Source organism: Eleutherodactylus coqui, chromosome 6 (assembly GCF_035609145.1).
Source record: "Eleutherodactylus coqui strain aEleCoq1 chromosome 6, aEleCoq1.hap1, whole genome shotgun sequence".
Lineage (NCBI taxonomy): Eukaryota > Metazoa > Chordata > Amphibia > Anura > Eleutherodactylidae > Eleutherodactylus > Eleutherodactylus coqui.
In genome coordinates this window covers 236,809,005-236,953,183 of record NC_089842.1, presented here as the reverse complement: position 1 = coordinate 236,953,183, position 144,179 = coordinate 236,809,005, and the positions used below count along the sequence as shown (strand labels likewise).

The window sequence follows — 144,179 nt, the reverse complement described above, 5'->3', positions numbered from 1 at the left end:
CGCACGCTGTGTTCCGCCCAGAGAGAGATGATTACAGCTGATAACATTGTATCGGCTGTTCTCAGCTGTCAGCGCCTCTGGCGAAACAGCTGACAAGCAGGACTGCATGCTGTGTCTTCTGTCCATGGTGCTGAACTCTCCACTGGGAGCTGGGGATTACATTGTTTTCTCTTAGCAGCCCCTGGCTGAACAATGGAGCTAATTACAGAGCTCAGACCTCTTGCTGAGTTCTGCAACATGCATGCAAATATAGCTGATAAAGTACTAATATCAATTAGTGCCTTTTAGTACTTTATGCAAAAGGATTGCTGATCTTTCAATCTTTTGAAAGATTATATGTGTGTGTAAAGGGGTCTTAACATATATTGTCATTTGGTAATATAATTGTTTTGCTTACCTTGACACTAAAAGGATCAGTAAACATGTTAGCCGTACCTTCTGATATGTTAACATGTTAAGCATGTTAACATATAAGAAGGTACGGCTAAAGCCAAAAATGTTTGAAAGAGAAAGGAAGTGTATGCCCATCATAGTAATCTTAATGGGCATTACATAGTAACATAGTAACATACTATGTAAGGCCGAATGAAGACAATGTCCATCTAGTCCAGCCTGTCTATCCTACTGTGTTGATCCAGAGGAAGGCAAAAAACCCCAAGGCCAGAAGCCAATTAGCCCATTTGGGGGAAAAATTCCTTCCCGACTCCCTAATGGCAATCAGACTGTTCCCTGGATCAACCCCTAATAGTTCCTACCTGCCTATATACCAGGATTGACACTTAACCTAATATTTATATCCTGTAATATCCTTCTTCTCCAGAAAGACATCAAGTCCCCTTTTAAACTCCTCTATGGATTTTGCCATCACCACTTCCTCCGGTAGAGAGTTCCACAGTCTAACTGCTCTTACAGTAAAGAATCCCCTTCTATGTTGGTGATGAAACCTACTTTCCTCTAATCGTAGCGGATGTCCTCTTGTTACCGTCGTGGTCCTGGGTGTAAACATATCCTGAGAGAGATCCTTGTATTGTCCCCTCATGTATTTATACATGTTATTTGGTCGCCTCTTAACCTTCTTTTTTCTAGAGTAAATAGTCCCAATTTGGATAGCCTCTCTGGGTATTCCAGTCCCGTCATTCCATGTATTAGTTTAGTTGCCCTTCTTTGAACCCCTTCAAGCACTGTAACATCTTTCCTGAGCACCGGTGACCAGAACTGTACACAGTATTCCATGTGAGGCCTGACAAGTGCCTTATATAATGGAAGGATAATGTTCTCGTCCCTCACCCCTATACCTCTTTTAATGCACCCCAAGACTTTATTTGCCTTTGCAGCAGATGACTGGCATTGGTTACTCCAGTTTAGTCTATTATCCACTAATACCCCCAGATCCTTTTCCATATCACTTTTCCCTAGCAGTACCCCATTTAGTGTATATTGGTGACATCCGTTTCTCCTGGCCATGTGCATAGTCTTACATTTTTCAACATTGAACTTCATTTGCCATTTTTCTGCCCAAGCCCCCAGCTTATCTAGGTCCGTTTGTAGCCGCACATTGTCCTCCGTTGCATTAACTATATTGTATAATTTTGTGTCATCTGCAAATATTGATATTTTGCTGTGCAGCCCCTCTATCAGGTCATTGATAAATATGTTGAACAGAGTGGGGCCTAATACTGAACCCTGTGGCACCCCGCTAGTGACTATGGTCCAATCAGAGTACGCACCATTTATTACCACCCTCTGCTTTTTATCATTGAGCCAATTTTTTACCCACTTACACACGTTTTCGCCCAGTCCGAGCTGCCTCATTTTGTATATTAGCCTATTATGTGGCACGGTGTCAAAGGCTTTAGAGAAGTCCAGATATACAAGATCAATAGATTCTCCCTGGTCCAGCTTAGAGCTTACTTCATCGTAGAAACTGATCAGATTTGTCTGACATGAGTGACCCTTCATGAATCCATGCTGGTGAGGAGTTATTCCCTTAATCTCCTTGAGGTACTCATCGATGGCGTCTCTCAGAATCCCCTCGAAAAAATTTTCCGTTACTGAACTGAGACTTACTGGCCTGTAGTTACCAGGCTCACTTTTGCTCCCTTTTTTGTAAATTGGAACCACGTTGGCAATGCGCCAATCCAATGGTACTACTCCGGTCTTGATAGTGTCTAGAAATATTAGGTATAGCGGCCTAGCTATCTCGTCACTTAGTTCCTTTAGTATCCTTGGGTGTAATCCATCTGGGCCCGGCGATTTATCAATTTTAGCTTTCTTTAGACGCTTCCGCACCTCCTCCTGCGTTAGGTATGAGATATTTTGTGAGGGGTTCGTTTTATTCCCCTGCATCTCGTGTGGCATTTCCTTTTCTTTGGTGAATACACTTGAGAAGAAACTGTTTAGTAGATTTGCTTTCCCTTCCTCATCATCAATGATTTCTCCTGCATTGTTTTTTAAAGGGCCAGCACTCTCCCTGCAAATCCTTTTGCTGTTAATATAGTTGAAAAATAGCTTCGGGTTGTTTTTGCTCTCTTTTGCGATCCGTCTTTCTGCTTCCTCCTTGGCAGTTTTGATCGTATCTTTGCATATTTTGTTTTTTTCCCTGTATGATTTTAGCGCTTCTTCGCTGCCTTGTTGCTTTAGTAGTTTGAACGCTTTCTTCCTTTCGTTTATTGCCCCTCGTACCATCTTGTCGAGCCACATTGGTTTCCTTTTAGCTGAGTTTCTTTTATTTTTAAAGGGAATGAACTGCTCACATGAGGCGATTAGGATCTTTTTGAACTTTTCCCATTTGTCCTCCGTACTGATATTTTTGAGGATGTTGTCCCAATTAATGTTACCGATAGTAGTTCTAAGCTCATCAAATTTTGCTTTACTAAAGTTTAGTTTCTTTGTCGCTCCCTGATAAGGCTTCCTATTGATTGACAACTGGAAGTTGATTATATTGTGGTCACTGTTCCCCAAGTGCCCCTCAACCTGCACCCCCTTTATACGTTCCGGTTTGTTAGTTAGTACTAGGTCCAGAATGGCTCTCCCTCTTGTTGGTTCCCGCACAAGTTGGTTCAGGTAATTGTCTTTAATTACTCTCAAGAATTTGTCACCCCTGTGAGATTTGCAGGTTTCGTTCTCCCATGTTATATCTGGGTAATTAAAGTCCCCCATGATAATTACTTCGTTTCGCTTTGACACCTCTTCTATCTGCCTTAGTAGTAAGTTTTCAGTTTCTTCTGTTGCTTTTGGTGGTCGATAGAAAACCCCTATCAGGATTTTGTTATTTTTTCCTCCCTGTATTTCTACCCACAGAGATTCCACCTGTTCGTCTCCTACCCCTATATCCTCCCGTAGCCTCGGCTTCAAGTTCGATTTGACGTACAGACATACCCCTCCCCCTTTCTGGTTCCTTCGGTCCCTTTTGAAGAGATTGTACCCCTGCAAATTCGCCGCCCAATCACACTTATCATCAAGCCATGTTTCTGTAATTCCGACTATATCATAGTTTTCATCAGTCATTCTCGCTTCAAGCTCACCCACTTTACAGATCAGACTTCTTGCATTCATGGTCATACAATTTATATCATTTTTTTTGTTTTTTAAATTTGTTTTGTTGCTATTCGTTCTTATGGCTGATCTATCAGTTCTAACTTTACTAACCCCACCCCCTGCTCGACCCCCATTCCCTTTGCTTGGACCCGGATCACTAGTTACACTGGCTACCCCACTATTTCTCATTTTACCCTCCCCCCAGTCCCTAGTTTAAACACTCCTCCAGCCTTCTAGCCATCTTTTCCCCCAGCACAGCTGCACCCTCCCCATTAAGATGCAGCCCGTCCCTACGGTAGAGCCTGTAGCCGACAGCAAAGTCAGCCCAGTTCTCCAGGAACCCAAATCCCTCCTTCTTACACCAACTCCGGAGCCACTTGTTTACCTCCCTAAGATCCTGCTGCCTTTCTAGTGTGGCTTTAGGTACAGGTAGTATTTCCGAGAAAACTACCCTGGAGGTCCGCGCCCTAAGCTTGGACCCTAGGTCCCTGAAATCATTTTTGAGGGCCCTCCATTGACCTCTAACTTGTTCATTGGTGCCAACGTGCACCATGACTGCTGGATCCTCACCAGCCCCTCCCAGTAATCTGTCAATCCGATCCGCGATGTGTCGAACTCGAGCGCCAGGAAGACAACACACCGTTCGACGATCCCGGTCTTTATGGCAGATTGCCCTCTCTGTCCCCCTAATAATTGAGTCCCCCACCACTAGAACCTGTCTAGCCTGCCCTGCGCTCCCCGTCCCACTGGAGCAGTCATCCCCCTGGCATTCAGAGGGCATGTCGTGCTGCAGCGGTGCTGGCTCTGTAATGGCATTGCCCTCATCTGCCAACGTTGCAGACATGTTGGGTTGTGCCAGTTCAGGACCAGCCTCCCTGAATCTATTCCCTCTACGCCTCCTTCTATCTGACACCCAGCTGACTGCCTGCTCCCCCTGCTCTTCTGTACTACCATCCGCCCCCGCCTCTACCCCAGCAAATGTCTGCTCAGTGAGCACCAAACTCCTTTCCATGATGTCAATGGCTCTCAGTGTTGCCAGTTGCCCATTTAGGTGCTTCCCCACATGAAATCCGCACAAAAATATATCCTAAAAAATATTAGTGAATAATAAGAAAGAAAAAAAGAATTAAAAAAGGAAAAAAAACATTAAGAAATACCTAGTAATTAAATGAGTGAGATTATCATTGTTAGGTCCAATGCTGCATTAGTATAAGAATTGGGAGTAGTGTAGGGAGGTACTGACAATTAGTAAGCATACCCTTAGTGCGACATGTATAACACTTTTTTTATGTAGGTTCTCCAGCCAAGTTGCTTATCCAGGGTGGTATAGCTGATAATTACTTTGCTGTAACACTATTGAGCCTTCCATAAATCAGTTATAATTAACATGTTGAATTTCTTTGGTAATGGTGGGAATATTGCTAGACCTCCAGTTTTTTGCTATCAGCCACTTCACCACTACAAGCGTGTTAAAAACAACCTCCTTGTCTAAGGGTGGTAGATCATCTAGCCCTAAATTAGTCAGACAAAGAGTCATAGACCACGGTGTGCGTTATCCAAAAAGAAGGTTTAACTACACCAGAAATATAGTAATTTTTGTAATATAGTGCCCAAGTCTAAGTGGCAATGAGAACAGAGACTGGATATTGTGGGGGAAATTAATGAAATTCTGTAAGGTGTGAAATACAATTTACAAAAATGTTTTCTTCTTGTCTCTAAGAAAGATGAGCAATGGGAATATTTATTAGCTGCCCGGAAAGCTTGCGGAGGAGGAGGCCTCCTTCCCACGAACGGATTTCCGCCGCGTAATTCGCGGCGAAAATCCGCTGCGTTGCCCGCAGCTATTAGGTTCTATTGAACCTAATAGCACAATGCTCACGATGCGTAATTCCACCGCGGAATTACGCACCGCGATTTCTCCCGTCCTCACCCGCAGCATGCTCTATTTTCTGCGGGTGAGGACGGGCTGTACGCACTGACGGCTTCCATTGCAGTCAATGGAAGCCGTCCGTTCACGCTATCTCCCGCTGTAACCAGCGGGAGATAGCGTGAAAAAACACTTTCCCGCCCACCGCCGCGCGTCATATGATGCCATATGACGCGGCCGGCCGCGTCACGTGACACGCCCGGTGACGCGGCGGCGGTGGGCGGTGACGGGCGGTGACGCGGCGGCGGTGGGCGGGGAAGCGATTTCACGCTATCTCCCGCAGGTAAGTATAGGGGCTCTGGGGGGCGCCGTGACGGGCTTCACAGCGTAATATTACGCGGCGGAGCCCGTCACGCTCGTGGGAAGGAGGCCTAAGTGGAGTTATCCACTGTAATATTTAAATCTCTTTTCCACCTAGCTGCACACTGGTGAATATGAGGAGATTTTCAGAAATAGCTTAATTAAGCAATAAAATTCAAAGTTCAATTACAAATAATGGTAGACCATGAGGTCTAAAGTACAGCAATGTCTTGCCCAGAGTTATGGAAATCCAGGAGTACAATCCTGCTTGAATAGTTAGATAAGGAGGGACACATTATAACCCAGTGCTGAGGACCACAACTGCACCATCACTGAAGTATGCTCTGCTAAATTAGACCCAGTGCAGATATTATAACCATACAGCCAATATTGAACCTGGTCAAGTATAGCTGAATTTAAATAATTATAAATATTAGGTAAGCCTAAACCACCTTTGCCAACTAAGACATATGGAGTATTAGCCCCCAGAGGGATCCCAAAATAAGTAATACTGTCTTTCATCCATTGGAAGTTCTACTGTAGGGTGAGAGTAGACCTCTAGCCTGATGTTAAAGCCATATTCAACATTTGTGATTTGGCAATATTAACTTTGTAATAAAACACCTCACTAAATGACCGTAGAATTTGAATAACTGTTGAAAAGGATTCCCCTGGATTAGTAATAACGAGAAGACCAGATTAGTAGCGCTCCAAGGGCAGAGTGGGATGATATAATAAAAGAGTGAAAAACGGTGCAGACTCACCCCAGACGTAGCAGGACCCTCTAGGGATCCGGGTACATCAATAAATCCAGGTAGGCAAATAAATGCATCAAATCATGGTAAGGATCCAGTTCACACTGGTCTTGATAACATCCCTGAGGAAGAGCGTCATGGGGTGGCTCTAGGTATAATATACCAGAGAACAAAAGAACAATACTAGGCAGAAAGGAAAAAAAAAACCCTGATGCTCCAGTGGTATGGATAATAAAGAGAAAATTACTTTGTGGGGGTGCCTGGTCCACAGCACCCCTCAATCCCAGATCGCATGTAATGTAAAACAGATGATGGAGGTGTTTTTCAAAGTTCCAAAGTAGCAATTTATTTCAGAGTATGCAACGCGTTTCAGCTTTAAAAACAGCCTTTATCAAGCATATAACAGTTTACACATAAAAGACACACACACACACATATATATATATATATATATATATATATATATATATATATATATATATATATAGCTAACAGACAAGTTGTAATTACCTTCTCATGCAAGCGCGGCATGTCTGCTCCAGGCCGGCATCAAAGAGTGACGAATCTTCCGATGGAAGTCACGTGACTTCTGATGGCTTCCGTGGACGCACGCCCTCCCACTTCTATCCATGAGTCCCTTGGCTGGAATGCATCGGTGCGTTCCACAGAAGCCGTCAGAAGTCACGTGACTTCCCACCAGACATGCCGTGCTTGCAGGAGAAGGTAATTACAACTTGTCTTTTAGATATATATATATGTGTGTTTTATGTGTAAACTGTTATATGCTTGATAAAGTCTGTTTTTAAAGCTGAAACGCGTTGCATACTCTGAAATAAATCGCTACTTTGGAACTTTGAAAAACACTTCCATCATCTGTTTTACATTACATGCGATCTGGGATTGAGGGGTGCTGTGGACCAGCAACCCCACGAAGTAAGTTTCTCTTCATTATCCATACCACTGGAGCATCAGCGTTTTTTTTCCTTTCTGCCTAGTATTGTTCTGGATTAGTAATAGCTATGATGACATCATCAGCAAATAGCCCAATCTTGTGTTCAGTGGCCCAATGAAGAAACCTTGCACCCAGATAGAGGAACATATGGCCTCAGCTATGGATTCCATCACCAATGTAAAAATGAAGGGCGATAATCCCTATATGTGCCACTGGTGATTAAGAATGATTCAGAAATATAACCCAATGCCATGGATTTTAATGAAGCAATAGTTTTATTTACTTCTGCTAATGAAAAATCCTCTGACGGGGCAGAAAGTTTATCAGAAGATGTAGAGGGAAGTTGTACTGAGTTCAGAAATTTGCTAATTCTAGCCTCTGATGGTTGCACCACGGAGGAATTATGCTATAAATTATATAAGGAAGAGTAATAATTGAGAGAGTATTAGAAATATCTTGTGGATTGATAATAATATCCCCCTTAGAATTATAAAGAAAGAAATCTTAGATTTATAAGAAACATTTTTCAAGCGGCGAGCTAACGAGGACCCAGCTTTACTGCTACGACTGTAGTATAAGGGTGCATTCACATGAACGTATATCGTCTCGGTTGTTACGCCGAGCCGATATACGTCGTCCTCATGTGTAGGGGGGGGGGATGGAAGAGCCAGGAGCAAGAACTTAGCTCCCGCCCCCTCTCTGCCTCCTTTCCACCCCTCTCCACTATTTGCAATGAAAGGAGGCAGGGCTAAGTTGTGAGAATTAGCCCCGCCCCATCCCGCCTCTCCCCATTGCAAAAATAGTGCAGAGGGGCGGAGAGGAGGCAGAGAGGGGGCGGGAGCTCAGTTCCTGCTCCTGGCTCTTCCATCCCCCCCCCCCTCCTGTGCATGGAACGACGTATATCGACTCGGCGTGAAAACCGAGCCGATATACGTACATCTGAATGCAGCCTAAAGCTTTTAGTCTCCTTATATAAATATGTTTTAGCAATAAGTAAGTGTGTGCAGTTGATGATGTAACCTGTGAGCTCTTGAGCTCTGAGTTGGCAATAAGATTGTTTATTTACCTGGTTAACACTTAGCATGGAGTTAATAATTTGAAGGATGGAGGCTTCTCTCTTTTTTCTGTCTTTAGCTGCAAAGCGAATCTAGTGTCCTGTAATAAAAGCTTTATGAGAGCACCATACCGTTGTGTCGCCTACTTCATTATTACAGGTGAATTAAGAAAATCATCCAAAACTGCCTGAGACTTGCAGGCATTTATTAGATTAAAATATATATTGTTTCATTCTCATGGGGATGGCGGGAAATGGGTTAAATTTCTCATCAACTGTTATATGGATGGGAGCATGATCAGATCATTTAATTAGACCAATCCCAGACCACACAACTCTCTGATATAACGGTTTATCTACAAGGGAGGTCAATTCTCGAGTAACATTGGTGGGGATTTGAGAGGAAAGCAGTCTCTTTCTAACAAATTCTGCATCCTCCACACATCTAACAAGCCTTCTGTGACGTCGGTGCGGCACACAACCACCACGTTCAGCACGGAAGCAGGGTGACATTCACAACCACTGCAGTTGACAATACCATGCACTGTGGAACAGTGCACATCATGCTATGCTGAACAGCAGCACCACTCCAGGGAGAAGGGAGCCTGGCCCTAACCTAGCAGGGGGTGAAGGGTTCCTGCCTAGAGGTGGAGTTATCGCCTCGATAGAGGCAACCCCACAGTCTTCATCCTGGGGCCTGGTTGTCCCTATAGAGCCCCCTGGAGAGACAAACCGAACAGCAAAGCAAAACAGAAATGCAAATAGAAATGTGACTAAAAAGAAAACCGCAGCAACTTATCTGAACATAGCAGTACACCCAGCACAGAGGAACTCCAGTCTCCACTGCTCCTCTATGGAGCTCAATAAGCAGCATTGAGCCAAGGAAGGGGTGAGAATATAAAACCACTCTACACCTAAGGACTAGCACAACAATTAGAATATCATACCTCCAACCTTCTCTCAGGCATGACTAATCAAGCATGTATCTGGCAGCAAATAAAAACAGCCCCAGCAGTCTCTACACATGGTGCATTACAAGGTGACAGGTCTTGGCCTGTGTTGAGGCCACCATGCCATGACGCTGTCGCAACCAACAAGCCGCAGCACCTTCTTTGTGCATAAATTGAAATAGATCGGAATGGGAATCTGAATTAGCTGGAGCTGAAGAATCTATAGAAGGCCACATGGTTTTGTTAAAGTCACCCAATACTAGTAATGCACCTTTTTTGACCTTGTGAATAGTTTGAAAAAGTTGTTTAACAAAGTGAAGCTGCCCAACATTAGGTGTGTAAAGGGAAACTTAGTTCACACACTAAAATCACATATCTCCCTTGATTGTCCACAACCAGTTCAAGTTGTTTAAAAGCAAATGTACCATGCACAGGAATGGTTACTCCTCTTGTTTTACACTATAAAGGTCTGCACTCACCACATGCATTTCTTGAATGAACAATATATCAGATTTACCTTTTAGTGCCTCCCTCCATAGGTGGGATTGCTTATATAGGCCCTTTACATTTATCGAAGTGACTATGATAGTAAAAAGGGCTGATCATTGGTATAACACATGAATACTCATAGTTACATGTACCTCCGTCTGTACACTAGATATATACTTATAGGATCGATTACCAGGAGTTATAAACTCACAACCTAGCAAATCCAGCTAACAGAACTAAAACATATATGGCGACATGTACATTTTGTATTAGGTTAACGCTTCACACGAGCATTTAGTGGAAGTAAAGGTATAGTAGAAGTAGGCTATATAGGCACGTAATGCAACTTTTACCAAAATTATGCATACCAAAAGGTATCAGAACCTGTAATAGGGTATGATAAGTATAAAAATGTAAATGGACTAAAGAGTGAATAACATATTATTCATCTCCAATGGGTCAGGTAGAAGTGTTTGTAGTGGATATCCGCCATATCTATTTTTTCGGGGAAATGGACATACATTTCGTGTGTAGTGGACAGTGGACCTGTTTTTTTAAATGTAGGCATTCTGTATACCAGTGACAGTATTATTCCATTTTGTTTGCTCTTCTACAAATTTAGATATATCCTTCATGTATCCAATATATCTACTTCCTCATATATCATGAAACATTCCGCTTACTAAACTCCTATAGATGTAAGCAGAGGCTAGCATTTAACAGTTAGCAAGAACGCTCTATTTCCCGATTCTTAGTAACTTTAGCAGGGGTACATAAGACATAAATAACCACAGTCTGAAGCAGTACCGCTTCTAGCTACCGCAATAATTACCCAAGCAGTTTTACTGTGAACTTATGCAAATAACATGGGAAATTTATGCAATTAATAGTTCAAGCTGTAATCTCCAATCATATTGGAGAAACCACACGTGGGCCCAAGACAACCCACTCATCTCGTCCTGCTACCACATGATGGCCAATCACAGATGACCGGATGATGGAAGAATTTCAAGATGCTTATCCAATAATTAAACAATACGTTGTATCTATGTAATCTTTGACCTGCCCAGATGGGCAGATATGTTAAACTCTTTAAAAGAGGCTGCGCGCCCAACAATAAAGGAGAATTGAGAAAGCTTATACATGCTGAACCTGTGTCAGTGTGAAATCTTCTTATGCGCATAATCAATTCATAATTAATCTGGAAGGGTGTAAACATTCCTAATTGAGTAAGTCATTGGACACAAAAAGGAAATCCACGACATGTCACTTACCAGTGACTCCAACCTGTAATTCTGTTGGAAAAATCGAAAAAGGAGAAAAATACATAGCAAACAATATTATCAGACAAGTGCATACTCAGGTCATTATTGTCCATTCCTCAGCCAGATGATTCGGTATGCATTGTTTACGCCAGTGCAAAGAGTTGATGGTGTTGCAAATTTCCAATCAACAAGCAGCTGCAAGCTTTGACAGAGAGGAAGTTGTAATTTTTGTGCCATCTCTAGAGATAAGAAAGCCCCAACGATGAGGGATTTTACTATCTTGCAAAATTTTTGTGACCAGTTCAACCTCCAACCTTTTAGCCAGTGTAGCTGCTGATAAATCCACAAAGAGGGGTATGGTTTTGAATGTGTCCAGTAGCATAGGGTAAGTTCTGCTGCTGCCATGATCTCTCCCTTAACATAGAGAAATGTTATATGAGCCAGCTTGTCTCTGGGTATATCCGCTCCCAAGTTCTAAGGTTTGGTAATACGGTGAGCACTATCTATGAAGGGTTCACTTTGTGGGATATTAGGCAGAAGGACAGTAAATCAACCAAAAATTCCTAAAGATTGAATACCTTAGAGAATTCCAAGGAAATGAATATTGTTCCGACGAGAACGGTCCTCAAAATCAGTCATTTCAGCATGTAGTGCAGCTATTTCTTCTTCTTTATCATTAGTAGTATCAACTAAAATACTGCGAGTCTTAGAAAATTTAGACATTTTTGTCTCAACATGTGCGGTTCCCTATACCCACAATGCCTTTTTGCAGGTCTGCTTTGCATTTTGATCATCAGATTTTAATGAAGCTTCAGAGGACTTAAAAGGCTCTGCAATAAATTTGCTGTAAAAGGCTTGTCAATAGTAAGAACAAAATTAACCCTTTCAGGGAGAGGAGATCAAGTGCCATATGCCATGGTGCTGCTGGTGTACCCATGTCTCCTGAATCATAGCTGAAGAGGATGGAAGTGTGCAGGGAAGAATCTCTTTGAGATGGAGACTGGCTGCCTTGTGGAGAAAGAGTGATCAAGGCTGCCTCAGGTTTGACCTTTCAGGACTAGAGCTGTATCGAGGTCTGGCTGTGCTGCAGGTACAGAATGCATGCTGGATGATGATGAGCGCATGGTGCTAGGGATGGAGTGGAGAGAAGCACCTGCTTCCTGGTCCTGCATACCAGTGCCATTATGAGAGGCGCTCGTGGCCATGAAACACTCATGGATTTAGTCAACCTCAGCATTCTGAATGGGTTTTCTGCTGTATGTGGAGGTAAATTAGCTGCTGGGATGCTGTTGTGAGCCGCTAGAAATAGCCTGAAGCGGAAGAGCAGACAGGCACAGTGACTTACTCCATCTACAACTAGTCATGCCCCAATGGTTTTTGGTTTTACAATAATTTATAAGTATCTACTATATGATTATAAACACACAGACAGCAGATATTGTAATGTATTTCTATGTCTAGTTACAATGTACATGGCACAGACAGATTAAAGAGACTCAATTAAATTAGAAAAACATGGCTTCTTTCCCCAAAAACAGCACCACTCTTATCCTTAGGCTATAGCGGGTATTGCAGCTCAGGGTTATTCGATTGAATGGTGCTGAGCTGCAGTGCCAGATTGTCATGTCTAGCGAGCTATGTCAGATTGGGATCAGGGGGACATCATGGCATCAGCCACGGCCACATGATCTGCACACCAGTGTATCATTTTGGCACTAGGCGCTGACATGAGCACTTGTCTGTGGGTATGTGGATGAATTAGTCATGTGGGAGGCGTGTGTTCAAGATGGCCAATCAGCACCTGTTTGGCATCCTTCATGAAAAGGAACCAGGATAAATGTGCACAGATATACTTCTAGTCTGAAGGTGTCTCTGACCACATTGGAGGCTCCAGTCCTGCTCCATTCTCAGATAAGTCTGTTTGGTGTAAGGCCCCCTGCACACGGGTAAAAATTCTGCGGCGGGATTTCCCGCAGAATTTCCGCCTGTGCCCGCTGCTACAGAATTGGATTACAAAATACAGTCCTATGCAAACAGCAGTGATGTATCCGCGTGAAAACACGCACGGAAAACAAATCGAAGCATGTTCAATTTCTGTGCGGGTTTTGCAGAGGCCTGCACCGAAACGTCAGTAGTGACAGGCCGGCTCCACTCTGTGCATGTGACGGCTGGACGGCAGCCGGCACATAACAGAGCAGAGGGGACGCCAGGAGCCAGTGAGCCACAGGTTTCTGCAAGGGCATGTGTCCGCATTCCTGGGGTCCGACCCGGCCGTCTGCAGGTGACCTAAAGGATATTTTGGGTGTTGTAGCATTCATTCTCTGAATTTACCTATTGTCCTTTGTGTGCTTTTTCGATCAATATCATATCCTTTGATATTCTCTGTAGCAAATATTATCCTGGTTTTCTAGTGAATACGTGCATATTAACTGCTTATTTGTGCATAAATTCAATAGGGCCGTTTTTTGGTTTGTTTTTTTTTCATGTAAATACGCAGCAATTGAGCATGAAAAAAAAATAAATGCAATAAGGATCAAAATGTGCATTGAATAGGCAGAGTTTCTGTTCTTGAGAACGCAGCGTATTCACAGACTGAAACAAAATACGATCATGTGAATGAACCTTTCAGGGCGAGACTTCCAGCTCCTCCTCTTTTTGGTTTTGTAATTCAGCTTTTCTGTTCCCCACAAATTGTTTGTATATCCGTCCTTTAGGGACAAACTATTACGTCTGATCTGGACGCGGTATTTTGTGTCCAGCTCATATGTAACACAAAGTCCACGGGCAGCAGTGACACTGCTCTTGTAAGACAACAGTCCTATTCTTCTAATCTCATGCAACTCTTCAAAATACTGTATCTATAGTAATATCATTTACACTGATGATTTAGTACTAGAGATGAGCGAACGTACACGTTTAGGGCGATTTAGCAATCGAGCACCGCTTTTTTTCGAGTAACGGACTACTCGGGCGAAAAGATTCGGGGGGCGCCAGAGGTGAACGGGGGGTTGCAGAGGGAAGTGGGGGGGGGAGAGCTCCCCCCTGTTCCCCACTGCTCCCCCCTGCTACCCCTGCTCCACCACCATCTCTATTTAGTATTTTAGACTTTGTTTACCGGATTTCATACATTTTGTGGTCACAAAAGGCAAAAGTCTTATAGTAGGGATGCTTTGGGTGAGCGCATTATTATCAGATCTTATCTTTTTTGACGTTGGTAAATTCTTTTCTGCATTTAAAAAGACACAACTATTATAGGAGTGCTACCTGTATCGGCTGACTAGAAACATTATATTTGTATGTTTTTAGAGCAGAGAGGTCACTTCATCAGGCAGATATTTTTGCTGTCATCTTTTTGACACACAGATTTTAATAACTAACATGATTCACAATGATTTTCCTTTATACATTATAGAAATGATTAATTCTTTTGATTTTGTATGCAGGATAAGAAATCAATAGTTTTCTAAATTTTTTCTTTTTGAGTTTACTAATAGTAAATTTCTATTAATTAACATGACTACTGGGACATCATATATATGCAAATTACTTCATTTGAAGATCTCTAAGGCCACTCTCATGCAGGCACTGGTCAATGAACCAGAATTTTGAGTGCGGCCCCTTGCTGCAATTTTACTTTCGCTTTTCGTTTCGGTTGCTTCGTTCCATACCAGCTTTTAGCATACCCCATCATTGAGGAGGTGCACTAAACGCAAAAAATAGAGTAGACAGTTCTCGAAAATCGGGTCACTGGAAAACAATGCTATCAAGTACTTGTCTGCCAGGCTGCAGTGAGAACAATGGGAGCGTTATACCACAGTAAAAAGCATCTGTATGAGAGTAGCCATAGCAGTAGTTTTGGTGTTGGCATTGTAAAATGTATTTTATTTATTTTACATGCCACGCCTTTAGATGACATGAGAAGAGGCCTATGCAAACCAACAAACTCCAAAACATCTACCTTTGGTAGCCGTATGCAATCAATATGAAGTCACTGAAGAAGATAGTCTTGCTTTGAAGCAACAGTGAGAAGATACTTTGACCAATTGGCCCGGTTGTGACGGGCGCAGCCCTGTACAAATCAAGTCACAGCAGTGTTGAACCCTGAGGCAATCCAAACAGAAGACACTGTACCAGACATTACCTCCTTCGATTCATGGGTTTGACATCATGAAGCAGAGCATGCAGGGGAGTCACAGGAGATGGTCCTCTTTTCAGACCCCATCAGTGTTCTGTTCATTCTTCTCATTTGCCAGTCTTCCCTGTATCTTTTTGAGGCCCGTTCCTGCAATTTAAGCAACAGAGAGAGATCCACACCCATTTCAGGTGCAACCAGTTTAGCAGCCATTACTTCAGTCAAGGAGAGTCAGGCTGCTGCACCTACTCTCTGAGCCTCTTCCTTAGTGTGAGTCTGGACCTTGATGAAAACTACCTGTTTGGGAAGAGCTAAAGCCTTTTACAACAAAGACACTGCTTCTGCGTTCTGGATCGGTTTACTTGATGATCCAACAAAATTTCCACTGCGCCACAAGGTTGTGAAATTGAATGTGATTCCAAGAGTGTACCATGATTCGGTGTTGACACTAAGTCTTACTTTCAAGCCAGTCTACACATTGTAGTGAGCACGAGCAACTCCAGTAACCTTGGATATATTCCCAGGAAGAGAGAGTGTTTTTTTCCTACGATTACCAATATTAGTTATTAATGCATAACCTGTTCTGCTTTTCCATTTCATGATATCTGGAACAATCTACAAAAAACTCAAAATTTGCAATAGCAATTGGTTCATCCTAACCCCTTAGTGACGGCCCCATTGCCTTTTTACGTCCTGGCCTGCTGATCTTAATTCCTAGAGGACGTAAATACATGCATCCTCTAGCAATGAAAGCCCTGCAGGCTCAGGACGTGATAGCTCCATGCTGCCGGTTACCGGACGAAGCCGACAGCATGGAGCTGTCATCCAGGGCTGCGGGACCCCACCCCCAGTCACGCAATGGATACCCCACCCCCAGTCCGGTGGATACCGGCGATCGCATTAAAGTCTATGTAAAGTAAATAAAAATGAAGGTTTCAGCTCCCCTTACAGATCGGATCCGTAAGGGGAGCTGAGAGTACTCACGTGCCGTCCGGCATCTGTGCATGCGCACCAGCCGAATTACGTTACGCGCATGCGCAGAGAGCCGGGAGGCCTGGGAAATTTAAAAACTCTCTGCTCCCGGCTAGTATGAGTAGCCAAGAGCAGGGAGCTGTCACCGGGAGCCGCTGTATGCAGTTCCCAGTCACATGATCTGCTATCCAATGGATAACAACGATCATCTAAAAGTAAAAAGAAAGTTGAAAAAGTTAAAAAAAAAGAAAAAAATTTGTTTTATCTCCCCTCATGGATCATATTTTCCCCTATTATGCCCTGAAACAAGAAGTTTAAAGTCATGCCCCGTTTACTACTGTTTTTTTTTCACATTGAAAAGTTATGATTGTTTGCAACGTTTATAATGTTTAAGCTATGTGCTGGAGGAGAAAGTAAAAGTGTATTTAAGTTTAAATTTCACGGGGGGCGGAGCTAGCCAGGCAGGAAGAAGGACGCAGCCTGCTGGGCTCCTCAGAGAGGCAGCAGAAACCGGGGTTTTTTACCTTCCCTGTGCACTCGGGAAGCCGGACTTTCACACCGCTGCACTCATCTCCCTGAGAGGAACAAGAGGACACCACTCCGGACCGGATCGGTGAGAACCGCAAATCGGAGCCTACTTCGGCGGCCGCAACCCCGGCTTAGATTTCTGGCCACCGCCGGTTGGCGTGGCCCGCAAGAACCCCCAGCGGACCGCCGTAGGTAGGCACACAACCGAACCTACTAGCAGGGACAGAGGGAGTGCCACTACCACCATTGCCCCCCTCCCCCCACAGGCGGTGGGAAAGAAGAGGAACGGGCAAGCACAACGTGGGCACTGCAGCCCCTACCCCCACCCCCTTCCTACCTCAGTTGCCATCAATAGCCACAGCCCGGATCCGGGGACGGTGGGGAGTGAGAAGAGAGGACAGAGCCCTCCTGATTGCAGCCACCTCGGAGGGCCTGGACACTCCTGGCCTGGGACGGCCGGAGGGGGCATCAGCTAGTGGGGTCATTGAAGCCAGCAACAAACCAGTGAGCAAAGGGGCCTGTTAGAGACACCTGAGAGCAACCACATAACACAGCCCTAGCTCTGCATACGGATATTAACTTGGCGCTGTCACCCACTGCCCCCCTCATCTGGCCTGACTTATTGCCCCACGAGCGACCTCTCCCTCCCGGCCCCTTCTCCCCCTGAATACTGGGAGACCTTGCCGACATTGCGGAGACCAGAGTGGGGGACAAACAGATACAATCACTTTAAAAGTGCGACCCCGAGATATAGGGACACCGGGTACACCCACAAAAGTTGACTAAGCCTAGCCACTGAGGAGCCGAGGCGCAAAGTGCCCAAAATGGGTGCTTAACTCTTCACCACGTGAAAGGAGACCCCCGAGACCCACGTAGTCATCCACAAACAAACTGGACGAAACACTGCACAGACGAATAATCTTGAGTTAACAGTGTTCAGCGAAGTATTCATATCTAAAGCTACAAAATGGTGAAAATTGGGAAAGACAAAAACAAGGAACACGCAGACACACCCAGGGCCAGTAAAAACCAAGTTGAGATGGACAACTACCCTAAAAAAAACACAGCTTCCCGGCGGCACAGAGACAGAGAACCCCTCAAGAAAATACAGCCGAACAACATATGGAGGACTCAGATATAGAAAGTGCTTTTATTACTTCAGACCACAATGATGACCCAGACAGGGATCTGATCTCACGTTCTTTCCTTAAAAAAAACTCTGATCCAGGCAATCTCCCCGGTAATGAAGGAACAGGAAGAAATAAAATCTGAAGTCAAACAAATCGGCCACAGAGTCGAGGACTTGGAGAATACGCAACCAAAACTGATACAACATAACTTAGCCCTCCAATCCACTCTAACAGAGCAACAAGATCAATTAAACCACATGATGCTCCTAATTGAAGACCAAGAGAACAGAAGCCGTAGAAAAAACATTCGCTTCAGAGGCCTACCAGAGTCCATAACAACTGAGACACTAAGCTCAACCGCCTCACAAATATTCCAAACCCTGCTTGGGAAAGATAGAGCTGATAAAATTGTGATAGAACGAATACATAGAGCCTTGAGACCTAAACCCTTGTCCTCGGAACCCCCGAGAGACGTCATATGTGGCCTCTTGAGTTATTTAGACACCTCAGCGATTTTACAAAAGGCCAGAGAAGCAAACGAGATTCTCTTTGAAGAAAACAAAATTCTCCTATTTCAGGACATTGTTCCCAGTACATTGGCCAAAAGGTGCATACTGAAACCCCTGACAGAGGCATTGCGTACCAAAAAACCCCCAGTGAGATGGCTCTTCCCGTTTCGCCTCGCTACTTTTAAGGACGGCCAACAGATTACCATCAGATCGCCGAACGACCTCAAGAGATGGCATGGGAGAAACTTGGGATATTCCCAATTGACATTTTATCATGGCTGCCGTACTAGCCCAAAACCCACTTGCCCCAACTGAAGAAACCCGAGAACTGGTCGATCAACAGGGCCTCATGTACCCCGAGGCATAAAAAGAAACTGCAAGTTGAGACCTGAGAATAGGTCCCTCCCTCCCTCTCTCATCTGTAGATGACTTGGGGAATTCTCTTTCCCTTTCTCTCCCCTGTCCAATCGCCCCCCCCCCCTCCAGATTTACAAGATCAACTGACGGCTTCACGGAGGGAACTGGAGGGGACTGAGAGACGGAGGACCCCACTATTTACTTCACCATCCTGGTATGACGATCTGTTCAGGTAACGGGCGCAGGAGGTGGGGATTTAAGTTAGGAAGCATTCAAATAGTGGTTGGGGAGATCGGGACTTACCCCTACCCCCCTCCGGTACTCCGTGCGCCAGTTGCGCTGCCCATATCTACTTAGGTCATCTATTGTACTACTACTGTATACTTGAATCCTCCTCCTATAGTGCGGTGATTTACGTCTAGTCTGTATCGTTCATATATTTTCTTTACAGATATGTCAGTTTTGAATATGTTAATGTTTAGGCAATAATTAAGATAAGTTTATTACATGTGGTTATCGGGGGTCGCACCTAACCTAAAAGGTGTGCGTCCACCCACCCCCTAAGTTCGCGAGGGCTGGGAGAAGCCATGGGGACTTTTCCCCAACCCTGATCCTGAGTGAGGAACAGGTTCAGGGCCCCTTCAGGAATGGCCCTCGCTCCACCTATCGTCTAACACGTTTCCTCTTTTCTCCACTTTATGTGGAGTTTGTTGTTAATACTAGTTGGAACAGCAAGATGGCTCACAATTTATTTGGCAAGGAAAGGTCAGATCCACAATTGAGAATAGACCCCCTGAAACTGGTCCATGGCGGAGACTAAAATCATCTCATTCCATGTCAGAGACTGGAATAACCTCCAGAAAAAGTCTCAGACCTTTGCTCTCATGAAAAAACATAGCCCGGAGGTGATGTTTCTTCAAGAAACCCACTTCCGCCACAACCGCATCCCCTACCTCCCAACCTACAACTACAACCAATGGTTACACAGCACACATTCCTCGGCCTCAAGGGGGGTCTCTATCGCAATAAGTAAAAATGTCCCTTTCGTACCAACACAGTCGGAATCGGACCCGGGTGGCAGATATCTATTCTTGAAAGGCACGGTGGCACACAGACTGGTCTCATTCACCAACCTGTATGCCCCAAATAAAAACCAAACCCAGTGGTTAACTCGGATCTTGACTAAATTCAGAGAATTTGCCGAGGGTTTGAAGGTAGTCGGAGGAGACTTTAACCTAGCATTAGACCAGTCAATAGACCCCACCTCGGGTTCTGTCCCGACTGCTCGATAGCAGATCCGCAGACTGAAAAGTCTTCTATCAGACTTGAATCTGCGAGACGCTTGGAGACTGAAGAACCCCGGGCTCAGGGAATACACCTTTTTTTCCCACATACACGCAACCTACCATAGAATCGACTATTTGCTAATATCAGGCAAATATCTGCACTCAGTCACCTCGGCCGACATTGGCCCAATCACTATTTCAGATCACGCCCCCATCTCCCTCTCCCTGATTGTAGACAGCCTGCCGAGGAGGGAATGGAACTGGTGCCTCAACTGTATGCTGATAAACGGGAGGGACAACCACCTACGCGTTTCAGAGAAACTGGAAGAATTCTTCCTAATTAATTATTCCCAAGAAGTACCTGTCCCCATTATTTGGGAGGCACACAAGGCCTACATTAGGGGAGAACTGATATCTTTAGGCATGAGAGCTAAACGTCAGAGAGAGGAGGCAATTAACGCCTTACTCGCCCAGATCTCAAATAAAGAAACGCTACATAAAGATAACCCCAATAACGACACATTAAAAGAACTTAAAGGCCTGAGAGATAAACTTAAAAATGTCCTAAATATTAAATCAGCAAAGACTCTGTTCACCTCTAAATATAAAATCTATATTCATGGAGATAGAGGATCAAAAACAATGACAAGACTCATTCAAAAACAAAAAGAGAAATCCTTTATCTCCCAGATTAGGACCCCAACGGGAGCAACGGTAACATCCACGGAAGAGGTGGCAGTAGAATTTGAAAAATATTACACTCCCCTATACAACCTGGGAAGAGACACCGGGGTACAACAAGATGGCACATTTAATTTCTTAAAAACCTTAAGACTCCCAGGACTAACCGAAGAGGACGCTTCTTCGCTCCTGTGCCCGGTCACAGAGAGCGAGGTGGCCGAAGTCTAACGGGAAAAGCCCAGGCCCCAATGGACTTCCCATTCTCTACTACAAAAAATTTGCTAACATACTCATCCTGCACCTAACTAAACTCTGCAACTCCCTCCTCTCAGGCTCAGCACTACCCAAACAATACCAAGGAGCCCATATATCCCTTATTCCTAAGGAGGGTAAAGACCCAGACCATCATGGTTACTACCGCCCCATTTCATTGCTAAACTCGAACATTAAATCATGGGTGAAACTTCTCGCCCAAAGAATAGCCCCCTTCCTAACTAAATTGATAAGCCCAGACCAAGTGGGCTTCGTGCTGGGCAGAGAGGGGAAATTTAATACGATCCGAGCAATCCATGCTATACATTACGCAAAACGTAATAAACTCCTGTTGGTCCTGATCTCCACTGACGCCGAAAAGGCCTTCAATAGGGTCAACTGGAATTACATGGAAAACACTTTGATAAAGTTCAGATTCCCACCACCCTTTATAAAAGCCATCTTCTCCCTTTACTCAGACCCGACAGCTAGAATCCAAGTAAACGGCACGCTATCTAGATCCTTCCCCATTAGAAATGGCACCAGGCAAGGCTGTCCGCTATCACCTACCCTCTTCATTCTAGTAATGGAGACGTTACTCCAAGAAATCAGACAAAACCCAGATATTGAGGGCCTTCATATAGGGGACACCATACACACCACCGCAGCCTTTCCTGACGACCTCCTGATGCTAGCCACTAACCCAAAAAAGGCCTTACCGGTGCTCATAGGGATGTTCGACCTCTTCGGCAGGCTGTCTAACTTTAAAATTAGTTATGACAAATTGGAAATACTAAACATATCCGCCCCACATTGCATCATCAACAGTCTAAAAAAGCATTATGCCTTTAAATGGCCTCCCTAAAACAGTACGTTAATGCATAACCTGTTCTGCTTTTCCATTTCATGATATCTGGAACAATCTACAAAAAACTCAAAATTTGCATTAGCAATTGGTTCATCCTAACCCCTTAGTGACGGCCCCATTGCCTTTTTACGTCCTGGCCTGCTGATCTTAATTCCTAGAGGACGTAAATACATGCATCCTCTAGGAATGAAAGCCCTGCAGGCTCAGGACGTGATAGCTCCATGCTGCCGGTTACCGGAGGTAGCCGACAGCATGGAGCTGTCATCCAGGGCTGCGGGACCCCACCCCCAGTCACGCAATGGATACCCCACCCCCAGTCCGGTGGATACCGGAGATCACATTAAAGTCTATGTAAAGTAAATAAAAATGAAGGTTTCAGCTCCCCTTACAGATCGGATCCGTAAGGGGAGCTGAGAGTACTCACGTGCCGTCCGGCATCTTCTGGGTTCTCCCCGGCCCTGCCGCCGGCATCTGTGCATGAGCACCAGAAGAATTACGTCACGCGCATGCGCAGAGAGCCGGGAGGCCTGGGAAATTTAAAAACTCCCTGCTCCCGGCTAGTATGAGTAGCCAAGAGCAGGGAGCTGTCACTGGAAGCCGCTGTATGCAGTTCCCGGTCACATGATCTGCTATCCAATGGATAACAACGATCATGTAAAAGTAAAAAGAAAGTTGAAAAAGTTTAAAAAAAAGAAAAAAATTTGTTTTATCTCCCCTCATGGATCATATTTTCCCCATTATGCCCTGAAACAAGAAGTTTAAAGTCATGCCCCGTTTACTACTGTTTTTTTTTCACATTGAAAAGTTATGATTGTTTGCAACGTTTATAATGTTTAAGCTATGTGCTGGAGGAGAAAGTAAAAGTGTATTTAAGTTTAAATTTCACAGGGGGCGGAGCTAGCCAGGCAGGAAGAAGGACGCAGCCTGCTGGGCTCCTCAGAGAGGCAGCAGAAATCAGGGTTTTTTACCTTCCCTGTGCACTCGGGAAGCCGGACTTTCACACCGCTGCACTCATCTCCCTGAGAGGAACAAGAGGACACCTCTCCGGACCGGATCGGTGAGAACCGCTAATCGGAGCCTACTTCGGCGGCCGCAACCCCGGCTTAGATTTCTGGCCACCGCCGGTTGGCGTGGCCCACAAGAACCCCCAGCGGACCGCCGGAGGTAGGTACACAACCGAACCTACTAGCAGGGACAGAGGGAGTGCCACTACCACCATTGCCCCCCTCCCCCCACAGGCGGTGGGAAAGCGGAGGAACGGGCAAGCACAAAGTGGGCACTGCAGCCCTTACCCCCACCCCCTTCCTATCTCAGTTGCCATCAATAGCCACAGCCCGGATCCGGGGACGGTGGGGAGTGAGAAGAGAGGACGGAGCCCTCCTGATTGCAGCCACCTCGGAGGGCCTGGACACTCCTGGCCTGGGACGGCCGGAGGGGGCATCAGCTAGTGGGGTCATTGAAGCCAGCAACAAACTGGTGAGCAAAGGGGCCTGTTAGAGACACCTGAGAGCAACCACATAACACAGCCCTAGCTCTGCATACGGATATTAACTGGGCGCTGTCACCCACTGCCCCCCTCATCTGGCCTGACTTATTGCCCCACGGGCGACCTCTCCCTCCCGACCCCTTCTCCCCCTGAATACTGGGAGACCTTGCCAACATTGCGGAGACCAGAGTGGGGGACAAACAGATACAATCACTTTAAAAGTGCGACCCCGAGATATAGGGACACCGGGTACACCCACAAAAGTTGACTAAGCCTAGCCACTGAGGAGCCGAGGCGCAAAGTGCCCAAAATGGGTGCTTAACTCTTCACCACGTGAAAGGAGACCCCTGAGACCCACGTAGTCATCCACAAACAAACCGGACGAAACACCGCACAGACGAATAATCTTGAGTTAACAGTGTTCAGCGAAGTATTCATATCTAAAGCTACAAAATGGTGAAAATTGGGAAAGACAAAAACAAGGAACACGCAGACACACACAGGGCCAGTAAAAACCAAGTTGAGATGGACAACTACCTTAAAAAAAACACAGCTCCCCGGCGGCACAGAGACAGAGAACCTCTCAAGAAAATATAGCCGAACAACACATGGAGGACTCAGATATAGAAAGTGCTTTTATTATTTCAGACCACAATGATGACCCAGACAGGGATCTGATCTCACGTTCTTTCCTTAAAAAAATTCTGATCCAGGCAATCTCCCCGGTAATGAAGGAACTGGAAGACATAAAATCTGAAGTCAAACAAATCGGCCACAGAGTCGAGGACTTGGAGAATACGCAACCAAAACTGATACAACATAACTTAGCCCTCCAATCCACTCTAACAGAGCAACAAGATCAATTAAACCACATGATGCTCCTAATTGAAGACCAAGAGAACAGAAGCCGTAGAAAAAACATTCGCTTCAGAGGCCTACTAGAGTCCATAACAACTGAGACACTAAGCTCAACCGCCTCACAAATATTCCAAACCCTGCTTGGGAAAGATAGAGCTGATAAAATTGTGATAGAACGAATACATAGAGCCTTGAGACCTAAACCCTTGTCATCGGAACCCCCGAGAGACGTCATATGTGGCCTCTTGAGTTATTTAGACACCTCAGCGATTTTACAAAAGGCCAGAGAAGCAAACGAGATTCTCTTTGAAGGAAACAAAATTCTCCTATTTCAGGACATTGTTCCCAGTACATTGGCCAAAAGGCGCATACTGAAACCCCTGACAGAGGCATTGCGTACCAAAAAAACCCTGGTGAGATGGCTCTTCCCGTTTCGCCTTGCTACTTTTAAGGACGGTCAACAGATTACCATCAGATCGCCGAACGACCTCTAGATGGCATGGGAGAAAATTGGGATATCCCCAATTGACATTTTATCGTGGCTGCCGTACTAGCCCAAAACCCACTTGCCCCAACTGAAGAAACCCGAGAACTGGTCGATCAACAGGGCCTCATGTACCCCGAGGCATAAAAAGAAACTGCAAGTTGAGACCTGAGAATAGGTCCCTCCCTCCCTCTCTCATCTGTAGATGACTTGGGGAATTCTCTTTCCCTTTCTCTCCCCTGTCCAATCGCGCCCCCCCCCCCTCCAGATTTACAAGATCAACTGACGGCTTCACGGAGGGAACTGGAGAGGACTGAGAGACGGAGGACCCCACTATTTAGTTCGCCATCCTGGTATGACGATCTGTTCAGGTAACGGGCGCAGGAGGTGGGGATTTAAGTTAGGAAGCATTCAAATAGGGGTTGGGGAGATCGGGACTTACCCCTACCCCCCTCCGGTACTCCGTGCGCCAGTTGCGCTGCCCATATCTACTTAGGTCATCTATTGTACTACTACTGTATACTTTAATCCTCCTCCTATAGTGCGGTGATTTACGTCTAGTCTGTATCGTTCATATATTTTCTTTACAGATATGTCAGTTTTGAATATGTTAATGTTTAGGCAATAATTAAGATAAGTTTATTACATGTGGTTATCGGGGGTCGCACCTAACCTAAAAGGTGTGCGTCCACCCACCCACCAAGTTCGCGAGGGCTGGGAGAAGCCATGGGGACTTTTCCCCAACCCTGATCCTGAGTGAGGAACAGGTTCAGGGCCCCTTCAGGAATGGCCCTCCCTCCACCTCTCGTCTAACACGTTTCCTCTTTTCTCCACTTTATGTGGAGTTTGTTGTTAATACTAGTTGGAACAGCAAGATGGCTCACAATTTATTTGGCAAGGAAAGGTCAGATCCACAATTGAGAATAGACCCCTGAAACTGGTCCATGGCGGAGACTAAAATCATCTCATTCAATGTCAGAGACTGGAATAACCTCCAGAAAAGGTCTCAGACCTTTGCTCTCATGAAAAAACATAGCCCGGAGGTGATGTTTCTTCAAGAAACCCACTTCCGCCACAACCGCATCCCCAACCTCCCAACCTACAACTACAACCAATGGTTACACAGCACACATTCCTCGGCCTCAAGGGGGGTCTCTATCGCAATAAGTAAAAATGTCCCCTTCGTACCAACACAGTCGGAATCGGACCCGGGTGGCAGATATCTATTCTTGAAAGGCACGGTGGCACACAGACTGGTCTCATTCGCCAACCTGTATGCCCCAAATAAAAACCAAACCCAGTGGTTAACTCGGATCTTGACTAAATTCAGAGAATTTGCCGAGGGTTTGAAGGTAGTCGGAGGAGACTTTAACCTAGCATTAGACCAGTCAATAGACCCCACCTCGGGTTCTGTCCCGACTGCTCGATAGCAGATCCGCAGACTGAAAAGTCTTCTATCAGACTTGAATCTGCGAGACGCTTGGAGACTGAAGAACCCCGGGCTCAGGGAATACACCTTTTTTTCCCACATACACGCAACCTACCATAGAATCGACTATTTGCTAATATCAGGCAAATATCTGCACTCAGTCACCTCGGCCGACATTGGCCCAATCACTATTTCAGATCACGCCCCCATCTCCCTCTCCCTGATTGTAGACAGCCTGCCGAGGAGGGAATGGAACTGGTGCCTCAACTGTATGCTGATAAACGGGAGGGACAACCACCTACGCGTTTCAGAGAAACTGGAAGAATTCTTCCTAATTAATTATTCCCAAGAAGTACCTGTCCCCATTATTTGGGAGGCACACAAGGCCTACATTAGGGGAGAACTGATATCTTTAGGCATCAGAGCTAAACGTCAGAGAGAGGAGGCAATTAACGCCTTACTCGCCCAGATCTCAAATAAAGAAACGCTACATAAAGATAACCCCAATAACGACACATTAAAAGAACTTAAAGGCCTGAGAGATAAACTTAAAAATGTCCTAAATATTAAATCAGCAAAGACTCTGTTCACCTCTAAATATAAAATCTATATTCATGGAGATAGAGGATCAAAAACAATGACAAGACTCATTCAAAAACAAAAAGAGAAATCCTTTATCTCCCAGATTAGGACCCCAACGGGAGCAACGGTAACATCCACGGAAGAGGTGGCAGTAGAATTTGAAAAATATTACACTGCCCTATACAACCTGGGAAGAGACACCGGGGTACAACAAGATGGCACATTTAATTTCTTAAAAACCTTAAGACTCCCAGGACTAACCGAAGAGGACGCTTCTTCGCTCCTGTGCCCGGTCACAGAGAGCGAGGTGGCCGAAGTCTAACGGGAAAAGCCCAGGCCCCAATGGACTTCCCATTCTCTACTACAAAAAATTTGCTAACATACTTATCCTGCACCTAACTAAACTCTGCAACTCCCTCCTCTCAGGCTCAGCACTACCCAAACAATACCAAGGAGCCCATATATCCCTTATTCCTAAGGAGGGTAAAGACCCAGACCATCATGGTTACTACCGCCCCATTTCATTGCTAAACTCGAACATTAAATCATGGGTGAAACTTCTCGCCCAAAGAATAGCCCCCTTCCTAACTAAATTGATAAGCCCAGACCAAGTGGGCTTCGTGCTGGGCAGAGAGGGGAAATTTAATACGATCCGAGCAATCCATGCTATACATTACGCAAAACGTAATAAACTCCTGTTGGTCCAGATCTCCACTGACGCCGAAAAGGCCTTCAATAGGGTCAACTGGAATTACATGGAAAACACTTTGATAAAGTTCAGATTCCCACCACCCTTTATAAAAGCCATCTTCTCCCTTTACTCAGACCCGACAGCTAGAATCCAAGTAAACGGCACGCTATCTAGATCCTTCCCCATTAGAAATGGCACCAGGCAAGGCTGTCCGCTATCACCTACCCTCTTCATTCTAGTAATGGAGACGTTACTCCAAGAAATCAGACAAAACCCAGATATTGAGGGCCTTCATATAGGGGACACCATACACACCACCGCAGCCTTTCCTGACGACCTCCTGATGCTAGCCACTAACCCAAAAAAGGCCTTACCGGTGCTCATAGGGATGTTCGACCTCTTCGGCAGGCTGTCTAACTTTAAAATTAGTTATGACAAATTGGAAATACTAAACATATCCGCCCCACATTGCATCATCAACAGTCTGAAAAAGCATTATGCCTTTAAATGGCCTCCCTAAAACAGTACGTTAATGCATAACCTGTTCTGCTTTTCCATTTCATGATATCTGGAACAATCTACAAAAAACTCAAAATTTGCATTAGCAATTGGTTCATCCTAACCCCTTAGTGACGGCCCCATTGCCTTTTTACGTCCTGGCCTGCTGATCTTAATTCCTAGAGGACGTAAATACATGCATCCTCTAGGAATGAAAGCCCTGCAGGCTCAGGACGTGATAGCTCCATGCTGCCGGTTACCGGAGGTAGCCGACAGCATGGAGCTGTCATCCAGGGCTGCGGGACCCCACCCCCAGTCACGCAATGGATACCCCACCCCCAGTCCGGTGGATACCGGCGATCACATTAAAGTCTATGTAAAGTAAATAAAAATGAAGGTTTCAGCTCCCCTTACAGATCGGATCCGTAAGGGGAGCTGAGAGTACTCACGTGCCGTCCGGCATCTTCTGGGTTCTCCCCGGCCCTGCCGCCGGCATCTGTGCATGAGCACCAGAAGAATTACGTCACGCGCATGCGCAGAGAGCCGGGAGGCCTGGGAAATTTAAAAACTCCCTGCTCCCGGCTAGTATGAGTAGCCAAGAGCAGGGAGCTGTCACTGGAAGCCGCTGTATGCAGTTCCCGGTCACATGATCTGCTATCCAATGGATAACAACGATCATGTAAAAGTAAAAAGAAAGTTGAAAAAGTTTAAAAAAAAGAAAAAAATTTGTTTTATCTCCCCTCATGGATCATATTTTCCCCATTATGCCCTGAAACAAGAAGTTTAAAGTCATGCCCCGTTTACTACTGTTTTTTTTTCACATTGAAAAGTTATGATTGTTTGCAACGTTTATAATGTTTAAGCTATGTGCTGGAGGAGAAAGTAAAAGTGTATTTAAGTTTAAATTTCACAGGGGGCGGAGCTAGCCAGGCAGGAAGAAGGACGCAGCCTGCTGGGCTCCTCAGAGAGGCAGCAGAAATCGGGGTTTTTTACCTTCCCTGTGCACTCGGGAAGCCGGACTTTCACACCGCTGCACTCATCTCCCTGAGAGGAACAAGAGGACACCTCTCCGGACCGGATCGGTGAGAACCGCTAATCGGAGCCTACTTCGGCGGCCGCAACCCCGGCTTAGATTTCTGGCCACCGCCGGTTGGCGTGGCCCACAAGAACCCCCAGCGGACCGCCGGAGGTAGGCACACAACCGAACCTACTAGCAGGGACAGAGGGAGTGCCACTACCACCATTGCCCCCCTCCCCCCACAGGCGGTGGGAAAGCGGAGGAACGGGCAAGCACAAAGTGGGCACTGCAGCCCCTACCCCCACCCCCTTCCTATCTCAGTTGCCATCAATAGCCACAGCCCGGATCCGGGGACGGTGGGGAGTGAGAAGAGAGGACGGAGCCCTCCTGATTGCAGCCACCTCGGAGGGCCTGGACACTCCTGGCCTGGGACGGCCGGAGGGGGCATCAGCTAGTGGGGTCATTGAAGCCAGCAACAAACTGGTGAGCAAAGGGGCCTGTTAGAGACACCTGAGAGCAACCACATAACACAGCCCTAGCTCTGCATACGGATATTAACTGGGCGCTGTCACCCACTGCCCCCCTCATCTGGCCTGACTTATTGCCCCACGGGCGACCTCTCCCTCCCGACCCCTTCTCCCCCTGAATACTGGGAGACCTTGCCAACATTGCGGAGACCAGAGTGGGGGACAAACAGATACAATCACTTTAAAAGTGCGACCCCGAGATATAGGGACACCGGGTACACCCACAAAAGTTGACTAAGCCTAGCCACTGAGGAGCCGAGGCGCAAAGTGCCCAAAATGGGTGCTTAACTCTTCACCACGTGAAAGGAGACCCACGTAGTCATCCACAAACAAACCGGACGAAACACCGCACAGACGAATAATCTTGAGTTAACAGTGTTCAGCGAAGTATTCATATCTAAAGCTACAAAATGGTGAAAATTGGGAAAGACAAAAACAAGGAACACGCAGACACACACAGGGCCAGTAAAAACCAAGTTGAGATGGACAACTACCTTAAAAAAAACACAGCTCCCCGGCGGCACAGAGACAGAGAACCTCTCAAGAAAATATAGCCGAACAACACATGGAGGACTCAGATATAGAAAGTGCTTTTATTATTTCAGACCACAATGATGACCCAGACAGGGATCTGATCTCACGTTCTTTCCTTAAAAAAATTCTGATCCAGGCAATCTCCCCGGTAATGAAGGAACTGGAAGACATAAAATCTGAAGTCAAACAAATCGGCCACAGAGTCGAGGACTTGGAGAATACGCAACCAAAACTGATACAACATAACTTAGCCCTCCAATCCACTCTAACAGAGCAACAAGATCAATTAAACCACATGATGCTCCTAATTGAAGACCAAGAGAACAGAAGCCGTAGAAAAAACATTCGCTTCAGAGGCCTACTAGAGTCCATAACAACTGAGACACTAAGCTCAACCGCCTCACAAATATTCCAAACCCTGCTTGGGAAAGATAGAGCTGATAAAATTGTGATAGAACGAATACATAGAGCCTTGAGACCTAAACCCTTGTCATCGGAACCCCCGAGAGACGTCATATGTGGCCTCTTGAGTTATTTAGACACCTCAGCGATTTTACAAAAGGCCAGAGAAGCAAACGAGATTCTCTTTGAAGGAAACAAAATTCTCCTATTTCAGGACATTGTTCCCAGTACATTGGCCAAAAGGCGCATACTGAAACCCCTGACAGAGGCATTGCGTACCAAAAAAACCCTGGTGAGATGGCTCTTCCCGTTTCGCCTTGCTACTTTTAAGGACGGTCAACAGATTACCATCAGATCGCCGAACGACCTCGAGATGGCATGGGAGAAAATTGGGATATCCCCAATTGACATTTTATCGTGGCTGCCGTACTAGCCCAAAACCCACTTGCCCCAACTGAAGAAACCCGAGAACTGGTCGATCAACAGGGCCTCATGTACCCCGAGGCATAAAAAGAAACTGCAAGTTGAGACCTGAGAATAGGTCCCTCCCTCCCTCTCTCATCTGTAGATGACTTGGGGAATTCTCTTTCCCTTTCTCTCCCCTGTCCAATCGCCCCCCCCCCCCTCCAGATTTACAAGATCAACTGACGGCTTCACGGAGGGAACTGGAGAGGACTGAGAGACGGAGGACCCCACTATTTAGTTCGCCATCCTGGTATGACGATCTGTTCAGGTAACGGGCGCAGGAGGTGGGGATTTAAGTTAGGAAGCATTCAAATAGGGGTTGGGGAGATCGGGACTTACCCCTACCCCCCTCTGGTACTCCGTGCGCCAGTTGCGCTGCCCATATCTACTTAGGTCATCTATTGTACTACTACTGTATACTTTAATCCTCCTCCTATAGTGCGGTGATTTACGTCTAGTCTGTATCGTTCATATATTTTCTTTACAGATATGTCAGTTTTGAATATGTTAATGTTTAGGCAATAATTAAGATAAGTTTATTACATGTGGTTATCGGGGGTCGCACCTAACCTAAAAGGTGTGCGTCCACCCACCCACCAAGTTCGCGAGGGCTGGGAGAAGCCATGGGGACTTTTCCCCAACCCTGATCCTGAGTGAGGAACAGGTTCAGGGCCCCTTCAGGAATGGCCCTCCCTCCACCTCGCGTCTAACATGTTTCCTCTTTTCTCCACTTTATGTGGAGTTTGTTGTTAATACTAGTTGGAACAGCAAGATGGCTCACAATTTATTTGGCAAGGAAAGGTCAGATCCACAATTGAGAATAGACCCCTGAAACTGGTCCATGGCGGAGACTAAAATCATCTCATTCAATGCCAGAGACTGGAATAACCTCCAGAAAAGGTCTCAGACCTTTGCTCTCATGAAAAAACATAGCCCGGAGGTGATGTTTCTTCAAGAAACCCACTTCCGCCACAACCGCATCCCCAACCTCCCAACCTACAACTACAACCAATGGTTACACAGCACACATTCCTCGGCCTCAAGGGGGGTCTCTATCGCAATAAGTAAAAATGTCCCCTTCGTACCAACACAGTCGGAATCGGACCCGGGTGGCAGATATCTATTCTTGAAAGGCACGGTGGCACACAGACTGGTCTCATTCGCCAACCTGTATGCCCCAAATAAAAACCAAACCCAGTGGTTAACTCGGATCTTGACTAAATTCAGAGAATTTGCCGAGGGTTTGAAGGTAGTCGGAGGAGACTTTAACCTAGCATTAGACCAGTCAATAGACCCCACCTCGGGTTCTGTCCCGACTGCTCGATAGCAGATCCGCAGACTGAAAAGTCTTCTATCAGACTTGAATCTGCGAGACGCTTGGAGACTGAAGAACCCCGGGCTCAGGGAATACACCTTTTTTTCCCACATACACGCAACCTACCATAGAATCGACTATTTGCTAATATCAGGCAAATATCTGCACTCAGTCACCTCGGCCGACATTGGCCCAATCACTATTTCAGATCACGCCCCCATCTTCCTCTCCCTGATTGTAGACAGCCTGCCGAGGAGGGAATGGAACTGGTGCCTCAACTGTATGCTGATAAACGGGAGGGACAACCACCTACTCGTTTCAGAGAAACTGGAAGAATTCTTCCTAATTAATTATTCCCAAGAAGTACCTGTCCCCATTATTTGGGAGGCACACAAGGCCTACATTAGGGGAGAACTGATATCTTTAGGCATCAGAGCTAAACGTCAGAGAGAGGAGGCAATTAACGCCTTACTCGCCCAGATCTCAAATAAAGAAACGCTACATAAAGATAACCCCAATAACGACACATTAAAAGAACTTAAAAGCCTGAGAGATAAACTTAAAAATGTCCTAAATATTAAATCTCTGTTCACCTCTAAATATAAAATCTATATTCACGGAGATAGAGGATCAAAAACAATGACGAGACTCATTCAAAAACAAAAAGAGAAATCCTTTATCTCCCAGATCAGGACCCCAACGGGAGCAACGGTAACATCCACGGAAGAGGTGGCAGTAGAATTTGAAAAATATTACACTGCCCTATACAACCTGGGAAGAGACACCAGGGTACAACAAGATGGCACATTTAATTTCTTAAATACCTTAAGACTCCCAGGACTAACCGAAGAGGACGCTTCTTCGCTCCTGTGCCTGGTCACAGAGAGCGAGGTGGCCGAAGTCTAACGGGAAAAGCCCAGGCCCCAATGGACTTCCCATTCTCTACTACAAAAAATTTGCTAACATACTTATCCTGCACCTAACTAAACTCTGCAACTCCCTCCTCTCAGGCTCAGCACTACCCAAACAATACCAAGGAGCCCATATATCCCTTATTCCTAAGGAGGGTAAAGACCCAGACCATCATGGTTACTACCGCCCCATTTCATTGCTAAACTCGAACATTAAATCATGGGTGAAACTTCTCGCCCAAAGAATAGCCCCCTTCCTAACTAAATTGATAAGCCCAGACCAAGTGGGCTTCGTGCTGGGCAGAGAGGGGAAATTTAATACGATCCGAGCAATCCATGCTATACATTACGCAAAACGTAATAAACTCCTGTTGGTCCTGATCTCCACTGACGCCGAAAAGGCGTCAACTGGAATTACATGGAAAACACTTTGATAAAGTTCAGATTCCCACCACCCTTTATAAAAGCCATCTTCTCCCTTTACTCAGACCCGACAGCTAGAATCCAAGTAAACGGCACGCTATCTAGATCCTTCCCCATTAGAAATGGCACCAGGCAAGGCTGTCCGCTATCACCTACCCTCTTCATTCTAGTAATGGAGACGTTACTCCAAGAAATCAGACAAAACCCAGATATTGAGGGCCTTCAGATAGGGGACACCATACACACCACTGCAGCCTTTGCTGACAACCTCCTGGTCCTAGCCACTAACCCAAAAAAGGCCTTACCGGTGCTCATAGGGATGTTCGGCCTCTTCGGCAGGCTGTCTAACTTTAAAATTAATTATGACAAGTCGGAAATACTAAACATATCCGCCCCACATTGCATCATCAACAGTCTGAAAAAGCATTATGCCTTTAACCCATTCCCGCTGCAGGGCGTAAGTTTACGTCCTGGCAGCGTGGTACTTCCCGCAACAGGGCGTAAACTTACGTCCTGGAGATAGCGCGGGATCACATATGATCCCGCGCTATCCCACAGCGGGAGCCGGCTGTCAGTCACAGCCGGCGTCTCGCTGCAACAGCGGGGGGGGGCATCAGAGATGCGCCCGCCACTGTTAACCCCTTCCCTGCCGCGATCTAAGTAGATCGCGGCAGGGAAAGAGTTCACAGCGGGAGCGCGGCTCCCTCTGTGTCTCCGGCCGGAACTCGCGATGTCATCGCGAGAGCCCGGCCTGTCACCATGGCAACAGGACGCCAGACACTGGCGTCCTGTATTGCCTATGCCTGAGATCGCTGTATGAGCGATAAGGCATGGGAGAGCAGTAGCTCTGCCATGCCTTATGACAGCGATCATCAGGGCAGTGGTTAAAGTCCCTCAGAGGGACACAAACAGTGTAAAAAAGATTTAAAAAATGAATTTAAAAAAATGTAAAAAAAAAGAGTAAAAAAACCATTTTTTATGCTTTTTCTCAGATTAGCATAAAAAGGTCAAAAAAAAATAAAACCCCACATATTTGGTATTGTCGCGTCCGTAACGATGCGTACAATAAGTTGCACATGCTTTTGACTGTGCACGGAAAAAAACGCTAAAAAAAAAGCTAAAAAACTGAGGCAAAATGCTAATTTTTAGCATTTTGCCTCTCTAAAAACGCAATAAAAGTGATCAAAAAAGCCGTATGTACGCCAAAATGGTACCAATAAAATCTACAGCTCGTCTCGCAAAAAATAAGCCCTCATAGAGCTCTGTACATCAAAAAATTAAAAAGTTACGTGACTTTGAATGCAGCAATTTAGAATAGAAAAAAGATTTCCAAAAAAAAGGGTTTTTATTGCAGAAAAGTGGGAAAACCTAAAAAAAAATGTTAGAATTTTGGTATTGTTGTAACCGTACCGGTCTGCAGAAAAAATGGAAAGTCTCATTTATGCTGCATGATTAACGATGTAAAAAAAAAAAAAAAAAATCTATGGCAGAATTGATGCGTTTTCTCTCTCTGCTATTATTAAAAAAAAAAAAAAAATTTACAATATAGTCTATGTACACAAAATTGGCATCGATAAAAACTACAGTTCGCCACGCAAAAAACAAGCCCTCATACGGCCGCGTCGACGGAAAAATAAAAAAGTTATGGCTTTTGATAAACGGAGAAGAAAATCCGCCAAAAATTGTTGCGTCCTTAAGCCCAAAATAGGCCATGTCATGAAGGGGTTAAATGGCCTCCCTCAAACATCAAATATCTAGGCATTACATTAACCGCAAATCCCACCCAACTATACGACGCTAACTTCACCCCACTGCTTAAAAAAGTGAAGAATCAGCTCACGCAACTCAACCTACCACTTATTTCATGGCTGGGTAGAAAAAATCTCATCTCCACATATATACTCCCACCCATCATTTACATCCTACACTCGGTCCCAATTGAGGTCCCCATCATCTTTTTCTCAGAAATGCACAAACTGTTCTGAGATTACATTTTGGATGGACACAAAACGCGATTAGCATTCTCCTTTCTAAGTCAAAAACGCCCTCAAGGAGGCACTGGCCTTCCGAATCTTCAGCTCTATCACAAGGCGATCCACATCGCCAGATGGATCTCCTTAATAGACAATAAAATATCCTCTCCCACACTCTGCATGGAAAGATCAATGTTAAGCAAAGACAACCAGGCCCTGCTCTGGGTTAATGGACTCCCTTTGGGCAAACAAACGTATTTTAGCCCTAATACGAAATGCACAATTAAAATACTTAGATTAACTCGTCTAGGGGCAGCAAGAGAAGGGTCCCTCCCCCCTATGGTCTCGGCCTCATTAATACCATCCGTTTCAGCCAACAAACCACTCAGAATTGAGGGAATCTGGGACAAACTCCAGGCTGTTACAATATACAACATTCTCAAGGGTCCCAAACTGAAAAACCCGGCGCAGCTGGATAGCTGCTTCCCACACCTCTCCCTTAACTTCTTGAACAGAGCTAGCCTATACCACTCTTTGAAGCAGTTTTAGTCAACCAACCTTAACAACCTGAGGGATCCTCTCTGGTTTGAGGCATACATCTCCCTACCCTCTCGCCCGAAGAAACTGGTCAGCCAAATCTACAAAGGCCTCCTTCTGCAGATCGCTTCGGAAAGGCCCTGGTTTCTGAGAGAGTGGGAAAGAGAATTAGGACTTACCCTCAGTGGAGAGAAAACCCTCAAAGTCCTGAAAAACTCACACGGTTTTTCAAGATGCGTACGCATTCAAGAAAACTCCTATAAGATTTTGACCAGATGGTATAGGACCCCTGTTACAACCTCTAAAACGACCCCAACATTATCAGATGTCTGCTGGAGATGTGAGGGGAAAAAAGGCACTGCCCTACACATGTTGGCAGTGCTCAAAAATTAAACCTTTTTGGCTGTCAGTCACAAATCTCATTAACAAAATCTGCCACACCTCATACTCCTTTAGACCGTAGGAGATACTGATTTGGCTACCCACAAGCCACTTCAAACCCTCCAACAAAAGCTTACCGACAACCCTTCTGACGGCAGCCAAACTGTTGATCCCACTATTTTGGAGAGAGAAAGAGACCCCGCAAATCCCCCAATGGTTAGAAAGGGTTTAACAAATCTTTCACTTTGAAGAAATCTTGGCCTGGGAGTCTGGTACAAGAGATGACTTCACGGCCCTCTGGACCCCTTGGATACAGTTTCAGGGTAACAAAAATAACCTAGACACTGCTACAAACCAGTCTCAATGATCTGCCCAACACTTTCTTCTTGTTAACAAGAAAATATCTTGCTGTATGTTTTTCCACCCTGTTTCTACCTCCCCCCCCCTATTTCCCTCCCCCTACTCCTTACCCCCCCCCCCCCCCACACACACACACACACACACTTCTGTTCCTTCCCTGTCCTTCCCTCAAATTTAGCCAGAACTACGATACCTTTCATACGTGTGTTATATTCATAATACTGTTTTGTTTCTTGATACACATTTTTATGCTGGTCCTGCGAGGCCTGAAGCTTATATTCTCTCTGGCACTATTTACTTAAATAAAAAGAAATTGTTAAAAAAAAAAGTTTACATTTCACTTCCTCATGCTCTCTAAAGTCATTTCTTGCTTAAAGTCATTTATTTATTCCAATGCATAAATAATGTCTAGCTTAAATATAATTAATGCTAATTTATGCTAATTTAGTAATGCTAGCATAGTAATGTCACCGTATGCTTGAGACTGTGTGCATAGTATGATAGTTATATGTGTATGACTAGAGGTTTTTCTTGCATACCCCTAAGTTCAGTCTTAAGGCCCATTTAGACACAACGATTATCGCTCAAAAGATGGCGCTCAAGCGACTTTTGAGCAATAATTGTTGTGTCATTTACAGCGCAAGATGATCACTCAAGATGAGAAATCACCTTGTGCTGCCAGCGGAGGATGCAGAAGATAAGTGGGGTGTCCCCGCTTGTCTTCTGCATCCAGCTGTTCCCTGCTCTGAGTGCCCAGCGCACGCTGAGCGCTTCGAGCGGAGTATGCAGAAGACAAGCAGGGTGTCTGTGCCTGGTATGGAAAACACAGCTGGACTGCTCTGTTCTTCATACCCAGCCTGTTATCAGCAAGCAGGATATAGCTGAAATAATAGTATCAGCTGTATCCTGCCGTGAATCCCTAATACGTCTCATCGTCGTCTTTCAGCACATTGAAAGACGACGATGAGCGATGGGATAACTAAAACTGCACAATGTCAGTGCAGTTACACACAATGATTATCGCTCAAAAGACGGCTTTTGAGCGAATTTTGAGCGATAATTGTTGTGTCTAAATATGGCCTTAAGTGTTTTGCAGCCCATTCTAGCCTGTCTCAGGGGGCGGGGCCTTTCATTCACCTCTTCAGGTGTCATAGACAGTGGTATTGACTTAAGCTACTGACTGCTCCACTGATTATTTTTGCCCATTTTCCTGCCAGTCCCCCTTTTTCATCTTTGTGTTTAGTAACAGTGTGTATCCTTCTCCATAAGAAACAGTGATGGTCATTCCACTGATCTTACATCTCTAGCCTTTGGAGCAAAGTGTTATGTAGGAAGCTCCATAGCAATACTAGCGCTTTTGGATTCTGTCCAGCCTAGTAGATTTTTCTCAAAAGTACTTGCAAGTCATAGTCCTTCACACACTGTTATAAATAAAAAGCCACCCATAGAAATGACACTTCATTTAGTCACAGTACACTGGGAGTGGGTTCATCTTAATAAATAAGTGACCAGGGGTAGGAGCTGTGTTTACCGGTTTCGCCTTGTACACTCTGTGACTGTGCAGTGTTAGTCTTAATGGATTTTACCCACTGACGTTTTTTTAACGCTGCGATATCGCTGCGTTTTTTTTTACTGCAAATGTCAATGAAACTTTCTAATGTTAAAATTGCATAGCACAAAAATCGCAGAAGCGCAAACTTGTGATTTTTGTGCGATGCTATTTTAACATTAGAAAGTCCCATTGACATTTGCAGTAAAAAAAAACGCAGTGATATTGCAGCGTTAAAAAAACATTAGTGGGTAAAAGTCCTCAAGGGGATGAAAGTAATACACTCAAGATAGGCTCTGGATGTATACACTCTGTTTTGGGGGCAGCTTATTCTTAAGTAGGGGGGAACTGTAGTGGCCCAGTACATCATCCTGGTCCGCTCCATAAATGTCATACATGATTGTCCTATGTGGATGCACTGTGCAAAGCCTGTCTTGTCATTTCCATCTCAAGCTGCGGCGCTTGAGAGGTTAACTTCAATAAAATTATTGCCAGCATGTAAATGTATCAGTCTGTCATGCCATGTGCTATGAGTGAAGATTGAAATAGGAGTGAATGAGAGTGGGAAAGGAGTTCCATCTTCAGAGAGAGAGAGTTCTAACACAGAGTCACATGGAAGCACCTTCAGCTTCCTTGTGGTGAAGATGGAGGAGAAGGAGAGATTCCCGTAGTGACTGCATTTTGGATGTGAGTGGAGTGAGCCCTAAGCCTAAGAGAGAGCCTTTGTAAGTAATCACTTTTTCTGGCAAGACCCAGTGCAGAGCTACTAATTCAAAGTCACAAGCTTTTCCTATGCGGTCGTCCAAAGTTAGGATCACCACATAGAAGTACTCTCCTGAGTCACACCCACGCGTCTCCAATGCAGCGTACAACTCCTAACAGTAAATAACTACTAGCAAAGTGTCTGTGGGGTGACCCCTACCCCCTTCCTCCTTCGGAATCCTCAAAGTCCAGGAGCAGTACCTGACAGATAACGTGGACTGTAGGACCAGTTGCATCCTGTGTATCCTGCCTGACCTCTGGCCTTCTTTTCTTACCTGCACTGGGAAGAATTGTATCTGAATTGCTATGTAATAATTGTTTTGCTGGTTATTCCAAGTAAAGTTCATACTGGGCCCTAACCGTTCCTGGGGACCTGAAGTACTAGAAACCAAAGTCTGTGTTTATTCTCAACCGTGTAACATACCACTGTGTGGGACCGGTGACGTCACCCGTGGCAACTACTACCTCCATCATCCTGTTTACCGGCATTCCCTATCCTAGGGGTTTCGACGGTGACCTGCAATCCTGCTCTGGCCTTGGCTGCGTGTCATCCCTCAGGGAAGAGAGTCTGGTAAGTGCCACCATGACAAGCCAACACTTAACCCTCCCAGCTCCCCATATTTGTCAAGTGTCTGGGGTGTCCCTATGGGACGTTGCACAAGTATTCCTAGTCCAACACTGGACTCCTTCTGGCCCCCTTGGGATTGCAGAGGATGCAGTTACACTCGGCTCTAAAGCCTGGGGAGCCAACAACTCCTCAGACATGTCGGAATCAGCAGTATTAGAAATGATATGTGGAGGGGGGTAGGCTTGGTACAGCATCTATATTGGAGTCCAGGGGATTCTAGTTACACCTCTGACTAGGTATATATGTGAATATATATGTGACATACAGCCTCTGCTTACTAATTTTTTTTGTATGTTCTATTCAAAGGTTTTTCTGCTCCCCACACGTGTGGACAAGTCGAAGAATGAAAAAAACAGAGGAGTGGGTGGGAGGCTTCAAAAAATTATACTGTTTGCAGCTGCATAAATAACAACTTTAGGATTAACCCTTAGGAAATAATTTTTTCATCTCTACATTCCAAAAGTAGAGATGAGCGAGTGTACTCGGCCACGCCCCTTTTTCGCCCGAGTACCACAATTTTCGAGTACTTCCGTACTCGGGCGAAAAGATTCGGGGGGCGCCGTGGGTGAGTGGGGGGGGTTGCAGCGGGAAGTGGGGGGGAGAGGGAGAGAGAGAGGGCTCCCCCCTGTTCCCCGCTGCTTCCCCCCGCTCCGCCACGCCTCCCCCCCTCCCCCCCGGTGCCCCCCGAATCTTTTCACCCGAGTACGGAAGTACTCGAAAATCGCGGTGCTCGATCGAGTAATTACTCGAAACGAGTACGTTCGCTCATCTCTATCCAAAAGCCATAGTTTTTATGTTTTTCCATCCATCGAGCTGTGTGAGGACTGCTTTCATTGGTAACATTATGGGAACATACGACTTTTTGATTACTTTTTATACCAGTTTAAACTAATTTTTTGGAGGTGGATAAACAAAAAAAAAAACTAGCAATTATAATAACAGGAGACACCCAATGCTTTTATGGTTTGTTTTACAATGCATGATAAATAACACTTTCATTTTATAGCGCAGGACATTACAGATGCAGCGATGCCAGTTTTGTTGTTCTTTTTCCATTTTTCCATAATAAATGTGGTAGAAAAAGGTTTTCTTTATTTTATATTTCACAAAGGATTTCTGTATTGTTCTACCCATTTTTTTTACCATTTTTCATCTTACATTTCCCATTCATTTCCTCGCATTACATAAACGTATATCTGGTTCCGGCTCAATAGCAGAGTTGATGCCAAGCAGATGCTGGTTTCCATGATGGGGGCTTCAAGGTTTTCTGCTGTTAAAAAGTAGGAAAAAAAATAACAATTTGGAATCTGTATTGATGCTACATCACAAAACTGCATCTGTTTTAGGATATCTCCCTACTCTGTATATATTGCCCTCAGCCTACTTTCCTCCCTCCATGGCCAGCCTTAGCTATGTGCGACCCGTGCGGTCGCATGAGACACTGGCTACTAGTTTGTAAACGAAGACACCAGGTGGCTGTACTGTGAGCTGGATCTACCTAGGCAGATGATCTTCTTCCTCCATATGACAGCGTCTTGTGGAGCTACATGAATCATCCTCCTCCTGGGTTTGTCTCCTCCCCTATGATGTTCCGAGGTTCTGCTATCAGCCCATCTGTGTCCCGACAACATAATTGCTTAGTTCTGCTAAAGTATTTATGTTATGAACTAGGTTCTGCTATTGTATGTATGTACTGTTTGTTTTAGTACTGTTTTTATGTTATAAGCTTGGTTCTGTGGCTGTATCTATGTACTTAGGTTGGTTCTGCTGCTGCTGTAAGAGGGGTGAGCAGTGTCCTGCTCCCCTCTTATGAATTACAGTGGCTATGCCGGCATGTACTGAGCTCTGGAGCAAGGTCGCAACCGCTGCCTATATCAGACTTTTTGTAGCATCTAGGACTGAGTAACAATAATACAATCTGCAATATCAGCTTTGGCCACAAGAGGAAGCTCCAGCACAACCAAATACTATTACTTATAAGAGTGACTAGAGCAATTTGACTATATGGAGAATTTTCCAGAAGGAGCTCTGATTGACTGTGTAGCTCTTTGTGACTCAGTTTGGAGAGACTGGCAGCCATCTTGGAAATGTGATTCAGCTTAGAATTCAGGGTGTATGAGAAGAAAAGGGAACACAGAGCGGTCTGCAGTATAGTGGTAGAGAGCATGCCTAGAGACAGTGCAGCAGAGAGTGCCCCAATGATGTGGAGCTGACAGGAGTAAGACTGCCAGAGACTGACATGGCACTGATGGCGCAGAAATCGAGACTCCTGAATGGAGGACTAGCTGGATCATCAGGGCTAAAGACCACACAGCATTTGGAAGGAGAGGGAGTCTCCCTTCCATAGATGCCGGACCCTGAGGCTGTGGTGTGGAAGTTCAGAAGTGACCAAACTGTGGGATGCCAATACTCGGTAAAGAGATGCCAGCACTTGGAAGTTTACAAGTTCCCCTGGGAAAGTTATGAGTAAGACCCCTGGCCCGGGTGTGGGGGTCACGGACACAAGGAAACTCCATGCAGGACTTTTTCCCCCAGTAAAATGCTGTTCAGCTGAATGGAAACTGAACAGACTCCATTATAGTCAATGGGATCCGTTTGGCGCTGTACAGTTCCGTCATGAGAGAGAGCTCTTCGGCAAGGAGTTCCCTCTTTCCTGCTCCCATGAACCAGGAAAACAAAACCCCAGACGCAGATGTGAAAGCAGCCTCACCTGATTGATAATATCTGATTAACATGCTGTTTCTTCATGTGATTCAGTCTTCTCTGGGGATACCTGGGATCCTGATAAAAGAAAATGGAGAAGTAATAAACACACCGACTGTGCTCCCTGCTTTACCCATTACCTCCCTTGTGCCATATGTACAATTGGTGCCTGCTTATATGACAGAAGGACCCTTGGGCACCGTGACTCAGGTATCACTATACCTGCTGCAGCTGTGCCACCAGTCCTATCACCAAAGAAGGCCACAACACGAGGGGTGCTGACAGAAAGCACTGTGGAAAAGGCGGTTGTGGAAGAAATGTTACAAAGTAAGGAAGCTTCCAGAAATAGAAGTGATAATAGTTTATTAGTAAATTACCAAAATGCAAAGTGACTGAACTAAAGAGAAATGCAAGTCCCATCAATATTTGGTGTGACTCCTTTGCCTTCAAAGCAGCATCAGTTCTTCTAGGTGCACTTGAACACAGTTTTTGAAGGAGCTCAGGAGGGAGGTTGTTTGAGACATCTTGGAGGACTAGGCAGGGATCTTCTGTGGATGTCGGCCCACTCCAATCCTTCTGTTTCTTCATGTAACCCCAGACAGACTGGATGATGAGATCAGGGCTCTGTGCGGGCGATATCATCACTCCCAGGACTCCTTGTTCTTCCTTACACTTGTGCTCCCTCACACATCCACTGGTCCCAACACTACCTAACAGTCTGGTCAGATGCTCCTTTCTAATGGTAGTCGGTAGGGGCCGGCCCGGTGGGGGACAATTCGTCGATACGACCATCCAGCTTCTCACATTCCAATAATTCTTCCCCTTCTCAATCTCTGGTAATGGGGTGAAATCTATTGGATTGCATCATAGAGGCATCTAGTGGTCAATAAGTTTTATACTAATGGAAAAGGAAGTTCTCTACGCACAAGTAGCATCTGAGAGCCTTTTATAGGCCAAGGGTAAAACGACTTTTAGGTCCTCTGGTAACAAGACCGTTCATCTAATCACACCACAATTCTCATCATTTACATATCTGCCTGAGATAGAACTGCAGGACGGGTTTGCAGCAAAACACCAACTTCTTCTATTTTTTTCTTACAGAGTGTATATATAGAGAGCCAGTAGTGTGGACATGTGCACCAGCTCCTGCTATGACTCCTACAGTACTGTAATGCTAGTATACGGAGAGCCAGTAATGTGGACATCTCACTACAGCAGTTCCACATTTAAGAGAGGAGATGACACCTTATTGCCTCCTGTGCACCGTTCCTATTGAAACATTACAACAGATGAACTTCTAAAAGCATGGCCATTTCGACCATGTATAGGAGAGCATCAGGAAGTATCTCAAACCCAGAAAACTCAGTGTGTTGCTGGGAAATGTAGTTTCCCCAGTGGTCACATGGCATGATAAGCAGGACTGCCCATTCTGCTATGAGAAAGAGAATACATAATAGGAGGGAAGAGGACTGAACTATATACAAAGCAAGAACATAACTAGTTGATTTTAACATGCGGTTACCTATTTACACTATTTGTGAGGGACTGTGTTTTTGGAAAATGAGGACCTGGAGTTATTTGATACTTGATAAGCGATAAAAAAAATGTTTTATGATAACAAACAAAAACACTCTACCTGGTTGCTGTGTGTTGTCTTTGTAGTGCCCAGTTTATGTCTTTTAATATATTTAATAAAATACGTTTTTAGTGGTAGTCACGTCTGTGAATTGGGCTTATATTTCCTAGTTGACTCTATACTGCCCCCTCTGGGAAGTCGTTAATTACCTACCTATGGCAGGCTTTCTTTCACGGGATATTCGTACAACTGAATGGGTATCTGAGGCTAATTCTGTGTTTTCTGAAGAAGGCTATACCCCCAGCCCAGAAACCGTCTCAATTCGATCCGTTTTCAAAGAATTGACCAAAGTTTACAGGGAGTACGTTCGATGTTGGTGGGAGATACAAGAGTTGTCTAAGTATGAAGAGTATAACATTGTACCTAGAGGGTTGAGGATCTCTGTGTTGCCCCCACCCCGTTGCCGCAACACTGAGTTTCTCAAAAAGTGGGAGACTGAAGCGACTAACTCCTCTCTTAGACTCATCAAGCTTCTACTAGAAGAAGAGAAAAATACCTTTATAAAAGATCAAAAACAGTTAGAAGACTGGATAGAAAAATCAAAAAATTTTCTCGCTGATCCAGAGTATTCCTCTCTGGAAAAAAACCTACAAGATAATATCTCCAAATATACACAACATATTAAGGACAGAAAACACTCCCTGTTTACAAGAGATCTAGCTGATTTTAAGGAAAACAGGGCATATTTTGGCCAGAACAGGCACTCTGGAACAGAACTGAGCTCCTCAGAGATGGATCAATCCGATACTGAGGGATCAAGAATCCCCCATAGACCTAGCTATCCCCGACATAATCAAGGACGTAATAGAGTACGAGGTCGAGGACATTCTAACCAACAACCTCCTCAAGACCTCCCCATTTCACAGTATTTTTTGCGGGGGCGCAGGGATCAGCAGACAAATCACTGACATTACTTAACAATCCTGAAGTACACCAAGGGATTGTCGGTGATTCATCAATCAGTGAAGAAATGAAGATCATAAATTTGTCCACATACATACCTACGAGTCATGAAATTGCAGTTCTGAAGAGGGGGCTGTCCTTTGTCCCGACGACCCGTTTTCAGCCGTTCGTGTGGGCAAAGGACATCTCCCTCTTCGTCAGAAAACTCCGGTGGAAAAAATATTTTTCCATTAAGGATGACAAACTGGCTAAGGAACTTGGTTTAGCCAGCTCAGATATCCCAGCCATTAGAGCTCTTCAGAGTTTAGAAGAGGAGACATCTATGGCTAGTACTGACTGCAGACTCCGCAATAAATCAAATCCACCGGTCATTAACTGTCCTGAGTTGGACCTATTTGAAAAACTTGTTCTGAGAGATCTGAAAAAAATCAAGCCTGGATATGTTAAAACTCTAAACATGACTAGATCGGAAAAATCAGCACTGAAGGATCTTGAAAATAATGAGCAGCTCGTGATTAAACCTTCCGACAAAGGGGGCAACGTGGTGTTGTTGGATACAAACAAATATATTGATATGTGTATGGACCTTCTGAGCGACACAACCACTTATGCCATACTCAGAGATGATCCAACCAATACTTTTCAAACAGCTCTTAATCGAATTCTGTGTACAGCTAAAGAAACTAAATGCATTAGCGATACAGAATTCAAATTCATGACCCCAACTACACCTAGAATAGCAATATTCTATGCCTTACCCAAGATCCACAAAGGCACTAGTCCCCTTAAAGGACGTCCAATCGTATCTGGCATTAATAATATCACACAAAACTCCAGTATTTATCTGGATCGGTTGCTGAGACCATTTGTCTCAGCCCTACCATCTTTTGCACAAGATACGATGGACGTCCTACGTCAGATTGAAGGAATCTCAGTTACCCCCGATACATGGGTGGCGAGCCTTGATGTCGAGGCACTGTATAGCTCTATTCCCCACGATGTGGGGCTAAGAGCTATTGCACATTTTTTGTCCCAAAGAGGGGTACACTATCAGGTACAAAACGAATTTGTTTTACAACTGTTAGAATTCGTATTAACACACAACTACTTTCTGTTTAACAGAAAGTTTTTCCACCAGCTCAGGGGCACCGCGATGGGGACGCCATGTGCCCCTACGTACGAAAATTTGCTCCTGGGCTGGTGGGAAGAAAAATACGTTTTCTCCACCGAAAATCACGACTGGTCCAGTAACATTCTTACCTGGATCAGATACATCGACGATATCTTGATCCTCTGGACAGGTTCTAAACCACAGTTCCAAGATTTTGTCACTTGGTTGAATAGCAACGATTTAAATTTGAAATTTACAGCTGACATTAACAAATCATCCATGACATTCTTGGATGTTATCATTGAAATTCAACAAGATGGCAGGATCACGTCAAACCTGTATCGTAAGAAAACTGCAACTAACAGCTTACTCTCTTGGAACAACTTCCACCCTCAGCCTCTAAGACAAGGCATTCCTAAGGGGCAGTTCCTAAGAATTCGAAGGAACTGCTCCGAGGAACACACCTTTAATAGTGAATGCCATAAATTGAGAGATAGGTTTTTACGAAGAGGGTACCCTATTCACATTCTGGATAAAGCTGAACAACATGCACGTACCTGTAATAGAAATGAGTTACTCATCCCAAAAAAACGCGATGAGTCAACAGACATGCGCATTATCGGCACCTACGATACCGGACAGAAACAAGTGCTCGAGATACTCCAATCGTACTGGGATATCCTTCAAAACGATAAAGACGTGAAAACTTTCATTCCTACGCATCCCAAAGTGACTTATCGACGTGGCCGTAACATCAAAGACCACTTAGTTAAGAGCTTCTTCAAATCACCAAAATCACAAGGTGACTGGCTTTCCCGCTCCATCCCTACGGGCACCTTTACATGTACTAACTGCCTGGCGTGCAAATTTATTAAGAAAGGGAATACTTTTGGATCTACTACAACAGGGAAAGAGTATGTCACAAGGGACTTTATCAACTGTCTCTCCACCAATGTTGTCTATCTCATCACCTGCAGGTGCGGGAAACAATACATAGGGAAAACTAGGCAGCAATTCCACCGCAGGATATTAGCACACATAGGCAACATTGAGAGGAAAGAAGCCACCTCAGTATCAACTCATGTCCTACAGTCACATAAAGGTGACGCGAGCTGTTTGAAATTCCAGGGAATGGAAGTTATAAAATCTGATGGAAGGAGGGGCGACGTGGATTCCTTGCTTCTGCAAAAAGAAGCAGGATGGATCTATCGGTTTGATACGATCCAACCGGCTGGCCTAAACGAACAATTGTTGTTCAACTGTTTCCTTTAGGGGTCTTCCGCGATTACTACAGTTTTGGCCTCTTCCATTACCTATCAACTATCTTCTCTCAAAAGGGAGAGAGAGAGGAGAGAGAGAAAGGAAAGAAAAGAAAAAAAGAAGAGAAAAAAATGTTTGTTTTTTTTTTTCTCTTTTATTCTAAATACCTTCTCCAAACATCTTTTGGTCACTACACTTTTATTTAAAGCCGCTATGTTAATTCTACCATCATTATTTATATCGTTGTGAAACATCAGCGGCTGTAATATAGATACTTACACACACAACAAGCTCAAAAGGGAGACATCAGTCCTTTATGTTGTTTTAATTAGGAGTTTTATACTCTAGAATTGTGCTTGGTTGACTATCAGTCACGCCTCCTGTGTGACCTCATTTATCTGGCACCGCTCCCTCCGTTACGACGGGATTGTCCGTTTGGCCCGGCATCCGTCTAGTCCCTCCTACCCGCCCCGCGGTAAGTCTTCGGTCCTTGACACTCCCCTTTCTTGTTTATGCATGTGCGGGCGTGTCCTTCTGGACGCCGTAGTACAGGCAACGACATCAAGTAGTGGGTGTATCCCCACAGAAGAAGCTGTACGTGTGCGCTACGTGCGCAGTGACCTCAGCTACGTGTTGACGTCTGTTCCGTATTCCGTTACCTAGGTAACGACTTGCGTCCCGGATACCCACCGCTACATTGTCCTTCCGCATAGGCAATCGGTGGATGGATCCAGAAGCTAAAGGCCTGCACCCCAGGATCAGAATCTATCCCTGGGCTGTTCAGGTACAGATTCCTGGATTGGGACTACTACACCGGATTTTCTTTGCTTCTTAGCCGCAGACAACCTCTGTTTATGGACTGACATGCCACGATAGGCTGTATCGATTAAGCCGGCCCCCTTGGAGGCGTGTCTATGGATATATAAGCAGCTCTAAATGGGGCATTTTTCATTCCCTAGCCTACCATCAAGGCGATGGGTCATACCTTTTTCTTTGCTCTCTCTTGAGCCCTATATCTGGGGGGTTTGCTGGGGTTGCTTGCCTGAAATCTAACTACTAGGAAACTAGCTTTATGGCTTGTCTATCTTGAGAGCATGCACAGCGTCTAAAAGTGTTTCTACAACTAGGTCAGGAGAGTTTGACTCATACTAATGTCATACCTCCATACTAATGACCTCTATGCAAGCAATTTGGACATCTAAAAGTGCTTCTACAATTAGGTCAGGAGAGTTTGACTTATATTAATGTCATACCTCCACACCAATGACCTCTAATGCGAGCACTTTGGGTTGGAATCTAGCACTTTAGCTATTCTTGTTTGCTTAAGTGCAATTAATTGGGTCAGGAGATCAGGACATAATTTTATGCCTTATCCCCATATTGATGACCTAAATTCTAACTCGATACGCTAACTACTTTGAGTATCCTACTTGTGCATGACAAGCATTATACCATCTCTCTAGCGCTCAGATATTTGAGAGCAGTGCCCCCCCCCCCATATTTTCGGGGACGCTCTACTCTACCTCTGTGCGTGTATTGACGGGCATACTTTGAAATAAACACCTCTCGTTATGTACCTACATATATCATCTAGCTATTAACCGCTAGCACACAAGATAAGCTTCCTTGTTTAGAGGTACCTTTTGGCAGGCCCCCAACCCTAAGAGTTACCTTAATGCCCTAATTGAGAGTATAGAACTCTCCTATAATAAGGATATTTATCCTGATCACTACACAAGTTTTGCTGTATTCATATTAGATACAGCTTTTTATATATCAGTTTGATGTTCTCTCGGGGATTTCTCATTCCCTCTACCTTTGAACCTATGACTCAAGTACTGTATCTCCTGATGATCCAACAAACTAATGGTGAAACGCGTAGAGTAGAAGTACTGACCAACTCTAGTACTGATCTGAGTATTTGTACTGGCTTACTCAAGTACTGATCATCATAAGTGAATACCTAGATGGTGATCCTGTCTTGTCGACACCCATAACAATTCAGGACGCTCAATTGTTGGAGCCTGAGTCCTGATCACTGATAGTGATAGTGTTCCATCACAAGTGAGAGTCCAAATGGTAACCCTGCCTTGTTTACACATAGAATAAACCAGCTCTTTTGGCTCCTATATTGAATTATCCTTTGCTTTTTTGAATCCATCTTGGGTAGAGTGTTTTTGTTTGTTATCATAAAACATTTTTTTATCGCTTATCAAGTATCAAATAACTCCAGGTCCTCATCCTCCTATAACGAATCTGTGTCTGGAGGTACCTGGTTGCTGTGTGTTGTCTTTGGAGTGCCCAGTTTATGTCTTTTAATATATTTAATAAAATACGTTTTTAGTGGTAGTCACGTCTGTGAATTGGGCTTATATTTCCTAGTTGACTCTATACTGCCCCCTCTGTGAAGTCGTGTTTTTGGAAAAAAACTACCAATTGCGGGATAACCCCTTTAAAGCAGTTGTCTACTTTGGATACTCAGCAGCACCTCATGATTGCCAATTTGAATTCGGGAAGGAATTTCTTTCCCCTGTAAGATGAGAAGAATTGGCTTCTACCTCATTGGGATTTTTTTGCCTTCCTCTGGATCAACCTGGGGGGGGGGGAGGGGTAATAGACTAAACTAGATGGACATACGTCTTTTTTACAGCCTTCCACACCATGTTATTATGTATGTTATGATGTTAGCGAACTGGAAAGACAAATACAAGCAGCCCGTGACACAGTGACACCAGAAGTGCTACATGCTGTCCATTCCACCACGGGAACCATGTACATCTTTGTGGAGCCGCTGACGGCTATAAGATGGAAAAGATCCCATTTTTGTTTTCAGTCCTGCATTAATCTTTATTGTTTACCATCAGGAATTATTTATTAGTTTTGCTAATTCATCTTAAATTGACTAAAGGCATCTCCTCACACATCCCCAATGCTGGAAAGATCTGTGAGACCCTGGATAGGTGTTTCTGTGGACACCCTGTATTCTTATTTTGGGACATACAAGCACATTCCTACCTTTCCTGCCATTAATCATTATAGTGAGATATATAATTAACGGCACCAGGAACAGAACACATTGCGCTGGCTTTATGATCAGAAGAAGAAGTCTACGATGCAGGAGGTCTTCTGCAAGAAAAAAAAAACTGATAAAGGGACATGAAGAAGCCTGATGACCTCTTGGTGACAACAGCAGTTCCCGCAGAATGATGGAGATCTGAAGGTGTCACCCAGTACATATATGAACACCTGCTGGGCAACATGGCAGGTAGATTGTGGTGGATGTCTTATGTTTGAGGTCAGAAGAATCAGCAGCAGCTGCTGACATCAGGATTCCTGTAAGAAGCCAAGAAGGTTCTGAACGGAGCGTCCCTAATAGGGATTACTGGGATGGTGGAAGGGGTAAGGCAGCGGTAGCCAATATTAGAATAGAACAAGGGTTTCTGACCCGTTACACTGGTCAACAGTGAAAAGCTTTCTAACTTAAAAATAGGTATTTCTTAACCCCTTAGTGACGGCCCCGTTGCCTTTTTGCGTCCTCACTAAGTGGGCTTTAATCCTAGAGGACGTAAATACATGCATCCTCTTAGGATTAATGCCCTCTTAGCTGAGGACGTGACAGCTCCATGCTGTCGGTGCCTACAGGTAGCCGACAGCATGGAGCTGTCATCCTGGACTGTGGGCAGTCCCCCCCGGATATCGCAATAAAGTACAAAAAAAGTTTACAAAAAGTTAGATATTCAGCTGCCCTGATGGATGGGATCCATCAGAGCACCTGAAAATACTTACCCGCCTTGTCGGAGGTGTCCCGTGGTGCACTGGTCCTCCGGGACCCGGCGCCGCTCTTCTGCGAATCCGCGCCAGAGTATGACGTCACGCGCATGCGCAGAAGGCCGGGAGCCCCGGCAAATTTAAAATCTCCTGGCTCCCGGCTCCTGAAGGTAGCGAAAAAGTTAAAAATAGGGCCAGTTTCACCTCCCCTCATGGATCGGAAAGTACTCACCTTGGGTACTCCGCGATGTCCTGGTCTCCTGGGACCTGAAGTCCCCTCCTGCGCATGCGCGCCCGATGTCAGGAGTAGAGGGATGTCACGGGAGAGATGATCACTGTTATCCAATGGATAACAGTGATCATTTAAAGTTAAAAAAAAAGGTGTAAAAAAGTTTTAAAAAAAGTTTTAAAAAGTTAAATAAAGTTTAAAAAGCTGACACTTCATCTTCCCTCACAGATCATATCTGTGAGGGGGGATGAAATGACATACCTAAGGTCCCTGGATTTATCCGCGGACCGTACCCCAGCTTCTGCGCACGCGCCCATCGCCAATATGGCAGACGCATGCGCAAAAGCTGTGGATTGCCAGGGTAATTTAAAATCTCCCTGCTCCTGGCTACAAAACTTAGCCGAGAGCCTGGAGATTTCATGGCGGGCCGCGGTGAGCGGTTCCTGGTCACGTGTTCACCGTTATCCAATGGATAATGGCAATAACATAAGAGTAAAAAAAAGGTGAAGGTTCATCTCCCCTCACAGATGCGATCGGTGAAAGCAGATGAAACTTTTTACTGGAAGCCTCCGTATTTGAACCCAAACGTGACTTTCCTCCACGAACTTTCCCAGATTCTGCACATGCGACCATCGGCAAAACACCAGACACATGCGCAGGAGTCAGGGAGCTCAGGAAATTTTAAATCTCTTTGCTCCCGGCGATCAACGGTCGCCGAGAGCCTGGAGCAGTGACCTCGTTCTGCTGTCCCCAGTCACGTGATAAAAAGGTAGTGATCTACCTTAGGCCAGTATCACATGACCAAATAGAAATTACAGATTCCGCATGCGTCTGATCCGCGGATCAATCGCATTGGATTACAGAATTCCGCTCACATTAGTAGGTCGGAATTGCGTAATCCACTCGCAGAAAACAGAATGCAGCAGGTTCTATTTTACTGCGGATATCCATGACATAGAGCCCATTGAGCTCCATGGTCGCGGATATACTCGCAACTACTCCCGTACACAACTACATTGTGCATGGGCTGTGGGCACCTGCGTCATCATGGGAAATACAAACAAAAAAAAAGTTGTACTGCGCATGACCGGCCATGTAAGTAGGCAGTTATGCGCAGTATATTACACGGCCTACGCAGTGCCACGGCCAGGCTCACAGATGGGATCCGCTGCGGGCCTCCGCAAGTGGATTCCACATAAGGCCGTGTGAACCCGGCATTATTCAGACGGCGACCTGTCATACGTATTTTACAAGAAGCCCCGGGAACGCTCGCCTTCCTGCAGTTCCAGGAGCAGCTTGTTGAGCGCCTTCTGTTTGAGACCGCCGCACCTCATCAAGCTTACAAAGCCTCACAGAGAGCCACTTTTTACACCCCATCCCCGCCACTGAGGTCAAAAAATACCCCCCGAAAAGCATGAGAGGAGGGGGGATACCCTGCTTTATTGCCCCATGTGCTCATCCCAACCAGCCTCTGTAATTACCTCTGTCTTCGGAAATACCACACAGTTCACATTATTACATTTATCTAAGATTTAGGGAACGCCAAAAATGTTGGAGGGGGTGAAGTGGATTTCTTTAAGGTGTCAATTTTTATTCCGCACAAGTAAGCAATGGGACCTAGAATTTATTCAGTTATGCCCTGCAATCCAACGGGTGTTCCCTGCATTATAGGCCTTGCCATGTGTCCCGAAAGAAAATTAGGGCCACAATGGATAGGTTTCTGAACACGGGACAAACGGGGGTATCCATTTTGGGGTGAATGTCTTCATTCTTATGTACACTGTACAAGAAAACTGTTTTTAAATTGACAAAATTGCCAAAAAAATTAAAATCGTAACTCGGGATCACTACAGGATAAGTAATGTACACAGTGACTCCACCAGCAGAATAGTGAGTGCAGCTCTGGAGGATAATACAGGATGTAACACAGGAGCAGTACAGGATAAGTAATGTATGTACACAGTGACTCCACCAGCAGAATAGTGAGTGTAGCTCTGGAGTATAATACAGGATGTAACTCAGGAGCAGTACAGGATAAGTAATGTATGTACACAGTAACTCCACCAGCAGAATAGTGAGTGCATCTCTGGAGTATAATACAGGATATAACTCAGGGTAAGTACAGGATAAGTAATGTATGTACACAGTGACTCCACCAGCAGAATAGTGAGTGCAGCTCTGGAGGATAATACAGGATGTAACACAGGAGCAGTACAGGATAAGTAATGTATGTACACAGTGACTCCACCAGCAGAATAGTGAGTGCAGCACTGGAGTATAATACAGGATGTAACTCAGGAGCAGTACAGGATAAGTAATGTATGTACACAGTAACTCCACCAGCAGAATAGTGAGTGCATCTCTGGAGTATAATACAGGATATAACTCAGGGTAAGTACAGGATAAGTAATGTATGTACACAGTGACTCCACCAGCAGAATAGTGAGCGCAGCTCTGGAGTATAATACAGGATATAACTCAGGGTCAGTACAGGATAAGTAATGTATGTACATGGTGACTCCCCCAGCAGAATAGTGAGTGCAGCTCTGGAGTATAATACAGGATGTAACTCAGGATCAGTACAGGATAAGTAATGTATGTACACAGTAACTCCACCAGCAGAATAGTGAGTGCAGCTCTGGAGTATAATACAGGATGTAACTCAGCATCAGTACAGGATAAGTAATGTATGTACACAGTGACTCCACCAGCAGAATAGTGAGTGCAGCTCTGGAGAAGGTTGGGTGTGTGAGAGCTCTGCAGGATCCAGGGTGTGGTCACCAGTAAGAGGAAAGCTTACCCAGCCAAGTCTACAGGTGCTGGGCTTGCTCCAGCCATGGAGTCCCAGACCTCCTCCCTCTGGCCTCGGTCGGGGGGAGGGAGGACTGCACCCCAGGAGGGGAGAACACCTGGTCGGAGTGGCAGCAATGTCACCCTGACTCCCCTGGAGGAGCCCAAGAGGACCCGCAGCCAGAGGAAGAGAGTGGAGGACCATGCGGCAAAACAACGTTTGCAGGCAAGTTGGGCTGATCGCAGGGAGGGCGAGTCTGTAACGGATGTGGCATCACGCATTGCCAAGTATATGAAGGACTTTGGGCATGTCGGGAGGCAGCTGAATAAATATAAGCAGGAGCTGCACGTTGCCCGCTATGATGCGGAGCGGGCCAGATCCCGCACCAGGAAGTTAGCCATATCGCGGCAGATTGAAGCCTGTGAGGAGGCCATTGAGTTTTATGCAGAGGAGAGGGAAAGGATTCTGCAAAGAAGCGGGCCTTTCAAAGAAAAACTGTTAAACGACGAAAGGTTTAGCAAAATGGCGTCGGTGAGCAGCGCTGCTATTAAAGAGCGCTCTGCCAGGTGCTCAAGCAGCAGCACAGGCGAATCAGACAGTGCTGAGGATGGGCGAGCTGGGTGCTCTGGTGAGCAGCAATCGTCGCTGCCAGGTGGGACTACTGGGCCCAGCATCCCAGCTGAACAGGTCAGCCTGCCCCCCACGTCAGGCGAATCTGACCAGGAGGACACCGACGACAGCTGCAGCAGCAGTGGAGAGGGGGCGCTGATAATGCGGCAGATACAGCTGCAGGAGTCCCCAGAGAGGCTACAATCCTGCTACTTTGGAAAGGATTTGCCCCCAGAAACCTCAAGCAAAAAGAGGAGGAAAAAGGAAAAAACGTATATTCAAGAAAAGTTTGTTTATGTCACCAAGCACTCTGGTTTGGCTGAAAAGTCAGACCAGGGTGGTAACCCTGAGCTCCTAGTCCCGGGCTCTATGGTGGGTCCGGTGCAGGGGACTGGGGAAGAGAGGGTTAATGCGGCCCAAAACTCCAAGCCCACTTGTGCTAGTAGTGGGAATGGAGGAGTAAAGGAGGTGGAGAAGAGCGTTCGGAAAGCGAAGAGTCGCGGCCAGTCCAGAGGTGCTGGCGCTGTTGGTCACGTCCCAGTGGGAGGGGGGCGTGATCCGGCGCCAGGTCCCACCGGTGGTAGCTTAGCGGTCCCCCCTGTGTCCCTAAAGCGCCTTTCCGGTGCAGAGGGGGCGCAGGGGGTGGTGGCTGGGTCTGCCGATCCTCCCACACATGGTAAACATCCTTCTGCTGCTGGAAGGAAAGCTGGGGGAACTGCAAATCCAAGAGTGGCTAAGGTGGGCGGAGCTACAGCCACCAATGTCAAAAGAAATGTTGAAGTACATCTTCAGCCACCCACCAAAGGTGCCATGGACTTGCCCTCAGGGCATAAAGAGAAAATTAAGAGTAAAGGTAACATGGGTCCTGGTCCAGCAGCTAAAGGAGAAGTGAGTGCGGTAATGGATGCGGCTGTTGGTACCCCTGCTGCCCCTGTTCCTGCTGCCCCTGTTCCTGCAGGAACAGGTGTCCCCGATTCCCCGGCTGGTATGCCACCTTTTGTACGGGAGGGTGGGGCTTTGGAGGGTAGTCAGGGGGTGGGTCAGGATCCAGTCGCCCCTCCAGCGGCAACAACATCTGGTAGAAGTTATGCCAGTGTCGCCGCTGGAGGGAGGGGGGATGCGTCCTCCTCGTCTTTGGGCTCTGGGGACGGCGTTTTGCAACAGCGCCTCCTGGAGGCCTTGAGGAGGGGGGAGAGCTCGATGAATGTAGGGGGCAGAGTTGTGGATTTGTCTCTCTGGGTGGAGAGACATGGTCTTGGTGCCTTCCAAGAACAAAGGGGGGAGACCGTCTGGTCCCTGCCGACAACCGGGCAGGACATTGGCCGTAGGAATGTGGCTCGTCTTCAGTGGAGAGGCAATGACGCGTGCCCATCCAGGAGTAAGGTGGTGGAGCTTCTGCTGAAGATGGGTTTCAGGGCAAATGACATCTATGCCCTGATCCATCCTTATGGCACGTCTGAGTTCGACATCAGCTTTGCTCGCCCGGAGGGCCTGGAGCTCTTCTGGGGGAATTATGAGCTGATGAAGGACGAGCCCGGCTGGCGCGGTTTCGCTGCACAAGTGGTAACCCGCCAGACTGGAGTCAAGAGAGTGACCGTTTTGACTCGTAACGAGTCCCTCTCTTGTTATGATATCATGACTTGGATAAGTCGGTATTGAGAGGTGGTGGATATGCCCAATAAGAACCGGGACGAACACGGCATCTGGTCTGGAGCCTGGACGTTTATGGTGAAACTTAAGCGTTCAGGGAATTCGGTGGCCCACATACCATCCGCGGCTTTCCTTGGCAGGGATCGTATCTTGGCCTTCTACCAGGGGCAGCCGAAGCTCTGTCACAAGTGCGGCGACCCCACACATTTGAGTGCAGCCTGTAACGTCATCAAGTGCGCTCTGTGTGGCGAGGTAGGTCATCTTGCGGCATCTTGTACAGAGATTAGGTGTCACCTGTGTGGTGACCTCGGTCACCCATTCAGTCGCTGTCCACGCTCTTTTGCCAATGCGGTCAGGGCCCCAGCGGAGGAGAGCCGTGAGGTTGCTTCTGCAGGGGAGGGGACCAGCAGAGGCGATGGAGCCCAGGAGCCAAGGAAGAACAAACATGCTGGGGCAGCCAAGCTAAGGCGCCAAGAGAAGCGCGGAAGGGGCAGGGAGCTGGTGGAAACCCAGGTGGCAGGTGGGTCAATGCTGGCCCCTGCTCCGGACGCAAATCATGTGGCTGAGGCTCCAGGGGACAGGGAGCTGGATGAGGAGGTCAGGAGGATCCAAAGGGAAGAGGATGCCACTTATTCAGATTCTTCCCACTATGAAAGTGTGGGTGAGGGCAAGGATGAGTGGCAAAAGAAAAAGCGCAAGCAGGGCTCCAAGAAAATGAAAAAAAGGGAAGGGAAATCTTCCCCTGCAACGGGCCAGGTGCAGGAAGGCAATCCAAACTCTCCTCTTGTTGGGCTCTCCAACAGGTACCAAGCTCTCTCGTCCTCGGAGGAAGAGATGCCTAGGACAAGCGTGGGGCCTACAGGGGGTGCTGAGCCTTCCTCTTATGGGGGTTTGGTGACCTCCAGGGGGAGGGCTGGCCCAGAGCCCAGTGACAAGGAGGACGAGGTCGAGGAGCCCCTTGCCATGGACCTTTCAGTGTCCAAGAAACGTGGCAAGGGGTCATCCTCAGACCCGGATGAGAAGGGGGGTGGGAAGAAGAAAGCCATCTAACTCAATCACCAATGATGGCGGCACCCGCTCCGTTGACGCTGGCATCCATTAATGTTGCCAGCATTAAATCTGATATGGCTAGATTTGCGGCCTTTGATTTTCTCGGCCGCGTTGAAGCTGACATTTTGTTTTTGCACGAGAGCAGGCTGCCAAATTTGGCAGCTGTGCATAAGGCAAGGAGGGAATGAAGGTCTGGTCCATCTTACTGGTCTCTTGCGGCCGAGCCATATAGCGGAGTGGCGGTACTTTTTACCGCAGCGGTTGAATGCCGACGGGTTATCGAGTTAGAAATAGGGAGGTGCCTGATCCTGGATGTTCTCATGAAGGGACAAGAGCTTCGGCTAATCAACATCTACGGTCCCCAAACCAAGCGGGACCGCAAAGATCTCTTTATGAGGATCAAGCCGTACCTTTTTACCAGTCGGCAGGTGATCTTTGGGGGTGACTTTAACGCAGTCACGAGGACCCGTGACAGGGGAGGCTCCCTAGGCAAGCTGACTTATGATAGCGTCGCGCTTAATAGCATAGCTAGCGAAGCTCGCCTGGTGGATGTCCACATCCGGCACACCCCAGGTCACACGGGTTTCACCTATTATAGAGGCGAGTGCAGGTCTAGAATAGATAGGTTTTATTTGAAGGAGGAAGCCATCTCTTCACCAGTTTCTGTTGTTGAGGTGGAATTCTCCAACCACTGTCTGATTTTGTTTTCCCTGAATGTTGCAGAGACCCCCCGGATGGGTAGAGGCTTATGGAGGCTGAATTCATCACTCCTGGAGGAAGCAGAGATAAGACAGTCCTTTGAGGATTTTCTGCAGAGCCAGGTACCATTACTGGATCTTTGTAGCAGTAAGTCAGAGTGGTGGGAGATATTCAAGATCAGGGCTGCGAGGTTCTTTCGCCAGCTCTCTAGCCTCAGGAGCCTGAGTAAGTATCGTCTTTATCAGGGCCTGAGGAGGCAACTCGAACATCTCATCTCGACTGGAGGTAGCCGCGAGGAGATCTCCAGAGTGAAGTCTTTGCTCAAAAGGTGCCAGTATAATAGGCACGCATCTTTGGTTTTTGAGAGGGACTTCGGGAAGTACCACTCACCTGACCCTTACAGAAACTGCAAGATGTCAGTGAATCGTAAAGTTGTCACTGGACTGATCGACGGTACGGGATCTCTGAACAGGTCCAGATCAGGGATTCTGGAAGTCATCAGATCCTTCTACTCGCACCTTTTGAGGAAGAGGGATCTAGATCGAGATGTGATGTCGGCTTTCCTGGCTGAAGCTGTTCCTGAGCCAGGGGATGACATCTTCCTTAATGTTTTGACAGAGGAGATCAACATAGAGGAAGTTAAACTGGCGATTGATGGGCTTGCGCTCAAAAAATCGCCAGGACCGGATGGCTTAACATCTGAGTACTATAAGACCTTTAAGGACCTCTTGAGTCCCCTCTTGACTGAGGTTTTCAATGAGTGTCTTTCCTCGGACACTCTCCCAAAGTCAATGAGGAGGTCGGCTTTGATCCTTCTGTCAAAGGGTAAAGACTCGAGCCGTATTGAGAACTGGCGTCCCATAGCGCTTCTCAATACGGACAGGAAGGTTCTGGCAAAAGTGCTGTTTAATCGGCTGGTCAAGTTTGCACCCCGGCTCCTCTCGGGCGCCCAGCATTGCTCTGTTCCAGGCCGTAGCACCTTTAGTGCTGTTCTAGGTGTCCGGGAGGCAGTGGAGCAGGGTAGGGCTGGTCACTGGGAGGGGTACCTGCTGTCCTTGGATCAGGCCAAAGCGTTTGATCGGGTTAATCATGAGTACCTCTGGTCTGTTCTTCTGAGATATGGCCTGCCAGTGGGGTTTGTCAATTGGCTCAAGACATTGTACGCGGGGGCTGAGACTTTCCCGCTAGTGAACGGTTGGGTCGGCCACCCATTTGAGGTTGGGTCTGGCGTCCGTCAGGGTTGTCCTCTGAGCCCCTTGCTGTACGTGTTTGCCATTGATCCTTTCCTTAGGATGATTGATGGTGGGCCTATGGTGGGGGTCGGGATGGATCGGGCGGTGCCGGAAGCCGTCCTCAGGGTGGCAGCGTACGCTGATGACGTCACCGTCTTTGTGTCCTCGAGGGGGGAGGCAGAGTACGTGATGGCAGAGGTGGATCGCTACTCGGAAGCATCCGGGTCCGGCATCAACTGGGATAAGTGCGAAAGTCTCTGGTTAGGAAGGGGAGATCCTACATTTAGTCTCCCGGACACCCTTCCAGTGCCCCAGGACTCGGCTAAAGTTCTCGGCATCAAATTCGGCCGGGGAGATTACCCCATGCAAAATTGGGTGGTCAGGCTCGATGGTGCCACTCAGAAGGTGGCCCAGTGGAAGGGTTGGTCTTTGACCCTTCGGGAAAGGGTTAACCTGATCAAAACATACCTGCTCCCTTTATTCATCTACCTGGGCAGCGTATGCATTTTGCCAGAACCTCTCTGGACCCGGGTCTACAACCTGTTCTTCCTAATGTTGTGGGGGAACAGGTTGAACCTAATTAGGAGAGATGTCACATATCGCACGAGGAGACTAGGGGGGTTATCTATGGTCAACCCCGTGGTGTTTCTCGTAAACACCTTTGTTAAGATCAATATAGGCAACCTCTGGCAAGAGAGGGCTCCTCCGTGGGTATTCTCCTGTTGGGGATGGCTTCGGCCTTTCTTCCAGGAATGGGAGACAGGAGGGCGAGTGAAGGATCTTCGCACGCCGCACGGGCATCTTCCGGCTTACGCTACTGTGGTTCTGAAGATGATACGTCGGTGGGGTCTGGGGATGTGGGAGATCAGAACTCTGTCGAGGAAACTCCTCGATAAGAGGGTTCTGTTGACCCATTTCCAGAAGCCCCTGGCGCTCAAGGACTGCCCAAGTCGGGACCTGGAGAGAGGGTTACGTTTATTGAATTCTGACAGGATCCCCTTGAAGTTTTGGGACTTGACTTGGCGCTGTTTCCACGGGAGACTGTATGTAAGGGGCAACTTGAAGAGCAGGCCACTGGTGGATAGGGGTTGCCCCCGCCAGGAGTGCAGCAACGTACTGGAAAGCATGGAGCATTTCCTGCTTCAGTGTCCCTTTAATACAGAGGTGTACAAACGGGTGGGAGCCTCCATTGGTTGGCCCAGGTTGGCACGCCTCTCGTATGCGGAATGGGTCTATGGGGCATTCGGGGACCTTGGTGGCAGGGACCGGTGCACTTTATTCTTAGTCAGCCTAGTGGTTAGGTTTCACATTTGGAACGCACGGTGTTTAGTTTTCGACGGAAGAGAAAATCCTCCCCGTGGATGAGGTGAATAGGAACATCCTGGGTGACCTGGTGAAGGTGCGCTCTCTGGATTATGAGAGGTTGGGCATGACTAAGGCCTCTCTCCTATGGAGAGGGTTTGTATTTCGTTAGGGACAGTCTTCTTATTGTTAGGGTCTTTGTAGGGACAGAATAGGGAGAGGTAGGGACAGTTTCTCTGAGGGTAAGTTTTAGGGAAGGAGTAGGGACATTGTAGGGACAGATTTACTATAGGGATAGTTTTTCTCTTTTTGGTCGGTGCCCGGCTTATCATATCCAGTCCTTGTGGAGGGCTGAGTGTGACACTAGTAGAGTTTTTGTTTTTCGGTCAAAGATGAAGTATGTACGGCTGCAGGTAACTGAACCTTAGGCTTTCGGGTACTAATATGTAGTGTTGGTTTGTAGTTGTGTAGTATAAAAGATGTTATATGTTATGTTATGTTTTGTTTTGTATATAGGGCTAGGGGTTATAGATAGGTTGGGTGGGGGTTTATTGGGGGGGGGGGGGGGGATTTATGCCTCAGCCGTAGCTTGACACGTCACGGACAATGAACACTGGGCACGGACTGTTGGTGCGGGCGTGGCCCTCAGGCTGCGGCGGGCAGGGTGTGTGTATGCGGTGCAGCTCGGCTCGTCCTGGACATAGACATTGAGCACGGACTTGGGATGCAGGCGTGGCTCCCGTGGCTGCACCGTAGGGGGTTGTTTGGGGTGTGTGGTGGTTTGGTCTGGATATAGGGTTAGTTTAGGATTATGTAAGGTTTTATTCTTTAGGTGGCGGGCATTAAAAAAAAAAAAAAAAAATTGAAAAAAATATAAAAAAAAAAAAAAAAAAAAAAAAAGGTATTGGGTTGTTCTTATTATTGTTTATTATTATTACTTTTGTTGTTGTTTGCATTATTATTATATCATTGCTTCAGTTATTAGTCAAGTTTTCTTTCTTCTTTCTTGGGATTTCAGGCTGGATCCTGTGAGTTAGGGATGTTTTCTCACATGTGTGTATATTGTTATATGTAGTCTGTAGTGTATATGTATTGGTGAGGATGAGTGAGTGTAGTTTGGAGTGCAGGTTGGTGTAGTGTGCGGTGTGTATTATTTGGACCAGATGGACCTTTTGCTTTTGTTCCTTTGTGCTGAAGTAAGGCAAAGTACAGATAACACAAGTGATGATTTGTTTTGGTTTTATGTTTGTCTTTTATGCCAAGTGAGCGAGATTTATGTTATGTTTATTGTTATGTTTTTTACTTTTATAATAAAAGATCTACAGGATGTAACTGAGGAGCAGTACAGGATAAGTAATGTATGTACACAGTGACTCCACCAGCAGAATAGTGAGTGCATCTCTGGAGAAGGTTGGGTGTGTGAGAGCTCTGCAGGATCCAGGGTGTGGTCAGCAGTGAGAGGAATCTTACCCAGCCAAGGTTACAGGTGCTGGGCTTGCTCCAGCCATGGAGTCCCGGACCTCCTCCCTCTGGCTTCGGTCAGGGGGAGGGAGGACTGCACCCCAGGAGGGGAGAAGATCAGGTCAGAGTGGCAGCAATGTCACCCTGACTCCCCTGGAGGAGCCCAAGATGACTCGGAGCCAGAGGAAGAGAGTGGAGGACCATGCTGAAAAACAACGTACGCAGGCAAGTTGGGCTGATCGCAGGGAGGGCGAGTCAGTAACGGATGTGGCAACCCGTATCGCCAAATATATGAAGGACTATGGACATGTCGGGAGGCAGCTGAATAAATATACGCAGGAGCTGCACGCTGCCCGACATGATGCGAAGCGGGCAAAATCCCGTACCAGGAAACTGGCCATATCACGGCAGATTGAAGCTTGTGAGGAGGCCATTGAGTTTTATGCGGAGGAGAGGGAAAAGATTCTGCAAAGAAGTGGACCTTTCAAAGAAAAACTGTTAAATGACGAGAGGTTTATCAAAATGGCGTCTGTGAGCAGCGGTGCTATTAAAGAGCGCTCTGCCAGGCACTCCAGCAGCAGCAGCTCGGTGGAATCCGATGCTGCTCAGGATGGTCGAGCTGGGTGCTCTGGAGAGCAGCAATCAGCACTGCCAGGTGGGACTACAGGGCCCAGCATCCCAGCTGAACAGGTCAGCCTGCCCTCCACATCAGGCGAGTCGGATTCAGAGGACACTGATGATAGCTGCAGCAGCAGTGGAGAGGGGGCGCTGATAATGCGGCAGATACAGCTGCAAGAGTCCCCAGAGAGGCTGCAGTCTTGCTATTTCGGGAATGATTTACCCCCGGAGACCTCAAGCAAAAAGAGGAGGAAAAAGGAAAAAACGTATATTGAAGAAAAGTTTGTTTATGTCACCAAGCACTCTGGTTTGGCTGCAAAGTCAAACCAGGGTGGTAACCCTGAGCTCCTAGTCCCGGGCTCTGTGGTGGGTCCGGTGCAGGGGACTGGGGAAGAGAGGGTTAATGCGGCCCAAAACTCCAAGCCCGCTTGTGCTAGTAGTGGGAATGGAGGAGTAAAGGAGGTGGAGAAGAGCATTGGGAAAGCGAAGAGTCGCGGCCAGTCCAGAGGTGCTAGCGCTGTTGGTCACGTCCCAGTGGGAGGGGGGCGTGATCCGGCACCAGGTCCCACCGGTGGTGGCTTAGCTGTCCCCCCTGTGTCCCTAAAGCGCCTTTCCGGTGCGGAGGGGGCGCAGGGGGTGGTGGCTGGGTCTGCCGACCCTCCCACACATGGTAAAGATCCTGCAAGGAAAGTTGGAGGAACTACAACTCCTAGAGTGGCTAAGGTGGGCGGAGCTACAGCCACCAATGTCCAGAGAAATGTTGAAGTGCATCTTCAGCCACCCACCGGAAGTGCCATGGACTTGCCCTCAGGGCATAAAGGGAAAGTTAATGGTAAAGATTACATGGGTCCTGGTCCAGCAGCGAATGGAGAAGTGAGTGAGGTAATGGATGCGGCTGTTGGTACCCCTGCTGCCCCTGTTCCTGCTGCCCCTGTTCCTGCAGGAACAGCTGTCCCCGGTTCCCCGGCAAGTATGCCACCTTGTTTACGGGTGGGTGGGGCTTCGGAGGGTAGTCAGGGCGTGGGTCAGGATCCAGTCGCCCCTCCAGCGGCGACAACATCTGGTAGAAGTTATGCTAGTGTCGCCGCTGGAGGGAGGGGGGATGCGTCCTCCTTGTCTTTGGGCTCTGGGGACGGCGTTTTGCAACAGCGCCTCCTGGAGGCCTTGAGGAGGGGGGAGAGCTCGATGAATGTAGGGGGCAGAGTTGTGGATTTGTCTCTCTGGGTGGAGAGACATGGTCTTGGTGCCTTCCGAGAACAAAGGGGGGAGACTGTCTGGTCCCTGCCGACAACCGGGCAGGACATTGGCCGTAGGAATGTGGCTCGTCTTCAGTGGAGAGGCAATGACGCGTGCCCATCCAGGAGTAAGGTGGTGGAGCTTCTGCTGAAGATGGGTTTCAGGGCGAATGACATCTATGCCCTGATCCATCCTTATGGCACGTCTGAGTTCGACATCAGCTTTGCTCGCCCGGAGGGCCTGGAGCTCTTCTGGGGGAATTATGAGCTGATGAAGGACGAGCCCGGCTGGCGCGGTTTCGCTGCACAAGTGGTAACCCGCCAGACTGGAGTCAAGAGAGTGACCGTTTTGACTCGTAACGAGTCCCTCTCTTGTTATGATTTCATGACTTGGATAAGTCGGTACGGAGAGGTGGTGGACATGCCCAATAAGAACCGGGACGAACACGGCATCTGGTCCGGAGCCTGGACGTTTATGGTAAAACTTAAGCGTTCAGGGAATTCGGTGGCCCACATACCATCCGCGGCCTTCCTTGGCAGGGATCGTATCTTGGCCTTCTACCAGGGGCAGCCGAAGCTCTGTCACAAGTGCGGCGACCCCACACATTTGAGTGCAGCCTGTAACGTCATCAAGTGCGCTCTGTGTGGCGAGGTAGGTCATCTTGCGGCATCTTGTGCAGAGATTAGGTGTCACCTGTGTGGTGACCTCGGTCACCCATTCAGTCGCTGTCCGCGCTCTTTCGCCAATGCGGTCATGGCCCCAGCGGAGGAGAGCCGTGAGGTTGCTTCTGCAGGGGAGGGGACCAGCAGAGGCGATGGAGCCCAGGAGCCAAGGAAGAACAAACATGCTGGGGCAGCCAAGCTAAGGCGCCAAGAGAAGCGCGGAAGGGGCAGGGAGCTGGTAGAAACCCAGGTGGCAGGTGGGTCAATGCTGGCCCCTGCTCCGGACGCAAATCATGTGGCTGAGGCTCCAGGGGACAGGGAGCTGGATGAGGAGGTCAGGAGGATCCAAAGGGAAGAGGATGCCACTTATTCAGATTCTTCCCACTATGAAAGTGTGGGTGAGGGCAAGGATGAGTGGCAAAAGAAAAAGCGCAAGCAGGGCTCCAAGAAAATGAAAAAAAGGGAAGGGAAATCTTCCCCTGCAACGGGCCAGGTGCAGGAAGGCAATCCAAACTCTCCTCTTGTTGGGCTCTCCAACAGGTACCAAGCTCTCTCGTCCTCGGAGGGAAAGGTGCCTAGGACAAGCGTGAGGCCTACAGGGGGTGCTGAGCCTTCCTCTTGTGGGGGTTTGGTGACATCCAGGGGGAGGGCTGGCCCAGAGCCCAGTGGCAAGGAGGACGAGGTTGAGGAGCCCCTTGCCATGGACCTTTCAGTGTCCAAGAAACGTGGCAAGGGGTCATCCTCAGACCCTGATGAGAAGGGGGGTGGGAAGAAGAAAGCCATCTAACTCAATCACCAATGATGGCGGCACCCGCTCCGTTGACGCTGGCATCCATTAATGTTGCCAGCATTAAGTCTGATATGGCTAGATTTGCGGCCTTTGATTTTCTCGGCCGCGTTGAAGCCGACATTTTGTTTTGCAAGAGACCAGGCTGCCAAATTTGGCAGCTGTGCACAAGGCAAGGAGGGAATGGAGGTTTGGTCCATCTTATTGGTCTCTTGCGGCCGAGCCATATAGCGGAGTGGCGGTACTTTTTACCGCAGCAGTTGAATGCCGACGGGTTATTGAGTTAGAAATAGGGAGGTGCCTGATCCTGGATGTTCTCATGAAGGGACAAGAGCTTCGGCTAATCAACATCTATGGTCCCCAAACCAAGCGGGACCGCAAGGATCTCTTTATGAGGATCAAGCCGTACCTTTTTACTAGTCGGCAGGTGATCTTTGGGGGTGACTTTAACGCAGTCACGAGGACCCGTGACAGGGGAGGCTCCCTAGGCAAGCTGACTTATGATAGCGTCGCGCTTAATAGCATAGCTAGCGAAGCTCGCCTGGTGGATGTCCACATCCGGCACACCCCAGGCCACGCGGGTTTCACCTATTATAGAGGCGAGTGCAGGTCTAGAATAGATAGGTTTTATTTGAAGGAGGAAGCCATCTCTTCACCAGTTTCTGTTGTTGAGGTGGAATTCTCCGACCACTGTCTGATTTTGTTTTCCCTGAATGTTGCAGAGACCCCCCGGATGGGTAGAGGCTTATGGAGGCTGAATTCATCACTCCTGGAGGAAGCAGAGATAAGACAGTCCTTTGAGGATTTTCTGCAGAGCCAGGTACCATTACTGGATCTTTGTAGCAGTAAGTCAGAGTGGTGGGAGATGTTCAAGATCAGGGCTGCGAGGTTCTTCCGCCAGCTCTCTAGCCTCAGGAGCCTGAGTAAGTATCGTCTTTATCAGGGCCTGAGGAGGAAACTCGAACATCTCGTCTCGACTGGAGGTAGCCGCGAGGAGATCTCCAGAGTGAAGTCTTTGCTCAAAGGGTGCCAGTATAATAGGCACGCATCTTTGGTTTTTGAGAGGGACTTCGGGAAGTACCACTCACCTGACCCTTACAGAAACTGCAAGATGTCAGTGAATCTTAAAGTTGTCACTGGACTGATCGACGGTACGGGATCTCTGAACAGGTCCAGATCAGGGATTCTGGAAGTCATCAGATCCTTCTACTCGCACCTTTTGAGGAAGAGGGATCTAGATCGAGATGTGATGTCGGCTTTCCTGGCTGAAGCTGTTCCTGAGCCAGGGGATGACCTCTCCCTTAATGTTTTGACAGAGGAGATCAACATAGAGGAAGTTAAACTGGCGATTGATGGGCTTGCGCTCAAAAAATCGCCAGGACCGGATGGCTTAACATCTGAGTACTATAAGACCTTTAAGGACCTCTTGAGTCCCCTCTTGACTGAGGTTTTCAATGAGTGTCTTTCCTCGGACACTCTCCCAAAGTCAATGAGGAGGTCGGCTTTGATCCTTCTGTCAAAGGGTAAAGACTCGAGCCGTATTGAGAACTGGCGTCCCATAGCGCTTCTCAATACGGACAGGAAGGTTCTGGCAAAAGTGCTGTTTAATCGGCTGGTCAAGTTTGCACCCCGGCTCCTCTCGGGCGCCCAGCATTGCTCTGTTCCAGGCCGTAGCACCTTTAGTGCTGTTCTAGGTGTCCGGGAGGCAGTGGAGCAGGGTAGGGCTGGTCACTGGGAGGGGTACCTGCTGTCCTTGGATCAGGCCAAAGCGTTTGATCGGGTTAATCACGAGTACCTCTGGTCTGTTCTTCTGAGATATGGCCTGCCAGTGGGGTTTGTCAATTGGCTCAGGACATTGTACGTGGGGGCTGAGACTTTCCCGCTAGTGAACGGTTGGGTCGGCCACCCATTTGAGGTTGGGTCTAGCGTCCGTCAGGGTTGTCCTCTGAGCCCCTTGCTGTACGTGTTTGCCATTGATCCTTTCCTTAGGATGATTGATGGTGGGCCTATGGCGGGGGTCGGGATGGATCGGGCGGTGCCGGAAGCCGCCCTCAGGGTGGCAGCGTACGCTGATGACGTCACCGTCTTTGTGTCCTCGAGGGGGGAGGCAGAGTACGTGATGGCAGAGGTGGATCGCTACTCGGAAGCATCCGGGTCCGGCATCAACTGGGATAAGTGCGAAAGTCTCTGGTTAGGAAGGGGAGATCCTACATTTGGTCTCCCGGACACCCTTCCAGTGCCCCAGGACTCGGCTAAAGTTCTCGGCATCAAATTTGGCCGGGGAGATTACCCCATGCAAAATTGGGTGGTCAGGCTCGATGGTGCCACTCAGAAGGTGGCCCAGTGGAAGGGTTGGTCTTTGACCCTTCGGGAAAGGGTTAACCTGATCAAAACATACCTGCTCCCTTTATTCATCTACCTGGGCAGCGTATGCATTTTGCCAGAACCTCTCTGGACCCGGGTCTACAACCTGTTCTTCCTAATGTTGTGGGGGAACAGGTTGAACCTAATTAGGAGAGATGTCACATATCGCACGAGGAGACTAGGGGGGTTATCTATGGTCAACCCCGTGGTGTTTCTCGTAAACACCTTTGTTAAGATCAATATAGGCAACCTCTGGCAAGAGAGGGCTCCTCCGTGGGTATTCTCCTGTTGGGGATGGCTTCGGCCTTTCTTCCAGGAATGGGAGACAGGAGGGCGAGTGAAGGATCTTCGCACGCCGCACGGGCATCTTCCGGCTTACGCTACCGTGGTTCTGAAGATGATACGTCGGTGGGGTCTGGGGATGTGGGAGATCAGAACTCTGTCGAGGAAACTCCTCGATAAGAGGGTTCTGTTGACCCATTTCCAGAAGCCCCTGGCGCTCAAGGACTGCCCAAGTCGGGACCTGGAGGGAGGGTTACGTTTATTGAATTCTGACAGGATCCCCTTGAAGTTTTGGGACTTGACTTGGCGCTGTTTCCACGGGAGACTGTATGTAAGGGGCAACTTGAAGAGCAGGCCACTGGTGGATAGCGGTTGCCCCCGCCAGGAGTGTAGCAACGTACTGGAAAGCATGGAGCATTTCCTGCTTCAGTGTCCCTTTAATACAGAGGTGTACAAACGGGTGGGAGCCTCCATTGGTTGGCCCAGGTTGGCACGCCTCTCGTATGCGGAATGGGTCTATGGGGCATTCGGGGACCTTGGTGGCAGGGACCGGTGCACTTTATTCTTAGTCAGCCTAGTGGTTAGGTTTCACATTTGGAACGCACGGTGTCTAGTTTCGACGGAAGAGAAAATCCTCCCCGTGGATGAGGTGAATAGAAACATCCTGGGTGACCTGGTGAAGGTGCGCTCTCTGGATTATGAGAGGTTGGGCACGACTAAGGCCTCTCTCCTATGGAGAGGGTTTGTATTTCGTTAGGGACAGTCTTCTTATTGATAGGGTCTTTGTAGGGACAGAATAGGGAGAGGTAGGGACAGTTTCTCTGGAGTAAGTTTTAGGGAAGGAGTAGGGACATTGTAGGGACAGATTAACTATAGGGATAGTTTTTCTCTATTTGGTCGGGGCCCGGCTTATCATATCCAGTCCTGGTGGAGGGCTGAGTGTGACACTAGTAGAGTTTTTGTTTTCGGTCAAAGATAAAGTATGTACGGCTGCAGGTAACTGAACCTTAGGCTTTCGGGTATTAATATGTAGTGTTGGTTTGTAGTTGTGTAGTATAAGAGATGTTATATGTTATGTTATGTTTTGTTTTGTATATAGGGTTAGGGGTTATAGATAGGTTGGGTGGGGGTTTATTGGGGGGAGGGGGGGGGATTTATGCCTCAGCCGTAGCTTGACACGCCCCGGACAATGAACACTGGGCACGGACTGTTGGTGCGGGCGTGGCCCTCAGGCTGCGGCGGGCAGGGTGTGTGTATGCGGTGCAGCTCGGCTCGTCCTGGACATAGACATTGAGCACGGACTTGGGATGCAGGCGTGGCTCCCAGGCTGCACCGTAGGGGGTTGTTTGGGGTGTGTGGTGGTTTGGTCTGGATATAGGGTTAGTTTAGGATTATGTAAGGTTTTATTTTTTTTAGGTGGTGGGCATTAAAAAAAAAAAAAATAAATAATTAATAAAAAAAAAAAAAAACTTGCAAAAAATATAAAAAAAATAAAAAAATAAAAAAAAAAAAAGGTATTGGGTTGTTCTTATTGTTACTACTTTTGTTATTTGCATTATTGTTATTATATAATTGCTTTGGTTATTAGTCGTCTTCTTTCTTCTTTTTTTGGGGATTTCAGGCTGGATCCTGTGAGTTAGGGATGTTTTCTTACATGTGGGTATATTGTTATATGTAGTCTGTAGTGTATATGTATTGGTGAGGATGAGTGAGTGTAGTTTTGGAGTGCAGGTTGGTGTAGTGTGCGGTGTGTATTATTTGGACCAGATGGACCTTTTGCTTTTGTTCCTTTGTCCTGAAGTAAGGCAAAGTACAGTTAATATAAGTGATGATTCGTTTTTGTTTTATGTTTGTCTTATGCCAAGTGAGCGATATTTATGTTCTGTTTATTGTTATGTTTTTCACTTTTATAATAAAAAGATCTACAGGATGTAACTCAGGGTCAGTACAGGATAAGGTATGTATGTACACAGTGACTCCACCAGCAGAATAGTAAGTGCAGCTCTGGGGTGCAATACAGGATGTAACTCAGGATCAGTACAGGATAAGTAATGTATGTACACAGTGACTCCACCAGCAGAATAGTGAGTACAGCTCTGCAGTATAATACAGTATGTAACTCAGGATCAGTACAGGATAAGTCATGTATGTACACAGTGACTCCACCAGCAGAATAGTGAGTGCAGCTCTGAGTATAATACAGGATGTAACTCAGGGTCAGTACAGGATAAGTAATGTATGTACACAGTGACTCCAGCAGCAGAATAGTGAGTGCAGCTCTGGAGTATAATACAGCATGTAACTCAGGATCAGTACAGGATAAGGTATGTATGTACACAGTGACTCCACCAGCAGAATAGTGAGTGCAGCTCTGGGGTGTAATACAGGATGTAACTCAGGATCAGTACAGGATAAGTAATGTATGTACACAGTGACTCCACCAGCAGAATAGTGAGGGCAGCTCTGGAGTATAATACTGGATGTAACTCAGGAGAAGTACAAAATAAGTAATGTATGTACACAGTGACTCCAGCAGCAGAATAGTGAGTGCAGCTCTGGAGTATAATACAGCATGTAACTCAGGATCAGTACAAGATAAGGTATGTATGTACACAGTGACTCCACCAGCAGAATAGTGAGTGCAGCTCTGGAGTATAATACAGCATGTAACTCAGAATCAGTACAGGATAAGGTATGTATGTACACAGTGACTCCCCCAGCAGAATAGTGAGTGCAGCTCTGGGGTGTAATACAGGATGTAACTCAGGATCAGTACAGGATAAGTAATGTATGTACACAGTGGCTCCACCAGCAGAATAGTGAGTGCAGCTCTGGAGTATAATACAGGATGTAACTCAGGATCAGTGCAGGATAAGTAATGTATGAACACAGTGACTCCACCAGCAGAACAGTGAGTGCAGCTCTGGAGTATAATACAGGATGTAACTCAGGATCAGTGCAGGATAAGTAATGTATGTACACAGTGACTCCACCAGCAGAATAGTGCATGCAGCTCTGGTGAATAATACAGGATGTAACTCAGGATCAGTACAGGATCAGTAATGTATGTACACAGTGACTCCACCAGCAGAATAGTGAGTGCAGCTCTGGTGAATAATACAGGATGTAACTCAGGATCAGTACAGGTTAAGTAACAGGCATGTAGTTAGAGGCTCATGGGCCCAGGTGCAAAAGTTTAGCTTGAGCCCCCCACTACGCTCCATATTACCACCATTGTTTGTTTATCACGGTTATATAATAACTAAATAATACCACTGTCTTGGGACTATATAACATCACCAAACCGTAACTGAATAACATCATCATATTAAAACTGGATAATAGTATAGTTTTAAATGGGGTTAAGTTAGGGCTCACTTACTGAAGCATATGTGCCCTGCGTATTATGCCCAGATTTTTCAAACGCGCAATATACGGCACTTAAAAGCCAATTGATTTCTATTGGGCCGCTCACACCTGTGTTTTGTTTCCCGTGCATATTGTACACATAAAAAAAATGCAGCATGTGCTATTTTGCTGCGCTATACGCACCAATATAGGTAATGGGGATTTATCATACGCAGCAAATACGCATGTAAATGCGTATTTGCAGTGTGCAGCGTTTTTTATGTGTGTATTACAGGGGCACATACGCTCGTTTTGATATAAAACCATCTCGCATTTGTGGGGAAATTGCATGCGTGCGAGCGTGATATAGGGCGTGATTCACGGCCAAATATAGCGCTCATCTGTGTGAAGTTAGCCTTATCCCAGCATGGTCCATATCAGTGTATACAGGAAATGTATATCTTCCTGTATATAGTGATGTGGACCATGCTGGTGTAACCTGTGTATCTCCTGTATACAATTATATATGTATAGCTGATATAACTTATACCAGATATACATATTTGAATACATACACCAGTTACCGCCGCATGTACTCCTCCTGTGCTCTCTCCTGCTCCACTTCCCAACAGTGTCAGTGTACCGCCAGCCGGACCAATCATGCGGCTGGCAGTGTACTGACAGACTGCAGTGGTGACCAATCACAACTGCAGTCTCTCAGTGGAAGGGAGAAGATCGCTCCTGGGGGTCTGCAGCCTGTAATTGGCTGCTGGCTGCCTGGTAACAGCCCTCTCCTCCTTCGGTTCCACCCATAGCCGGCCCACGGGCCATGGCAGTGAGACTGCATATGGCAGGGGGCTGCATCCCAATAGCGACCTCTATCGGTATGCCTATGGGTTACATGTAGCTAATGCCTGCCATGGGTTTATACATCACATCTTTCTTACCTACCTTTGTTTGAAGTAACAAGTTTGGGACAGATGTTGTGTAAATTAATGGAGACGTTCTTCTGGTCGGCCGGGTTCTGGACTATACACAGGAATTCCATGTCCTGGTGGTCTGGAGGTAGTGATATTTGGATGATACTCCCAGTATTACACAGCTGATACTCAGTGTTGTTTTGTCTACATTTCCAAGTATAGGAGACATCTGATGTATTCGATGGGACAGAACAATGAAGAGTAACATTACATCCATCTATAGTAGGTTTCCTGCATTCAGTCTGTATAGCCGGAGAGGGAACGGGCTCTGTAGTCGGAAAATAGGAAATCTGTTAAGTTCATCCGAGTCTCAGTACAAGGGGTTAATTACATTTTCTTTGCTGCAATATTTAATAGGACAATCAGTAAGGTGCCATTATAACTTCATTGCAGCGATCCTTTATTTCCACCCTATATAATGCCACAGCTAGCATTGAAAAGGGATCACCTATAATTAGTGGATACCTTCTACATTGCATAACACATAGACACTGCTACCATCTAGTGGCTGGATACAATATAACAACCATGTAAATATTACTCATCTGATACTTGGTGAACTATTCTTAATTAATGCTTAACCAACGAGACATTTTCAACTTTGGTGGCTTGAAATGGATCACAACACGACACATATGGGATATCCTGGTGAAGTTGTGCCTGCGACAAGCGCCTTGAAGAGTACATATATTGGAAGAGGCCCTTTCTTCTATCCAACCCTCCTCCACTCATTAGACAAGCTATGTAAAATATACCAACAATTAGTCCCTTTCAAATTAAATCCAGAAAATATAACTAGAATTCCTGCTCTTCAACAAAGCGCACATCCTAACCTATACCCACATTAATATCCCTGGATGATTATTGCCTTTCATCTAACGAAGATCCATCACTCTCTTTAAATTCAACCCCATTGAGCCCTAATTCACTTGACTCTACAACCACTTCTCATCTGGATACTCTCTGGACCCAAGTCATACTACAAAAGGAAAGCTCAAAAACAACAGCCGATATAACTGTCAAAGAAATCCTTGACCTAGGACATAGAACATCACCCTTGAAGAATGCATGGACAATTGCAGCATCCTAGGAGCGGGCCCTCAGCCTAGGAGACAGCGGGGTAGGGTTTGGGCCTTGTCACGGGGCTCTACCATCTTCCACCCTGAGGGTAGCATGGGACCAGTCCAAGGAACTGAGGGTAGGCCTTTCAAAGGGGTATCCCATGTCCTGGTGGAACACCAGGAACGGCGCTGATTCCTGGAGAGAAAGAAAGCAAGCGATCGCTAAAGAGAGATAAGTGCTACCAAAACCGGCTTGCCATACACAATCTATTATCGGGATTTCCTGGGAGCCTGTTATGTCAGGAGGCCCCTTCAGCAGCGCCTTTCTCACAATCAGGAGAGATAAGGCTCCAAATTTCCACTAAAGCCTAACGGTCCACCAGCGCCTGCAGGAGGCAAGGTAATGTGGGTTTAAAGGAGTAAAAGTGTAATTGTGGCGGATTGACTGTACTGTAAACCAATATAATTTCTATCATCTCCATCACAAAAGAGAAAAGGAAAAAATGGATAATTAAGTATGTTTATTTTACTAAGCCCTGGCTTGGTGTGAGTTATTCATCATCTTCATCACCCATCACATTTTGTGCTGTAAAGCACTGGCGTCACGATCAAATTAATAGGAATATTAAATACTTTCCACAACATGCCCCTTTTTTATAGTGGCACATGGCGGCTGTTGGTATGGGATCGGCCAGGCAGATGCCAGGGGATAGGTGCCTGCAGGAGAAGAGAGCAGACCCCCGTCACGATAACCAACCACCCTTTACACTAATTTTTCAAACAACTTGTTACTTTGTAATAGCCAGTGTGATAACCGCAAAAAATGCAAATCACTTTACCTAAAATGACGCTTTTGAAAGATTTCTTGTGCTGCCCACTAGGGGTCTTTCTTCCTTCTAATTTGAATTTGTTGTCCACCCCATTAAGAAAGATAGGATGGCGAATAGAAAATGGAGGGGTGACTGATGCTGCCCACAGAAGTCAATAGAAAATACAGGAAGAGAGAAGGAGGGAGAGACTAGCAGAGGCACTCACACAGATTCTGCAGCTATTAGTAAGTGATTGTTTACTGTTATAACTACTGAAATATCATCTCCACTGCTCAGTACTTCTCTAGTGCCTATTTGATGCCGTAATGTCTCTTTGGGTAGGGAGCAAAATCTGCAGTTTTCTATGTGCTTCTCCAGAATAAATGTATAAAATTCCAGCACTTCATTAACCCATTAAGGATGCGGCCCTTTTTTTCCCCCATTTTTGGTTTTTCCTCCCCACTTTTGAAAAATCATAACTCTTTTATTTATCCATCAACATAGATGTCTAAGGACTTTTGTTTTGCGGGACACGTTGTATTTTTAAATGGTAATATTTAATTCACTGAAAAAACCTTTTAAAAAATCTAAGTGGAGTGAAATGGAAAAAAAATTAATTTCGCCATCTTTGGGCGCATCTTGTTTCTACAGCATACACACTGCAAGATTATTTCTGTTTTCTTTGTGTCTAGAGCCGAAAGTGTAGTATCTGTCATAATAGCTGGCCCATACTGTAATATACTACACGGCCATGTAGCCTCACATTTCAGCTATTTATTGATTTTTTTTTTTCGAGTGCCTTGATTTTAATAACATTAATAAAAGTTACATTTTAGGAAAATTTATATTTTCCTTTGTTTTGGTTCAACTATGACATTTTGTCTAAAAGCGGTTTTCCATTCATGAAATTCCATCCAGCTCCAGAATCCAATATAGTAGAGCATTGTAGTTTTTGGTCCCCAATTAGGACCTGTATGGGAATGACAAAGTGAAAAGATGGGGCGATATCTCATCTTTATCTTGAATTATCAATGGGATGGCCTGTGACACCAAACCCGGCTGTTTGGGAACATCAGATTTGCCTATGGTCTTAGCACTGGTAAAGGCAATAGTTTTTTGGCACTTGTCGGAGCAATTAATAGCATAATGTTTGGAGCCCCCACAATAGACACACAGATTCTCTGTATGGTGCCTTTCCTTTTCTGCTAATTTAAATGGGTTTGCAGATGACATCATTCTGCATCGTCTCGGGTATGGTTTCAGTCTTTTGCTGGGTGTTAAACACTGGTTGATTGAAAGAATAGGCAGCATGGTTCCCAACAACCCACAGCTTTTCATTCATTTGTTCTATGAGTCTCTGATCAAATCATATACATAACTAAATAAAGTCCTTCAAACTGCCAGAGGTCTCAACTCTGGCAAGCTCATCTTTTACTGGCTCTGACAATCCATGTCAAAACTGACTCCTTTGGGTGGCTAGGTTCCATGTGGTGTCAGTCACCCAGTGGCGAAATTCTGCTGTATATTCAGCAACAGAGCATTGCCCTTGATGCAGGTTATGTAACCTACCGTCTGCTGAGGCACAGCAATTTGGGTAATCAAAGACTTGATTCATAGTGGTAGTAAAAGCATTGAGACTGTCGAGGAGGTTAGTGTTGGTTTCCACATACAGCGAGGCCCATGCAGGTGCTTCATCTGTGAGGAGGTTGACGATAAATAATACCTTCCTTCTGTTACTGGTAAATGGAGTGGGTTACATCTGGAAGTACATATGGCACGGATTAAAGAATCCTTGATATTGGTGACGAACTCCACCAGGTTTCGCTGGCAGTGGCATACAGACATCTAAACCTAAGTTGCGCACTTCCAGTAATTGCCTCTGTAAACCTTCTATTTCTTTTTGCAATTCAGCAACTTTTCCCTGGTAGGTGCACAAAACTCTTGGAGCTGAGCAACCTGTTTCCTCAGGGTGGCCACAACAGACTCCACATTGGGCGTGATTATTTTGTAACGATCTTGTGCGAGTTTGGAGCCTCTTGTTGTAGAGAACATCTGGTTCTGAGCTGGGAATTTCTGGTACTGAGCTGGGGGGGGGGGGAGAAGTGTCATCCAGCAGTACATAGATTTTCAACATGACGTCTTTCTTTTTCAGTGGCGTAAAAGGGATTTACAGATGATGTCCACCTGCATCGATCATGGCGCAGCCTCAATCCTTGGCTGTGGACTCAACAAGGACTGGCTGGAGGAGTAAATATGGTTGTTGTCAAAACCTCGCAGTCTCTCTTTTTACCTCTCAGAGAGCTTCTGGTCAATTCAGATGCATAGTTGTATGAAGTCTTCCAGGTTACCAGGAGTCTACCCTCTGGCAAACTCGTCCTCTATACTTTCAGATACTTTGCGTCAAAATTGGTTCTGCTGGACAGCAAGGTTCCATGTGGTATCAGGCACCCAGTGCTGAAATTCGGCAATGGAGCATTGCCCTTGTTGGAGGTTGTGTAACCTTTCTTCAGCTGTAGCACAGCGATTGGAATCATCAAAGATCTGATCCATAGCAGTAGTGAAAGCAGCAATGCTGTTGAGGAGATTACTGTTGGTGAGGCCATGCAAGTGCCTCATCAGTGAGGGGGTTGATGATTTTCCTGTCACTGGTAAACAAGGCGGGCTGCATCTGGAAATACATTCAGCATTGGTTTAGAAACCTTCAATACTGATGGCGATCCCCGACGAACTTTGCTGAAAGTGGCATGCGGACATCTAACTGATGCAAGTCCAGAAGCTGCCTCTGTAAACTGATTTGTTTTGATGATCTAGCACCAGTGTCTGTAGTACAGCGAACTTCTCTTGATAGAAGGCACAAAATCCTGAAGCTCCGTAACTTGCTTCCACGAGGTGATTACTATGGACTCCATATTATGGCACAATTATTTTGTAACTTCTTCTGGCACTGGATAGGAGCCATGGTTGTAGTAGCCTTGCAGGTCACTAAGAGTAGTCAGGATAGCCAGGAGTCTTTACTGGGAAATCTCAGCTTGCGGTGCAGATGGAAGAGATGGTTGGCATTGTCGGGAGGAATCCAGGAGTCATTATCTGGAAGTCACAGATCGCGGTGCAAAGGGAGGAGGCAGGTAGCGTTGTCAGAAGGAAGCCAGGAGTCATTATTGGGAAGTCTCTGGATGCTTGTTGTAGATTGAGAAGAGGAGCTTGATCATAGCTGTAAGCACAATAGCTACAGGAAGGGCCAGGCTTTTATAGGATGTCCAATAGACAGCTGACTGCCACCAGATACTACAGCAAACTGGATCAAGACCCGACTCAAAGTCTTTTCTCCAGTGTATTCACAGAGGAAAATGAAATGTCAGATGAGATGCAGAGTGATAATGTAAACTCTCCACTAGATGTCACTAATCTAACCCAGGAAGAAGCGCAAAGCAGTCTTAAAAAGATTAAAAATAGATAAATCACTGGGTTTCTATGCGATACACACCTGGGTTTTAAGGGAATTAAGTAATGTGATACATAGACCCTTGTTTCTTATATTTAAATAGCTCTATAGTGACGGGGTCTGTTCCACTGGAAGTCTTACTTCTATTGTGGGTAAAATGTTTGAAGGGTTTCTAAGAGATGCTATTCTGGAGTAATATAGTTGTATAACTCTGTATCAGTGCGGGTTTATGATAGATCACTCCTGTTCAACCAATCTGATCCGTTTCTACAAGGGGGTAAGTTCTAGACTGGACCGAGCAATTACAGTAATAAACGGAATGGGCGGACTACAACACCCAGAGAGGTTAGCAAAGTTGGGATTATTTAGTTTAGAAAGATGGCTGAGGGCCAACCTAATATCTATGTATAACTATATCAGGGGACAATACAAAGTACTCTCCCATCAGCTATTTATACCCAGGACTGTAACAAGGGGGCGCTCTAATAACTATATAAATATATCAGGGGTCAGTACGGAGATCTTTCCCATTATCTATTATACCCAGGACTGAAACAAGGAGGCGCTCTCTGCATCTAGAGGAAAGAAGATTTCTACACAACATAGAAGGGGGTTGTTTACTGTAAGAGCAGTGAGACTATGGAACTCTCTGTCTGAGGACGTGGTAATGGCACATTCTATAAAAAAGTACAGGAGGGGCCTGAATGTCTTTATGGGAGATACAATATTACATGTTATAATCATTAATAACTTCAAAAGGGTCAGTGTTCCAGGGATTATTCCTTTTGCCAGATTGGAATCGGGAAGGATTTTTTCCCCTTAGGGTGACTACCTACTACAGTTTTTTTTCACTGTGAAATTCGCAGCGTTTTTTTTTCTGCAGGGGTCTATGGGACTTGTAATGTTAAAATCGCGCAAAATCAGGATTTTGCTGTAAATTGCGATTTTGCGCGATCGCGATTTTAACATTACAAGTCCCATAGACCCCTGCAGAAAAAAAACGCTGCAAATTTTGCAGTGAAAAAAAAAACTGTAGTGGGTAGTCACCCTTAAATGGGGAAAATTGGCTTCTACCTCATTGGGGTTTTTTGCCTTCCCCTGGATCAACATTGGAGGGTAATAGGCTGAACTGGAATGACAAGTCTTTTTTCAGCCTTACATAATATGATACTATGTTACTATGTTTATGCGCCATGAATCCTTTTGAATTTTTAAATTGCGATCTCGATATAAATTTGAATTAAAATATGAGGCCAATTTGCTACATGTATAGTATTAATATGTCAATAATGGGGAATGAGAAAATAATGGGGAATGAGAAAATAATGGGGAATGAGAAAATAATGGGGAATGAGAAATAGTTTATGCTGGATGCTATTATAGCAGCAATGTCACATGATTGTTTTTCCAGTTTCAGATTGGTTGAGATGACTTTTAATGCTTCAGATTTTCATTGCTTGAATGCCATCAGTAAGAGTGGTAATGCTAGAAACACATAGGTGCTTTGGCATAGACACCATGGAAATTGTTTTTATGGATTAAGAAATAAAAGATACATTTTTAAGGAAGTTCTGGAGTTTTATGCATTGATTATGGAGAAGCACAGTTACCAGCAGTCCACCAGGATTTCCTTGCACTTGAATTAATTGAACCGGCTGAATTGAATTAAAAAGAATGGGTGACCTGATTCCTTTCTATTTGATATATTTAGTTTTCCATGTGCACAGTACGTAAAATACACCATGAAAGCAATCTCCACTAGCCAACTAAGAGAGAACTCAAAATCCCAGATGCAGCCTGCAGAGGGGAATACTGGTGATAAATGCAGGACACGAGTCATATAAAGGCCAGATGTAGTGTTATTTCTCATGTATACATAAGCTCTTTGTAAACATAAATAATCAATCACCTAAAAGGAGTTGTCACTTTGCTGCCAAATTCAGCATGCAGTTACATCTCAGACAGATATTCAATTATTAGAGTTGTGGTGTGATTAGATGGTCTTGCCATCTGAGGCCTTAAAAGTGGTTCCACCCTTAGCCTCTGAGAGCCTTTTTATAGGCTACTTGTGTGTATTGGACCTCTTTTTCTGGTTGCGTAGAGCTTGATAACCACTAGACATGGCTTTATGATGTAATTGAAGAGATTTTAGCTAGTTACCAGTGTCTGAGAGGTGCGCATTATTGGGATGTGAGAAGCTGAGTGGTCGTATCGACAAGTTGCCACTACCTGGACCGTTCTGACTAGACTGTGTTAGGACCAGTGGATGCTGGAGGGCATGCATATGAAGAAACCAGGCTCAAGCCGGCCCCGAAAGTAGAGAGGATCGTCTCATCATCCGACAAGCATAAGTAGCTCCAACTCTTTTCCGCTGTCCAGATGCAGGTGGCACCATCGTTACTGGTCCTTGTGTCTGTCGGAACCATTTCCAGGTGCTTGGCTGAAATGCACTTGGTCTCAGAGAGCCCATTATGTGTTCTGCTTTTGATACTTACCAACTGTAGACTCTGTTTGCAGTGGTGTCAAGAGTGCCAAGGCTTGACTGCTATGGAGAGGTTGTTTTCAGTGACAAATCCAAGTTTAGTTTGGGCATTGATGATGGCCATGTTCATGTCTGGAGACCGAGGAGTGATCGTCTCAATCCTGCCTTTGCTGTGGAATGGCACACTGCCCCCACTGCTGGTGTGATGGTCTGGGAGGCCATCACATACAATAGTTGGTCCTCCTTAGTAGTGGTACAAGAGACAATGACAGCTCAGCTACATGTTCAGGACATCCTGCAGCCACATGTGTTCCTCTCATGGCAGCTTCCAAGAGGCAGCAGGATAATGCTCGGCCGCACACACAAGGGTGTCACAGGAATGTCTCCAAAACATTGTCACATATCTGTGGCTGCCCAGTCACCATATTATCGCCAATAGAACATGTATGGGACCATCTAGGATGCCAACTTCTATAGTCTATGAGTTTGCATAATCTAGAAGCTCAATTATAGCAAATGTTGAGCGATATGCCGCAGGATACCATATGGAACCTGTATACCTCCACTCCCACCCGTATCACATCTAGCATCCAAGCTAGAGGTGGTACAACAGAGTGCTAGAGTCTCGGCTCCCCTTGTATTATATCCTGTATCAAAGCTAGATGCGGTACAACAGGTTACTAGAGCCTCCATGCCTGACCGTATTACATCTTGGATCCAAGCTAGAGGCAGTACTACAGGGTATTAGAGCCTCCATGCCCGCCCGTAACACATCTTGTATCCAAGCTAGAGGCAGTACAACAGGGTACTAGAGCCTCCATGCCCGCCTGTATCACATCTTGTATCCAAGCTAGAGGCGGTACAACAGGGTACTAGAGCCTCCATGCTTGCCCGTAACACATCTTGTATCCAAGCTAGAGGTGATACAACAGGGTACTAGAGCCTCTCTTCAAGGGGTCAGTTTTCTCTGATATTGTGATCACTTACTTATATCAATATTAGAAAGTTTCATTCGATTCTGACAATTCCTTCAAGTGTTCATATAGATAGTGGGATACTTTTGCATAACACAATTCCATTATTGTTCCCTTGTGCAACACTAAAACTAGGAGCTTCCCAGGAGGACATTGAGACTCCCATCTCTCTCTGCTGCCCCCTTGCTCATATTTCCCCTATAACCTCCTTTTAAGAGACCCCCATTATACACCTACCGTATACAGTCAGGTTGTAGGATGTGTTATACTTCATCCTGTCTGCTGAATATATAGTTGCAGAGTATATTCCACCATCTTCCTTCCTCAGGTTAGTAATCCTCAGTGTTCTGCCGTTGTCCGGGGTCTCCAGTCTGTGGTTAAACTTCTCATTTCTTATCTTCAAGTGATTATATGTGAAATGAGCGAGAATAATGTTCTGCAAAGTCCAGAAGATTTCTTCTTCTTCTGGCCCGGTCTGATCCACAGGAAGCGTCAGATTAACAGACTGGCCTATTATTCCGGGTACTGGGAGAAGGACAGCAGGTCGTCCTGAAGACATAAGATGAAGAGTATTTCATGTACAGAATACCAGCATACTTGTCTTGTCACATAGAGATTCACCCTTTGGCCACTAACAGCACTAGACTGGCAATCTGTCCTATCTGGCAAATGCCGAATGGCTGGTATATTAGTGAGCTGCCAGCTCCCTCGTCTCCCTCCCAGATCAGTACATTGCCAGATGGACTATGAAACACCAGACTACTCCACGTAGAATGATCAGCTCTCCGGATGTCATTACTGGGGAAGAGAGGTGAAACTCTGGATGTGATTACTGGGAGGAGAGGTGAAGCCCTCGATGTCATCATTAGGGGGAGAACCAGATATCAGGTGAGCATACAATGTCTGAAGCGACGGCTGGAGAGTGCAGGGTGGTAATGAAAGGAGTGCCAGGTACCTGGTGTGAATCTACAGACCTAGAAACTGAGTTATCCTTGTAGCACGGGATAAACCAAGTCAGATGTCTGGTAAAAATCATGTGAATAGCAGAAATAATGGAGGGGGGCTGTCAAGGAACAGGGGTCCAGGTAGTGGAAGTCCCTAAAAGCTACCCGCAACCCCTGTCCCTACCTACTTGCCCCCCTGGGCTAGGCCCCAACGTCGCGACAACTGGGCGACGGTCCCTATACTCACTAGGGAAGCGTGGCAAGGGGTCAGACTTACAAACAAATACAGAGACAAACAGACACAGAGGCAAGTCAAGAAGTCCGGGTCGGCAACAGGAGAATACGCGGTACCAGGGATCAGGCAAGGTCAAAGTCAGGTCCAAAGCAGAGGGTCACAATGGGAAATCAGATCAGAATAATGCGGGTGTAACCTGGAGACAAACATACACTTGCAGGGATTAGGAGAAACTGAGGAGTTTAACCCCTTGAGTGGCATGCCCGGAAATTTTCCGGGACGAGCTCCACTGCCCATAGCGATATAGCCCAGAAGATTCCCAGGCTATGTATTACTTTGGGAGCTGCAGAGCACAATGCCACAAGCTGTTTCAGTGTGCTCTGCCTGCACAGTCCAACAAAGAACCAGTGCAGGACTTTGATAAACAGAAGCAGGAAGATATTGCCGATCTGCCGGCAATCTCCCACTTCTGAATTCAAACTCCTGCAATGGTTTATTTACAGGTTGCCATAGAGACCATCAGCTTGTCAGAAGCAAGCCAATGGTCTCTGTGGCAGGGAGAGCAGGTGCCTGGCTGTCAGAGGACAGCCAGGCACCAGCTCTTACAGCAGAGATCAGAGAAAACCTCTGATCTCTGCTGTGTTAACCCTTTCAATGCTGCAGTCTAACTCCTTTATTTACTCATCAACGTTGCTGCATGAGGGCTTGTTTTTTGCGGGACAAGTTGTATTTTTCAATGGTTCTATATAAAGTACCATATAATGTACTGAAAACCGTTTACAAGATTCTAAGTGGAGTAAAATGAAAAAAAAAATGACATTGCGCAATCTTTCAGTGCGTTTTGTTTCTACGGCGCACAAACTGCAACAAAAATGAAATGATAGCTTTATTCTATGGGTCAGAACAATTACTACAATACCAATTTTGTATAGCTTTTTTTTTTTTTTGCTGTAGTACTTGTATTTTTTTTCAAAGACATTTAATTTATTAAAATTATTTTCTGCTGCATTTTCTGCGTGCATTTTTTGCAAGATGTATTGTAGTTTACATTAGTGCAAATTCGGAATACATATGACTTTTTGATCGCTTTTAATTGCATTTTTTCTGGGAGACAGGGTGACTAAAAAAGTGCATTTGTGGCGTTCTTTATGTTTTTTCGGACTACGTTCACCGTGCGGGGTAAATAATGATTTGATAGATTGGACATTTACGGACGAGGCGATACCAAATATGTATTTATCCTTTATGATTTAGACTTTTTTATTATAGATATGGCAAAAGGAGGGTGATTTAAGCTTTTATTACTTTTTTTTTTTTCTTTTAAAGTGTGAAAAAGTCGTGAAAAAGTAAAAAACTATGGCAATTTGGTATTGGTATAATCATACCGGCCAGTAGAAATACTTTAATATATTATTTATGCTGCTCAGAGAATGCAGTGAAAAATAAATATAAAAAACATGCCAGAATTACAGATTTTGTTAATCTTGTCACTAGAAAAAATGGAATAAAAAGCGATCAAAATTTTACATGTTCCAAAAAATTAGATAAATGAAGACTAGAGCTCATCCCGAAAAAAAACAAGGCCTTTAAGATCTCTGGAAATGGAAAAATAAAACTAATACGGCTCTTGGAATGTGGCGACACAAAAGCAAACCTTTAAGAAAAAAATGTTTTAAATGTACAAAATAGCAAAAAAAAAAAAAATAACGTATAAACTTGGTATTGCCGGAATCGTGTGAGAATAATGTTATCACATTATTGAGGCCTTAGTCACACTGGCGTTTTTTCACGCGATTTGCGCATCGCATGACGGATGCGCATGCGCAAATCGCGTGACCGGCGCCGAAAAATCGGCCCAAAAATCGCCCGAAAATCTGCTCCTAGCCGCGTTTCATTAGAAACGGGCCGGAGCTGTCCAGCGCATTGCATTCAATGGAGACGGCAATACAGCGGCTCCATTGAATGCAAGCGCTGCGAGCGAGTGTGGGATGAATTGTCGGGAAAGGGTTAAATATATAACCCCTTCCCTGCAATGCATCCTGAAAAGTGAAAAAATAAAAAAAATGTATGTACTTACCTGCTCCCGGCAGCTGGAGATCCCGGCGGCCGGCCTACAGTGGGTGTGAAGGGGGTGTGACTCAGGCTTGCCCCTGATTGGCTCAGCGCTGAGCCAATCAGAAGCAAGTCTCAGTCACACCCATTCATGAATTCATGAATGGGTGTGACTGAGATCAGCCTCTGATTGGCTCAGGCTGAGCCAATTAGGGGCAAGCCTGAGTCACACCTCCTTCACACCCACTGCAGGACGGCCGCGGGGATCTCAGGCTGCCGGGAGCAGGTGAGTACATCCTTTTTTTTTATTTATTCACTTTTCAGGATGCATTGCAGGGAAGGGGTTATATATTTAACCCCTTCCCGACAATTAACCCCGCGCACGCCGGCAGCCCATTGCTTTCAATGGAGCGGCTGTATTGCCGCTCCATTGAATTCAATGGGCAAACATCGTTCTTCTCTGCCACAGCTGTTCCAGCTGTGGCAGAGAAGAATGATTTGTCTTCTATATGTTCTCAATGGGGTCGGCGCTGCTGCCGCCGGCCCCATTGAGCGCATATAGAGAAGAGAACAGAAATCGCAGATCGCAGATAGGTGCGATCTGCGATTTCTGTTCTCTAATTTATCGGACGAGCGCATAAAAAGCGCTCATGTGTCCGATACCATTGCAAAGCAATGGTTTTAAAAAAATCGCCAGACGCATGCGCATGCGCAAATCGCGGCAATAAACGCCCATGTGACTGAGCCCTTATTCTGCACGCTGAACGCCGTAAAAATGAAATCCAAAAAACAAATGGCAGAACTTCTGTTTTTTCTCCCAATCTCCCTACAAATTTTTTTACAAACGTTATGCAATACATAATATATACCAAAAATGATGTCATCAAAAAGTACAACTTGTCCCGCAAAAAACAAGCCGTAATATGGCTGAGCCAATGGAAAAAGGAAAAAGTTATGGCTCTTGGAACGTGACTGCAAAATTAGTTGAAATTAAATGATTAGACCATTTAAAAAACCTGCCCTGGTGGGCACGACAGGGTAGTAATAAACCCGCCACTCAAGGGGTTAAATGCTGTTAGAACTCCCGCCCCAGCAGCTGATTGGGGCGGGGAATCTGACAGCAGCAGGACAAAATTAGACACTGGGAGAACAGCCCCTCCCAGCACAGAGCAGAGCAAAAAGCGCCCGGGAGTCATGGCAATAGGGACACGCGCGGCCGGAGCCGGCGTCCAGGACTGCGGCAGCCAGCGGAGGTCACCAAGACCGGGGCTCCCCTGCGCTGCACCCCAGCAGCCCGGGTGATAGGACTGGTGGTCCGGGCACGGAGACCCCGAGAGCCGCCGGTCCTGACAGGGACAGTCTGACCACAGCATTTGTCAAGAAGATAAATAAGGATTTTAGTTTTGGTTGGTGAGATCTGGGTGCTATTTATGAGCACTCAAACGTGTCCAATGAAATCCTTCATGTTAGGCAGATGTTACTATGTGATAATACTATCTATCTACACATACACTGACATACCGCTAGAGGTTGCAATTACACGCTGGCCCTTTAGCTTGGGAGGTGCCTCACCACAGACCATACACAACTCCGACATTGGCTGCAGGCAGGGAGAAGGAAGACCTTACTAATCAAAGCAAGCTTCCCTTAAAGGGGTTGTCCCGCGCCGAAACGGGTTTGTTTTTTTTTTCCAATAGCCCCCCCGTTCGGCGCGAGACAAACCCGATGCAGGGATAAAAAAAAAAACCGGGTAGTACTTACCCAAATCCCCGCGGTCCGGCATCTTCATACTCACCTTGTGAAGATGGCCGCCGGGATCTTCACCCTCGGTGGACCGCAGGTCTTCTGTGCGGTCCATTGCCGATTCCAGCCTCCTGATTGGCTGGAATCGGCACACGTGACGGGGCGGAGCTACGAGGAGCCGCTCTCTGGCACGAGCGGCCCCATTCAGAAGGGAGAAGACCGGACTGCGCAAGCGCGTCTAATCAGGCGATTAGACGCTGAAGATTAGACGGCACCATGGAGACGAGGACGCTAGCAACGGAACAGGTAAGTGAATAACTTCTGTATGGCTCATAATTAATGCACGATGTACATTACAAAGTGCATTAATATGGCCATACAGAAGTGTATACCCCCACTTTGTTTCGCGGGACAACCCCTTTAAGAAAGGAAATGTTCATTGGTTGTTTCACTGATCAATCAGAGCTTCTATCACTGATTGGTCAGTGACACCTGGCTGAGAGGCTGTGGTTACAGCTCTGCTGCATCAGACCAGCCTCCCCTCCTCCTGCACAGACACAGCAGATGTGGGAATGGAGAGAGGCTGAAGAGACAGACAGCAGGGTGGAAGAGTGCCACATCATGTCCTGTGCTCACCCCTCCAGCTACCCGCAGAAGATATGGCCACTCTGCTGCTGTCCTGCCTAGAAGACACAGAGGTCCAGGATGTAATATTCTGCAGTAACGGTAAGTATGTGATGTTGTGTCTGTATACTGGATGTGTGGATGCCCGCTCACCACTTTTTCCTGCGTTTAGCGTGGTGCTTCATGCTAAATTCTGTAAATCGCCTCGTTTGATTTCAATGGGGCTTCTCAGACTAGCGGTCTGGACATAAACCTGCATTGGTTTGATCGCTCCCGCAGTATGATGCGATGCTGCAGTATTACATTATACCGCTACCTGACAGGCATTGTAGCAAGCCACAACATATACATGCATGCATGCATGTATGTAAGAAACATCCGGCACCCACATTGTATGGAGCAGGATCAGCTCCCATTCCCCCTCCATACAAACCTCCATGGCATAAATATAGGTCCTGGAGTCTTAAGGGGTTAAAACACAAGCAGCAATACCTCCCACTATGGTGGTCTCTCAGTCCACCAATTAAAGGCATTTTCCAAGATCTAGAAACCTTTTGGAGAGGGCAGCAAATGGTTTAAAATAACAAAAGTATACTAGCCACTCTGATCTCCTGCTAGTCCAGCACCGCCATTCCTGTCCACCCCCCCCCCCCCCCACCTCCTGCCAGTCCAGCCATTCCTGTCGTCCCCTCCTACCAGTATAGTACCACTCTTCCTGTTATACCCTCCCGCCAGTGCAGCCCCGCCCTTTCTGTCGTCCCCTCCTGCCAGTGCAGCAGCGTCATTCCTGTTGTCCCCTCCTCGCTTTTCTGTATTGCGGATTACTGCGGTCGCTTGTCGTCGATCACGCACAGTGCAGATTTTTTTTTTAATATTTGTTTTTCCCCCACCATCGCTAGGCAATAATGTGGGTATCGGCAGCCTATCTATAATATCCATTGCAGATGGGCTGCGGGTCGGACAGCTTCCATTGACTTCAATAGAAGCAGTCTGTGTGGATTCCGCAGAAAAATAGAACATGCTGAAATATTAGATCCACTTGCGGAAATCGCCATCACTATCCACTCAAGCGAATGTTCTATGCTTTTCAATAGGTGCAGAATACCACGGATCGTCCGCTTGGGTGAGAATCCCAGATTCTGCAATTGAAATACAGTTGTGTGAGACCGGTCTCAGTGAGTTTTATTTTTAACCATTTTTACCCTCTCAAATATTTTTCTAGAACTTGGAAAACCCCTTTTAAAGGGTAGGCTGATAGAGCAGCATGGTGGGAGGTATTGCTTCTTATGTGTTTCCTTAGGCCTCATGTCCACGGGCAAAAGAAGAATTAAAATCCGCAGCGGATTTTAACTCTTCTCCCGCGCGCATCCGCACCCCATAGGGATGCATTCACCACCCACGGGTAGATAAATACCCGCGGATGGTCAATAAAAGTGATTTTAAAAAAAATGGAGCATGAAAAAATCTGGACCATGCTCCATTTTCATGCGGGTCTCCCGCGGGGACGGCTCCCGCGGGCTTCTATTGAAGCCTATGGAAGCCGTCCGGATCCGCAGGAGACCTAAAATAGGAATTTAAAAGAATTTACCCATCCGGAGCGGACCGGGAAGGTCTTCTCTTCCTCACAGCCGCATCTTTCTTGCTTCGGCTCGGCGGATGTGCCCGGCGCATGCGCGCGGCACGTCGGCGACGTGCCGCAGCCGTGACGAGTTCCTCCGCCGGCCGAAAAAGAAGATCCGGCCGTGAGGAAGAGAAGTCTTTCCCGAACCGCTCCGGATGGGTAAATTCTTTTAAATTCCTATTTTCAGCCCTCATGTCCGCGAGGCAGGAGGGACCCGCTGCGGATTCTCCATGTAGAATCCGTAGCGGGCCTGATTTTCCCCGTGGACATGAGGCCTTAAACTCTTCTAGTGTGTGAAAAATATAAAAATAAACAAAAAAAAATAAACAAATATTTTTTCCATTAAAAATTACCATAATTACTACTGCAATATCTTTAAAAGTCTGAACTAATAAAAACTGTGGATTTTTAATAAATAAAAAAAAGAAAACTATAATTAATCCCAGAATCATGGGATTTTGGGCTCCCCATCTCCCAAAAACAATAGAAAAGAAAAAAGGGATCAAATGTCTCAAGGGAGTCATATGCACCCTGTAATGGTGCCAATACAAATTACAGCCCGAACTGAAAAAAAAGCCCTCCTGTCGCCCAATCCATGCAAAAATATAAAAATATTTTTTAAAAGTAGCATACCATAAATCTAATATAAAAAAAACCTACATGCTTTTCTTGCACCACACTTTGATCCCTTTGCATAACCTTTGGTAAATGATTTTGATGTCATTAGTTTTGTGACATCCTCACCACCGCGGTAAAATCATAAAATTTGTGTTTTGATACATTCAATGACTTGTGAGGCAAGGTCAAACTTGCTACATTAAAGGGGTTGTCCCGCGCCGAAACGGGTTTTTGTTTTTTTTCAACAAACCCCCCCCCCCGGTCGGCGCGAGACAAACCTGATGCAGGGCTTAAAAAAGAACACCGGACAGCGCTTACCTTAATCCCCGCGCTCCGGTGACTTCTTACTTACCCGGTGAAGATGGCCGCCGGGATCTTCTACCTCCGTGGACCGCAGCTCTTCTGTGCGGTCCATTGCCGATTCCAGCCTCCTGATTGGCTGGAATCGGCACGTGACGGGGCGGAGCTACACGGAGCTACACCGAGCCCCATTGAGAAGAGAAGAAGACCCGGACTGCGCAAGCGCGGCTAATTTGGCCATTAGACGGCGAAAATTAGTCGGCTCCATGGGAATGAGGACGCCAGCAACGGAGCAGGTAAGTGAAAAACTTCTTATAACTTCTGTATGGCTCATAATTAATGCACAATGTACATTACAAAGTGCATTAATATGGCCATACAGAAGTGTATAGACCCACTTGCTGCCGCGGGACAACCCCTTTAAGTCTATGGGTGTGTGCTGCACAGGCGAGTGAAGCATTGCTAAACGAGCACAAGACATGAGCGGCGAGGGGAGAGTAAAGCGTTGTTAAGACGTGAGCGCCAAGGGGAGAGAGAGACTCAGCTGTGCACAGATATACTCACTCAGCTTTAGTACACACAGGTAAACACACTCAGCTCTGCTACACGAAGGTTTATACATGGAGCAATACACATTCTATTCTATTTTTTTTTTTTTGCTAATGATTAACTATAATATTATAAAGGATGATGTTAATATTAAAATCTGGAAATATCGAATGTGGATAGAAAAATAAGCTAAAACAGATTTGAATTATCTCACATTTCTATGGTGACACATATTGCTGTGTTGGTTTTAAATTTAGACTTATTTAAACTTAGGTATATATATATATATATATATATATACATACATATACACACACGCTTATTGAAATCTTCATATATCCAATGGTTTCCTATGAAACCATTACATAATTAGGGGCTTAAAATATCAATTGATATAGGATCATAGAATGGTAGAGTTGGAAGGGATCTCCAGGGTTAACAGGTCCAACCCCCCTGGTCAGTGCAGAACTTACTAAATGATCCCAGACAGATATTTATCCAGCCTTTGTTTGAACACTTCCATTGAAGGAAAACTCACCACCTCCTGTGGTAACCTGTCGATTTGTTGATCATCCTCACTGTCTAATATCTAATCTGTGTCTCCTCCCTTTCAGTTTCATCCCATTGCCTCTAGTTCTTCCTTGTACAAATGAGAATAGGGCTGATCCCTCTGCACTGTGACAGCCCTTCAGATATTTGTAGACAGCTATTAAGTCTCCTCTTGGCCTTGTTTTTTGCAAGCTAAACATTCACAGATCCTTTAACCGTTCCTCATAGGACATGATTTGCAGACCGCTCACCATCTTGGTAACCTTTCTCTGACCTTGCTCCAGTTTGCCTATGTCTTTTTTAACGTGGGATGCACAGAACTGGACCCAGTATTCCAGATGAGGTCTGACTAAGGAAGAGTAGAGGGGATAATGACCTCACGTGATCTAGACTCTATGCTTCTCCTAATACATCCCAGAATTGTGTTTGCCTTTTTGCCTGCTGCATCACATTATTGACTCATGTTCTCTCTATGATCTATTAGTATACCCAAGTCTTTTTCACATGTGCTGCTGCTTAGCTCAATTCCTCCAATTCTGTATGTGCTTTCTTCATTTTTCTTGCTCAGATGTAGGACTTTGCATTTCTCCTTGTTAACTAGCATTCTGTTAGTCGCCGCCCACTGTGCAAGATTTCTAGACCTTTTTTGAATCCTCTCTCTCTCTTCCCTAGTGTTAGCTATCCCTCCTTGCTTTGTGTCATCAGTTAATTTGATCAGTTTCCCATAAATTCCCTCCTCCAGATCATTTATAACAATGTTGACCAACACTGGACCTAGGACAGAGCCTTGTGGTTCCCCACTTGATACATTCTCCCACTTGGATGTGCAGCTATTTATAACCACTCTGAGTGTGATCACTCAGCCAGTTGTGAATCCACCTAGCAGTTCCCTTGTCGATCCCATATTTGGTCATTTTTTCAATAAATATAGATACTTTGTCAAATGCTTTACTAAAGCCAAGATATACTATATCCACAGCATTTTCCTGATCAACCCAGTCAGTGATACTGTCATAAAAGGAAATTAGATTAGTCTGGCATGACTTGTTTCTTACAAACCCATGCTGGCTCTGGTTAATTACTCCATTTTCATCCAAGTACTCGCATACATGCGTTTAATAATTTGTTCAAAGATCTTTCTGGTATAGAAGTCAGGCTCACAGGCCTGTAGTTTCCTGGATCCACCTTCTTCTCTTTCTTGAAGATAGGGACAGCATTTGCCCTTTTCCAATCTTCTGGGACTTCTCCTGTTCTCCAGGAATTTTCAAAGATTATAGTGAGTGATTCAGCAATTACCTCCGCTGCTTCCTTTAGTATCCTAGCATGTAATTCATCTGTTCCTTGAGACTTGAATTCATTTAAGTTAGCTATGTGTTTCCTCACTATCTCTCTGCTTATAGATAGCCTGCATTCCTTTATTCCCGCAATAGCAGATGGAAGATCAGTTGATGTTCCATCTACTTTTTGAGAGAAAACAGATACAAAATAGGAATTTAAAAGTTCAGCCTTCTCAACATCAATCTTACCCAATTCACCCTATTCTTCTTGTAATGGAAGTCAATGGACTTTCATTGATCCATATAGACACAGCGCATCAATATGCAGAAGAAATAAACCACAGCATTGTCTATTTCTCTGCGTGTCGTACTCTGCCAGCAGAGCGTATGGGCTGTAATGTATAAAATGCTGTGGGAGACCTGCGTTTTAAGTATACGGGCATGAGCCCTAGGAGAAGTTGGGGGGCCCAAGATGAACTTTTGCACCCGGGCCCATGAGCCTTTAGCTATGCCCCTGTACATTTTATATATATATATATATATATATATATAAATAACCGTTGCTAAATGTCTTGTTAAAAATCTTATAGTCTTCAGTTAGGGAGGCCCAGCAATACCAAACCACCCGATCACGACTTAAATTAAAAATTAAAAAAATTTTGAATAAAATATATATTTTTCCTTTAGCCTCTGCTCACCACAGAGCATAATTGTACGTCCTGGCAGGGAGGTACCTAATGCAACAAGTCGTACAGTTATACCCTGGGGATAGCGTGAGATCAGAAGAGATCCTGCGCTATCTGGCAGTGGAATCCTGCAACAGCGTGGGTGCACCAGCACAGCGACCCACGCTGTAAATCCCTTGCCTGCCGCGATCTATGTTGATCACAGCATGTAAAGGGTTCACAGAGGGAGCACGCGGAGAGCCCATCAGGTTACCATAGTAACAGGACGCCAGATACATTGTCATTGTCTGTGATCGCTAATACAAGCAATAAGGCATTGCAGGACAGAAGTTCTGCAATGCCTTATCATAGTGATCATAGGTGTGATTGTACAAGTCCCTGTAGGGGACATAAAAAGTGTAAAAAAATGATTTAAAAAAAAATGTAAAAAAAAAACTTTTTTGCTTTTTCCCATATTAACGTAAAAAAAATTTTAATTAACATCCCAAATATTTAGTATCGTTGAATCCGTAATGACGTGTAAAATAAATTTTTATCCTGCACGGCAAAAAGCATTAAAGAAAACAAAAAAAACTGAGGCAAAATGTTTATTTTTTTCATTTTGCCTCCCAAAAAAACGCAATAACAGTGATCAAGAAAGTTGTTTATACCCCAAAATAGTAACAATAAAAACTACAGCTTGCCTCGCAAAAAATAAGCCTTCACAGAGCTCCTCCCACGGAAACATAAAAAAGGTTATAGGACTTTGAATGCAGCAATTTGGAAAAAAAAAAAACTTTAAAAAAAAAAATGTTTTTCTTGCGGAATGTGGAAAAACCTAAAAAATTATAAGAATTTTGGTATCGTTGTAATCATACCGACCTGCAGAAAAAATGTACTGTGTCATTTAGGGCGCACTCAGACGATCGTATATCAGCTGGGTTTTCATGCCCAGCCGATATACGACATCCCTCTTTGCAGGGGGAGGAGGCTGGAAGAGCCAGGAGCAGTGCACCGAGCTCCCACCTCCTCTCCACCCCTCTCCGCCCCTAGCCACTATTTGCAATGGGAGGGGGCGGAGTTAAGTTCCCGGGAGTAGTCGCGCCCCGTTCCGCCCCTCCCATTGCAAATAGTGGCGAGGGGCGGAGAGGGGGTGGAGAGGAGGCGGGAGCTCAGTGCACTGCTCCCGACTCTTCCAGCTTCCTCCCCCTGCAGAGAGGGACGCCGTATATCGGCTGGGCGTGAAAACCCAGCCGATATACGATCGTCTGAATGCGCCCTAATGCTGCATTATTAAGCTGTAAAAAAAAATCTATTGCAAAATTGATGCGTTTTCTCTCCGTTATTATAAAAAAATGTATAAAAGTTTTACAATATAGCCTTATGTACCCAAAAGTGGCACCAATAAAAACTGCAGTTCGCGACGTAAAAAGCAAGCCCCCATATGGCCATGTCGACAGAAAAGTAAAAATATTATGGCTTTTAAAAAATGGCGAAGAAAATCCTCCAAAAATCGTTGCGTCCTCAATGCCAAAATAGGCAATGTCCTTAAGGGGTTAAAATGAAGATACATATTTGTGCGCTATTATATAAAATGACCAGATAGTTTATCGTTTTTGATTAACACAATAAAAAATAAAAAATTTTGCTGAAATGATATTTTTTCGAAATCTTTTACCAAAATCCGAAAGGAGCCCATTATAGTTAATGGGGTCCATCCGATGCTGTTGGGGTGCAGCACTTCCCCTATAATAGAAATAATGTACAATCACCTGGGTCATCAGTACAATAGTGAGCAACGAAACGATGAGTGAGAAAACAAAAAAAAACATCGCTGCGTCCGGCGTCACAGGAGGGTACTCTTATACGTCCGTAATACGGATCCGTTTCTTGCCCAAAAGAAAAGACCAAAAGAAGCAAGTGCTGATGGAATTCTGTATTATAATGACTCTTCCTGGACTATAATGTGTGTATTCTTCATCAAAAGTGGACAGAATAGGCCATGCTGCGTAATGTAATCATGGCAGTGAAAAAGCGCAGTGAATCGTCCAATAGATTCTCACTAGCTCCGTATTACCAGCCACAAAACACGGATTACATACGGATCTGAAACACTCTTGTCAGAAAGTGGCCTAATGGGGTTAATGGGAACCGGTCCCCACTTCTTCTCACAGTAATCTGTCTGCAGCGTCTAAACAGCGGTGAAATGTGCGTCTCTAACGTAACTTTGTTTTGTCCCTGTGCCAGGCATACCTGGAAAATAAAAAGTTTAAATCTTCCCACGCTGTATGCAAATAACGAGGTATCGGTCCGGTGGGGGGGCCGAACTGTTTGTGGTGGGCTAGATAAACCGTGTCTGGAAAATTGTGCACCCCGCCCCCCCCCCCCCCCCCCCAACATCTCTCTCACAGCAGCGGCCAGAATTGTGCATGCACTGTGATGTCCAAGATTGGCGCAGGCACATTAGCAATGGGTGAATCTGGGTGAAGTGTTCGTTTTGCAGGGATACGTGGCGCACGGAGGACAACAAAGTTACCTTAGAAATGTTCAGTTCATGGTTGTTTAGGTGCAGACAGATCATTGTGGGGAAAAGTGGGACCGATTCCCTTTAAAAGGGGCTTTCCAGTCTTACAGTTTATCCCTTTAAGGACTCATTCCACCACCCAGCACTTTCTCACTGACAGCCGTGTGAGGTCTTGTTTTCTGCAACATGAAGGGTCTTGGCACCACTTTAGGGAAATGGACATTGGGTTTTAGGGACCTTTCACACAGGATGGAGTGTGAGAAATCTGCAACATTAATTCCACAAGACGTCCTTAATACCGCAGGAAGCTTTTCCGCTGCTGAATTTAATCCTGCGGTTTTGAGTAAAGACGTGCGGATTTCAACAGGTGTGGAATTCAAGCCCCAGAGGGATAACATTGGGCCACAGAAATGTCAGTGGGGACTAATCCTGTCCCGTGTGAGCGGTCCTATAGGGATCGCTGCTGTGCTCACAGCTGTTGGTATTTAGCAGCCTGACACTCTGTAAGCAACTCGAAACTAAAATGGCTGATAACAGGGAGAAATAGATTGTATTAATCTGCACAGCCTCTGTGGGCTAGGTTAGTTTCAGACAAGCATATTTTAACTCCATATTGGTCTGTGCTTTGCGGACAGTAATACAACACTAATATAAATCTATATATCTAGTCATATGACCTATTTGTCAGCTTTTACCTCCAGATTTGCATTTGTCGGGATTATTTTCTACGCTGTAAATACAGATCAGTAAATAAAACCAATGACAGCCAATATGGAGGCGAATACAGAGCAGATACTGCTTGTGTGCGGTGTAATATCATCTTGCGATTGTTCCCAGCAAGAGAACCTGGCGAGCTTCAAAACCAACGCAGGGTTCTTCTTCAAGCTTAAATGAAATAGATCCCAAATATTCCTGGCCTGGTGACCCCCCAACAGTAATTCAGGGGCCATAAAACTTTCGCTCCCCTATCAATGTCTAGTTAAAAATGTTTATGTTTCTGTTGCGGTATTCCTTTAAGTGCAAATCAATCCCATCCATGTCAGTGCCTTGTCAGAAGTATGTGTGTCATAAGTGTGTATAAATATTCATGCCTCTTCGGATTTATTTCATGTAAGCCTGAAGAAGAACCCTGCGTTGGTTCGGAAGCTCACTATAACATCATGTATTTTTGTTAGCCATTAAAAGGTATCGTATCTACAAGATTACTTGGTTTCTCTTGCTGGGAACAATCACATTATGCTCTACTGGCTAACACGGTACCAAAATTTTGTTGTAATATCATCTGTAACACAGCTGTATTATGGACCCGTATTAGGAAGGGGTTACGATAAACTAGCCATAGGCAGACCTTCAGTTGGATTACCGTCTCTTACAGACATTTTACCTTCTGAGATGACGAGTTTCGCCGCCAGCAGAATAGTCAGCGTTCCTATGACACGTCCCGGCATAGCCGCTCTGTCCGATGCCACGAGGGTCCAGAAGTTTCCGGCAGATCAGGGATAGGATTCACCTCCAGATCCTCCCAGCGCTGCGATCATTGTGCATTGTTAGTAATTCACAAGATGATACAATGTAACAAAACAGCCTGAAGAATCAGACAGTCCCAGAAGAGGGCGGGGAGAGGAGGAGAAAGTGCAGGGTGGAGACAAGGTGCTCACAACATGATACAATATAACAAGCCTGAAGAATCAAACAGTCCCAGGGTCCAGCATCAGATAAGGGAGAACACAGTCCAGAAGAGGTGCAAAAACTCCAGGGGCAGCAGGAACAAAGAGTGAAGAAACTGCAGGGTGGAGACAAGGTGCTCACAACAGGGTGTGAAATACATAAATGGTCTTTTCTCTTCCAGAAAAATCTTGTTTTCATTGAGAGTCAAAATAATCTTTTAGATACGATACCTTTTAAGGGTAAACAAAAACAAATTATGATTAACAGTACAAGCTACCAATACCACTTACAGCAGGTCCAGGGACATAGCTAGAGGCTCATGAGTCCGTGTGAAGGAGTTCAGTTTATTTAAATACTAGCTTTCCCGTCGCGCATTGCTGCGAAGACAGACATAAATTTGTTTTTATATATATAAATAACAACCAATCACAGCGCAGCTTTCATGTTACCTCAGCAGAATAATATAAAACAACCAATCGCAGCGCAGCTTACATGTTACCTCAGCTTTATAATATATAACAACCAATCACAGCGCAGCTTTCATGTTACCTCAGCTTTATAATATATAACACCCAATCACAGCGCAGCTTTCATGTTACCTCAGCTTTATAATATATAACACCCAATCACAGCGCAGCTTTCATGTTACCTCAGCTTTATAATATATAACACCCAATCACAGCGCAGCTTTCATGTTACCTCAGCGGTATAATATATAACAACCAATCACAGTGCAGCTTTTATGTTACCTCAGCAGTATAATATATAACAACCAATCACAGCACAGCTTTCATGTGACCTCAGTAGTATAATATATAACAACCAATCACAGCGCAGCTTTCATGTTACCTCAGCAGTATAATATATGACAACCAATCACAGCGCAGCTTTCATGTTACCTCAGCAGTATAATATATAACAACCAATCACAGCACAGCTTTCATGTAACCTCAGTAGTATAATATATAACAACCAATCACAGCACAGCTTTCATGTGACCTCAGCAGTATAATATATAACAACCAATCACAGCGCAGCTTTCATGTTACCTCAGCAGTATAATATATAACAACCAATCACAGCACAGCTTTCATGTGACCTCAGCAGTATAATATATAACAACCAATCACAGTGCAGCTTTCATGTTACCTCAGCGGTATGATATATAACAACCAATCACAGCGCAGCTTTCATGTTACCTCAGCGGTATAAGAAGTAGCAACCAATCACAGCACAGCTTTCATGTTACATCATCAGTATAAGGAATTGCAACCAATCACAGCGAAGCTTTCATGTTACCTCATCAGTATAAGGAATAGCAACCAATCACAGCGAAGCTTTCATGTTACCCCAGCACTATAGGAAATAGCAATGAATCACAGCGCAGCTTTCATGTTACCCCAGCAGTATAAGAAATAGCAACCAATCACAGCACAGCTTTCATGTTACCTCAGCGGTATGATATATAACAACCAATCACAGCACAGCTTTCATGTTACCTCAGCAGTATAAGAAATAACGAAAAAATCACAGCGCAGCTTTCATGTTACCTCAGTAGTATAAGATATACCAACCAATCACAGCGCAGCTTTCATGTTACCTCAGTAGTATAAGATATACCAACAAATCACAGCGCAGCTTTCATGTTACCTCAGTAGTATAAGATATACCAACCAATCACAGCGCAGCTTTCATGTTACCTCAGCAGTATAATACATAACAACCAATCACAGCACAGCTTTCATGTTACCTCAGTAGTATAAGATATACCAACCAATCTCAGCGCAGCTTTCATGCTATCTCAGCAGTTTAGAAAGTGACAACCAATCACAGCGCAGCTTTCATGTTACCTCAGCAGTATAAAAAATAGCAACCAATTACAGCGCAGCTTTCATGTTACCTCAGCAGTATAAAAAATAGCAACCAATCACAAGTCAGCTTTCATTATACCTCAGCCATATAAGAAATAACAACCAATCACAGCACAGCTTTGATTATACCTCAGCAGTATAAGAAATAGCAACCAATCACAGCGCAGCATTCATTTTACCTCGGCGGTATAATATATAACAACCAATCACATCGCAGCTTTCAGGTTACCTCAGCAGTATAATATATAACAACCAATCACAGCGCAGCTTTCATGTTACCTCAGTAGTATAAGAAATAGCAACCAATCACAGCGCAGCTTTCATTTTACCTCAGCAGTATAAGGAATAGCAACCAATCACAGCGCAGCTTTCATTTTACCTCAGCAATATAAGAAATAACAACCAATCACAGCGCAGCTTACATGTTACCTCAGCAGTATAATATATAACAACCAATCACAGCGCAGCTTTCATGTTACCTCAGTAGTATGAGCAATAGTAACCAATCACAGCGCAGCTTTCATGTTACCTTAGTAGTATGAGCAATAGTAACCAATCACAGCGCAGCTTTCATGTTACCTTAGCAGTATAATGTATAACAACTAATCACAGCGCAGCTTTTATTTTACCTCAGTATAGTATATAACAACCAATCACAGCGCAGCTTTCATGTTACCTCAGTATAATATATAACAACCAATCGCAGCACAGCTTTCATGTTACCTCAGCAGTATAATATATAACAACCAATCACAGCGCAGCTTTCATGTTACCTCAGCATTCTGAATATCCAGGAATTGTCTTGTGATACGTTCGGCGTTGCTCGTAATGCCTTTTGCTTTCGTGCTTGAGATGGAAATCAAAGATCTTTGTCTGGGGGGCATAACTGTTAACGACGCTCGCACGCGCGCCACCTATCGTAGGATAGATGTACTATGCCAGTAATCTTCCCAGGAGTGTACTCAACAACTGCCCAAAGTTTCATAGTGATCGGATGAATGGTGTAGTAATGCATAACGGACAGACAGATATACATTCGTTTTTATATATATAGATCACAACCAATCACAGCACAGCTTTCATGTTACCTCAGTGGTATAATATATAACAACCAATCACAGCGCAGCTTTCATGTTACCTCAGAATAATATATAACAACCAATCACAGCGCAGCTTTCATGTTACCTCAGCAGTATAATATATAACAACCAATCACAGCGCAGCTTTCATGTTACCTCAGCAGTATAAAATATAACAACCAATCACAGCGCAGCTTTCATGTTACCTCAGCGGTATAATATATAACAACCAATCACAGAGCAGCTTTCATGTTACCTCAGAATAATATATAACAACCAATCACAGCACAACTTTTATTCTGCCTTAGCAATATAAAAAATAACAACCAATCGCAGCACAGCTTTCATGTGACCTCAGTAGTATAGGAAGTAGCAACCAATCTCAGCGCAGCTTTCATGTGACCTCAGTAGTATAGGAAGTAGCAACCAATCGCAGCACAGCTTTCATGTTGCCTCAGCAGTATAATATATAGCAACCAATCACAGCGCAGCTTTCATGTTACCTCAGCTTTATAATATATAACACCCAATCACAGCGCAGCTTTCATGTTACCTCAGCTTTATAATATACAACACCCAATCACAGCGCAGCTTTCATGTTGCCTCAGCAGTATAATATATAGCAACCAATCACAGCGCAGCTTTCATGTTACCTCAGCAGTATAATATATAGCAACCAATCACAGCGCAGCTTTCATGTTACCTCAGCAGTATAAGAAAGAGCAACCAATCGCAGCGCAGCGTTCATTTACCTCAGCAGTATAATATATAACAACCAATCACAGCGCGGCTTTCTTGTTACCTCAGCAGTATAATATATAACATCCAATCACAGCGCAGCTTTCATGTTGCCTCAGCAGTATAATATATAGCAACCAATCACAGCGCAGCTTTCATGTTACCTCAGCAGTATAAGAAATAGCAACCAATCGCAGCACAGCTTTCATTTTACCTCAGCGGTATGATATATACCGTATATACCGGCGTATAAGACGACCCCCCCAACTGTCACCTTATACGCCGGGAATACAGTGGAGAAAAAAAAAAATCATTACTCACCTCCCCCGGCGTTCTGCGGCGCTGCTGCAGGCTGTCGCTCCCTCCTGGTCCCCGGCAGAGCATTGCTTTCTGGATGCAGGGCTTGAAATCCCCGCCTCCAGAAAGCTAATACACACGCCGTCAGCCAGTCACAGCCATTCAATGACATCATTGAATGGCTGTGATTGGCTAAAACACACGTGCGCCTTCAGCCAATCACAGCCATTCAATGATGTCATTGAATGGCTGTGATTGGCTGACGCTGTGTGAGTTAGCCAATCACAGTATTAGCTTTCTGGAGGCGGGGATTTCAAGCCCTGTGTCCAGAGAGCAATGCTCTGCCGGGGACCAGGAGGTAGCGACAGCCTGCCGGAGCGCCACAGAACGCCGGGGGAGGTGAGTAATGATTTTTTTTTTTACACTTTCTTTTTTTTGTATTACCGGCGTATAAGACGACCCCCGACTTCAGAGCAGATTTTTCAGGGTTCAAAAGTCGTCTTATACGCCGGTATATACGGTATATATATAGTTGACATCCGGAAGTGAGAGAATTAGATTCCGTACGTAAAATTTGGACGCTTATTCTTTGGCGCTTAGAATTGAATAATGAAGTTGGGACCCATTAGCTTTTCCTATTTATGACATAGTCAATATGTCATAGGCATCACGGAAACTTGGTGGAATGATACACATGATTGGAATACAAGGTTTGAGGGATACAACTTATTTATAACAAACAGACTAATAAAAGAGATGAGGTGTTGTGTTGTATATTATGAAAACATTCATTTCCCCAGAGATTCAAGCTTCAGAGCTGGGAGTCCTGTAGAAACTGTTTGGGTAAGAATACAAGGAGAACAATAGAAAGGACACCATTGTAGGCATTTACTATAGGCCACCCGGACAAGCAGAAGATATGGAGGAACTCTTTCTACATCAGATGGCCAAGGTCTAAAAAAAGCCCAACATAGTGATCATGGGAGATTTTACCCATCCAGACATTTGTTGGGAATAGAGATGACCGAGCACACTGGTCCGAGCTTGATGCTCGCTCGAGTATTAGGGTGTTCGAGATGCTCATTACTCGAGACGAGCACCACGCGGCACTCGAGTCAATTCCATTTCCTTCCCCACATGTTTAGCGCCATTTTTTAGCCAATAGACATGCAGGGAAGGCATTACCACTTCCTCCTGTGATGTGCCAGCCCTATCCCACCCCCCTGCAGTGAGTGGCTGGTGAGATCAAGTGACCGCCGAGTATTTTAATCTGTCCCACCCGCGGCTCACCTCAGACTCACACTGGGAGAGTATAGGGAAAGTGCTTCTGACGAGATAGGGAAAGTGTTAGTGTAGGATCCTGTCCTCAAGAACCCCAATGGTCCTTCTTAGGGCCACATCTGACCGTGTGCATTACTGTTGTGGCTGGCTGGAAGCAGTTTTGCACAATTTTTTTTTTTTTCATCTCGGGCTGTGCAGGCTATTACAGCTATAGCATTCTCAGTCTGCAGTCTATAGGGAAAGTGCTGCAGAGAAAGAGAAAGTGGTAGTGTAGGATCCTATCTTCAAGAACCCCAACGGTCCTTCTTAGGGCTACATCTGACCGTGTGTATTTTACTGGGTGGCTGCTGGGAGTTGTAGTGCTTAAGTATTACACAGCTAGGCCTGTTTGCAGCCTTCCGTAAATTTTTTTTTCTGGCTGCAGTTTGCGTTACAATCCCGCTCTCAGCGTGAAAGTGTACGCAAATAATTCCATAATTATTTACACCGGTCTGTGTCTGCAATGAATTATACGCACAGCGTAGGGCCAACACAGCGACTTGTAGAGGGAAAGTGATATACACTATACAGCCTGTATTCTTTTTAAAAAAAAACAAAAGCTCCTTTGTTGGGCTGCATCTGACCGTGTGCATTTACTGGGTGCCTGCTGGGAGTTGTAGTGCTTCAGTATAACACAGCTAGGCCTGTTTGCAGGCTTCCGTATAATTTTTTTCTGGCTGGAATTTGCGTTACAATTCCGCTGTCAGCGTGAAAGTGTACGCAAATAATTCCATAATTATTTATACCATTCTCTGTCTGTAGTGAATTAGACAGCGGTCTCACCGCTAAACAGTACTGTAATATTACCGGGGCCACTGTAAAGTATTTCAGCTCAGCCGCTGTGCAGAGCGTCTCACAATACCATTTCCGTTGGTGGGGTTGAGATCACCGTAGATACCAGCACTATCCACTGGCTTTACAGTCTTCTCCCACTCCACACAGCCTCTATCATCTACAAGTCTCTGCGAGCAGTAAATTACCTCTAGGTATCAGCGCGAGACAGCGGGTTACTTTTTTCCTAGTCACAGCATAGAGCCTCTGCTATCTACAAGTCTCTGTGTGTGGTGAATTAAGGCCCAGTTGTCAGTGCTGTACAGTGGGGTAATTTATCTGGCCCCTGCTCTATTCGTAATCCGCCATGATGAGGGGTAGGGTTTGAGGACGTGGATGTGGACGCGGAGAAGGACAGAAGGAGAGATCCAAGTGAGGGTGTGGGCACAGGCCAAGTTCCTGGTCCAGGTAAATCACAGCCGGCTGCTGCGGCATTAGAAGAGAGGCAAGTTTCTGGGGTCCCCAGCTTCTTATCACAATTTATGGGTCCACATGGTAGACCTTTATTACAAACAGAGCAGTGTGAGCAGGTCTTGTCGTGGATGGCAGAAAATGCATCCAGCAATGTATCGACCACCCAGTCTTCTACGCAGTCCACTGCTGCAACTCTGAATCCTCTGGCTGCTGCTCTTTCTTCCTCCCAACCTCCTCACTCCATGAAAATGACATATTCTGATGAGCAGGCAGACTCCCAGGAACTGTTCTCGGGTCCCTGCCTTGAGTGGGAAAAAATGGTTCCTCTCTCACCTGAGGAGTTTGTCGTGACCGATGCCCAACCTTTGGAAAGATCCCGGGGTCCAGGTGATGAGGCTGGGGACTTCCGGCTACTGTCTCAAGAGCTTTCAGTGGGTGAGGAGGACGATAACGATGAGACACAGTTGTCTATCAGTGAGGTAGTAGTAAGGGCAGTAAGTCCGAGGGAGGAGCGCACAGAGGATTCAGAGGAAGAGCAGCTGGACGATGAGGTGACTGACCCCAGTTGGTTTGCTAAGCCAACTGAGGACAGGTCTTCCGAGGGGGAGGCAAATGCAGCAGCCGGACAGGTTGGAAGAGGCAGTGGGGTGGCCAGGGGTAGAGGCAAGGCCAGAGCAGGAATCCCCCAACTGTTTACCTAAGCACACCATCGAGCCAAGCCTCCATGCAGAGGGCGAGGTATTCAAAGGTGTGGATGTTTTTTAGTGAGAGTGCGGACGACCGTTGAACAGTGGTGTGCAACCTGTGTCGCACCAAGATCAGCCGGGGAGCCACCACTACCAAGCTCACCACCACTAGCATGAGCAGGCATATGATGGCCAAGCACCCCACAAGGTGGGACAAAGGCCGTTCACCACCTCCGGGTTACACCACTGCCTCTTCCCCTGTACCCCAATCTGCCACTCAGATCCAACCCCCCTCTCAGGACACAGGCATGAGCGCCTCTCGGCCTGCACCCACACCCTCACCTCCACTGTCCTCGACCCCATCCAGCAATGTCTCTCAGCGCAGCGTTCAGCTGTCGCTAGTGCAAGCATTGGAGTGAAAGCACAAATACGCTGCCACGCACCCGCACGCAAAAGCTTTAAACGTGCACATTGCCAAATTAATCAGCCTGGAGATGCTGCCGTATAGGCTTGTGGAAACGGAGACTTTCAAAAACATGATGGCGGCGGTGGTCACGCGCTACTCGGTCCCCAGTTGCCACTATTTTTCCCGGTGTGCTGTCCCAGCCCTACGCCAGCACGTCTCTCGCAACATAAATCGTGCCCTCACCAACGCGGTTACTGGGAAGGTCCACTTAACCATGGACACATGGACAAGTACTGGCGGGCAGGGCCACTATATCTCTCTGACGGCACATTGGGTGAATTTGGTGGAGGCTGGGACCGAGTCAGAGCCTTGGACCGCTCACGTCCTACCCACACCCAGAATGGCGGGTCCTACGTTGGTGCTGGTATCTGCGGCGGTCTATGCCACCTTCTCTAAACCCTCCCCCTCCTCCTCCTCCTCCTACGCAACCTCTACCTCTCAATTAACAAGTGTGAGCAGCCATGTCGCCAGCAGTCAGTGTGGCACGGCGCCGCAGCACAGCGGTGGGCAAGCGTCAGCAGGCCATGCTGAAACTACTCAGCTTAGGTGACAAGAGACACACAGCCCCCAAACTGTTGCAGGGTCTGACAGAGCAGACCGACCTCTGGCTATCGCCGCTGAGCCTCCAACCGGGCATGGTCGTGTGTGACAAAGGCCGTAACCTGGTGGCGGCTCGGCAGCTCGGCAGCCTCACACACGTGTCATGCCTGGCCCACGTCTTCAATCTGGTGGTTCAGCGGTTTCTGAAAAACTACCCGCACTTGTCTGACCGGCTCGGCAAGGTGCGCCGCGTCTGCGCACATTTCCGCAAGTCCACCATGGATGCTGCCACCCTGAGGACCCTGCAACATCAGTTTAATCTGCCAGAGCACCGACTGCTGTGCGACGTGCCCACACGGTGGAATACTACGCTGCACATGTTGGCCAGGCTCTATGAGCAGCGTACAGCAATAGTGGAATACCAACTCCAACATGGGCGGCGTAGTGGTAGTCAGCCTCCCCAATTCTTTACCGAGGAGTGGGCCTGGATGGCAGACATCTGCCAGGTCCTCAGAAACTTTGAGGAGTCTACCCAGATGTGAGCGGCAACGCTGCAATCATTAGCGTAACCATCCCACTGCTATGCCTGCTTAGCAGTTCGCTGCACGGCATAAAGGCCAACGTTTTGCGGTTGGAACAGGAGACGGGGGATGACAGTATGTTGCTTGATAGCCAGACCACCCTCATGTCTATATCTCAGCGGGTTTTGGAGGAGGAGGAGGAGGGGGAGGAGCAGGAGGAGGGGGAAGAGACAGCTGGGCACACTGCAGAGGGTTCCCATGCTGCTTGCCTCTCATCTGTTCAGCGTGTATGGCCTGTGGAGGAGGAGCCTGAAAGTCCTCTTCCTAGTGAGGACAGCCATGTCCTAGTGAGGGCCAAGTAGCAGGGGAGGCGCGGAGATCAGGCAGCATGTTCAGCGCAGGCAGGGGAACACTCTCCAAGGCCATTGCCAGCTTTATGGCTCCCCAGCAAGACTGCGTGACCGCTCCTCAGTCAAGGCTGAGTCAGAGGGAGCACTGTAAAAGGATGGTGAGGGAGTACGTAGCCAATTGTACCACCATCCTCCGATATGCCTCTGTTCCATTCAACTATTGGGTGTCAAAGCTGGACACGTGGCACGAACTTGCGCTGTATGCCTTGGAGGTTCTGGCTTGCCCTGCCGCTAGCGTCTTGTCAGAGAGGGTGTTTAGTGCAGCTGGGGGAATCATCACGGACAAGCGTACCCGCCTGTCAACTGCCAGTGCCGACATGCTTACACTCATAAAGATGAACAAAGCCGGTATTTCCAGGCCCCCAATGGGACCCCAATGTTTCAGAGGTTGGCCTATACTATTACTACAGAAATTTTACTGGGGTCTGCCTGCCTATACTTCTGCTACAAGAAAGTTACAAGGGTCTGCCTATACTGCTGCCACTTAAATGTTACAGGGGTCTGCCTATACTGCTGCCACGTAAATTTTACAGGGGTCTGCGAATACTGCTGCCACAAGGTTGTTACTGGGGTCTGCCTATACTGCTGCCACTTAAATATTACAGGGGTCTGCCTATACTGCTGCCACAAGGATGTTACTGGGGTCTGCTTATACTTCTGCTACAGAAATGTTACTGAGATCTGTCTATACTGGTACTACAGAAATGTTACAGGGGTCTGCGTATACTTCTGCTACAAAAATGGCACTGGGGTCTGCCTATGCTTCTGCTACATAAATGTTACAGGGGTCTGCTTATACTGCTGCGACAGAAATGTTACTGGGGTCTGCCTATACTTCTGCTAATGAAATGTTACTGGGGTCTGTCTATACTGTTACTACATAAATGTTACAGGGATCTCCCTAGACTTCTGCAACATAACTGTTACTGGGGTCAGCTTATACCTTTTCTACAGGAATATTACAGGGGCCTGTGTATACTATCGGTGCACTAAGTCTTCCCATCACGTTGTTCTACCTATCTGGGCCCCCATAAAACCCAGACTGACTGGGGCATGGATTCTGGGCCAAGGCCAACATGTATTTTCTCTCACGTTACCACAGCTATCCGGGGCACTGCAATGGGATTTCTTTATGTACTGTCTGTGGGTTCCTGGGACCCACCCATGCTGTGGGTACACACAGACTTCCCATGGCGCTGTTGTACCTGCCTGGCACAAAAAAAAATCCCAGGCTGACTAGGGCATGGATTCTGGGCCGAGGCCAACATGTATTTTCTCTCACGTTACCACAGCTATCTGGGGCACTGCAATGGGTTTACTTTATGTACCTTCCCTGGGTTCCTGGGACCCACCCATGCTGTGGGTGCACGCAGACTTCCCATAGCGCTGTTGTACCTGCCTGCCACTAAAAAAAAAAACAGACTGACAAGGGCATGGATTGTGGGCCGAGGCCAACATGTATTTTCTCTAACGTTACCACAGCTATCCGGGGCACTGCAAAAGGGATTTCTTTATGTACCTTCTCTCGGTTCCTGGGACCCACCCATGCTGTTGGTGCACAGAGACTTCCCATAGTGGAGTTGTACCTGCCTGGCACTTTAAAAAAAAAACAGACTGACTAGGGCATGGAGTGTGGGCCGAAGCCAACATATATTTTCTCTCACGTTACTACAGCTATCTGGGGCACTGCAATGGATTTCTTTATGTACCTTCTCTGGGTTCCTGGGACCCACCCATGCTGTGGGTTCACACAGACTTCCCATAGCGGTGTTGTACCTGCCTGGCACTATAAAAAAAAACCCAGACTGACTAGGGCATGGAGTGTGGGCCAAAGCCAACATGTATTTTCCCTCACGTTACCACAGCTATCCAGGGCACTGCAATGGGACAAACAAGAGGAGCGATACAGTGCTAATGAGACGTTCACAGCTACGCTAGCATCGGAGTCCGCTCCATGCCCGCGATTGCTGAGGCTTTGTGCAGAGGCCTATGTCCTTGGGGCAGTGAAAGTCTGCCATGTTTGGGCACTCTGATTTTCTTTATGTGTACTGCCTTTAAGTTCCTTGGACCCACCCATGCTGTGGGTGCACACAGACTTCCCATAGAGGTGTTTTACCTGTCTGTCCCCAAAACACTGACAGACTTGGGTAGGGTGCAGAGTGCAGATGGTTTACCCCTTGCGTTGTCAATGAGGTATCCGATACCCAAACCCAATGAGTAGTGTGCGGACACATGGATTCCCCATTGCTATGTCACTCGCAGCACCTTGGGCCACACAAGGTGTTTGCTGGGACAGAGGTAGACCCAGGGCACGCTCACATACTTCCCACACAAAGTATTGCTGCATTGTGGAGATGTGTAGAAGTGCTGGGCTGGCACCTGAGTCTCCTTTATGACCACGTTTGCAGCTCCTGACGGAGGTGGCACAGAATTGGAATGAAGACCAAACGTCAATTTCTTCCCCCCTTTAATGATGGTCGCTATCTGGCCCTGCCATTCCTCTGCAGTGTGTGCCTCCGGTTCCTCCTCATGGCAGACGCACTTATAAATAGACATGAGGGTGGTGTGGCTATGAGGCCAGCGTGTGGCATGAGGGCAGCTGAAGGCTGCGCAGGGACACTTTTGTGTGCGCTGCGGACGCAGGGTCATGCGGGGGGTTGGGCAGCATGTAACCCAGGAGAAGAAACAGCGGTGTGTCCCGCAGCAGTGATTGTGCTTGGTTGGAGGTAGTGTGGTGCTTAGCTAAGGTGTGCCTTGCTAATGAGGGTTTGTCCAAAGTAAAAATTGTTAGGGAGGGTCGGGTTGTGGCCCACTCTTGCCGCTATTGTGGCTTAATAGTGAGACCTGGGAACCTAAAATGCAGCCCTGCATGTTGCCCCTCGCCTGCCCTATCCGTTTCTGTGGCTTTTCCATCACTTTCGTAGGTTTTCCAGATTTTCACAAGTGAAAACCTAAGCGGAGCATCGGTCATATACAAAAATGATGGAGTCTCCCATTGACTTCAATGGGGTTTGTTACTTGAAACGAACTCTCGAGCATCGCGGAAAGTTCGACTCGAGCAACGAGCACCCGAGCATTTTGGTGCTCACTCATCTCTACCAATGATCCATATTAACGCCCGGCCTTGACCTGACAGACAAAACCTGAACACTAATGTTTTCTATCCCTAATAATCAAAGTAACTCCACATTGTCACTTTTCCCTCCATGAAACTTACTCCAGTTCATTAAACCACCCTTCAAGCCTCCCATAAATCTGATATCTATTTGATTTCCAATGACCAATTTTTTGAACCACTGCTAGGTTCAAAATGCCATTCAGCAGCCTCCATTGCCGCCCCAATCCTGAAGGAATGGGAAGAATATCCAGCCTTTTCTAAACCCCAAACACTGAAAGCTTTCTTCAAAACAGCCCCACATTGAAATTTGGTTAAAAAAACCATCAGCATGCTTCAACAAAGGACCTCCCCTCATCATTGCCCCTGGCACTTCTCCCAAACTAATCCTTTTACCTCTTCCCAATTGATCTGTCTTAGACCGTTTCAAACAAAATTTCTATTTTTTCACCCGATACTGTCACATCTGTTTCAATTAAACCACCCCCCACGTTCGTATTCGGAGATACCAATTCACTAATGCAAAAAGCCCAAAAAAATGCCAGTGAAAAAGTCAATTGAAATAAGATCACCTCCAGCTCATTATAGCAAACCGTAATCAATGCCTTGTCCAATCGCTCCAAAATTGCAAATTAAATTGGCCTTCACTTATCTTTTAACAGTTTTCCTTTCCTGAAACCTTTTAATGTTGGTCTAACCACAAAATTTTAGTAACATCTCGCAACCCCCATAGCTTAAAATTAAATGCCAAACCTGCCATTATCCGATTCGCGTTTGCTACTAACCAACTCCCACTTGATGCTTCACACAACAACCACAATAATGCCCCTGTCCTATCTGCTTCTGTCCTCACATCAACCAAAATTTCTACCCATTGCACCCATTCTTTCTATGCTGACTCATACGCTTTCCACATGCTCACTGCCAGCGACCTTTTTTCAGGTGCTCCGCCGCACGTGAACCAGACTCCAGAGTTCCGGAGGGGATTGCTTTCCTTTCTCCTCTGCCTCCAGTAAAAGCATCCGAAACCGATCCCACTGAAAACAAGAAATTGAATCAGCAATGGAATTCTCCACCCCGGGACATGTACTGCCACCACCCATGAATTCAATGATAAACACAACAACACCAAGTTTTGCAATAAATCCACCATAGGTGGGAAATGTGCGCTCACCGCATTGATAGACTGCACCACACCCATGTTGTCACAACAAAACCTCACCTTTTTATTCCAAAATCGCTCCCCACAAATGGACACTGCCACTAGAATGGGAAATAATTCTAGCAACACTAAATTCCTAACCAACCCTGCTTTTACCCATTCTGTAGGCCAAGTTGTCGCACACCATTGTTTTTTGAAAAATGCTCCAAAACCTACACCCCCAGCTGCATCCATAAAAAGTTCACAATCCGCATTTTCCAAGTTCCAAGTTCCATCACTAACGACCGACCATTATATTTTTCCACAAATGAAAGCCAAACTACCAAGTCAGCTTTCAAATCTCTTGTAATCCTATTAAAGTGATGAGGTGATTTCACTTCGGCTGTAGCCCGAGCCATTTTTCAACAAAAAATCCAGCCCATGGGCATGGGCAAGCAAAATTTAGCTTTCCCAATAACGATTGCAAAACTTTAGGCCTCATGTCCACGGGGAAAATCAGGCCCGCTACGGATTCTCCATGGAGAATCCGTAGCGGGTCCCTCCTGCCCCGCTGACATGAGGCATAAAAATAAGAATTTACTCACCTCTCACCCGCTCCGGATCTTCTCTTCCCCGCAGCTTCATCCTCTCTCCGTCGCGGCCGGATCTTTCTTTCTTCGGCCCGGCGGATGCGCAGGGCACGTCGCTTGCGTGCCCCGCGCATGCACCGGCCCGAAGAAAAAAAGATCCGGCCGCGACGGAGAGCATATTAGCACTTCCTGCTTAGGTTAAGCAGCGCTGCTGATTAGAGCCACCTGATTGGCTCTTCGGCACCACGTGACTATGCAGCGTGCACGCGGATTGTAGTCACGTGGTGCCGAAGAGCCAATCAAGTGGCTCTAATCAGCAGCGCTGCTTAACCTAAGCAGAAAGTGCTAATATGCCGACGGAGAGAAGATGAAGCCGCGGCGAAGGGAAGATCCGGAGCGGGTGAGTAAATTCCGATTTTTGTCTCCCGCGGATCCGGACGGCTTCCATAGGCTTCAATAGAAGCCCGCGGGAGACCCGCACGAAAATGGAGCATGGTCCAGATTTTTTCATGCTCCATTTTAAAAAAAATCACTTTTATTGACCATTCGCGGGTATTTATCTACCCGCAGGTGGTCAATGCATCCCTATGGGGTGCGGATCCGTGGGCAGGAGAAGAGTTAAAATCCGCTGCGGATTTTAATTCTTCTTTTGCGCATGGACATGAGGCCTTAAGAGTAATTTTCTTACTTGATTGCATCTTCTGTAAATCTTGCTCCAAAGATATCAATTTGTCCGTAGGCAAACGGCACTCCATTGCCTCAGTATCAATCAGCATCCCTAAAAAACTCAAGCACATTGTAGGCCCTTCTGTTTTTTTCCAGAGCCAACGGTACACCAAAATGACCAGCGACTCATTGCACCGTTTTTAACAGAGTTCTGCAAATGGCCTTGTTTGCTGGGCCAATACACAAACAAATCCTCTGAATAATGGGTGACCGACCGGAGGACACACCTGAACGGCGGAGAGGTGAGTAAAGTATTTCTTTGTTTTTTTCCACCAGCTAGGGATGATTTTCAGGGAAGGGTTTATATTTCAAACCCTTCCCCGAAAATCATGCTGCGGCGGTTGCCTTAAAAACACTGCTTTCAATGGGGGTGGCAGTAGCAGCACCGACTCCATTGAAAGCAATGGAACAGCATCCTGAACATCTGCCACAGCTGTCACAGTTGTGGCAGAAGTCCGCGATATACTCCCTATGTTTTCAATGGCCCTAGCGCTGCCGCCGCTGGCAACATTGGAAGCTCTGAGCGATATCGCAGTTTCTTTTCTCTGCAATGCGAAGCTCTAATGAAACATTACAAATGAGTATGAAACCATTAAAATTACGTTTTTTTTTCTCTACCCATTCTACTAGGAATTAACGCCTTTTATGGAGTAGATTGTAACTTAATCTACGCAGTCGTATTAAAATCTAATTTTCCCACTTCTTTAATTCAAGCAATATTCTTTTTATATTCACACCCCTATGCCAAAATGAAAGTTAATGACTCATTTTTACACCCCTTCTCAATCACAAATGGCAGACGCCAAGGTTGCCCACTATCCCCTACCCTCTTTCTCCTTTCCTTGGAAATACTCCATCAACTGGTTAGACAGGATAAAGCCATACTGAGATTAGAGGTAAACAATCACTTGCTTAAATCTATAGCTTTTGTAGATGACATCCTCTTCATCTATATATATGAAATAGGATGTATGTATGTGCCACCATAACTCATGAATGCCTGGAGCAATTTCAACTAAACTTGGTACATGTATAACATCCCATGGGGACAAATTTGGGGGGATAAGACAGCCCCACTACCCCTGGGGCGAGGTGAGGGAATGCCGGAATTGCACTTGAGCAGATGTTTTTTATTTCACAGTCTTATCTTACACAGACAACCTCCTCCTCTGCTCCAACTACCACACACCTTCCCACCAGCAATAAGCTACTTTGTACCACACAGAAATGAGCCCAGCACCTACTCTTATGAAAGCTGTCCAATAGGAAATCTGTGTTGCCCATAGTAACCAATCACAGCACAGCTTTCATTTTAGCTCAGCAGTAAAACAAGTAAAAGCTGAGCTGTGATTGGTTGCTATTGGCAACAAAAATTACAGGGGAAGTCGGTGAGTTTTGGATTTTTAATTACACCAGTATTACACAGACCTCCTTCTCCTCAGATAATAATATCTTACACAGACAACTTCCTTCTCCTCAAATACTTATATTACACAGACGACCTCCTCCTCATATCCTAATATATTACACAGATGACCTCTTCTTGCTCATATACTAATATATTAAATCAGTACACACTGATTTACTTGAATTTTAATGCAGCAACCCCAAATTTGCTTTCACCAATGAATTCTACATACTCGGTATAGTATTCCTGGTTATTTTTTTACAAGTAATTCCCACTAGAAGAGTCAAACTGAGAGTTTGTGTTTTAGGACTGCTTTTTAGCCCCAGTCTAACCCTGGTGGAGCAAACAAACATTTGCCCATCTTGTCCATTCTAATCCCGCCTTGGATGTCCGTGTGGATGACAGTTTGAACAAATGATCTGTCCCCAGACAGAAATACATGGAGCAAATTTATGAACACTGGCCCTCCTTTCTCAAAACAGGAAATCAACAAACAGTAAAAAAAACAGTTTTTGATGCCCATAGCAACCAATCACAGAGCAGCTTTCGTTTTATTTCAGCACTGAGGATTGAAAACTGTTGCCCATAGCAACCAATGATAGCATAGGTTTCATTTTACCTCAGCACTAAAAGGATTAAAAACTGTTGCCTATAACCGCCAATCACAGGACAGCCTTTATTTTACCTCAGAAGTATAATATATAGCAACCAATGACGGCGAAAACTTCATTCTACCTCAGTAGAATAACAAATGAAAGCTGGGCTATGATTGGTTGATATTGGTAACAAAAAATGCCAAATTTTACTCAAATCGGACCAGAACTGGAGATTTGTGTTTTAGATGTAACGTTTTGTATCGCACATGTTCTGTATCGGGTACCCGGGCTAGTTTTATCTAACCCAGAACAGAACCTTGAAAAACTTAATAGCATTCTACAATTATATGGCTCGTCGTCAAATTTAAAGGTAAACTTCTCCAAATCTACAGTATTCAATATTACCCTTTCCTTAGACATCATAAAAAAAAAAAAATTCCTCATCCCATCACCAATGGGCAGGCTCCCACATTGATTATTTAGGGATAAAGATCACAAAAAACCTACATAACCTGCATGGTAAAAATTTTGCTCTTCTACTAAAGGAAATGACTTACTTTTAAATACATACCACTTGCCAATCCTTTCTTGGTTTGGGTGCAAAAATCTACTGCAAACATATTGGCCCAAAGATACTTCATAAATAGAGATGAGCGAGCACCAAAATGCTCGGGTGCTCGTTGCTCGAGTCGAGCTTTCCGCGATGCTCGAGGGTTCGTTTCGAGTAACGAACCCCATTGAAGTCAATGGGCGACTCGAGCATTTTTGTATATGACCCATGCTCCGGTAAGGTTTTCATTGGTGAAAATCTGCAAAACCCAAGAAAGTGATGGAAACGACACAGAAACGGATAGGGCAGGCGAGGGGCAACATGTAGGGCTGCATCTCAGACTCCCAGGTCCCACTATTCAGCCACAATAGCGGCAAGAGTCTGCCCTCCCCCCCGCTAACAATTTTTACTTTGGACAAACCCTCATTAGCAAGGCACACCTTAGCTAAGCACCACACTACCTCCAACCAAGCACAATCACTGCCTGCGGGACACACCGCTGCCTCTTCTCCTGGGTTACATGCCGCCCAACCCCCCGCATGACCCCGTGTCCAATGGGGACTCAATGTGTCCACACACTACTCATTCTGTTTGGGTGTTGGATACATCATCGACAACGCAAGGGGCAAACCATCTGCACTCTGCACCCTACCCAAGTCTGTCAGTGTTTTTGGGACAGACAGGTACAACACCTCAATGGGAAGTCTGTGTGCACCCACAGCATGGGTGGCCCCCAGGAACCCACAGACGGTACACAAAGAAATCCCATTGCAGTGCCCCAGATAGCTGAGGTTACGTGAGAGGAAATGCATATTGGCCTCGGCCCACAATCCATGCCCTAGTCAGTCTGGGTTTTTTGGGGGGCCAGATAGGTAGAATACCACGATGGGAAGACTTAGTGCAGCCATACTATGCACAGACCCCTGTAATATTCCTGTAGCAAAGATATAAGCTGACCCCAGTAACAGTTATGTTGCAGAAGTCTAGGGAGACCCCAGTAACATTTCTGCAGTAACAGTATAGACAGACCCCAGTAACATTTTATTAGCAGAAGTATAGGCAGACCCCTGTAACATTTCTGCAGCAGAAGTATAGGCAGACCCCTGTAACATTTACGTGCCAGAAGTATAGGCAGAACCCTGTAACATTTATGTAGCAGCAGTATTGGCAGACCCTTGTAACATTTCAGTAGTAGCAGTATATGCAGACCCCTGTAACATTTCAGTAGCAGCAGTATAGCCAGAGCCCAGTATTTGTAACATTTCAGTGGTAACAGTATAGACAGACCCCAGTAACATTTCTGTTGTAACAATATAGACAGAGCCGAGTAACATTTCTGTAGTAACAGTATAGGCAGACCCCAGTAACCTTTCTGTAGCAGCAGTATAGGCAGACCCCTGTAACATTTCTGTAGCAGCAGTATAAGCAGACCCCTGAAACATTTATGTAGCAGAAGCATAGGCAGACCCCAATACCATTTCTGTAGCAGCAGTATAGGCAGACCCCAGTACCATTTCTGTAGAAGTAAAGGCAGACCCCGGTAACATGTCTGTCGCCGCAGTATAAGCAGACCCCTGTAACATTTCTGTAGCAGAAGCATAGGCAAACCCCAGTAACATTTTTGTAGCAGAAGTATACGCAGACCCCCTGTAACATTTACGTGGCAGAAGTATAGGCAGACCCCAGAAACATTCTTGTAGCAGCAGTATAGGCAGACCACTGTGACATTTATGTGGCAGAAGTATAGGAAGACCCCAGTAACATTTATGTAGCAGCAGTATAGGCAGACCCCAGTATCAGTTCTGCAGCAGCAGCATAGGCAGACCCCAGCACCATTTCTGTAGTTGAAGTATAGGCAGACCCCTGTAAAATTTATGTGGCAGCAGTATAGGCAGACCCCAGTAACATTTTTGTAGCAGAAGTATACGCAGACCCCTGTATCATTTCTGTAGTAACACTATAGACAGATCCCAGTAACATTTCTGTAGCCAGAGTATAGGCAGACCCCTGTAACATTCAAGTGGCTGCATCATAGGAAGACCCCTGTAACTTTCTTGTAGCAGAAGCATAGGCAGGCAGGCAGACCCCAGTAAAATTTCTGAGCGTAGGCGAAGGCCGGAAGAATTAGTAGGATAAGAGTGTAGGTGTGGGCCCCAAAAATTAGTGTACCAAGAGTACAAGTGTACCTCTGAAAAATTTATCAACCGAGAGGGCAAGTGAAACCCATAAACATTTTTTTAAAGATACAGCTCACTGTTGCTTAATTTGTAACAGAGCCTGGAGGCAGCCCTCTTGAAAAAATTGGTTCATGTTACAGTCTCAATACTTTTGAAACTTTGAAAAATTGTAAAAACATTGGTAGATGAAGATGAGCCTTTTGGGCCGCAGAAAAATTGACCGTTCAGCGCGATGACATGTTGTTTCTGGAGGAGGAGTAGCAGGAGGAGGACTTATGTCAGAGAAAGATTGACAAAGACAAAAACCCCGTTTTCCCGGTGATACAGAAGAGTGCTTTTATCTGCGGTTGCAGCGAAAAGATTCTTTAGGTTCCGCTGCTCTCCACTGGTGGAGAAGAGAAGTCTGGGGAAATCCAGGCTTTGTTCATCTTTATGAATGTAAGCATGTCGGCACTGGCAGTTGACAGGCGGGTACGCTTGTCCGTGATGATTCCCCCAACTGCACTAAACACCCTCTCTTACAAGACGATAGCGGCAGGGCAAGCAAGCACCTCCAGGGCATACAGCGCAGTTCGTGCCACGTGTCCAGCTTTGACACCCAATAGTTGTATGGAGCTGAGGCATCATGGAGGATGGTGGTACGATCGGCTACGTACTCCCTCACCACCTTTTTACAGTGCTCCCTCCGACTCAGCCTTGACTCGGGAGTGGTGACGCAGTGGGCCCAGCTGTCTTTTCCCCCTCCTCTTCCTGCTCCTCCCCCTCCTCCCCCTCCTTCTCCTCCAAAACACATTGAGATATAGGCATGAGGGTGCTCTGACTATCAAGCGACATACTCTCTTCCCCTGTCTCCTGTGCCGAACGCAAAGCGTCAGGCTTTATGCTTTGCAGCGAACTTCTCAGCAGGCATAGCAGAGGAATGGTGACGCTAATGATTGCAGCATCGCCGCTCACCATCTGGGTAGATTCCCCAAAGTTTCCGAGGACCTGGCAGATGTCTGCCTTCCAGGCCTACTCCTCGGTAAAGAATTGGGGAGGCTGACTCCCACTACGCCGCCCATGTTGGAGTTGGTATTCCACTATTGCTCTACGCTGCTTATACAGTCTGGCCAACATGTGGAGTGTAGAATTCCACCATGTGGGCACGTCGCACAGCAGTCGGTGCTCTGGCAGATTAAACTGATGTTGCAGGGTCCGCAGGGTGGCAGCATCCGTGGTGTACCTGCGGAAATGTGCGCAGACGCGGCGCACCTTGCCAAGCAGGTCTGACAAGTGCGGGTAGTTTTTCAGAAACCACTGAACCACCAGATTGAAGACGTGGGCCAGGCATGGCACATGTGTGAAGCTGCCGAGCTGCAGAGCTGCCACCAGGTTACGGCCAGTGTCACACACGACCAAGCCCGGTTGGAGGATCAGCGGCGAAAGCCAGAGGTCGGTCTGCTCAGTCAGACCCTGCAACAGCTCGGGGGCCATGTGCCTCTTGTCACCTAGGCTGAGTAGTTTCAGCACGGCCTGCTGACGCTTGCCCACAGCTGTGCTGCCGCGCCACACCGACTGCTGGCGACGTGCTGCTCACATTTCTTAATTGAGAGGTAGAGGTTGCGTAGGAGGAGGAGGAGGGGGGAGGGTTTAGAGAAGGTGGCATAGACCGCCGCAGATACCAGAACCAAGGAAGGACCCGCAATTCTGGGTGTGGGTAGGACGTGTGCGGTCCCAGGCTCTGCCTCGGTCCCAGCCTCCACCAAATTCACCCAATGTGCCGTCAGGGAGATATAGTGGCCCTGCCTGCCAGTACTTGTCCACGTGTCCGTGGTTAAGTGGACCTTCACAGTAACCGCGTTGGTGAGGGCACGATTGATGTTGCGGGAGACATGCTGGTGTAGGGCTGGGACGGCACTCCGGGAAAAATAGTGGTGACTGGGGACCGAGTAGCGTGGGACCGCTGCCGCCATCATGTTTTTGAAAGCCTCCGTTTCCACAAGCCTGTACCACAGCATCTCCAGGCTGATTAATTTGGCAATGTGCACGTTTAGTGTCTGAGCGTGCAGGTGCTTGGCGGCGTATTTGCGCTTTCGCTCCAACGCTTGTGCTAGCGATAGCTGGATGCTGCACTGAGAGACATTGCTGAATGGGGCCGAGGACAGCGGAGGTTAGGGTGTGGGTGCAGGCCTGGAGGTGCTCGTGCCTGTGTCCTGAGAGGGGGGTTGGATCTGAGTGGCAGGTTGGGGCACAGGGGGAGAGGCAGTGGTGCGACCCGGAGGCGGTGAACGGCCTTCGTCCCACCTTGTGGGGTGCTTGGCCATCATATGCCTGTGCATGCTGGTGGTGGTGAGGCTGGTACTGGTGGCTTCCCAGCTGATCTTGGCGCGAGGATTCGGAGTTGTAGCAGTGGACGGCGTAGAAGACTGGGTGGTCGATACATTGCTGGATGCATTTTCTGCCATCCACGACAGGACCTGCTCACACTGCTCATTTTGTAATAAAGGTCTACCATGTGGACCCAAAAATTGTGATATGAAGCTGGGGACCCCAGAAATTTGCCTCTCTCCTGATCCCGCATCAGCCGGCTGCGATTCACCTGGACCAGGAACTCGGCCTGTGCCCACACCCTCACTTGGACCTCCGCGTCCTCGCCCGCGTCCACGGCCACGTCCTCTAGGCCTACCCCTACCCCTCAGCATGGTGTAGTACGAATAGGTCAGACACAGAGGGGTCTGAATAATTATGCAATTAGTGGTGTGCAGTTGGAGGCTGACAGCGGTTATGTTACGCACACTACAGTCCTCAAAAAATTATACGCTAGGCTGCAAAAAGGCCTAGCTGGCTAATAGTGAGCCACTACAACTCCCAGCAGCCACGCAGTAAAATGCACACGGTCACAGGTAGCCCTAAGAAGGAGTTTTTATAGATTTTTTTGAAAGAGCCAACAGCCTAGATAGCATGTATATGTCTTTCCCTCTATCAGCGGCTGTCGCCGTACGCTGTGCGTGAAGTTGACGGGACGCACAGAGCGATGTAAAAAATTATGCAATTATTGGCCTGCATTTGGAGGATCACAGCGGTTATGTAACGCACACTGCAGGCCGGAAAAATTATACGCTAGGCTGCAAAAAGGCCTAGCTGGGTAATAGTGAGCCACTACAACTCCCAGCGGCCACGCAGTAAAATGCACATGGTCACAGGTAGCCCTAAGAAGGAGCTTTTTTGGGGGTACTTGTTGACAGGATTCTACACTAGCACTGTCCCTGCCTCACCAGTACTGCCCCTATACTCTGTATAATTGACTGCAGACTGAGAACGCAATAGTCTGCACAGCCCAAGATGAAAAAAAAAATTGTGCAAAACTGCTAACGAAAACCAGATTGAGCGCCCCTTTCATTCGAACTTCTCATTCCCGCCTCCAAGACTTCTCCAGAGCAGCACCGGTCCTCTGGAACGCACTACCAAAGGCTACCCGAGCAATCCAGGACTCGCAGAACTTCAGGCGTGCTCAAAAAACGCACCTCTTCAGGGAGGCATACCGAATTCCCTAAACAAACCCCTCTGTACCTTGCCTGATAACATGCTCCCTGACCTACTGACTGCAATCCCTGCTAGCCATTATAAACCGCTCCTGCAGTCATACTGTTTCTGCCGTCACACGGCTAAATGTCTGACCATTGTCTATGTGTATAGCATCCCTCACTCTCCCCCCCGCCATACCGCGCACATCTCCACCTCGCCATACCGTGCACATCTCCAGCCCCTTTACCTTTTGTATCACCCCATTACTTGTAGTATGTAAGCTCGTTGGAGCAGGACCCGCACCCCTATTGTTTCCATCAGCTGATTACTATGTAACTGTGGTTCTGTAATGTTTGTACTTTTGTCTTTCTGTATCCCCTGTCTATGTAAGCGCTGCGGAATATGTTGGCGCTATACAAATTAAGTTTATTATTATTTATTAAGTTTATTATTAAAACTGCTCCCAGCAGCCACAACAGTAATGCACACGGTCAGATGTGGCCCTAAGAAGGACCGTTGGGGTTCTTGAAGATGCAAACAGTAGCCTAACACTCTCCCTATGGCAGGAACAGCACTCTCCCTAATCTCTGCCAGCGTGTGTCTGAGACGAGCCGCGGGCAGGACCACTTTAAATACTCAGCGGTCACTTGATCTCCCCAGCCACTCACTGCAGGGGGGTGTGATAGGGCTGGAACATCACAGGAGGAAGGTGTAATGCCTTCCCTGCATGTCTATTGGCCAGAAAATGGCGCAAAACATGCAGGGAAGGAAATGGAATTGATTCGAGTACCGCGTGGTGCTCATCTCGAGTAACGAGCATCTCGAGTACCCTTATACTCGAGCGAGCATCAAGCTCGGACGAGTACGTTCGCTCATCTGTATTCATAAACTACCAATGCTCCCGATACACCTACCATGTCCATTCTTCAACTACATTAAATCGCTCTTCTCTAGATTCATTTGGAAACATAAGAAACCAAAGGAGTAAGTATAGTTCACTTTATTATTTTAATACAGGGGGTTCTATTGAAGTGGGCTTGTCCAGTAGCCAGACATCCCCTTAATATTTGCTTTTGTGTTCTTATTTTGTGAAAGACCTGATTTACCTGTGTGGCAAATTTGGTGCAGAGCGGTCCAGTCATTTGTCCATGTCTAAAGAACAGACAGCAGAAATGTATTTTAATATGTATAAAGATAATACAATATAAAAATAAGTTATATCTCATTAATAGGGGGTAGGTGTAGCGTGTTTCATATAGAGTGAAAACAAAGTGAATCTTTGTCTGAGATGAAGAAAAGCCTTGATGGGTTTCTGTGTAGATGCAATAAGATTACAATGTACCTTAGACTTAAAGCAGAAGTGGTCGGAAGAGGCTTAAGATATAAAGCCGCAGCTACTTGAAATGTAGACATGCAAACAGGAACTGGTCAAAGGGACCGAAGAGAACGTCATCAAGCAGCAACCACATGATGTCAAGATGTCCACTTCCACTGCTTCCAGCCTTCTGTGTGGTGTCGGTGGTCACCTAGTAATGTTATTTCACACCTTCTCTTCATACATTGTAGACACATCAGTAAAACACAGCTGTACATTTCCTAGAATAGGCAAATCATACTAAAAATCAGAACATGGGGGCCGGATCCGAAAGAGCACCAGTGAAATCTGTAAGACCAAAGATGTCTGTAAGGTGCTCTTTGTCACTTAGGTGAACAGATTACATGATTTAGCCTAACTTAAACAAAAATTCTACCACTGCAGGATCTCCACTTGCTATCAGTGAATAGATGCATTCTTTTTCACATTCAGTCTTTCTCACCATGACAGGCATTAGCTACGTGACCAATGCAGTCACACAGGGTACCAGCTACAAGCGTGTAGGGGGCACCCCTCCTTATGTCTGCAAGGCCAGGCAATATTCTTCCTTTATGTGGCAGTGTCTTGTCGGGCTACATAACTTTTCTTCCCCCTGGCTCTGTCTCCCCCCTCTTTTGTTTCAAGGCTTCTATGTCAGTCCACTGGCACCTCCACAACTCAGCTGCTTAGTTCTAAAACTGCAGTTATGTTATGACCTTGGTTCTGGTATTTTATATATCCAATATGGTTTCCGTGTGCTGTATTTATGTTACTAGTTTGATTCTGGGACGGTATCTGTGTACTGAGCTTCTTTCTGCTGCTTGTATGTACTGACCTAGGTTCGGGTGCTGCATTTAGGTCATTAGCTTGGTTCTAGTGATGTATTTTCCTATATTTATGTACTAAGCTTGGTTCTGGTGCTGGATTCCTGTTTATGACCTTGGTTTTGGTATTGCATCTGTGTACTGAGCTTGGTTTTGGAGCTGTATTTCAGTTACATTTGTTAGCGCGAATATCGCTTTTTGGTATGCTTTCAGGTTTAAAAATTCACTTAGTTTGTGCTGAAGCATCGAGCATGCTAGCATATCACACACATTGGATGTGATTTGAAAGACATCTAATTTAATAATTAAGAAACAAAGGTATATATATACACAAAGATATCTAAAATGAGCCTAGCACACGCCTCACTTGTAGTAATTATATTATAATTCATTTATTATCATTGGTTCTTAAAGTTTAACAAAACAGTGACGTCTTAGTTACAGGAAGGACTTCTTTTAGACTGACTAAAACTATTTCTCACGAGACTCTGTAAAATGCCCTGGAGGACGGCCTTGCATTCTTATAAGAGAATAGTAATATGAGCTAAAAAAAGACAGTGACTAGCTGCAAGAGCAGGTTACAAAAAGTAAAATGGAGGACAGGAAATCGCATAATTTCCCTCACAAATCCCCCCTTTTGTGAAACTTTTCTCATGTTCTGTAGCTCCCACACATGATTTTCATTCTACACCCAGAAACTCGCGCTAACCACTAAGGAACATGTTGCCATAGGGTGGCCACAGCCCATCTCTAAGGGCTCTATTCCTAACCCTGGATCTGAGGCTAGGAGACTTATGTGATCTGTGTATTGGGATAGATATAGCATGAGGAAACATGACATAACAATTTAGTCATATCTGTGTTGGATTTCCTTTATTTACATAAATTATGAATTTGTGTATTAGTGGACCTGTGAACCAATTATTATATAAAATCCACTAGATTAGGTATGCACTGAATGCAACAGCAAAGCAGTATACAACTTACCACTACACCACGGAATATACTGAAAAGTAGACAAAGCTAAGATGCACTGAACCACAAAATGGAAAGCCAATCAAATCTTCCCTGGTCCTTATTTTGCCTGAGTGTCTGTACTAACTTTTTGAATCTTTTTATGAATAGATTCTGAATTATCAGTTAGGTTAAAACAACACATACCTTTAAATTTCTCATATCCATTATTGAATACCATCAATTGTAGCCCTGTTCCGTAGAGCAGCTTTCTGAGTACCTTGTACATCCAACAGTAATAAGTTAAGAGCCTGTGAGGTAGTGTTACGGGCTCTTGCCATATCACATTCTATACCATTTATTACCCTGCCATTAGTTATTGCTAGTCTCCAGACCGCATATTTCTACATTCCACACCACCCCTGCTCTATTCCCAACCTGATTGGTTGTTTGAGTTGGCTGATTCAGAGTGATTGGTTATTTGGGTTGGCTGATTCCCAGTGATTGGTTGTTTGGGTTGGCTCGAGCAGAAGTGGTGTGGAATATAAATATATGCCCCCAGACACCCACTATTGATGCTCCAAGAGCTATTACTTCAGTAATACTCAACAGTGTGGGAGGTCTCTCACAGGTTTCATCCAGCTGACAGGATTCCCTTTCTGCTCTAAATTGTAGTCAGGTGTATAATACATGAGAATATCTAAGTGTGAATGTCACGTATGTCTCCTGAGATCTGTGGTACTACAGGTTCTCTGGGGCTTTTCTGCTCAAGTATGGGTAAGTGAGCTGGCTAGGCGTGTGTGTCTCCAGTCAGCCACAGTACGAGGGGGTGCTGATAAGTCTTCGGCTTTGTGTTCTTTTTTTGTTTCTATTGTAGCGAATGTTATATCACATAAAAGCCTTATGTGTCTAATATATGTTTACCAAATTTAGTGTTTGTAGCTTATGGTAACAGTGATCTAGGCACGTGGGAAAACAAAATGGTGGAGTCTAAGGCGATATTCACAGCAAATCAGAGCAGAAGAGTGATAAAATTTTGGTTTCTGCAAGGAAAGTCCGCGAAGGATATTCATGGTGATATGTCGCAGATATTGGGGGATCAATGCCCTTCATATTCTATAGTTAAGAACTGGGTTGCCAAATTTAAAATGGGCCACTTCAGCACCAATGATTTGGAACGTCCTGGACATCGATGCTGTGCACAACCTCATACTGGAGAATCGGCGAATTTCAGCTAAAGGAATAGCAGACATCATAAGGATTTCTTGTGAACGTGTTTGTGTCATTATCTATGAACATTTGAACATGAAGAAGCTATCTGCAAAGTGGGTCCCCAAATGTTTGACAACACATCAGAAAAGCATGCGAGTGAAAACTTCCTGGTTCATTTGTCAGCGTTTCCGGACTGATAAGAACTTCCTGGATCGACTGGTCACTATGGATGAGACCTAGATTTATTTGTATGGCCCTGAAACCAAGGAGCAGTCAAAAGAGTGGAGGCCCAGTGGTTCTCCTTACCCAAAGAAGTTCAGGGTCCAAAAATCAGCCACTAAGGTGATGGCGTCTGTGTCCTGGGATAAGGAGGGCGTGCTGCTAGTGGACTACCTTCACAATGGTTCCACAATCAATGCAAGGTATTACATTCAACTTTAGGACCAATTGAAGGCAGCTCTGAAGGCCAAAAGGTGTGGCGAGCTGTCCAAAGGAATCTTGTTCCTGCAAGACAATGCCTCTGCTCACACTGCAAAAGCCACCACGGCAAAACTGGTGGAGCTAGGCTTCCAGCTGGTTGACCACCCACCTTATTCACCAGATCTAGCTCCCTCCGACTATCATCTGTTTCCAAACCTGAAAAAATACCTCAAGGGTACCACATTCACACCATTTCTGATGCCATGGCTGCTACGGGTGACTGGTTTGAGGCACAACCAAAACCCTTCTTTTTACAAGGATTACAGAATTTGGAATACCCATGTAAGAAGTGTGTTGACATCAGTGGAGAGTGTGTGGAATAAATATAAAGTCTCATCTTCTTATCTTGTTTCTTTCTAGGTAAAGCCAAAGACTTATCAGCACCCCCTCGTACACATTAAAGCTGAACACATCCACACCTGGAAGCCAGCTTTGATGTGTACTGAACTGCAGTGATTGGCTGACTGGAGACACACACACACGCCCAGCCAGCACAATCACCCACACCTGAGCAGGAATGCTCCATGGAACCTGTTGTACCACAGATCTCAGGAGACAGACGTGACAGTGACAAGTACAAAACATACTGCTATATGCCACTCTTGGGCATCTGTAAAGTAAACTAGCACTATTGTGTGTTGGTTAGTAACAACAATTAATTAAGTGTGTATTGCATTAATTTGATTAGCCAGCCCTTCCCTTCCCACCAATACTGTGAATAGGATCCTCTACACAGTCTGTAGCTTTCACTAACTAATCCCTCTTTTGTGGTATGAATAGGTAAATAAACCAACCTGTTAACCATGCCCATAAACACTACCTGAGGCTTACCATTTGTCCTTGGCCAATTATCCACTGCTCTCTTGTGGAATGTGTGTTCAGGGCTTACCGTTTAGGGCAAAAATTGGCATGGCTTCTATCGTGTAATTTAGAAGTCCAGACAACTTGTCATCCAAAGAGCAGGACATCCTCCGTTCTGGCCCAATTCACCATTGATGTTGTCCCACACATTGTATAAGTGTATTAAGTAGCTCATTGCAATCCCCATAGGAGGTGTCATTCAAAAACAGAATCGTGCCATTATTTGTGACTTTCACACAGGCACATTTTGTCCAGAAGGGATATCAGTCTGTAGTGGCATTTTTCTGGGCAAATGCGATAGCATGATGATCCCAAGACCATGAGCAATTAGGAATCAACCAGGTGTCAACAAACGATGCTCCAACCATTTCTGGGGCAGTTGTGTTCTGGTATTTTTGTAACAAGATAGGGGTACCAAGAATTTTATTAAATCATAATCTGATCTACTTCAGAGTCAGGTGTATAGCCATAAAAGGCATAGAGGACGCTGTAGGGGCATGAGTACACATTCAACAATTATTTAGTTTTTCTGCATCATCAAATGTTCCGACAAGTACTTCAAGATTTTTAACAAACTTATTGTCCCAATCATCTTTCAACACATTGTTGAGTTCGTGTGTGAGCGTGTATGGCACCATATAACAACAATGATAAGAGTCTTTTTCTTGTTAAGGAGCGAGGACCCTCTTGCAGCGGCTAGTGTGTATTCAGTGGCCTTTCCTTTCCATTTGACTGAAATGGCAGTCGTTAACTGCATCTTGATATAGTCCATCAAACCTTGGTTTCAAACTCTCCTTTTGAGAACAACCCAGTCACCTGAAAGCAAACTCATGCAACTCCTCTTTTGAGTCTGGATCTGAAATTGAGGAAAATATACATTTATGAGTGACAATAAACTCCTGACATGTCGGGACTGGAGAAAGTAGAACCCTGTTACAGGGGCCCTACCAGACAAAACTTCATAGGGACTCAACTTAGTATTACGATTAGGCACTGGTTTGAATGAGTAGAGGGCTAAGAAAATGTGTACCTCTATTATTTCCTATGAGTCTTGGTACAACATAAATTTACACATACATAATTACTTCATTTGATGATCTCTAAACCGTATTTTTGGCATTGGCATTTTTATTTATTTTATTTTACAAGCCAGGCTTCTAACTGAGAAGGGGTATATGCAAACCAACAAACTCCAAAACACCTACCTTTGGTAGCTGTATGAAGTCAATCTGCTGTCATTAAAATGGATAGTCTGGCTCGCAGCTAAGAGGTACTTTGATGAATTGGCCTAGATTGTGACGGGTACATATCATACAGCCCTGTACAAACTGCGTCGCAGCAGTGTTGAACCCTGAAGCAATCCAAGCAGAAGACACTGCACCACACAATACCTCCTTGGATTGATCGGGTAGCTCATGGCTAACACGTGACATCATGATGTAGAGCTTGCAGGGAAGGCACAGGAGTTTATCCTTCCTCTAGATCCCATCAGTGTGCTGTTCACTCTTCTTTCTTTTTCCAGTCTTCCTTGTCTCGCTTTGAGGCCTGTTCCTGCAATTAAAGCAACAGAGAGATATCCACACCTGCTTTTGGGTGCAACGAGGTTAACAGCCGTTATCTCAGTCTAGGAGAGTCTGGCTGCTGCGTCTACTCTCCGATTCTCTAGTGCCTGAGGAGTTACTTCTTTGGTGTGAGCCTGGACTTTGATGACAACTACATGTGGGGGTAGACCCAAAGCCTTGTACAACAAAGACACTGCTTCTACGTTATGGTTTGGTTTCCCCGATGATCCAACAAGATTTCCAATGCTCCATAAGGGTGTGATTCCAAGAGAGCACCTCAAGTCAATGTTTACCTTCAAGCCAGTCTACATTGTAGCGAGCACAATCTTCTCTGGGCCTCCTGAGTCTACAGTCCCAGGAAGGGAGTGTTTTTTCCTACAATTACCAATATTGGCTATCAATGCATAACCTGTTCTGCTTTTCCATCTTCATGATATCTGCAACAATCCACACAAAAAACTCATAATCGGCATTACCAATTGGTTTATCTTTAACATGCTCAGATGCAATCATGTTAACATAGGACATCTTCTTATTTTGTGGGCTCTAGTGATTTAAATACAGAGTATTTTCAAGCTACTCAGTAGTTATGGTGTCCTTTTTCTCCCTTTGAATCCAAGCGAAAATAATGCAGCGGGATTCAAGGTAGTTTTATGGGCCCGGCCTGCAGTAAGGCATGAATTGTTACTTCAATGGCTGCCTATTGTGTGGAATTCAGGGGGTATCAAAGCATCTTAGGAAGCACAGCCCCATTCTTTGAACTTGACCAAGACAGGTGGGACCAGAAGTTTCCCAATTTCTGTCTTGCTAGTCGCCCATAGCATCTGAGGGACCTTAGTAAACTGGGCTATATCTGCAGGAGGTATGGACTTTTTCCAAGACGACAAAAACGTTGTCTTTCCAAATTCAGGAGGGGCAAACCGATTGCATAATCATCTTCCTTACATCATCTAGCTTCAACCCTTTAAATTTGGCTAGTTTGAACTTTTGTGCTCATACTTGATCATTACAGTACAGCAAGGCACATCCCACATTCTACACATACACTTGTTAAGACACTTTAATTCACTTCATTAATTTTTTTCCATCACAGTCTGTTATCCAACATTTCATTCTCCACCTACTATATTTCACTTTATATGTTTTCAAACTGCAGAAGTTATTCATTTTTGCACAGACTGAAAAACATTTTTGTAAGTAGAAGCCAACACATGGCAAAGACCCACTTACACGACTGTCCAAGCAACCTTCCGGATTCATACCTGTTTTTTTGTTTTTTTTTTAACATTGCTTGACATCTTTTAACAGCCATTTTGCCTTCATGCTCGTCAACAACCTGTCTGGCAGTTTTCTGAACAACACCCTCCACTGCCATTTTCCCTGTGAGCTTCTCATACTCATAATCGTGGGGAGTTCTGCAACCAACTTTAATGGCATGATTCCGCCCTCCGAGATATTTATCTAATGCAGGTGCAACATCTGGTATCCAGCCTATATCACCCTCAGACTAATGCTCTGTGTGAGCACTTCAATGGCACCCTGAAACAGATATTGAAGATGTTGGTCAAGTCACACAGACGCAATATACCTGCTATTCGCCTACAGAGAGGTACCTCAGATCTCAATGGGTTTCTTGCCCTTTGAACTCCTGTACGGCAGGCAGGTACAGGGACCCCTGACTCTGGTAAGATAAGCCTGGGAAGGAGAAGTGCCCACCTCTAGTGTGTTCATTGTCGATAGGATAAGATGCAGGCATTGACGCAACTCATGGGCGAAGATTTGGAGCAGGCCCAAGCCAGACAGAAGCAATGGTACGATCGGAATGCCAGGGGGAGAGAGTACCGGGTAGGTCAGCAAGTCTGGGTCTTAGTCCCTCTGACCCAAAACAAGCTTCAGGCTCATTGGGAAGGCCCATATATCGTACAGCAGTGGCTCAATGCTGTGAAGTACATGGTCACAATCGACCACGCCTGCAAGAAGCTGAGGGTCTTCCACATCAACACGATGAAAGCTCATCATGAACGGGGGGGCTAGTGTCTTGACGGTATGCAGCCTAACCAAGGATGGTAAGATAGAGGTCTTGATAGATCTGCTGGCCGCAGCCCAGGCCAGCGGATCCATTGAAGATGCGGAGTGCAATCCACATCTGTCCAGGAACCAGCCATCCCAGCTGTGGAGGGCCCTGCTACCCTTCCTATCCACCTTTACAGGGAAACCCGGGAGGGCCCAGTTGGCAGTCTACTGTGTGGATACTGGGAACCACTCCCCTGTGAGGCAGTATGCTGGTGCATACTTAGATGACATTGCTGTTTACAGACCCACTTGGGAGGAACATCTGGAGCACCTGTCACAGGTGCTCGGGCAGATCCAGGCAGCAGGTCTCACCATCAAGCCTTGGAAGTGCTAGATTGGCATGCAAGAGGTGCAGTACCTAGGGCACCATGTAGGCATAGGAAACACTGACGCAAGATCCTGGAAAGTACCGCCAGTTACTACCGTACGTTTGTACCCAACTTCAGTGCCCTGGCCAAGCCCCTCACTGACCTGACAAAGAAAAATCTGCTCAGAAAGTGAGCAGTCCTTCGTAGCCGTAAAGATTGCCCTCTCCAGCACTCTGGCTGCAGGCCTCAGACTTCACCGGGAGGTTTGTGGTGCAGACTGATGCCAGCGCTTATGGCCCTCAGCCAGGTAAATGCAAAGGGAGAAGAATATCCTGTGCTTTACCTCAATCGCAAGTTCCTGCCCAGAGAAGTGGCCTATGCCACAGTCAAGAAAGAATGCTTAGCCATAGTCTGGGCCCTACAGAAGTTACAGCCGTATCTATATGGGCGTAACTTCACAGTAGCCATGGATCACAACCTGCTCAGCTGATTGAACTGTGTAGCCGGAGAAAATGGCAAGCTCCTACACTGGAGTCTGGCACTGCAGGCCTACAATTTCATTATCCAGCATAAGAAGAAAGTGAACATGGTAATGCTAATGGATTGCATCCAAGACGAAGATGACGAGGCAACAGTGATGGCTTTGAAAATGATCTGAAGAGATCGACCACTGTTGGCCATCCAAAAAAGGGAGGTGTAATAGAGAGACTGTTAGGTCCCTTGTGTCACCTTTCCTGAACAAGAGCTGTGCTATGGTGTAACCCCCCCCCCCCCCATTCTTCTCCCACCTACATTTGTGGGGTAGTATTAGCATGAAGATAATGGTGGTATGACCATACATTGGTTAATGAAGCTTTAGAAATTGATTCATGTAGCAAACAGCTTTTTGGCAGACTCACTGAACCTGAAAAGTCAGATTAGGCAAATCTTTCGCCGTGTGAAGGTCCTAGAAATATGAATTATATCTTCAGAATCGTTCTGCCGAGCTGAATAAAATGCACTCACACGTGGATGTGGCTTGGCAAGCCGAGGAAGGAGATGCACGCAGCTGAGCTCTGCCATTAAATCCTATAATTCATGAGAATTACACGTTATCCTGCAGAAAAGAAACGTCAGATTACCTGCCTGTGGGAGAGAAGAGGAGACAAGGGGCTAGGAAATAACTCCATGATCCAGAAGACAGAAGGCAGGGAGAGAGAAGCAGCTGCAGCACCTCCTCCTTCTCAGCCTCATACTGCTGGGGGTTCACCTGAGGGACCCAGGAAGGGAGTTAAAGTCATAAGCACTTTGCTGCAGCCAACCGCCTTACGTTTTTTTCCCACACAAGTCACTAGCAGAAGTCTGATTAAGGAAGGGGCCAGCAATATATTTAGTCACATACCTGCCAAATACAAGGGGTACTGATTGAACTATCCTGACTCACTGCAGAACAGACCCAGCTTCATTCCCTGGCAGTAACAGACCTCTATCCATCCTCCACTAGATAAAAGCCTTATTATGATGACATCTGTCTAGTGGACTACAGCACCACCTATTGGCTGATATTGATATTTGCAGCAATCCACAATATATTGATTCCCCACAGAGTATTTTCATGGATCAGATTTAACTTGCCAGAAAGAAAACTCCTTTGCCCACAAATAAGTCATAATTTCCAAGCAACAACACTAAAAGTTCAACATCCCGGCTCAAAAATGTAAAAAAACTTCTACTTAAGAGTTCAAACCCTGGAGGACAATTATACTCTAGTGGTTAACCACTCAGAGAGGGTGACAGAGATCCTCGTTGAAAAACAAAAAGAAGCCTACTTTCAAAAATTACAAATTGATGATCTTGAAAACCACTCAAGGAGGAATAACATTCGAATTAGGGGAATCCCTGAAACCATCTTGGACAAAGAGATACCAGTGGTTCTATCTGCTGTTTTCCACCAGCTCTTGGGTAAAACAGTCAACCACGATCTGGGTCTGGAACGGGCACACCCAGTCTTTGGGCTAAGATCTATCAATACAGATAAGCCAAGAGATATATTGTGTTGCCTGCAAAGTTTCAAAGTTAAGGAGGAGATTCTTTATAAAGCCAGAGGAGCTAGAAAGATTGAAAATGCTGACAAAGAACCCCCAATATTTCAATACCTGTCCAAAATGACACTTGACTTAAGAAGACCGCTTCAGAGCCTCACTAAAGCACTGATAAATGGTTGTTCCCCTTTGGTCTGTAGATATCCGGTTAAAACAAAATGTGGACCATTAGAAGCCCTGAGGATCTCCCCCATGTTTTGGTTAAATTAGATCTGGGTCATATTCAAATTTCTGACTGTACCACATCTGAAAACCTTCTGGATTTGTCTGCTCTTCCCACTTGTGAGACCTAATCTTTGGTAACACCACACAAAACCAAGAAGCCTTGTACCCTTGATATGGATTCATTCAGATCTCCTGGAAGAGGGTCAACCAACGGCAATGCTTGAACCTTATATTATTCACCTATTAAGGTGGAGTACCTCAGCAACACTATTTGTTCTCAATTTCACCGTTTTGCTTATTCTGTGGCACTTGGTACTTGCTTCTGCTTTCTTTTAATTATTCCCTTACAGGTAGCAGACTACGCAGGGAGTCATTGACTCACTATGCCTTTCCACGTCCCTGCAATTTTTCTAATTCTTGCTTGATAATCTGGTACTGGATGGGACTCTATCCCTAAAATCTGGTCCAGCAGCAAAAAATTTGTAATGTCTTTGTTCTTTACCGGCCCAATGGAAGCCGGTGATTACAGTTTTATGTTAGTATTTCATGGTGTTTTAAAACTTTATGACAGTTCTGCTGATGCTGTTTACTTTGAAAAGTACTCCCCATAATCCTTATGGCTGACCCTTTATCTAGCCTCATTCAATGTAAAGTGTATTAACATACCACAAAAAGGTGTAAAGTATCGCATTATCTATAGAAACAAGGTGTTGATATCACCTTTTTTTAAGAAACACATTTAAAAAAACGACACCCCTATTATCAATACTAATTTCTTCACCCAATGCCACTGAAAAGGCATAGAGGGGTAGCAAAAGCCTTACATAAAAAAGTGCCATTTCAAATGATAAACACCATATCGGACCCAGAGGGTAGGTTGATTTTTGTCAATTGTAAAATTGGCGACAGGATATTTACCTTAGCTAATGTTTATGCCCCTAACTCTCACCAAGATTCCTTCTTCGCTAGTGTTGTTAACCATCTCCATGAGTTCTCTGAGGAGGATCTTATCTTAGGCCCTCTCAACCCCACCCTGGATACTTCAAATGATTCCTCAGTGGTCACTTTTCCCAAATTAAAAAAAATAAAAAATTTGTCAGCTGATCTCCACCTGGTCGACCCTTGGAGAGTGCTTAACCCAGACACAAAAAATTTGTCCATTTACTCCCCAGTTCACAAAAAATACTTGAGAATAAATTATTTTGACATCGCACACTCACTGTTGGATTCAATCACCAAAGCATTTAATGACCCTATTCTTTTCTCAGATCATCCCCCTATTTTTATCTGAATTTGAAAAGATCAAAGCCAGACGAGATGGGGACTGGGAGAAGCCCATGAACGGAGGTATGCTGCTGCATATTGACTATCTTTTTGTTTCTAGGAACTCCGCCAACCAGGAATTGGATTGATATCTAGCCTGGTATCTTCCTTTTATTTCTCTTCCTGTTTTATTTTAAAATACTGCCTTGTGCATATATATACTGATAGTCCTTTTCTAGAATAAATCTACAATTTAGTAGTTAAGCCTTGTCCGTTTTGAAATGACTCATAAACTCTAAAGTCTGGGTTCCAATTTGCCCATGCAAATTGGTGGTGGTAGCATATATTTTGTGTGCTGCATTGTAGAGCGCTGGAGTGCATTAGAACGGAGAAGGTGGTGATTTGAGCTTTCGCTGCACATGCATGCAGAAGCCCGGGAAAGCTGGATACAAATCAGCCTGTATTCTAATGACTCCAAGCTTGCAATTATGCTAGAAGGATCGATCGAGGTTCTGCCATGACGGTTGGTAGCGGCATAGTTGATCCATGAGTAATCAGGGACAGAGGTGGAATCGATAGGTATCACCCCTCCCCTCCCTCTCCGTGTACATGACATATCGCTTTAAGAGGTAGTTTGGCCTACCGTAAACCAGTGAATGTCTCTTAAGCCAACTTTCTACCAAATGTGCCTACTTCTTTATCTGGACACACAGTCCTTACGGGAAATGCACGGTGGAGAAATCTTTCCTTTCATCAGATACACTTTCCACATCAGCCATATTACCAGGATAGTTAACAAAATAATTTCATATTCAACTCTCATTTATATTTGCCAAATTCAATTACTATCATAACCTTCATCTATGGGGTTAACCCCTTGAGTGGCACGCCCGGAAATTTTCCGGGACGAGCTCCACTGCTCATAGCAACATAGCCCGGAAGATTTCCAGGCTATGTATCTCTATGGGAGCTGCAGAGCACAATGCCACAAGCTGTGACAGTGTGCTCTGCCTGCACAGACCCACAGAGAACAAAGCAAGGGCTTTGAAAAACCAGCAGAAGATATTGCCGATCTGCCGGCAATCTCCTGCTTTGTTTACAGGTTGCCATAGAGACCATCAGCTTGTCAGAAGCAAGCCGATGATCTCTGTGGCAGGGAGAGCTGGTTGTTTGCTGTCAGAGGACAGCTAGATACTAGCTCTTACAGCAGAGATCAGAGAAAACCTCCGATCTCTGCTGTGTTAACCCTTTACATGCTGCAGTCTATGTGACTGCAGCATGTAAAGGGCTGTCACTGCAGCATGTAAAGGGCTGTCACCATCGGACCCCTGGAATGTGATCAAGGGTCCTGATGGGTCCCTGTGGAAGTCCCCTAAAGGGACAAAAAAAAAAATTTTTTTTTAAAAAGTAAAAAAATTATTTAAAAAAAGTAAAAAACTTATAAAAAAAATTATAAAAACACTTGTCTCCCTTTACTTTGTAAAAAATCAAAAATACAATCACACATGTGGTATCCATGCGTCGTAATGACCCAGAGAAGGAAGTTAATACATTATTTAACCCCTTAATGACACGGCCCCTTTTTTTCTTTTTTTCCCCATTTTTTTTTCCTCCCCCCTGTTTAAAAAAATCACAACTTGTCCCGCAAAAAGCAAGCCCTTATATGGCCATGTCAATGGAAAAATGAAAACGTTATGGCTCTTGAGACGCAACTGCAAAACTAGTTGAAATTCAATGATTAGACCATTTTACAAAACCTGCCCTGATGGGCACGACAGGGCGGTAGGAAACCCGCCACTCAAGGGGTTAAAGCTTAACAATTGTTCGTAAATTTACAACATAGTCACTACAGTATTATCTAGTCCAGTGTTTTCTTGTCTTAGCAGGTATTGGCCAACTTCCATCTGGCTTTGTGAGTTGTATACTTGTATACCAAGCTCCTCTGTCTCCACCTTGTGGCAGTAACAGTCAAGGACACAGACATAGAGTTGTGTAAGACACTCACAGCTTTTTTTCTCTAGTTGAACAAACAAGGATGAACACACCGTTAGGAATGTCAAAGGAGGAGAGGGGGGGGGGGTAGAGAGACATCTGTATATCCCTTTAAACAAAGAACAAAGCATCCTCCTCCTCCTGGGAACTGAAACTTATTCCCTTTTTTTCCCAAAACACAAAACATAAAGAAGCAAGTTTACTTAATTGTAACATAGATTTAGTACTTATTAAACCGTGGTGCACACTACAAAAAAAATTTTCTCTCACACACTCAGATTCATAAAATTGCTACTGTATGTTTTAACACAAAGGTAATACTCTCTCCTGTCGGTGTTAAACTCATTCACATTCTTTTTGACAGGTTCACATGATATACAGATTGCAGACACCAGTTCCTCTCACATGCATATTTCTTACCCAAAAACATACCGTCTGTCAGAGTCTTTAAAAATGGAGGTTGTATCACGACACTACTGACTTTCCTTTCCAGCAATCACTGAATTTTAGTGCATTTAGTGGACACATGAAATGTAGTAAGAAAAAAGGTTTTCTTACCTTTTTTTTTTATGATGCTCCTTAAGCCATGCATTCCAGAATGCAGAAACGCTTCCATCTGGGATAGTTGCCTTTGAAAAAGTCTCTCCAGCCACACGTTGAGCGGCAAATTTGCTAGGGCAAATATTGCTACTTTGTATGCTTTCAAGTTTCCCAATTCCGTTAGTTCATGCTCGAGCATCGAGGAAACTTACATATGACACACACATTGGATGAAAGACATTTAATTTAATAATTAAGAAACAGAAGTATATATACAAAGATATCTAAAGCGAGGCTAGCACACGCCTTACTTGTAATAATTATAATATGTTATAATTCATTTAGTACTATTGGTTATTAAAGTTCAACTAAACAGCGATGTATTAGTTAGAGGAAGGACTTCTTTTAGACTGATTAAAACGATTTCTCATGATTCTCCGTAAAATGGCCTTAAAAACAGCTTTTCATTCTTATAACAGAACAGTAATATGAAATAAAAAAAGACAGTAAGTAGCTGTAAGAAGAGCAGGTTACAGAACATAAAATGGAGGACAGTAATTCTTATAATTTCCCTCACACCAGTATGCTACCATATGCCAAGGGCAATAAACCCTAAAGTGGGTCCTTAAAATATATCTTTTATAGAGATGAGCGAACGTACTTGGTAAGGCCAATTTCGCAATCGAGCACCGTGATTTTCGAGTACTTCACTACTCGGGTAAAAAGATTCGGGGGTCGCGGGGGGGCGGGGCATGGCGTGGTGGAGCGGGGGGTAGCAGCGCAGAAAAGGTGGGAGCTCTCTCTCCCTCCCCTCTGCAACCCCCCGTTCACCCACGGCGCCCCCCGAATCTTTTCACCCGAGTAGTGAAGTACTCGAAAATCGCGGTGCTCGATTGCGAAATCGGCCTTACCGAGTACGTTCGCTCATCTCTAGTCTTTTATTATTATATTCTATAAAATATAACATAATATAAACTTTAACATTCCATATCAGCCACTGTTAACAATATAGACAGGTTGAGACTAACATTTGCTTGCATGTGTTCACAGATCAATAAGGACAGGTGTAAGGAGCCAAAATTGTTCTTACTATAAAGTATAAGGCTGTATATAATTAGTCGGGCCCATGCGATCAGTTGCGGACCAAGTGGGATGCCAGCACTCCCTACTTAGTCAGCTTATACTAACCCAAGTCACCAATAAGTCCCTATTATGGACACAAGGAAATAGCCAAGTGTCTACAATATCGCTCAGCAAGTGGGAGATATGGATTCCCCAGTCCCCCATAAGCAGCTAAATGAGGAGCTGTGTTAAGTTTAACTGCAGTCATGGATATGAGTTTGAAAGCTAAAGACCTCCCCAAAACATGTTTCGCCAGACAGACTGGCGTCCTGAGGGGTAACAATGGGGTTATAGTCGAAACTGACAACTCTTTTAACACAAAAGGATGGTGCCTGCATTATCCTTGTGATCGATGCTAACAGATAAGGAGCATGCTGGTATAACCTGGGTATCTCCTGTATATAATTATATATGTACTACTGGTATAAGCTAGACACCCCCTGTATATAGTGATATGGAGCATGTTGGTATAACCTGGGTATCTCCTGTGTATAATTATATATGTATAACTGGTATAAGTTATACATCCTGTATATAATGATATGGAGCATGCTGGTATAACCTGGGTATCTCCTGTATATAATTATATATGTACAGCTGGTATAAGTTATACATCCTGTATACAGTGATATGGAGCATGCTGGTATAACCTGAGTATCTCCTGTATATAATTATATATGTACAGCTGGTATAAGTTATACATCTCCTGTATATAGTGATATGGAGCATGCTGGTATAACCTGGGTATCTCCTGTATATAGTGATATGGAGCATGCTGGTATAACCTGGGTATCTCCTGTGTATAATTATATATGTACACCTGGTATAAGTTATACATCTCCCTGTATATAATGATATGGAGCATACTGGTATATAATTTATATATTTTTTTTAGGTTTTTCAACTTTTGTACAATAAAAACCTATTTTTGGAAAATTTATTTTCATTGCATCACTGCATTCAGAGTTTCATAACTTTTTAACGTTTTCATGGACAGAGCCCTGTGAGTGCTTGTTTTTTCTTTGCATTACAAGCTGTAGCTTTCATTGGTGCATCGTTCGAGGAGCAGGCCTTCAGCCTTCAGCTGAGGAGACAGCGGGGTAGAGAGATAACCTTGCCACAGGGCTCTACCATCTCCTCCCCTAAGGGTTGCTCAGGACCAGACTTCGTTACCGACAAGGGGAGTTCACAAATGGGGGTAACAGTGGTTACCTGAAGTCCTGTTTGTCACTTGTGACACCAACGTTTCGTCCTCTGCGGTGAATCTTACTAGATGGAATAAAGTAGTCCAAGCACACGGAGTGTCTTTTCTGAATAAGAACTGGGAACTCTCCATTTACTTAAATGTTGTGAACAAATAACAAGAAAACAGTTCTTAGATTCACGGCGCATTTGTATATCCACAGGCATAGTTATCTGTAGGAATTCACTCTCCCGGTAACTCTATCTCTCCAGTCAATCACTCACGGGGTTGTTCGCTCTGGCGATGTCTCTCTCAGGATGCATACGGTTCCTATGCGGCTTTTCCTAGGTCTGGGCTCATGCACTCCTTGTGGCTAGTCGCTATGGGTAGTATCTAGAGATGAGCGAGCATACTCGTCCGAGCTTGATGCTCGTTCGAGTATTAGGGTGCTCGAGATGCTCGCTACTCGAGACGAGGACCACGCAGTACTCGTCTCGATTAAACGAGCACTGACCATTGAATTCAATGGAGCCGGCAATACAGCCTGCTCCATTGAAAGCAATGGGCTGCCGGCGATCGCAGGATGAATTGTCGGGAAGGGCTTAAATATATAAGCCCTTACCTGAAAATCATCCTAAAATGTGTAAAAATAAAAAATATATATATACACTCACCTTGCCCCTGATTGGTCCCTGCGCTGAGTCAATCAGAGGCAGCACTCACTCACTAATTCATGAATTCATGAATGGGTGTGAGTGAGAGCTGCCTCTGATTGGTCAGGCTGTGACCAATCAGAGGCAGCTCATTCAGCAGGCGGGGATTTTAAATTCCCGGCTGCTGAATACTACAGAGAGCAGTTCAGGAGAACGGCCGGCCGGCCGCGGCTGAACTCCGGTTGCAGCGGAAAGGTGAGTATATTTTTTTTTTTTATTTTTACACATTTCTGGATGAATTGCAGGGAAGGGCTTATATATTTAAGCCCTTCCCGACAATTCATTCTGCGATCGCCGGCAGCCCATTGCTTTCAATGGAGCCGGCTGTATTGCCGGCTCCATTGAATTCAATGGGCTAACATCGTTCTTCTCTGCCACAGCTGTTACAGCTGTGGCAGAGGAGAACGATCTTTATGCTGACAGTGCGCGGGGGGGGGAGGTTCTCACTCTTGCCGCTATTGTGGCTTAATAGTGAGACCTCAGAGCCCGAAATGCAGCCCTGCATGTTGCTCCTCGCCTGCCCTATCCATTTCTGTGTTTTTTACATGACTTTGGTGATTTGCTAAGATTTTCACAAATGAAAACCTTAGCGGAGCACCAGTCATATACAAAAATGCTCGAGTCGCCCATTGACTTCAATGGGGTTCGTTACTCGAAACGAACTCTCGAGCATCACTGAAAGTTCGACTCGAGTAACGAGCACTTGAGCATTTTTGTGCTCGCTCATCTCTAGTAGTATCCTGGAAAGGTTAGGCTAAAGCGGGAATGGCAAACCACCTTTCTGCTTCCTTCATGTCTCATTTGCTCTCACTAACTCTCCTCTACATAGATCTCCAGACGTAGACATGTGACCCTTCTTTTATACCACACATAGGACAAAACAATTCCAGACATCCCAAGACATGATCAGACATTAACCCTTTCATGCCTGCAACCACTCAATACACACAAATGATGCATGCAACAAACAAAATAATGCACGAGACAAACATAAAACATGCATTCTGAGGTGCTGGATGGGACCCCAAACTCTGGGCCACTATATTGGTACCATTCTGGGTTACATATGACTTTTCTGATCACTTTCATTGCATTTTTTGCGAGCCAAAATAAACTAAAAATGCATTTTGGTTCTATTAATTAAAACTATTATTTTCAGTGTTACGGATGTGAACATACCAAAGTTTTTGTTTCTTTTTTTTTTGGGGGGGGGGGGGGGGGGTTACACAAAGAGAATGTGTCTAAAATGTTTTTTTTTTTCATCACTATTTTTATGTTTTTTATTTTAATTGTTTTATTTACATTTTTATGTCCATGTAGGGAATTTGAACCTATGTTCCTATGATCGCTGTGAAAATATATTGCAGTACTTCTATACTGCAATGTATTATCACTATCATTAGAGCATTTCCCAGAGAGTGCATTTCCAAGACAATTTTTAATAAAAAGCGATCAAAAAGTTGTCTGTACCTCAAAATGGTACCAATAAAAACTAAAGCTCGCCCCGCAAAAACGGAACCCTCACATATCGCCATCGATAGAGAAATAAAATAGTTATCAGGGTCAAAAGATTGCAACAGAGGAATCGTGGCGTTACTGTGACCAGAGATGGCCACTTACGTCTGAGCTCCGCTCGGCTATATTTCCCTACAGTAACAACTCTCAAAAGGAAAATGGCTGATCTCGAGAATAGGAGCAGCAGGAAAATCAGGAAAAATCTGTGGAATTACACAAAAGATAATGAATTTAGAACTAAAAGATTACTTGCGCCAATTGTTAAAAACGCTGCTTCCTTCTAATCCACCTCATGAGCTTATTATTGTTAGAGCTCACAGACTGCCAAAACCAAAGTTTCTTTCTAGAAACTTTAATGTTTCAAGCCGGCAACGCCTACTCCCTTCCAAACCCTCATACAGATAACTACTTTGCACTGATCTTTTGCCTGCAACGATCCAAGCATGGAGGGCCTTTACCAATATCACCTCCACTTTATGATAAGCCAAGATCCCATATAAATGAGGTTTTCCCATCAAGCTTCTAGTTCTAAAGGATAGACCCGCTCACATGTAAACCAAACCTGAAGATGGTTCCAAATTGCGGGAGTCTTGGGACATCCGAGTGTCTGAACAACAACAAAGCTTCTATGTGAAAAGATCTATCACTTTAACCCAGAGTGGTCCCATAAGACTTCATCCTGTTGAGGTATGTTCATTAAAGATTTCCCCTGACCCACTTTCCATGGACTGAAAGCAATGGAACTTTGCAGTTATTAGTCCTTCTTTACAAAGGTGCCACATAGAGACACACACTTCGCCTATCATTTGAAGCAACTGTAAACACCTCGCTTGTAGAAGTCGACAGGTTGCTTCAAAAGCCACGTTGTGACTTCAGAAATCAGAATCTCATTATCTGGAAAATGCTTGCCCTTCAAAAATGACTTAATTGTTGGAAAGAGGTGGAAGTCCGATGGTGTCAGGTCCAGTGACTAAGGGGTTGCGGTAGAATTTCAAACTCACAGCTGCAAGCTTCCATCTGGGCAACATGTGAGTTGTGAAGTGGGGCATTGTCTTGTAGAAGGCGGACAACTTTGGTTAGCAAGCCACCCCTGTTAGTTTTGATGGACTCCTAAAATTTTTTGCATCGGTGAAGCATAGTATGCCCCAGTAATCATGCTACCTACCCTTTGCTAGGAAATCGATCAAGACTACTCTGTGGGGTTCCCAAAAGACTGTGAGCATAACCTTAGCTTATGCATATGAAGATGGTGTTGGATAATTTTTCCACAAACCCCACTAATTTTGACATTTTGGGGTAGGTTGCAAATAATTATGCAGCGATTTTTCCAAAATGGCGGCCTCCACTTTGTGGATGGTGTGTTTCTTCAATAGCAGAGTTGGATACCCCTTACCTTGGAGCCATTTGCACTGAAGTCTGACCACATTTGTATTGACGATGCCAGTTCTTGACGACACCCTATGATGGGGAATCCTCCCCATAAACCTCTTTCATCTCATTGAACGTCTCCCTTCTGTGTGGCCTTTCCAGTAAAGGAACTTGATGACTGCTCTGTATTCCACTGGGTCTGTTATCAGACCTCACACCATTTCAGCACCTGTAAAAGAAAGACCGTTATTAGTTCAGAGCTGCAAATTGGCATGTAATCTATAGAGACTTATATCATTACACATTTGCATTTTCAGCATCCTGTGATAAATAGAAGTGGGTCAGGGGAAATCTTTATTGAACGTCCGTCGTAGTATCTAACATTTGTTAATTTCAAGGAGGGACTCTTTCTGTCTGGCGAACTGTTCCCCGTCCCCCTCTCTCAAAAGTTTTCCAGTCAAACTTCCTATAGGGACTCTTAAATATTATATCCCAGTTTATATTTAAAAACTTGGATTAAAAAAGGTATAACTCATATTACAGATCTCATAATTAATGGAGAAATTGAAACATTTTCAGCTTCCCGCTACATGAACACAGCATGTTCGGATTCTGGCCCTGGATGTAGCTGGTGACCCTGTGTACCTGTCGTTTTCTTCTTTTATCTGTACTGCTGATGGTACGGCGTTCGCACTGTTGCACATGCGCACTACAGATTTTCCCGCACCGCCGCTAGGTGATGACACAGGTCCCGGGACACCTACACAATGTTATTTGCGGAAGGGCCATAGGTCAGACAGCTTTCATGGACTGATAGTGGACCTAGCAATCAGCTGATCAGCAGAGATGCCGACATGCAAAACCCCTCGAATCTACTGTTGATGACCAACCCCGTATGTAGTTATATATGTACAGCTAGTATAAGTTATACATTAAGGCCTCATGTCCACGGGGAAAATCAGGCCCGCTACGGATTCTCCATGGAGAATCCGTAGCGGGTCCCTCCTGCCCCGCGGACATGAGGGCTGAAAATAAGAATTACTCACCTCTCGCCCGCTCCGGATCTTGCCTTCTTCGCGGCCTGATCTTCTCTCCGTCGCGGCCGGATCTTTTTCTTCGGCCTGGCGAATGTGCTCGGCACGCCGGCTGCGTGCCGCGCGCATGCGCCGGGCACATCGACCGGGCCGAAGAAGGGAAGACCCGTATTGTCCGGAGCAGGTGAGTTAAATTCTGGTGCGGTAATAGAAGCCTGCGGGAGCCGTCCCCGCGGGAGACCCGCACTTAAATGGAGCATGTCCGGATTTTTTCCTGCACGCGGGACCCGCGCCTGATTGGAAAAATGACATCCGCAGGTATTTAACTCCCTGCGGGTGTCCAATGCATCCCTATGGGGCGCGGATCCGCGTGCGGGAAAAACACCGCGGATTTTAATTAATAATTTGCCCGTGAACATGAGGCCTTAGCGTATAAGTGTTATGGACCATGCTGGAAAGGATAAGAAGGGTCTGCAACCTCAAGTCTGGGGGTAAATTTTAATAAAAAGGGACGTTACCTTTAAGGGTAAAAAGTGAGGAGAGAGGGAGGGGTGGCACATTCTGCAGAGGGACATTTTTACATGCAGTCTGAGGAGCCTGCTCCTCCATGGGTATACATATTTTATTCCTATAAGGCCTCTTCCACAAGGGCGATAGCAATTTGGATGCGAGAAAAAGCACATCACGGTTGCTATGCTCTTGCAATTTTCTTGTGTCAGAGATGCGATTTTCTCACAAAAATTCTAACATCGCATCGCTTATGGTCCTGATTCTCATGTGCGATTTTATACCGCAAGAGAATTAATTATCAGACAGGTGTGAAGTAAACTGTCTGTGATCCAGCCCACTTGCCATTCTCATTTAAGTCACACACCTGTGTAACTTTTACCTTTTGGGTGTCAGTGTGGAACCTTTCCCAGTGCGAGGCATCTTTCAGAGTGGCACATTGACTCGTGTGGGAAATGTCTTTCAGAATCAGGGAAATGTTGGCCCATTGGCTCCTTGACATTTCCTCAAGATGGCTGCTGTAATTCCTCACAGTTCTTGCTTTGCTCTCCAGAACCTTCCCCCCACGCATATTTCGGATTTCAGCCACAGTTCAGCAGCGCTGCTGAATAGAGCCACCTGATTGGCTCTTCGACACCATGTGACTACACAGCGTGCACGCGGATTGCCTTCAGCAGTCGTGCACTACACACTACACTTAAGAAGCACGGGGTTAGGTTTAGGGTTAAGTAAACCTAACCCTAAACCTAACCCTAAACACTAACCCTAAACCTAACCCTAACCCCAACCCTAAACCTAACCCTAAACCCAAACCCTAACCCCGTGCTGCTTACGTGTAGTGTGTAGTGCACGTCTGCTTAACTGTAGTGTGTAGCGCACGGCTGCTGAAGGCAATCCGCGTGCACGCTGTGTAGTCACGTGGTGCCGAAGAGCCAATCAGGTGGCTCTATTCAGCAGCGCTGCTGAACTGCGGCTGAAATTCTAAATATGCTCCCCCCACACTGCGGGGAAATCACCCCTCCTTTCAGAGAGGCTCGAAAAACCCAGCCCCTGGAGAATTTGCATAGCAGGAAGAGTTTTCTCATATAGTATAGCATGTATGTCGCTAGTGGCTGCAATGCAATGCTACAAAATTGCAGACTCCATAGAGAAACATGGGCTATAAAAACAAATTTTGTAAATTGCGGCAGTATAGACCATGCCGCGATTTTGTAACCTCGCTATCTCACATACTACAAAACATTGCAGGTGTGGAAGAACCTGTAGGAAAGCATGGGCTCTACAAACATGCGATTTCTCGCAGTGAAAGCCCTCACTGACGCCACTAATTCTCTAAATTCCTGGTGTCGTACAAACTTGAAATTTGGCACGACCATTCTTTAGTTCCCAGATAGGAAAAGTTAAGTGACCGCAACTTGATTATTCAATGCTAGTGCAAAAGTAAGTGACCCCCCTATGTAATCTATCTACTATATAGGTGCATACTTTCCATATATATATTCATAGGTGCACA

General features: G+C 45.7%; 1 protein-coding gene across 2 annotated transcripts; it reads right to left on the bottom strand.

Moving 5' to 3' along the window:
• Positions 1–40,709: 40,709 nt before the first annotated feature.
• LOC136631641 (CD48 antigen-like) lies at positions 40,710–96,463 on the bottom strand. 2 transcript variants are annotated; one of them, XM_066605924.1, is made up of 6 exons: positions 96,292–96,463; positions 81,444–81,755; positions 72,410–72,706; positions 50,386–50,496; positions 42,468–42,538; positions 40,710–41,027 (listed from the first exon to the last, which is right to left on the bottom strand). In XM_066605924.1, the coding sequence occupies exons 1-5, from the start codon at positions 96,353–96,355 to the stop codon at positions 42,486–42,488; spliced, it is 837 nt and encodes a 278-aa protein (XP_066462021.1). In that variant the 5' UTR covers positions 96,356–96,463; the 3' UTR covers positions 40,710–41,027; positions 42,468–42,485. The 2 variants fall into 2 exon arrangements, with proteins under 2 accessions (XP_066462021.1, XP_066462022.1); XM_066605925.1 differs by having other exon boundaries at positions 40,710–41,024.
• Positions 96,464–144,179: the final 47,716 nt, after the last annotated feature.

What these genes read in the sequence shown, in the direction of transcription:
- LOC136631641 (XM_066605924.1), bottom strand. Translation starts at nt 96,355, where the DNA reads ATGCCGGGACGTGTCATAGGAACGCTGACTATTCTGCTGGCGGCGAAA. An exon ending in CTACAACCTGACTGTATACG is followed by an intron (nt 72,707 to 81,443) that starts GTAGGTGTATAA and finishes TTCCGACTACAG; the next exon opens with AGCCCGTTCCCTCTCCGGCT. An exon ending in ACTTGTTACTTCAAACAAAG is followed by an intron (nt 50,497 to 72,409) that starts GTAGGTAAGAAA and finishes TTTTTCTTGCAG; the next exon opens with AAGACCTCCTGCATCGTAGA.